This window comes from Chanos chanos, chromosome 1, assembly GCF_902362185.1.
Source record: "Chanos chanos chromosome 1, fChaCha1.1, whole genome shotgun sequence".
Lineage (NCBI taxonomy): Eukaryota > Metazoa > Chordata > Actinopteri > Gonorynchiformes > Chanidae > Chanos > Chanos chanos.
The window spans coordinates 28711890-28856068 of NC_044495.1; the positions used below are offsets into that span (position 1 = coordinate 28711890).

The 144179-nt window shown below is 40.9% G+C and overlaps 5 protein-coding genes across 7 annotated transcripts; 3 read left to right on the forward strand and 2 right to left on the reverse strand.

Moving 5' to 3' along the window:
- The first annotated feature begins 13748 nt into the window (after positions 1 to 13748).
- Positions 13749 to 66187, forward strand: col7a1l (collagen type VII alpha 1-like). The gene is made up of 100 exons (XM_030779638.1): positions 13749 to 13824; positions 18017 to 18197; positions 18935 to 19094; positions 20678 to 20771; positions 21493 to 21666; positions 22020 to 22183; positions 22437 to 22566; positions 23282 to 23395; positions 23739 to 23894; positions 24512 to 24628; positions 25162 to 25308; positions 25543 to 25662; positions 27917 to 28075; positions 28331 to 28444; positions 28630 to 28779; positions 29739 to 29876; positions 31773 to 31919; positions 32516 to 32635; positions 33784 to 33930; positions 34184 to 34483; positions 34856 to 34995; positions 35278 to 35401; positions 35538 to 35681; positions 36103 to 36290; positions 36549 to 36629; positions 36758 to 36775; positions 36871 to 36897; positions 37063 to 37131; positions 37851 to 37931; positions 38036 to 38062; positions 38341 to 38385; positions 38492 to 38560; positions 38787 to 38882; positions 39212 to 39238; positions 39426 to 39479; positions 39758 to 39829; positions 40030 to 40089; positions 40220 to 40255; positions 40368 to 40412; positions 40613 to 40648; positions 41502 to 41546; positions 42538 to 42573; positions 42692 to 42727; positions 42844 to 42876; positions 43487 to 43558; positions 43811 to 43870; positions 44005 to 44040; positions 44228 to 44308; positions 44566 to 44601; positions 44692 to 44736; positions 45044 to 45115; positions 45262 to 45297; positions 45656 to 45685; positions 45930 to 45971; positions 46219 to 46272; positions 46378 to 46416; positions 47205 to 47237; positions 47667 to 47732; positions 47946 to 47990; positions 48078 to 48113; positions 48203 to 48229; positions 48303 to 48368; positions 48512 to 48574; positions 48746 to 48763; positions 48846 to 48881; positions 48968 to 49006; positions 49092 to 49127; positions 49241 to 49375; positions 49940 to 50041; positions 50164 to 50280; positions 50491 to 50595; positions 51223 to 51267; positions 51821 to 51895; positions 52418 to 52471; positions 56302 to 56766; positions 56927 to 56962; positions 57513 to 57539; positions 57652 to 57711; positions 57846 to 57971; positions 58057 to 58128; positions 58237 to 58272; positions 58364 to 58423; positions 58534 to 58578; positions 58780 to 58815; positions 59480 to 59515; positions 59607 to 59663; positions 59944 to 60015; positions 60390 to 60461; positions 60963 to 60998; positions 61101 to 61181; positions 61409 to 61462; positions 61574 to 61627; positions 61708 to 61770; positions 61867 to 61929; positions 62094 to 62210; positions 63140 to 63217; positions 63432 to 63485; positions 63669 to 63717; positions 64105 to 64302; positions 65952 to 66187. Exons 1-100 carry the CDS (start codon positions 13749 to 13751, stop codon positions 66185 to 66187), a joined length of 8481 nt encoding a protein of 2826 aa, XP_030635498.1.
- A 2894-nt stretch (positions 66188 to 69081) lies between these two features.
- Positions 69082 to 69528, forward strand: ucn3l (urocortin 3, like). Its single transcript, XM_030790199.1, has one exon. It carries the CDS (start codon positions 69082 to 69084, stop codon positions 69526 to 69528), a length of 447 nt encoding a protein of 148 aa, XP_030646059.1.
- Positions 69529 to 71501: 1973 nt separating this feature from the next.
- copg2 (COPI coat complex subunit gamma 2) lies at positions 71502 to 81377 on the forward strand. Its single transcript, XM_030778813.1, has 23 exons — positions 71502 to 71583; positions 72279 to 72331; positions 72446 to 72526; positions 72640 to 72711; positions 72798 to 72877; positions 72985 to 73060; positions 73735 to 73827; positions 74419 to 74505; positions 75007 to 75164; positions 75261 to 75394; positions 75517 to 75584; positions 75904 to 76092; positions 76284 to 76379; positions 76877 to 77120; positions 77754 to 77829; positions 78008 to 78111; positions 78295 to 78420; positions 78783 to 78851; positions 79070 to 79381; positions 79564 to 79661; positions 79839 to 79977; positions 80112 to 80210; positions 80666 to 81377. Exons 1-23 carry the CDS (start codon positions 71547 to 71549, stop codon positions 80794 to 80796), a joined length of 2622 nt encoding a protein of 873 aa, XP_030634673.1. The 5' UTR covers positions 71502 to 71546; the 3' UTR covers positions 80797 to 81377.
- Positions 81259 to 87799, reverse strand: mest (mesoderm specific transcript). Of its 3 annotated transcripts, none has more exons than XM_030778826.1 (12): positions 87660 to 87799; positions 87079 to 87265; positions 86551 to 86630; positions 85504 to 85581; positions 85208 to 85344; positions 84761 to 84819; positions 84471 to 84511; positions 84172 to 84242; positions 83709 to 83810; positions 83170 to 83246; positions 82618 to 82681; positions 81259 to 81947 (listed from the first exon to the last, which is right to left on the reverse strand). In XM_030778826.1, exons 1-12 carry the CDS (start codon positions 87678 to 87680, stop codon positions 81830 to 81832), a joined length of 1035 nt encoding a protein of 344 aa, XP_030634686.1. In that variant the 5' UTR covers positions 87681 to 87799; the 3' UTR covers positions 81259 to 81829. The 3 variants fall into 3 exon arrangements, with proteins under 3 accessions (XP_030634686.1, XP_030634693.1, XP_030634701.1); XM_030778833.1 differs by having other exon boundaries at positions 87656 to 87799; XM_030778841.1 differs by lacking the exon at positions 87660 to 87799 and having other exon boundaries at positions 86551 to 86635; positions 87126 to 87233.
- Positions 87800 to 91014: 3215 nt separating this feature from the next.
- On the reverse strand, positions 91015 to 119351 carry atp2b1a (ATPase plasma membrane Ca2+ transporting 1a). The gene is made up of 22 exons (XM_030778801.1): positions 119274 to 119351; positions 111521 to 111963; positions 105035 to 105232; positions 104544 to 104801; positions 104297 to 104422; positions 103549 to 103713; positions 102776 to 102814; positions 101349 to 101504; positions 101034 to 101248; positions 100421 to 100663; positions 99625 to 99866; positions 99122 to 99359; positions 98623 to 98802; positions 98449 to 98536; positions 98229 to 98335; positions 97555 to 97746; positions 95805 to 96018; positions 95462 to 95673; positions 95172 to 95279; positions 94528 to 94716; positions 93899 to 93985; positions 91015 to 91707 (listed from the first exon to the last, which is right to left on the reverse strand). The coding sequence occupies exons 2-22, from the start codon at positions 111711 to 111713 to the stop codon at positions 91378 to 91380; spliced, it is 3780 nt and encodes a 1259-aa protein (XP_030634661.1). The 5' UTR covers positions 111714 to 111963; positions 119274 to 119351; the 3' UTR covers positions 91015 to 91377.
- Between the last annotated feature and the right edge of the window lie 24828 nt (positions 119352 to 144179).

A 144179-nucleotide genomic window follows, 5' to 3' on the forward strand; every position in this document is an offset into this window, starting at 1 on the left:
ATGTCTTAATTAAAGATATCACATTGAAAAATGAAGTGCTAATAATGCGAAATGGGACTAATCAATGTGTACACTGACAGGATTATCAGGTCCCTGTAATGTACACAACACTGGAGAAACTGTGGCTCCAACGGCTCAGTTAACACTCAGTACATAAGAAAGCCTACATTACACATACTGTAATATGCTGGAGCACGGGTCTCATGTATTTACTCTTGATGTTGAGCAAAGGCTTTTTGGCATTTTGTTATTGATATGTCTGAGGTAAACATAACTCCTTAGAGCCATTTTGAGCTGAAATCACACAGCTGACTTCTGTTTATGGATTATCTGTGTTGTATTCTACCAAAACCGTATGGAAAGAAAAAATAGTTTACAGATATAGTTTGTTTAATCATCAGAGAACTTAGGATTTTAACAGTAAGATATACTGGGTTGAGAGATGTATATGAAACTTTGACCAACAAATAGAAGGACATACATCTTCTTCATTCAAAGTATGTCACTCTGTCTGGTTTTAGACCTCTGGAAGATCCACTTCAGAAGTAGATTAATAATAGATTCTGTTAGGTACATAACTGTACTGTTACTTCCATTTGTTTTTTTACACCCTTCTTCTCAGCTAGAGGCATTGTCAGTGTACCCTTATGTTTGACCTGAGACTTCAGTGATGATATGACAATAATGAGAGGCCCCAGAGTTCACGTCTCCTTGTTAGAACCGCACAAAACTTGTGTGTATGGAAACTGAAGGTGTATTGGGATGTCACGAATGCCACAACATGTTTGATCTGTGCTGAAATTCAAACCAAATTATGAAGTTAATGTTTTGTTTTTTTTTCCTAGAGTGAATTTGGTGCACAAAGCTTTCTGTTTGTCTTAGAGTGTCCCTGTGCTGTTTGTGTGCAGTCTGAACTCAGTGCTAACTCACTGCAGATTACATATGGCATGGAAGGTGCAGTGTGCATGTTTTTTGAGGCTAAATCCTACATGAAAGCTTCCTACATGAAAGCTTCCATTTGCCCATAAAAAAGTGGTCTAACCAGAACAAAATGTGTTAGTTTATGTGTACCCCCCTCTCTCTCTCTCTCTCTCTCTCTCTCTCTCTCTCTCTCTCTCTCTCTCTCTCTCTCTCTCTCTCTCTCTCTCTCTCTCTCTCTCTCTCTGTCTTCGCATGCATGTGTATGGACTCTCATCGCTCAAGTTGTTTTGCATTCTTTTGCACAGTCAGGACATGATTTTCATGTTTCTGAATGTATACATACACAGATTGAGCAAGCTTACTCCACATCCAGGTTCCTTTGTAACAGTCAAATCACACTTTCATTACCTCATTTCCTCCCATCTTCTCATCAGTTCACAGCTATACTGTTGGATGTTAGCCCACCTTCTCTAACCAGCTCAACCCTCCCCCATTCTTCTTCTCTACAGACACCCTATCAGTGTGAGCAATGTGTGTCTTCACAGCAGTCAACTAAGTATAAAAGTATAACACAGGCTCACTGTCCACTGGCAAAGACCAGCTCTGAGCACTCAGTGCTGTCGCTGTAATTGGTTATGTTGAGATGGATAGCATGATTACTGTTTATGAAATTCTTGAGGCAAAGTCAGTGGAAAGCATCCACAGGTGGGCTAGGATTATAATTAGGTGTGATGGCCATATCAGGTGTATTACAGATTATGGGCTTGAGTCTGAACTCTGATGAACCAGAGAGTGCTGCCTGATTATTATGCTCACCACCTGCTGAGCCACAGACATCAGCTGAGGTACCATTCACAGTTAATGATGAAAACCATGAGTCAGTATTTTTTGCTCTTGATAATATGAGGGTCTAATTAGGCCGTTTTAACCCCGCTTATGATGGTAAGAAAAATGATTTTGCAAATGTTTTTTTCTTCCACTCTTTACAAGTCATACCCCTTTGCCACTCGTCTAATACTCCCATGAGCTCTCTTGTCTTCAAGGCTTTGAACCGGTTCAAGGAACGAGAACGAAAACCAGAAACAATCGATGCAAGGAGCAAAAACGAAACCAGCAACCTTATATTTTTTAATGTTCTGGAGCAGAAACTTTTATTTGAAATAATGGTAACCGGTTAATAACGTTATTTTTCGTTCTTTTATTTATTACAACAAATTAAAATATTTTCTGCTTGCAATAACTTTGGTGCGGAGTTTAGGCTACTTCCTGTCGTCCTCTGAACGTCACTAACGGACATAAATTTACCGGCGGCAGGCGGTGACATATCCTGAAAGTAGAATGTGGGGTGCTCTGCCTCTTTGGAACCGGAGGAGGTAAATATTATGCTATGCACCTTATAAAATGTTGGTCTTAGACATCAGCTTCATCAGTGTTTGATAGATAGGCTACCATGTAAGGAGAACTGATGTTGGAAATAGCTAGCTAGCTCCAGTTAGGCTCAACATAATGTTTGTTAACTGCTTGTTAACTGCGGCGTTAAAATGATAGTTTCTCATTTTTACCATTTAAACGTTTGTGACTGACAACGATCGCAAATCAGTCAAATGACCGAGAAGCCACAGTGGATTTCGGCCCAGGGACAGATTGGACCACAGCGCTCCTAGTTAGTGATGCGTTTTTGTAATGTTTTGTGACATAAGCGATAGAGACTATAGATTAAAATATCTATTAATTAACGTTTTTATACTGTCCAAAAGATACATATTGTCATGTCACACAACCCTACATGGAACGTTATTAACCGGTATTTCATTTGGTTCCAACCGGTTCGGGAACGATAAATTAAAGGTGGAACGCAAAACCAGAAGCGTTAAAAAACCCGATTCTGCTCGGAACAAACCGATTGCTATCACTTGTCTGCTTTTGAACAGTGGGTGTTGACCTCATCAGAGTTCAACATCCAATCCCACTGATTTCTCTGTCTTCCTTTTTCCTGACGAGTGACTCAGTGCAGAATAAAGCTCCTATCGCTTGTGCAGTGCTTAGTGGAGTCACTTCCGTAGTTTATGCTGTATTCTTCATCCTCTTTCTCACTGCTCATCTGTCTTGTACTCCTTCAATTACTTTTCGAAATATTACTCTTGCATTGTTCACTTAAGCTGCCCCTGTAAATCATTATATTTCCAACCTAATATTTGCTTTTTCCCTAAAACCGACATAGTCAGTTTTATTGCAAATTCTGTCTATTGAAGGGCTTGATGAGAAGGCAACTCTAGGAATCAGATTTTGAGATGCTTTAGTGGAGCAAACATGACATATCCCCAGGGAGAGGCCTGGAAATCACTCCCTGTAATCTACAGCTGCATTACTGACTGGTCTCTTAGCCACTCAATCTCCACTGCACATTCCTCTCAGTGCAACTCCTGCTCCCCGCAGACATTGTTGGCTGACTCTTTAGGGCTGTTGGTGTGCTATAAATATTACATGACAATTGAAAGTTTTTGTTAGACCACTCAAAGCTTCAGAGACTTTCTCACTGATGCCCAGTTTCTCTCCTTGCATCTTCTCCTTTTTTGGTCACTGATCATAAAGGCACTGGTCAACGAAGATGTAAGTGATCCAGATGGTGTGGTCTCCATTTTGTTCTCAGTTAACCAGGCCTTATGTAGAGTACTGTGCATGATGGAGAGAATATGAGGAAAGTACATTGCCTCAGAGGCTTGAAATAGGGCCAGAGACTAATGCGTGGAAGCTTCCAGAAGCCAAGAGATGAGTGGGAGAAGGGACGTGGTCAGGATGGAAGGTCCTTTTACAGGATGGAGGGGGCAGAAGCTCAGGTGTGGGAATCTACAAGGGACTGAAAAACCATATGGAGACTCAGCTTGATTAGTTTTATGGCAGTAGTGTGTGGGTGGGTAGGTAATATGAAATGTATGCCAGAAAGTGTGCTTGTGTATAATTGTCTCTTTTAATACACTTAAACTGTCTGTATTAAATGAGCTTTGTAAGTACTGAAGGACTGTGATTTGCTCAAGGGAAATAGACATGTCACCACTTGTGGAAGTCTGAGCATGATTTCATGTGTAGGATTAGACACAAGTACTGCATTCTTCTCCTAGCAAAGCATATTTAATAATCCAGCCAGGGTTCACATTCGGGGCTTGAGTGATGTCAGATACTCTGCATACTAGTAGCATGTCATTTTGGGTAACATCAAAACTGAATAAGAATATTTGGTAGGGGTTTACAATGCATACTTATATCAGTGAATTTTGCACAGATAAGTTATGCATGTAAGACTATTCTCTGAGTCTAATAAGACTGTACATATGAGTACACATCAGCATAAAACAGATCCTGTGGTGTGGAGTGTTGTGTCCATCATCGCTGCCTCTCCTTCAGTGTCATTCTTCATGTTTTCTGATTGGTTGATTTGCTTTCACACGTGAGCTCAACCCTTTCTCAACTCTGTTAAAATATCAACAAAATTTCCTGAAAAGTTCAGTTGTCCTGCAGATACATAGGTGATTTAATGCTGCATCAGAAATATCTGCTCAGAGTAAAATCTGAACCTGTGTAACTGGATTACATGTCAGCAAAATTGCACCTTCTATTGAACACAGGCTGTGGTCTGCTTAGAGCATCACTGCATATTCAGCACGTGTATGGAAAGTTCAGGATGATCTCCTGATACTGTAGCGTAACTTCTCAGAGTGTGTCCACAGCATGTCTTTGAATGCACCAGCCATTGATTACGATGAAACTGTTTGAAAGAAACTGGCTCGGTGCTGTGGTGGTACCTTGGGCAATGTGTGTGTTTTGCTTGGCATGCTTCAAGACTTTTTTTGTGGGTCGAGCTGGGCACGGTGCCTTTGGCAAGCAGCGATGTTGGTTGTGCTTCCAAATCGTGCTTGCCCACGGGCTGGAGGAACCCAGAGAGAAACATAATGAGAGAAAAAAGCAATGGATTGCTTGCAGCAGGAGTGGATTGGCTGCGTTTCTGTCATTGCATTATATCATCACATTACATTCAAACTCCCCTAAGTTCAAATGATTCACTCTTACGTACACCTTTTATTAATCAATACATATTTTTACCCCCAAGAGCCAGCTTAGACACTGCATTATTTAAATGTGATTCATTCAACATCAAAAACACAATTAAAGCAGAGTGAAAGAACTGGAGGCCAACATAATATACAATTCATAACTGATCGGCCTAGCAGAGCACAGAAATGAACTCGTAATTAAGATTTCAGCCTTACCTTTGAATCTATATATCATCAAATTAGAAAGAGCCCGTAAGGCTTTTACTCAGAGAGAGCGAATGTGTTCCAAACAGAATATTAATCTTATTAATGTTCCCTCTTTATTCTGAGCCGTTGAATCTGAATATGGGGCTATATGAATAAAGAAGGATCATATGAAGAGAAGAATGATGACTTGCCCAATGCAGATATCAGCAGGGTGCTGTAATGTTTTGCTTGGCTTGAGGGTCATCAAGGAGGTGGGGGTAGACATGACTGAAGTGGGTGGGTGGATGGCAAAATATCGATAGGGAGATGAAGGGAGAGAGAGAGAGGGAGCGAGGGAGGGAGAGAGAGAGAGAAAGAGAGAGAGAGAGAGAGAGAGAGAGAGGACTTAACTGCCTATAAAAACAAGCTGTCACAGCAAAGGTGCAATTGCCCATGATGCTACTGATGTTTTTACAGCCCTGTGTCAGTAAGAGCCCAACCCAGCAAATTCCTGATATGTGATAGACACACATACAGCAAAAAAGATTGAGCTAAAAAACAAATTTGCAGTGTGTAATCCAGCATTTTCACCTCTAAACAGCTTTGCTATATTTGAATACATGATGAACCCTCTTCCTTGAAGAAACTTAGAAAAAGATTTTAACTCCTAATAACTGTAATTTTACCTTTGTTTTCCCCCTGTTCCTTTCTTGCTATTGAGTGTGACTTTCTCCCTTTTCATATGATTGTTTTCATCTTTGCCTCCAGTCTGAATTTAATCAAGACATGCTTTACTTTTACTGCACAACTCATGCCTTTAGGGAATTCGCCCTTTCTGAAAACTGCAATTAGCTGTTCATTTGTAAAAGCAAGCTGTACTCCCTGGTTGATTACTCATTATTGGCTGTTTACCACACTTCTGAAATATTACTGCATGCAGTGCACTGATTGATGGTGATGTAGCAGCCTCCATTTAAGGTCCATTGTCTTTTTTTGTACAGGTGAGACTCCAAGCTGCTTTCTCTTGTGCTTTATTGCGATTTGGAGCCATGTAAATACAGACAATTAGCAACACTGTAGATATTAGTTATCTGTAATTATTTGCTCTTTTTTGTTCTTGGAGAGCCAGAAATCTCCACCTGCTGGGGACACATTTCTGCCTCACTTCCTCACTACCTGCTTTGTCACTGTGTTGACTCTCTGATGACATTGTACATACAGGATGTTTGAAGCGTTTTAACTGTTCAGATTATACTAGATGCTTTAAAGTGTATAACTGCTCATTGAAGGGAATTCATTTATCATTGTTAGGTAAGAGGAAGATTGTTTACACAATTCCCATCAAACATGAAATGCTGCTCCGTCTGCCTCTTCCTCTGACAATGTAATATTTCCCACGGCTGTCCCACACCCAGCCTGTTCCACTGCCATCTCTCTCCCTCTGCGACCACAGACACACACAATTTATGAGCCACTCGGTTCCAGGGTCGACCTGTGGAGTCCTGCACACATGCCCACGAATATGACGAAGTCATAGCCCCTAAGCAAGACTTCAGAGAACGCGGATGGGGGATGGGGGGGGGGGGGGTGTGTCAATGAGCAACAGAGATCCCCCAAACTTTTAAATTCACTCTACTCTCTTCTTTACCTTCATTGTCATGATCACAAATCTATTTAATTTAATCTATTTAACTATTTAAGGTAAGTTATTATAAGGTTAAATGATTGCTAGATTTTTGTCTGATTGGATTGTCCATTTGTAAAACAGATACCCAGTTATGTAGTTTTTTTTTTTTTTTAAATTTATGATGATCTGAGCCACACTCTTATAAGTGTAAATATTTTACAGTGTTGAAAAGTAGTATAAATATTTCTGTTGCAAAAAGCTCTGGATGTTTCAAAATCCTGAAGGAGGCAGCTTGTTGCTACAACATGGTCAGTAGATTCTGCATCAGAATGTTGTGTGTGCTTTCCATATGGATGTTTATTAGCATAAATCCTAGCATTGTTTGAAATCACCTTTTTTACAAATCTGTTTTTATCAGCTTTTGCAAGTTATAAATTGTGTTAGGACCATGTAAAATTTGGGGGGAAACCACCCCTCACAGAGGAACGAAGGTCTCATGGCCGTCTGTGTGGCAATTTGTCTTTGTCAGTTCATCAACCGAGCATCTCCTTCCTTTATTAATGAAACTCTCTTCTGGTCATAGATCAAATTTCTGATCTTTTCAGTGTTCAGTTGGCTTTTAATATTTTTTGACAGCCTGTGGCTTAATATATTCAATATAGCATCGTTTAACCTTGGATTAAAGTTACACTAATACACATCTGTATTCACTGCATGTTCACTCACGCTTTTCTACCTACCAAACGCTTCCGTGCTTAGACTTTGACATAAAGAGTAGAGGTGTGTCCAGGCTTTCAGGCTTGTGTGTGTGTGTGTGTGTGTGTGACAGAGAGCTGTTTATTTTATTTATGGAGTGCTCTGAGTGACATCTGCAGCGCTCCAGTAAACCCAGCTCTGGCATTCCTACAGTGGGTCATTAAAGATGACCTCAGATGCTGTTGTCACTTCTCAGCCAGGACTGCCATGTGGTCATCTGCTCTTATTGTGATTTTATTTTCCCATTCTCTGAATTCTCAAAGACACACTTGTCAGTCATAAAGACATTTTAGACGTCTGTGCGTTCCAAGCAAACAGTTATATCTACCTTCTGTGACCTTGGTGTATTTAGTAGTTTGCTGACACTTCTGTACACCTAATCTGTTATCATGGTCTTTCATACCACAGTTGGTGTAGAAAGAAAACTGTTTTTCTAAGTGACCCCAAGTTTAACTGTCCTCTGAAAATATGGGGATCTCCTGGGATGTTTCCTGGGATGGCAGTGTTCTCTGAACATAAAATGGATCGGACAGGTTATGAGTGTTCATTGGTTTTGAGATTAAAAATGATAATCTATGTAAAATGATGATTTTCTTTCAAATTTGTGATACAGTTTATACATAGTAATTTCGTCCTGGCAAAAAACATCCATTAGCTGTACGTCTGTCCACATTCTATGAGGTTATTTCTATATTTAAAGAGACAAGAGGTGCACTGAAACATACCCATTTCTTTATCTAATGGCACATCTTTCTGCATGAGTACTTGTGCATAAAAGCATAATGTAGATGTGAATATATTTGTACTCAGTTAAGAGATAATAATTTGCTGTCTTTATGTCCTGTGTCCTTTTTACTGTCAAGAAGGGAAAGACTGAATAAAAAGGACAGAGGCACAAAATGTCTGTTAATCTGGGTTGGTTTGTAGATTTGTTGGTTGGAGTGACCAAAAATGATCCACTCTGACATACTGGAGTAAGATTTTTATCAAACATTAATGATGATCCACACTCACGAATATTCTTCCAACTGCAGCAGGGATATTGCCTGTGTTTTTTTTAAACTAAACTTATTCTACAATCCTTGCTGCATATCCACTGAATGCTGACTACTCTTTGGCCCAAATACAGAATATATGTTCCAAAAAACCTTGAAGTTCCAGAAAACTCTAAGATTTCATAAGCTGCCTAAACTTTCAGATGATTTCATAAAGTTCTCAACCACTCTGACATCAAATGCACAGGACTGACATCCTACTAACTTGAGAGAAGTCTACAATTTAGCAATTTAAACCAGACTACAGATATTACAGACACACACTTAGTTATACTACATATATTTAGACAAATAACCTCATAAAATCAGTACTGTATCAGTAATGTTAAAAATCCACATTACTGATACAGTACTGATTTTATGAGGTTATTTGTTTAATTATATGTACTGTATCAGTAATGTGGATTTGTTACAGACAGATACACTCTTGACAGGATCAGGGAAACAAATTAACATACCTCCAGCCTCTTGCTCCCTCCCCCTCTCTCATTCTCCCTCATTTCCACTCTCTTTCCCTGACTTTCACTCTTTTGCTCTGTGAGTCTGGGAGCCAACCTGTTGCAGCATTTGCAGAGGGTGTGTGTGTGTGTATGCGTATGTGTGTGTGTGTGTGTGTGTGTGTGTGTGTGGCTCATTCATTCACACACAGCACCGAAGTTGTCCTGCTTGGATTCTCATACCTTCTGTCCAGGGACCTTATGCTACTTTGTGTGGAGTTTCTCAATTTATTCTCTTTTCTGTAAGGAATTTGGCCAAAGGATTATCTCTGTCTTTCCGCTAGACCTGTCCTCCTCCCTCTCATTCACCTGGACAGCAGAGATAGGGTTTGGAGGAAGATGGTACTGGGTGCTCCAGGAGAGGTGAGTGCATGTGGGAGAAGTGTTTTGAATGAGAGCACTGCAGTGCTTGTGAATGGATGTTTGGTTGTAGCGGGTCCCCTGAGTACTGTAAGCTGTAAGTTTGCTCTTTCTAAAGACTAATTGTAAATGGTTGTACTGACTGAGCTTGCCCCCCCCCCCGTGGGGATGCGGGCCACTCTGTAAATGACAAGCCATGCATTGTAGTCATTCTCTCTCTCTCTCTCTTTCTCTCTCTCTCTCATACACACGCACAAAAACACACACTTGCACACACCCTGTGCTTGTTCACATAGACCCACTTTCTCACTGATGCTGTAGCCTCCATCAGGGGCAGTGGGATTTGACCCTTATTTACTCTGTTTTATGCGTTCTGGTCATAAGGTAATTGTGGAGCAAATTAAGAAAATGTTCTTAGCTTTGCATGGTGTTTCACTCAATTGAGTTTTTAACAGAACCAGAGAATTCAGCTGGAGTAGCATGGCTAATGCACGAGAATGCATTATACAAGACAGAGCTACTCAGAGTGAGTAATGTCTTTAGTCGAGTGTTTTACACTCAGCCTTTCATGGAATGAGTGTAGGCCAGTCAGTCCGCATATTTATAGGGCTTTAAAAACATTCATAAAGAAAGTAAATAAAGGCATCTCATAGCCTGACATGACTCTCTCACAGTGTATTGACCCATGTGCACTAGCACATATCTTGCTGGTTTCAATATGAAATTGAATTTGAAGGAAGATGAGCAAATGAAGTTCCATTTAGGCTGTAAAGAAATGGCATATTAAGACATGCTGCTGAAATAAATTAGGTAGATACTATACATAATGTAATATTGTGTTTGTGTGTGCGTGTGTGTGTATGTGTGTCTGTGTGTTTGTGTGCAGCTAGTATGAATGTGTTAGCATGTGTAGCTCAGTGAGTTTACCAGGGAATATATTAATATAAGTTGACTGCAGCTATGTGTTGTGTGAATGTTCAACAACCCCAATTTCACACCTACAGAGATAATCCTCTGTGAACTTGAAATTACCATTATGCAGAAATAGCTGACTTGCAGTGGGACTTGTAGAGCATGCAGAAGTGAATTGTGAGAGAGAGAGAGAGAGAAAGACGGTTTTTAATCCCTTCAAAGCAGTTAGACACTAGTCTGCCACAGACTCACAACTCTCCCAGTGTACAGGTCAGCCTGCACTCGTGCGATTACATTTTGAGACTTGTACAATGTGTTGTAAATAGTTCGCCATGCGTTTGATAGTTTTCTGGGCCAACACTAGAAAAATGCCTTTCCAAACTACTGCGGGATTGCATCATCATGTGTGACCTGTGTTACCAAGATCCTCATTCATGAAAAGTCCTAGACAGAAAAAAAAACTTGACACCAAGTGTACTGTAGAAACTGCAAAGCCTTTCCTTCAGGTCTTATCAGACCTGGGGCAGGCTTCACCTCACCCTCCCCAGCGGTGAAGCTGCCGGACGGGGGGTGGGGGGGGGTTACTTTACATAAGTGCATGGCTGTGCATGCTTGGACAGGATAGGAGTCAGACTGGTATGTGACTGCAGAGGGCCCTTTGGTACTCTCGACCCTGCGGCTGTGATTTGAGAGACCTCCAGTGGAATGGATATGAGTCTCTTCTTACATTCATCACAGTACAGTTGTCTCTTACTGTACGACCAGGTTTCATTGAGGTGTAAAATGTTAATGCGCTGCTTAGTCTATAAATATCATGCATGACAAGGCTAATAAGACATTTTTCTTTTTCCAAACCAGTTTCAGAACAAATCATGTATTGATATACGTGTCCAAGACCCTCACACACATATGTGCAGATGCTAATATAGTATTATTAGTATACTTTGTATGGTTAGTGCAGTGGAGAGGGAATTTTAAGGACAAACCCTCAGTGATAGGATTGGTGTTGAGGGCAGTAGTAGAGTCTAGGAGGGTCATTGAGTCTCAGCTTTATGAAGACACACTTAGTGAAATAGACGCAACACTGTCTGTGCCTATAGTCTTCAAATGATCAGACTCCGTGTGTATTTGTTGTGTGTTTTTTCATTGCAAACACAAAGATACAACACATTTAAGTCTCTGTGACATACATGTCTGTGGTGTTGTTTTCTTTTGTTTGTCTCTGCATTTTCTGACACCAGACTTACATTGGAGTGTGGCTAAAAATTTATAGAGCATTGCCAGAGCTACTCACAGCTATGAGGACAACACTAAACTGAAGTGATTCTGTCTGGTTGAAGAAGTGTTCAGTCATACCCCTATACATTTACCAAAGAGTATCGCTTCGTCTACTACCTCAGATGTGTGTTGCTATTATAGAAGCTCTTTCTCAGTTGTATAAGCCCTTTCCACACTTCTGGAGTTCCCTTTAGGCAATGATAAGGACAACTGTGATAGAAAGGCCTTGTATCCAATAACATCAAAGCAGCCCAGCGTGTGGCCTTTAGGGGAAATCTTCCATCATCAGCCAGGAATTCTCCAACTCTCTCCTCTCAAGGCAAAGAGAGGAAGACCACAATCCACTCAAAAACGTATCTCTGTTTATCACACGTTAATATTCAGTGTTCTGCGCTGAATTGATCATTTCCATAGGAAAACTAAGGCCCAACTGTTTTAACACTGACATAGAATTCAGTGTTACTCAGTAAAGATGGATTCTGACACAGTTTCAGTATGTGTAACGTGCTGACTGAAGAGCCACCGCTGTGGAGTGTTGGCTGGGCTGATATATCACTATTTGTTTGGATTACAGTAAAAGCAAAAATGCTGGAACTCAATACACTGATGAATTCATACCATTTTCAACACAAGTTAATGATGACATGCACATGTAAAAGTGTCCATGTAGCGTCAGAGTTCTTGGTCCTATAGAATGGAATATGTCCAGATACCGTCTACACACACCTGCTGAACAGACAGAGGTTTGACTGAGGCAGGACAAAAGGAATTCATTACCTGCGGAAAAGCCCAGTCATGCTGTCTCTGGTAACCTCAGCACTGAGCAGGAATATCAGTCTGAATTTTCATCTGGAAGTGGATGGAGCAGCCTCATAGATTGCATTCTAGAAAGAACCCAGTGCTCAGGCAGAGCCTGTGTCTGTTTTTGTACCAATTTTCAGTCTGTAAGAAACTGAGAGAATATATGAAACCCATTCTGAGAGCAGCGGCGGTGGATTAGAGAGAATTGCTCTCCCTTTCCACTGGTTGTTTAATTCTGCTCTGATAGTAACCGACAGCGTTTTCTGAGGGGACTGGCATGAACGAGAGTCTTATGTGTTTGATTCTGTAAGCATTAAAGAGATCACTGTGTGAGACAGCATTGTTCATTTGAGTCTGCAGTCAAGAGTATCCATGGAGACAATGCATAAAACCCTCTATTAGTTAATGTGGGAATACAAACATAGCATTTGATGTGCGAGTGGATTAGGCTGGTGCTACCATACAGTAATAGCTCCCTGGAGAATAACTTTGTGAATGCTGATATGTGATGAATGCCATTGTACTGTTGTCTACCAGCTCTGTGGAGTCGATATGAATTGTTTTGGCATTCTAATTCTTAGCAGATATTTCAAAGCAGACTCTTCGCCTTTTGGATACGTGTAAGCTCCTGCATTCCTGAATCACACCATCGGTTAGTCATCGTACAGCCCAGAGCCACACAGGTTTTCATACTTTCCTTAAATTCTGAAATGAGCATCATTTCCCACGGTGAAAGAGCAGAGGTTAGGGTTAGAGTTAGAGAAAGGCTCTGTAGAAATGGAGAATGAACTATGTATTTCAATCTAGAATAATGTGAAGATTTACAATGATTTAATTGAATTTGTTGGTTAGAATATTCCTTTTGTTTTTCAGTGTAAGATTTTACATTCGTTTTTCTATTCTTTTCTTTTCTTCACAATGAAGAGCAGAGCAGTGAGCAAAGTGTGTAGATCCTGCATGCTATCCATGGTCTCAGAGTGTGTGCTGTACCTGCCTCTCTCTCTTCATGATTTTCAGGACACCTCAGAGAAGAGAAAGACATTTCTACTTGATTGGCGGACTGAATTGAGCAGATCGTTGTACACTACGCTGTACTATGTTTTACACTGCACTATAGATTTTCATACCTGCAGATACTAATTGTTATTTATGTCTTGTCACAGATGAGGGAATGCAAGTGTCACAGATGAACTAAATGAAGCAAAGCTCCTTCAGAGAACATCTGTCCAGAGGAAAAGAGTGACCAACGGAGAGAAGAGACAGAGGAAAAGCGGCAGAAGAGAGTTAAAGCATGAAAAATAGAAGAATGGACCATTCGTGTGTGTTGATTTTCCTTATGTCACTGTCTCTCTCGCAACAGACAGCTTTTGCCCAATCTGAAGGTAAAAAAAAAAAAGAGAGCAAACTTTCCGTTCAAACCAGTAAAATTTTCTCCATATTTCTGTTTGCAAGCCTGAAAGTATCTGTCTGCATACCTGAACTGACAGGTAGGGAAGAAAACCGGACTCTGCTCTCCCTCACGTCAGCAGATGTGGCACCTCTGCATCTGCATGCCTTCTGTTAACATCTCCTCTGTTTTTCCAGTTCTCACTAAATTATTCTCTCTTTTATTCTCTGCTTATGATGGGGGACTGAATTGTGGAAGAACCTTGCTAGCATGTGAGGTGGAGTTTTTCCGTGATTGTGCATGTAGTCATTTGTGAACACGTGGTGGGTGTCTGTGCGTGTGTGGGAGAGAGAGGAGTCTCTTGGCCCCATTAGTGGACCTCTTTTGCCCTGAAACACTGTAATTTTCCACTCTTGTTCTGACTGACTGTTTGCACTGACTGACAGACTGACTGATGGCCTTTTAAGAAGCAGCACAGAGCGACTCACACTGGCAGCCATGTTCTATATCTATCACACTCATTTTCTGTTGTAAGAAAATTTCTTCTCCTTTGAGCATTTATCATGCAGGTTATTGATTCTCTCAGCTGATTGTATTGTCACAGCCAAAATCCACAAAACCAAACCCACAAATCTGAGTTTAGATTTCTAATCCCTCACTGTGTCATCACAAATAGTGGCTTATTTCTCTATCAGAGAGCAGCTATGGAGCACAGAGCCACCGAATCGTGAGCGTTGTTGATTATTTTGAGAAGTCTCTGTGCTGAATCCCTGTTGTTGTGTTATGTGCGGTGGTGATGCTGAACTGACGCGACAGGTAAGCCGTTGTTGTGTTAGGCGGGATGAGGACTCTGTCTTTGTCTGTCATCGTCGTATTACTGTTCTGTCAAGCGTTGCAAAAATAGGTGTCAACACTAATCCCTTGTAGCCTCCCTCAGTTTGAAAGACTGTAGGATGGCCCTCAACATGACAAAATGGGAACTCTCTTCCAGAGTTATTTAGCTTTTACTTAGCACTGCTTGGGCCAGCAGTGCGTCCAGATGTAATTAGTCTCAAACCAGTGCACTTGATTGAATGGTAAGATTTGGATGTACTGTCTGGTTTCTTTTACCACACATCTCTCTGTATGCGATGTCTAGCATATGGTTTTCACCTGTGAGTACCAACAGAGAGAACACCTGCCCAGTGTCTCTGCTTTTCCACATGGCTTGCTTTAAACGCTGTTGGGTGTTAGTGGTTCACAGACCATTTTCCCGCTGGTGTGTTGCAGGTCCTTTTATTTCAGCGGTGCGGATACAGAGGAACGGCAGTATATGAAGCAAAGAGAATACTAAACACGTGCACTGCCTGGATATGTTAGTGTGCGTTGTGACAAGCTGAACTTATGACCATAAGGTTGGGGTAATGACTGTGTGGAGGTTGTCAAGCATCCTTGCATCCATTTTTTTTTTCCAGCTTAGTGAGTGACCTGCCTTAATTAGGAAGAGTTTGATTTGACCTTTAAAAATGCTTTAAAAGAAAAATGCTTTCTTAAAAAAGAAAAAAGAATAGCTGTCAGCTGATAAGGAAGCTTAAAACTGGTTGTTCAGCTGAATTAGTCCAGTTTTGTTGAATGATAATTGGATTATTGTTGTTGTGTTCATACTGCGTTCATATTGTGTTCATGGGTTTTTTTCCCTCTTTTTTTTCCTTTCTCATGTCTCCTGTCACTGACAAAAAAAAAACCATACTCACAACAGACGCCACATTTGCCAGCACCATATGGTTGTATATTAATTGTACCAATTTCATTGAGATGGGAATTCAAGCTCAGGACAGAATCTAGTGAGTCTGACTGAAAATCCGTTGCTGTTGAGTGCAGATCACCAGTGTGTGAATTTCAGTATAAGTGAGTTGTGCTACTCACAAACACAAAACTGTTACTTTCTGTAATGCTCTTCATGACGATCTCTGTACTCTAGTGTACAAATATCTGTCTCCTCGTCTTTATGAATATGCTATATAAACAAAGAAAGTGTATTTAGAGGGATAAAGCTTGGGTTTTGTGCAGATTGAAGACAATCACATCAGATTTTGTCCATAGAGAGCCCTAGTTAGGAAGAAAATCAATGGCTACCATTTAAACTATTCATAGTAGGCAATACAGTCACAAATGGAAATCGGTGACAAAGAAACAGACAGTCCCTTAGTATTTACCTGATGGAACTGTTTTGAAACAATGCATTTCTTCAAGTAAACTAATTTTAACAATCAAAATGGGTATTAGTTTAAAACAAGAGAAAAACACCTCTGTATCCCCCAGTGAGATATTTTTAGAACAACAAGCCAAAAAAAATATTGGCTTTTATTAAAAAAAAAAAAGACTCCAAGTGGTCCTATACTGGTCATCATACACAATACCAGTGACAGGAGGAATGACCAAACCAGTGCAGCTGATGTGATGCCATTGATTTCTATTTTAAAAAAAACCCCAAAAAAACAACAACAAAAAAAGAAAACCCAAAAAACAAAAAGCCTAAAATTAAATTGTTGGCAGAATTGTGGCCAGGAACAACCATGCATCATCGCTGACATGTTAGTTTAATAGAATAAACTTGTTTTTGGTGGATAAGGCTACAGACATGTGAACATGAGTTTTAAAGGACTAGGACTGATTTTGACTGATAGATAGACAGACTGGCATTCAGGAGTTACACAAGAATATGTCTTAAAGTGCCTCACCAAGGCATAAGTAATGCATTTAAAATGACAACTGTGTTTAGTATCTCCCTCCTCATGTAGGTGAGATAAATAGTGTTCACCCGGGACAGTACTGTAATTTAAGAACAAATAATATTTTCAGCCACCACGATGGCAAATTTTTGATGGAGATTAAGTTCTGCACCTCTCAGAAGGAACAAACAGACCCAAAGACATTAGGTTCATTTGTACTTCTTGTCCAGGTACTGAGAATTAAGTCTGTTCAGAACACTCTACCCCGTGCATCTAGTTTAAAATGAAATGTGCACAAAAAGTCAACAACACGATCAGCAAGGGAGTGCCGTGTACACAGACGCGTTGACTAACGGGGAAATAAATAGAGTTCTGACCTTTGCCGGGATTTTAATCAGAACCTCAGTACATCTTTGCAGCAAATTTTGATGCTCCTGTTTCTTCAGTGTGACAGTCGGAGCCCTTTTGTTCTCCAGGTCTTCTCCATTAGCGCAAGTGTTCCAGTGACAAAGACCAGCCATTACAATTTAGAACAAAAACGAAATTCAGCTCAACTCTGTTAACCGTTATGCCTTTGAAGAATGTGAAATATAATCTCAGATTGAATATTTGTAGCTGAGGGCTACAGCCAGAAAAGCTTTCACATAAACAATACTGTTTCTGCTGGGAGTTTTCTCGTGGCCTAGATTGAATGAAACAACATTTCAGTTGGAAAATTCAAAAGAATTCGTGAGCTTATTCGGGAACTGATATGTCAAAGAAAACCCCTGACTCCTATGAAAGGGGCAGCCATTACAATTTGCTTGCTGACAGTTACCAGGTACTTATTTTGTGTAACTTAGCCACTGAACTGGACTAAAATGACTTAATCCTTTTCATTGGAGAATCAAATGATCAAATTTGAATCAGATGATATTATGCTTATCTTGTTATCCTTCTCTTCAACGTCATTTATTTGAAGGGATGGATTCAGTAGATGGGGGAAAAAATTCTTGTCTCGTAAAGCTCTTAAAAGTTTTTATGGTGCTCTTTAGGTAGTACTGTTAGATTAAGGAGGAGTCAGTTTCCAAAAAGTACAATGCTCACCTTTCTCGAGGCAACACAGCCATCTAGTGGTAATTGTGAAATGAACATTGTCATGAACATTGTCATGTCCGTAAGATGTGAATTTGAAGGGCGTTGCTTTCCAGAATGGAGATGGTCGTTTTAAACAGTCTTTTAATGCAGTCATTTACAAACGTATGCTCACAGCTGCCCTTTGGCTTCAGCAGCTGGTTTGATTTTGATGAATTGGACTGATATGACTGCCTTTGTATGTTGGTCCTTTCTGCCACGTTAGTTCTGTGGTCAAAGTAAAATAGAGAGGTAGTACTGTTAGATTAAGGAGGAGTCAGTTTCCAAAAAGTACAACCGTTGTTTCATCTTGATCGATGTGGACGTATATTTGAAAACTAAATGCTATTTTGACCCTTCCAGAGTGCCGTACGGCGATGCCTGCGGACATCGTGTTCTTGGTAGACGAGTCTTGGGCTATTGGGCCGTCCAGTTTCCAGCACATTAAAGAGTTCATTGCCTCCGTCATCAGAGCCTTCCAGGACAGCAGAGTGGGAGAGGAGGGTGTGCGCTTCGGAGTCACTGTCTACGGAGACATTCCCAGGTACAGTGGACTTTTCCACTTTTCAGCCCTCTTCGAGACCCACTGGATTACACCCCAGGGTGTCCAGAATCAGGGAAACAAACTTTGCTATAGGGCATGGTACCGACTGCTTTACTCTGTCCAGTGAAAAAAGTTTAGTGCATATGTTGAAAGATGTCTGGGTTAACTATAAAACATACAGGGAGTTTTAGACATACTTTTACTATTGTCAGTAATCACCTGCATTGGCTCTTTCGTGGCATGTCAGTGGAGGTTATAAGATGAATTAGCCCATTTCTTAAACCAGTCTTATCACCATGCAGACCATATCTGCAGCCTCTTGTAGCTGCTTTGTCTCGACTTTTGTCACCGCTTCTCCTTTTTTTTCCCTTTGACGCACAGAGTTAAGGAGAGAAGAGCTCAAGTTTCAAGTTTTATTGTCATTTACTAGATAACAATGTGGACATCACTATCAGTAATGAAATTCTTGGGCTTGGGGCCAGCTCAACTTGCACAATGTAAAGTAAGAGTAGATAATAATAAAAGGAATAGATAAGATAATATAAAGACATATATAAAAAAAGGAAATATATATATATGTGTGTGCGTGTGTATATATATATATATATATATATATATATATATATATATGTTATTCTTCTTCTGTCTATCTTTCAACTTTGTCTTTTCTGTTTGTTAGGATGATGAGGATTGTTTTCTTTTTGTTAGGATGATGAGGATTGTTTTCCATTTGTTAGGATGAGGATTGCTCTGACAGATTATTCCACCATGGAGGAGGTCCTGAGGGTGGTGGAGGAATTGCCTTATGAGGGCGGGGGCAGCCGAACTGGTGAGGCACTGGAGTTCCTCGTGGAGTCCGTCTTTAGTCCCTCCATTGCCAGAGAAAACGCACCCAAGGTATTAAAGACCAAGAAATGAACTCAAGTTCCCACCTCTGTTTAGAGGTTCAGCAATAAAGAAAATCTATTTGTGTTTTGATATGCACCTGCTCTACTACTGATCTGCTCATTTTTAGCGCATGTCTGGGCTCAGGAGATGTTTTCAGCAGGATTTTTTGAAGGCAGATCAAGTAAAGGCAAATTAATTTGTTGTAACGTGAAGTACTGTTCCAGGTACAGCATGACATTTTGCAAACATTCAGCAATGTTTGACACATTGAACTTAGTGCAGCAGTTCTCAGCAATTCAAAAATAATTCAGTCTTGTGCTCAAAGATATAAGAAGTCGTTTGGAAGATGTTGTTTTGATTCAGTCCATGACCTCACACACAAGGCAATATCAATAGCTATGAGTAAGTTAGCCGATATATTAACACATACCTGCATAAAAAAATTCAGCCTCTGTAGCAGAAACCCAAGCCAGAACCCTGACACGCAGATGTATTCATTTCCCGTAATGAAAAAAAAAAAGAAATCAATCGTTTCATCTGTAGTTGAGCCATATGAATAGCAAATGGGATCAGGTTTATTGCTATGCACAGCTTGAGGTTATGGCATTGAATTGTGTGTGTATGTGAGCGTGTGTGTGATGTGAGATTAAATGAAACTGATTTCTATCTCTGCTATGACCATAACCCTCTCCATTATCTTCACTCACTCATTCCTTTTCTCTCTCTCCTCTCTGCCTGTCAGGTGCTAGAACGCAATGCAACTTCAACCATAACATTATCTGCAGTCCAATATAGGTTTGAAATTCAGAGGGATAAATTTGATGAATCACATCATTGTGTGAATTAATTCCGTAAGACTTAAGTGCTGCTTGGAAGCAAAGCCAAGCGTTAATATTGGTTTTAGATCTTAGCATTGTGAAATTGTCTTTTGCATTGGTCTTTCCATAATTATCTCTTTTATGTTGTCGAAAATATTGTCATTCTTTTGAGATCTGACAGGTCATTCTGCCTTTCAGTAGCTTTTTATTTTTCAGGCCATATCAGCATCACAAAAACTCAAAATCAATCCAGTGAGTTGTACAGTTTCACCTGTGTTCATAATTCTCCATGGACAGTGCTTGCAGCAGCTTTCCAGATGGACCACAGGAGTGTCTGCACATTCACAGCTGTGTTTACAATGATATGATGATATGTTGATATGAACTCTTCCAGTAAGTTCAAGGCGTCAAATTTTGTGGCACGTTTGCAAGGTTTCCTGTTGCACATGTCACAGTACTTTATACCGCAACAGTTTTTTTTGTCTTTACAGGGATACATGTGTTGTGTAACAGCCTCTGTCTGGAGTTTATGAACTGGTTGATTCCACTCTGATCTTATGAAAAAAAACCCTTCCCATTCTTGTAGCTTTTCCATGGTTTGCGCTGAAATGCATGAGGATTTGATTGGTATGACTAATCTCAGCTCAGTGGCTCTCTCTCAGCTCTTGTTCAGATCCTATGCAGAACAGTGCTCCCTAAAGAACAGATCTTTGCGAAATGGAATGGGGTTTTGAGCATGTGTGTGAACTTGTTTGATTGACTGTTTGTTTTCAGATTGCAGTGCTGATCACCGATGGCAGATCAGATGATGCGACTGAGGGGCCGGCTAAAGCTGTGATGGACAGTGGGATCTCTCTCTTTGCTGTTGGTGAGGCTTCAGCTGTACAGCAGGCTAAATTACCATACAGCTTGACTTTTCTTCTTTTTCTCTCTCTCTCTTTTTCTTTTTACCTTATGTATGCATGGACCAAATGTATACATGAGTGTGTGTGTGTGTGTGCGCACGAGAGCGTGTGCCTGTTTGTATCCGTTTTGCCGGATGCTGTTAGGGCAGAAATAAGTACTGTTCGTTAGCTGCCAGTTGACTAATTGCCATAATTTTTCACTGCACTCTCCCTCTCTTCTCTCCCTCCTGCCTTTGTCTCTACTGACACTGAGCTAGATTCCCCCTCAGTAAATCACACAAAATCTAACCTCCATCTGCCTGCCGGTGCTCCACCTACCCCAGCCCCTCTGCCCAAACCTCCATCACTCACTTACTGTCATAGCAGATGTGGATCACAGTGCAGATACATGGCTCTAACATGGAGCTCAGTGTCAGAGAACAACCTGAGAACTCCTCACTCATAACTCATCACTGTCAAGCACACACTCATTGGTCAAGCTGGATGAAAAAGTGCTTATTATATGCTTATTGACTGGGCCATTTCAAAGTGAGATTAAACCAGAATGGTCTGGGGGTGGGGGTAAGGGCACCACAGTCTTTTTCATGATTTCCATCTGTCTGCGGTTCTTTAAAGTTGTTAAAGAGGGAGGAGAGTCATAAACGGAGACTGTTTCGGAGTAAGGAGTTTTCTGTCCTACTGTAGGTGTGAGAAATGCCGACCAATCAGAGCTGAGGAGGATTGTGACAGAGCCGGTGGAGGAACACCTGTTACTGAGCCCGGATTTCTCCTTTCTGGATGCACTGCTGCCCAAACTGATCCGCCGCGTCTGTTTCACTGCCTCAGAACCACCTCGACCCATCAAACCCAATCAGCCTGGTAAGACACACACGCACACACACACACACACACCACCAAAAACGAGCCATCCTGCTCATGTTAGATTAATCCCATCAAAGCCTGCTGCGTGCCCTCTCTTTACTGCTGCTCTTTTTCTAATCAGGACCAGTGTGAGACTGGAGAATTATAGAAGACGACAATAGAAATGTAATGAAATAAATATTGATTGGGGAATTGATCATAGTTAACATTCCTGCTGTGTAAAAGGCCATCTGTCAGTCACAGTACACAGTTCATTATAGGTGTGGAAAATTACAGAATTCCAGGTCATGAGAGGATTAGTAATGGGAGCCAAAGACACCCCCCCCATTTTCTCTCTCACTCGTTCCTAGTGGTGGAGCGAGTGGTAGGGCCCAAGGACCTGCAGGTGAGTGAACTGGGCTACAGCTCTATGAGGCTGAGCTGGACTCAGGCCACCGGTGATGTGACGGGTTATCGCCTGCTGGTCGTACCACTGTCCCCGAAGGGCCATCTGCTCCAAACACACCAGAGACAGGTGAGCTGACGGCACAGGCAGGACAAAACAAGTCAGGGGAACTCACTGGGTGTTTAATTTCTTTGTCAAACCATCTGTGTTTAAGAGTCTTTTAGAAATGTAATGAGTATGCGTTTATGAATATGTTGGAGCAGGTGCTGTACACTCAGAATGCAGATTGTGTTTACAGTCGTCTTCTCTCTGTGTTTGAGTGAAACACTCCCTCGTTCTTTCTCTCTCTCTCTCTCTCTCTCTCTCTCTCTCTCTCGCTCAGATTGATCTGAAAGGGGATGTAAGCCATATCCTTGTTGAGAGTTTGGCTCCTAAGACTGAGTACTCTCTGACTGTGTACGCCATCTACCCCAGCCGCATTGGAGACTCAGCAACCATCGTCACTCAGACAAGTGTGTGTCAAGTACACACTGAGTCACACATAGCACGCACAGACAAGCATGTCAGATACACACACACACACACACACACACACAGCCAGGCAAACACACATATGTACAGATACTGCAAAATGTATGTGTGACTCATATCCCGATGTGTAAAATACACCCACACATGTGCGTACAGAAATGCTGCATACAATGAAACACATTCTGCATTCATTGCATCAGTGAGGCAGACATAGAAACCCAGGTTGTGGAGAGTGGAATGAGTTTCAATCAGATGGGACCTTGTCTTTTTGCAACAGGCTGTGAGAAATTTCCAGTCTAACCAACAAAACCCTCTGCAGCATCTGTTATACTTGATATACACAAAGACATGTACATATGAGAGATGAAGCTGTTGCACATAGGCAACATCAAACTTCTGTTGAACAAACAAACGTTCCCTCAGCTTATAATAGGTTAGTATGTTCTGTGACTTACTTAGGTACAAGGTCTTGCACTATTCCGGTTGGAATAACAGAATAATTAATAATTTCAGACAAAACTAAAATTATGCATGACTGATGCTTATCCCTTGCATTGCTGTGTATAAACAAAAGATGGAGAAAGACAAGGTGCTCCTGAAGACTGTCGCATTATATACGTATTCACAGGAACTGCACAAATGCACACAATTTCTAACGGTTTCTTATTTGTGTGTTTGTTTGTTTGACCGGTTTAGCTCCTGTTCCTCCAGTGGCAAACTTCCGTGTGATTGAAGAGGGTCTTTTCTCCTTACGGCTGGGCTGGACAGCGCTTGGCAAAGTGACTGGATACAAAATTCTGATTCCCCGATGTGAGATTCTGCCAGCTAACCAATCCTTTCTTCATACTGATACAATCAAACAAGATTGTAATAATCAAAATGTTTGGAATTTTGCCATTTAATTCAAAACACACAATGCCCAGGAGTGAACTCATTTGATTTACATTTATAAAAACGATCATTCAGGCTCTTTGTACAATGGGATTTTACCCAATAACTCTACATTTTAATTATTTGTTTGATACATGACGGAACACGTTCAAAAGTGTGATTATGCTCCGGAATGTTCTGATGGAATGATGAAAGCCAATGTGTGTGTGGATTGAATATTAATGAAGGATGGGATGCGACTGGATCTGTTTTATGATTTCAGCAAACAGACCTGGGTTGAGTTATGAACAGATGTTGGGAGGTGACGTGACCACTCATGTAATTGACAGTTTGGAGGAGGATAAAAAATACACTGTTAGCATTTATGCCATTTACCCAGAGGGCATCAGTGAGTCTGTATCTGTGGACGGAAGAACATGTAAGAATTTATTTCTTTGTCTCTGTCCCTATGTATGAAATGAAGCATTGTCTATAAGTGTTATGTACCATATATCATGAAGTGTTGTCTATAAGCATTATATACCATATATCATAAGGCGTTGTTTATAAGCGTTATATACCATACATCATGAACCGTTGTCTATAAGCCTTATTTATCATATATTGTGAAGTGTAGAAAAGGCCAGTCCTCACTGGGCTCGGGCCATGTCCCCACAAGTGAAATTAATATATTTTTGGCCCTAATCTCACTGCTGTGTGAAGGATAGTCGGCAGATAGCTGTGTCCAGGATACCGGTGAACATCTGAGATTATCATTCGGTTTTCCATTGCAAAATTTTCATAGTGATTGTGGACCTTCGCTTGCTTCGCCTTTATTTGGCCATAAGATGGCAGCATGAACCCTGTATTGAAATTACACACACACACACACACACACACACACACACACACATCTTTAACGACATTCTCTTTGAAAAAAAAACAAACTTTCAGCTCTCTGTTTTAGTTTCTGTATATTTGTCTGACAAACTGTTCTGACATGTACCATATTGTAATTGTTCTCTTAACATTGAAAGTGATCTTGGTGTATTGTAGTAAAACTGGTGCCTGTGGAGCAGCTCCTGGTGCAGAACGCGACCACAGACACGGTGCAGGCACGCTGGTCCTCTGTCCGTGGGGCTTCCGGTTATCGTCTCACCTGGTCCTCCTCAGGTAGCCCAACCATGTGTCTCACATCTCAGTAAAGCAACCTGTCCAGGCACGTGTCTTTGGATCAGCTCTGCGGACCTTGAGCCCATCAAAGACATCTACCAAACAAAGATCAGAGATTCAGCAATGACAGATCACGGCAATCAGTTTAGAATACGGATCATTAGAATCCGTATGATGGGTGCTCTCTCTGACACACAGACATACTCACACACATTTAGCATCTCATCCAGTTTAGACTTTCTCATATCCTTCCCCCTATGCATTTTGTGTAGTTTTCCTCTCCGTAAAGCCAGACATTATTTTGGTGAAGAACTGTGCAGGTGCATGACTCTAACATGGAGCTTTGTGACGGTGTCTGATGGTCAGAATCTGATGGTCTAGTGTCAACAGAAGAAGCGTTTAATATAAAATTAAATCAATTTAAAATCAGTCTTCTACTTCTTTTTTTGGCCCGTGTGGACCGTGAGTTGAGTAGCTTTACTATATTTAGTAATCATTTCTGTGGATAATCTCTCCACTGCTGTATGTTCCAGAGGGTCACATAGAGAGTGTGAACCTGGGTGACAACTTTGACTTCTACATGATCCAGGGCCTCTATCCCGGCACAGACTACACTGTCACCATTAACCCCATCTTTGTGGACGTAGAGGGTCCAGTTACTACGGCCAAAGCCAAGACATGTGAGTTGCCATGGTTACAGTTATCATAGTGGTTTAGACGTGAGGTTTTCTATATTGAGTAGCACAAGAAAAAAATGAATGGGAGATTCATATCATATGTCTAAGTTTGCCATAAATCATGTTCTGTTATTAACACACTCTTTACATCACGTCAGTCCAGTTCAAGACTTCATTGGGTCATTGTTGACACTCGCTCTCTCTCTCTCTCTCTCTCTCTCTCTCTCTCTGTCTCAGTGGAGAGTAGTGCAGTACAGACTCTAAAGGCTACGGCTGTGAGCACCAGCAGTGTACAGACATCATGGAATGCAGTACCAGGAGCCACAGGTTACAGACTGGCCTGGGGTCCCACCGCAGGTAATAACATTCATATCATTTACACACGCACGTATTTTTTTTTACCTCTTTCCTTTCAGCTGAGCATGCTCAAACAGATGTATCTTTCTCAGTTCTTTTTCTTTTTTCTTTTTTTCTGTCTTTTTTCATTCTCTGTCCAATCACACACTTGCTTACGTTTTCTCTCTCTCCTGACGTGTGCAGTTGCGTGACGGTCTCAGTGACTCAGGCAGTGCTGTGACAGGGCGCTAAGGGGAGAAACTTGGGGAGGCATTTGATGTGCCCTCCACAAGACAAGCCTTTGAAAATGACTTTGGCACTCTTGTCTGTCATAGTGATGTTCTCCTGGCCTCCACATGAAAAAAGAACAACCTGTAGAAACTTTCTTTAATGAAGGAGAGCTTCCAGATTTATCTGTTTGGATTTGACAATTCTGTGTGGATAAATTTAACAAGAAAAAAGCAGAAGACAAGGTGATTGATCATGACATGGTGACAGATGAGAACGAGCAAAAATTCACCTGGCATTCCTACAGCACTCTTTTTATGTTCACCTGATTATGTCTGTATTTGAATTTTGGTCTCATTTCCCCCCACAGACAGACAGCCAGCCACACACACACACACACACACACACACCCCAAAGACTTGCCCATCCCTTCCCAATCCTCTCTTTCCCCACTTCACCGTTGTTGGTCTCACGAACTAAAAAAAGATAAAAAGAAAAGACAAAGTATATTGAAACAAACAAACAAACAAACACAGCCACACACACAAACAAAACAATGTGCTGCCGCTCTTGATGTACCCAGATAAAACCTATGAGGTTTATGAGGTCTGAGCTATACATAAAATTCTGAATGCCGGTGCATCAAAGAGTAATAGGAACAATGACAAATAAAGATGACAGCAGTATTAAACTGCATTTGATGGCATTCAAACAGTTATGCACATGCAACGTACAACAAAGATGTCGAGAGCTCGTACTCTTGTCCAAGTGAGGGTCACGTAATTCAGACCGCTCAGAGTGCAGGAGATAGTCTAAGAGCCAGAGCAAGCCATTAAGTCTGATAATGACATGTTTCCACTTTTGGACTTATCTATCAGAACACCCTGAACAGTTATTTCTCTCAAGGTTTAGATAAAGCATTGCATTTTTAAGCCACTGGGAAACTGGAGGAGGATCGGCTTGATTTCTACAACTTAAAGTATGTATGTTTCTTAACTGAGATGCAAAAACAACCGTATCTACTCAAAGAAATATTGTGAAATTCCAAAAAACGCAATCTTTAGACAGGATTTGCAAGCCAAACTCATGAACATCATACAGTCTTGAAGAAATGAACAAATAATTCAGTAAACAAACAGTAATTCTGTAGTTTTGAACAAATGACTATGTTTACAGGTAGTTTTTGATGTCTCTCAGCCCTCAATTATGATATTACATTTGGGATAGACTTTGCATATTCAGACTTTGAGAGATATAATATCTTGAATTTAATCAGTTTAAGATAAACTCATGATACAGTGGAATATAATCTGTCTACTGTCTTATCACACAATTCTTCTGTCAAATCAACACTGATCTCGTACCCCTGGGTCTTTTCAGTTTTGTTGTCTGAATAATTTCCGAAAATATATTAGCGCAGACAAGCACAGAGCCATTAGATAAGTGCTTTTTTGATGGGGTTTTATGTACAGAATCCTGTGGAGTTGACTGGAGTTGGGAAGAGACTCAGTGTTTGATTTGGAAATGACAAAGTTCTGTGCGTGTAACTCTTGGAAACAGTCGATGCCTGTCTTTTCCCAAAGAGCTAAAGGAGAATCTGGTAGGGAGGGAGAAAATAGATTATTGTTTCAGGCACCAAAAGTAGACACCAAGGAAAATTGAAAATAGCATTGAAACTGATATAGATTAGAGAGCGCCACTGGATTGTATGCCCAGTGGGTTGTATGACCGTAAGCTGTGCTGCCTAGTAATACTGTAAGTCCTTTACTCAGTCTACGTATTTAAAATAAAGACCTCTGAAATCTGGATACCGCCGCCCTCTGGATAAATGAGGAATGACCAATTGCCTGGTTTAGTTTTGAGTAACTTTGAGTGAAAAGATAAGACAGAAAACACAAATAACAGCATAAAGCAAATGATGCACATCAGTATTGAAACTGATCACTAACCTTCTTGTTTCTGTAAATGTGTGTGTGTGCGTATGTGTGTGTGTGTGTGTGTGTGTGTGTGTGTGTGTGTGTGTGTGTGTGTATGTGCTCTTATGTAGAGTTTGTTGGTCGGGACCGTCCCAGGCAGCTGGCTCTGAATGGCAGCACCACAGAGTATGTGCTGAAGAATTTGGTCCATGATACAGAGTATGTTCTCTCTCTCTATGTTCTCTTTGGTTCTGTGGTAGGACCTGGGATCACTGCCACATTCAGGACCTGTGAGTACAGTCTCTCTCTCTCACACAGACACACACACACACACACACATGCACACGCACATGCACACGCACACACACACGTGAGCTTGCACACACATGCACACACACACGCACATGCACGGGCATGTTCACTGTGTGTGTGCATGTTCACTGCTGAATGTTAATGTAAAGTTCATGTGGATTAACACTGAAGAAGTTTTGTATATCTCACACTCACCATCTTGTTCATTAAATCTCATTTTACTCCTTCCTCAGCACCTCTGGGCTATGTCTCTAACTTCAAGGTGACCTCTTATACCAGCACCTCCATCGACGTTGAGTGGAGTGCCATTGTAGGAGCGACAGAATATAAGCTCATCTGGAACTCAGGTTAGCACACATTCACCTCAGTGAAGACATCAACAAACATGAAAAACATTCACACTGTTATAAGTTATATGAGTTCAGTACCACCAGAACTCTCTCGGTGGCATCATCTTTGTGTGTGTGTGTGTGTGTGTGTGTGTGTGTGTGTGTGTCTGTGTGGGTCTGTATGTATGTGTTCATTGTCTCAGAGGATGGGACAATTCAGAGCCGTTATCTGGATCGTAGTGTCCTCTTTCATCGCATCGACGGCCTGCGTCCAGGCACCCTTTACTCTGTCAGTATTCACGCCCTCTACGGCAACACAGAGGGACCAGAAATCTCCCTCTCCCAGCAGACAGGTACTACTGGGGTTACAACTGACTTACTAACTAGCTGAGAGAGATTATGATATTATGATTATTATGACAAACGCTTCTTTACATAAATGACACACAGTGGGTTGTGTTTCTCTTTCTGTGATCTTGATTTTTCTAAAGATGACTCTTTTTAACAAGCCCATCAGAAGAAAACACTGATCAAGTAATTGTGGGTTTCATGTAAATGTAAGGAAGGGATACACCCCCTATTCCCATGGAAATGGCTGCTTGATTGACGGTTCCTGTGTTTTGAGCCTCCAGCTTTCAGCCGTAGCCTAGTGGCTGTCAGAGTTAGTATGTGTTTTAGTCAAGGAGGGAGAGAGAAAGATAGCGTGTGTGTGACCGGTCAGCTTAGATTTTGCGTGATTGTTGAAGCTCTTGCAGCATATCTGGACATACTGTCCACAGCAATACAAACACAACGCGTTATTCATATGACCTCACATTGAATCTTTCTTTATACAAGCAGTCATCAGCTCTCCTCATTATACACTGTATCACTACGTCAGACACTCTCATATTCAGTTTATTCTCAAACTGTTTTGTTCTATGCTCTGTTTTTATTCTAATATCTATTTGATGAAACATTACATTGAGATAATGTAGATACACCATAAGATGTATTGTCGTGTATGTTACACTATGATTTGATTCGGGGGTATTCTATTGTCTGGTACTCTTAATGTCTTTATTTACTGTTTACTGTTTAGTTGTTGTGTCATCGTGCATTTTTAACAGGAGGCGATTTGTAGGGGGATGAGGGGGATGCCATGCCCCTCGTTACCAAAATGGCCAAAATGCATCCCCCTTGTTAACCTGCTATCCCCTATTCTATAGAGTAGCGTCAGTGACCATTGGGCCATCCCCCCTGTTACAAAATAACAAATTGCCTACTGATTTTTAGTGAATGTTTTTAGTCATTGTTTGTTTTCTCTTGTTAGCCTCTTTGACAGACTCTGACCTGATTCAGACAGTGAGGGATGTGAAAGTGGTGGATATTGGTGTTAACTCATTTAAACTAGCCTGGAGAAAAACACCAGGAGTGTCTGGATACAGAGTCACCTGGACTCCTTTCCATGGTGTGTCATGACAGTAATACCATTCACACAACAGTATCACCAGTCTTACATTTATTACTGTATAGGACATTATATTATACGCATAATATTACATATGTTTGTGTGTGTGTGTGCGTGTGTGCGTGTACATGTATGTATGCACACACACACACACACACACACATATATGTGTGTGTGTGTGTATGTATATATGTATATATAGATTGTCATTACTGCTATTACTGTATTCTTATTCTGTACACATGGTAGCATCACAAAAACACTGCTTTACAAGACAAGAGCTGCATTAACACCTTTATTCTTTACAGAAATATTTTATTAAATTCTATTACAGTAATTTTACCTGTACTTCATACATCTTTCTCTCTGGTTTTCTTTTGTTTTTCACAGTATTTTAATATGAAACCTGTCAGTCTTTGAGTTCTCCCTATGCTCCTTACACTACATTACTACCACAATCCTAGTCACAATTCCCTAAAGATTTCAATACACGGTGCCTTCAGAAAGTATTTAGACCTGTTTTCCACACTTTTTTGTCTTATCAACTTAGTTCAAAATGGATTAATAATAATGATGGATAATAATAATGGATTTGATTTTTGCCATCAATCATCTCACATACAAATAATGATGGAAACATGTTATTAGGAATATTTGCAGATTTGTGTGTGCTCTGGAAAAGGGTTTCTTTAAGGTCCTCTTTGTATTTGGCTCCATTCATCCATACCAGTCTCCTACCTAGTACCTACCACTGAGAACCATCACCACGGCCCAGGTGCTGCTGTCACCATGTTTCACCGTAGAGATGGTGTTGTCCAGGTGATGGGTTGTATCAGGTTATCACCAGACATGACATTTGCCACTTAGGCCAAAGAGTTGAATTCTTTTTTTTTTTTCTCATCAGACCATAGAATCTCTTTCCTCGTGCTCTCAGAGTCCTGTAAGTGCCATCTGGTAAACCTTAGGTGGGCTGTCATGTGTCTTTTACTCTGAAGTGACTTACAACTGGCCACTCTACTGAAGCTGATTTATGGAGTCCTGCAGAAATGGTTGTCCTCCTAGCAGGTTCTCCCATCTCTTCACAGGAACTCTTAAGCTTTGGTAGAATGGCCATTCAGTTCCTGGTCACTTCCCTGACCAAGGCCCTTCTTGCCAGAATACCAAATTGGTAACTGTGGAAACTCATACAAACAGATGTATGCCTTTCTCAATAATGGCCAATCAAGTGAATTTGACACAGATGGATTGCAATCAATCTCTATAGACATCTCAAGGATAGGCTTAGGATCCGGAGAAAAAAAGAAAAGAAAAAAAGAAAAATAATCAAAAGAAGATTTTAGGCGTTTATTTCTGATAAATTTAGTGAAAAAAATAAAACTATTTTTTCACTTTGTCATTATGGGGTATTGTATGCTGCCTGCTCAATGGCAGAAAAAATGCCACATGAACACTCTGCTGAATGGATACAACTGAATACTTTCTGAAGGCACTGTGTATTAAAACCATTAATGAAACTGTGAGTGGTATTGTGGTAGTAATGTAGTGCAAAGAATTCAGAGATTCATATTTCATATTAAAATGCTTTGGGAAGTACAAGAAAATCAGAGAGAAAGATGTGTGAGGCACAATGTGCTGTGGGCATACAAACGTTTTTAAGTCAGATAAGAGTACTGCAGTAGATTTTAATTAAACATGGATACAATTTAATCATAACATTTCCGTATAGAATAAAGGAGTTGATGCAGGTCTTGGTTGGTACATAATCACTGTCATGGGATGTCCAGTGGGTTTTTTTGAACACTGAATATTACAGCTTGCACTAGTGGCTTTAACAAATTTCCTCCGGGACGTTTTCAACGGCAAACATAACTATAATGTGCTCTTGTCTTGTCGTAGGTGGAGAGGAGAGGAGTGGAATGGTGTCAGCTTCCTCCACTGTGTACACCATCTCTGGCCTGCAGGAGAGCACTGCCTACAAGATCAAGCTCTCATCTGTGGTTGGGCAAAGAGAGGGCAGTCCGGTTATGGTCACAGCACGCACCTGTGCGTCTTACACACATACACACACACACACACAGACACACACACACGCACGTACACCCAACCGTAGAGTCACATATACACGCAATCATTTCTGCTGTACAAACACATTGTACATAATTCAACAGTGCATAATGATCATGTTTGCTCTCTATTAAACAGATATAAACTCTCATTAAGCCTGGGAACAGGGGTATTCATAAAATCCCATTATGGCATCTGATTAAAATCTTCTAATAAAGTATTGATAAAGTATTATTCAGGAAGTAATACCCTGATTCTAAGAGCATGTTCATACATACAGTAGGTATGAATTCAATAACTGCTAGAGATACCTTTTCTCTAACAGACATGAGTTCTTTTACAGTTAGTCTACAAATATTCATCAATGTATAAAAAAATGAATATATACAATGAAAGCTAAATGCACAAACTAGATAAAATAAGGTCAGACAACAATTACAATATCTAAATATTCTGAAAGTGCACATTTGGCCGCAGCATTGCTCAGCATGGCTATTTTATGAATTGTATGTATCTGAAGTATGTATTTAAATATATAAGGTGGTGAGTCAGTGTTGGTTGGTTGTTTTTTTTAGTGGACCTGCCTAAAGTGAATGGCTTCACTGCACTAAACACTACAGACAACAGCACAGTGCTGAACTGGACCCGTGTGGCCGGCGTCTCAGGCTACCAGCTCTCATGGAGACACATTTCGCGTAAGTGGATAGGGTAGCACTCACTCAGGCTTACTCACTACAGTGTTAACATAGATCATCCTGTCCATAGAGTTCACTGTTTTTTCAAACTAACAGAATATTCTTATTTCAGATTAATCAGAACTAATAATGACACCGTTTAGTAGTTTAGGCAGCTCAATTTTAACAGTAAATGATATGCAAAGTGTGGTGGACTATTTTGTATTAGCACTCTGAATACAGAGATAAATGGAATTGGAGATATCAAGAGGTATATGAAGAAACGTCTGATTCATATCCTACTTTGTGGTGGTGTCAAAAAGGTTATGCATTAATGAAAGTGGCCTTTGTTTGAACATGAAAGTTTAGAGCTATCCTAAGAATAAGTCCCTTCCCCCCTTTATCCCCCTCCTTGTCTCTCTTCCCTTCTTCGCTCCCTCTCACTCTATCTGTTCCGATCATTTCATTACCTGTTCTTAGCTCCGCCATAATGAATGCCACTCTGAAAAGGTCTCAAACACTGTGAATGCAGAGATTCAGTGAGTCAGTCACTCATCTCTGTCATAGTAACGCTGGATCACCCTGACTCCTCGAGTGGCAAAATAAACCATCAAAATAAACCAGTGGCAATAGTTAACCTTTTTCTTATCCTTTTCCATTAATAGTGCTGAACTAGCGCTATTTACAGCATTATGAATGATTACTATCATTATCATAATCTTCATCTCTGCTCCTCTCCTCTTCTGCATAGTGGGAATTATAAAAAAGTAAAAAAAAAACTAAAATAACGAGTCTCACTTAATGATTTTTCTGCTGAGATAAAGCAAGACTGTACCAGTCGCTATCCCAGGTATTCATTGATTTTGTCATTGTTGAATGTCACCCTATAATGACTCTTAGAGTATCACAGTGTCGTACTCTTATTCTTACGACTAGTGTGCTCTTATTGCTGAGTTGACCTGTTTCTCTCGTCTCACACATTTCATTGTGCCATTGACCCTGTGTTAACCTACATATGACAAATAAACTCTTAAACTAAACTCTTAAACTAAACTAAACTAAACACACTATTTGGACTCATGAAAAATCCTTAGGAAAAATAACAAAAGAGGCAGCATCAGTCTTTTCCTCCATGCCACCATCCTCTTTAATGCTGTTTCACTCTACAGAGCTGGAGAGCAAAACGGAGCTGCTTGGTCCAACTTTCACCTCGTACAAAATCACTGACCTGCAGTATGGTCGGACGTACCTATTTTACATCCGTCCGCTCTATGGAGAGGTGGAGGGCCCCGTCACCACCATTACCCAGAGGATAGGTGAGAACAGGACACTGGACACTGTAGATGTGCTGCTGAACAATGGGAACTAAAAAAATCATCATTGATTGTTCAAGATCTTAAGCTGAGATTTAATGATGTGATCACAGTCATAGGGACAGTGTGATTTATATCTTTTCTTTGTCTTGTACTTATGTATAACATGTTAAGACTGAAAGATAATATATAATATTGTTTACATCATGCTTGGTGTGATGTGAATGTGTAAAAATAAAATACATTTTTCCTGCAGTTAATAAAGGGCCTCGGCTTGTGCCTGTTCGGACTATGTCTGCCACGCCGGCTCCATCCCCGCCTAATACCATTACCACCTCAAAGCGTTCCCATGGTGACATCAACGGTTATGTGACTGCCAGATACACCCGTACCGCTATTCCCAAGGCACCCAGCAAGGTCACCACACCCAAGAAACATGACACTAAGCCTGAGCTGGCCATCACCCAGAGTCCAGTGGCTCCTGCTTTTACCAAAATCACGACCACAGCAGGCAACTCAGCTACAGTCTCTGTGCAAACGCAGAAACCTGGACCAGGTAACTCTCTATGGCTGTGCTAAAATAGACAGGAATACTTTCAGGACACATTGTAAGAGACTAGCGTATTCATATGAACCTGAGAAATATGAACTTTATATTCAGGGAGTCAAGCACTGATGGTATATAGAGACCTTCTTGTTCTTGTTCTTGTTCTTGTTCTTGATCTCCCTCTAGTTCTAGTTCTAGTTCCAGTTCTTGTTCTCATTCTCGTTTTGTTCTTGTTCTCGTTCTTCTTCTTCTCATTATTATTATCATTATTATTAATAATATGTTGCTACTTACAACTCATAGAATTCCTTGGTTGCTTCTAAAGAAAACTGGCATATTGATAGAGAGTTCACTGTTTTTGATTTTCTGTTTTTGCCTCAGTTTGTGGCAGGATGAAGGCAGACATTGTGTTCCTGGTCGATGAATCCTCGAGTATCGGCTCCAATAACTTTGGGAAAGTGAAAGATTTCCTGTTCCGGGTTGTGACTTATTTCCCCTCCATCGGCCCTCAGGGCACACAGGTTGGACATGCTAAAACACATTCATGTGTTTGCATTAAATCTCTCATTTGAATTGATGTGGTCCGTTAAATGATTTATCCCTTTATCAAAACCTCTAGCCCGACACAATGTTCATCATCATAAAAAAAGGATCTCTAATAAACATTAATTCCCATTTATTTTTTATTCATTCCATTTATAGACTGTTACAAATATATTTCATATGTCTAGGGAAAATGTAGCTGACTTCTTTAAGAAGAGTTCGTATGGAGTTTTATGTGAATTTATGTTTGCTGTATCCAGTTTGCAGTGGTACACTACAGTGATCATCCCAGAATAGAGTTCCACCTGAAGGACCACAAAGACCGCAACTCTGTCCTTAGGGCACTCAGGATGGTCCAGTACAGTGGGGGAAACACCAGAACAGGTACACACACAAGACACACTCTATGATTTCATGACATCATGGCTCTTTATACTTTTTGTTTTTCCCCTGTTTTTCTATCTGCATGTATGTGTGTGTGTGTGTGTGTGTGTGTGTGTGTGTGTGTGTGTGTGTTAAGGTCGTGGGATCAGCTACGTTCTGAAGGAGCTCTTCCAGGAGTCTCTAGGTATGAGGCAGGAGGTACCTCATGTACTGGTGGTCATTACGGATGGGAGAGCCCAGGATGATGTGGAGCCCCCATCCAGGATAGCGCACGCCCTCGGTCAGTCCCCTCACTTTCTCTCTCCGAGCCATCTTAGCTGAGGGACAGTGGTTTTCATTTGTAACCGACACAAATATCTCAACAAATTTCAGTCTCAATGTGTTTGACTTGCAACATTTTTCAGAATGTACCAATAATTACTTATTGTTAGCTTTTCCTCCTTATTGTCAATTTGGCCATTACCAGTTTTGTTGTACTTCAGATGTATTCTACATTTATTCTATGCGTATCTAGGATGAAGAACAGGTTGTAATTTGTTAAACATATTTTACAAAACCAAAGCTTAAGACACACTGTACTGTTCTGTAATGTTCCAAGTTTAGATATACAGAAGAGTGTGTGTGTGTGTGTGTGTGTGTGTGTGTGTGTGTGTGTGTGTGTGTGTGTGTGTGTGTGTGTGTGTGCTGACTGTGTTTTGCAGGCGTGAGTGTTCTGGCTGTTGGCGTGGCTAATGCAGACATGGAAGAATTACAAAAGATTGCTTCGCCCACTACTTACAAGAACATCTTTTACATCAGCACCTTTGAAGATTTCCCCTCCATAGAGAGAGAGTTCATCAGCAGCATCTGTAGTGAGGCGTTACTCTCTGAATTTAAAGTACATGATGAGGTATGAGAAAAACGGAAAGTCAAAATCTACAAGTTGACAACAATTATACATTAAGCTCGCGAAAGATAAAGAGGTGTATTTGGTGCCCGATCAAGACTGCATTGACCTATAATATTATTGTAGATCCTCAGATGAAATGTTTTCAGTCTGTATTGAACACATTTCAGTCTTTTAAGATAAAGGGTGAGGATCGGTTGCTGTATGTATGTGTGCATGCACATGTCAATGTGGTATTTCATACTTCATTCCTGTCTTTAGTCTGCCCAGCTGGATACACCCACAAGTGACCCAGAACCTCTTGGGAAACCTGAAGGGCCCTGTCCATCTCAGTGCATGAAGGTGTGAGCTTTGACCATCCTCATCATCTCATTATCTGTCACTTTTCACACTCAACCACATCTCACTTCACCTTTTCTCATGTGTATTTTCCTGTGTGTGTGTGTGTGTGTGTGTGTGTGTGTTTTCAGGGTCAAAAGGGGGAGAAGGTAAACACACTATACATTTTTTTTTCATATGTTGTGATAGTGATGTCATTTAATGATGTCATTTAATGTACTGAAATCTGTGTCAAATATTTTAGGGAGACGCATTTGGACTCGGTGGTCTGGTATGTTCATTCATTGTACTGCTCATGACATTCCTTATTGGATCATTTTGTGGGCAAACAATAGCACCTTTTTTAGACAGTCACTGGTTCATTCTTTCTCTCACTCACTAGGATGATGGTACTGATGGTATGTCACTTGTTTCTATTTTTGGGATTTTCTTACAGAGGCTGAAACAAGGCTCTTCAAACTTTGATATGTTCAATTTCAAGGCTAAAGGGGAGAAAGGAGAGAGAGTAAGAGCATTTCAAGTTCACTTCAGCACCTACAGAACTTTGATTCTGTTTCGTCTACATAGAAGCATGTTTTAAAGGCACTGTAATTAGTGTGATTGGTATAATCTGAAGTTTGTGCATAGCTGTAATGATGGGATTATTGTTGGAGTGTGTTTTGTTATTGGATCAGATTAAAGGATGGAGGATTGTTATTGTTAGCTTTATGGCTTTGTACATGGTTCTGTTTGTTTTTACACTCTTTTTTTTTTCTCAAAGCCTTCTGTCATATGGAATCTCAAAAAAGGCACATGAAAGCAACTGTCTTATGAAAGTCTCTATATTTGAGATATATGACAGATAACACATTTCTCTTATTTAGACCAAGGATTGTTGGTATTGTTTTATTTTACAACATACTGTTCTCTGTGCTAGGTAAAAATGAATCACATTCACTTCAAAGGATTGTTAGAGACACCCAAAAATAAACAGCTAACTGCAGTTGTGTATAAAGTTATTTGTTATATGTAATTTTCTGTTTTCTTGAATTGCTATATGTTACCCATTTAGAAATGTTAAAAGATGGTGTCTGGTTCAATGCATTTACGCTTTTTTTTTAATGATGTTGTCATAGTTAATACAAATTCTTCAGTGCAAGCCATTATAGTTCTGTAAATTGAAGGAAATGTAATATTTTTAGTCATTATGGCTTCTTCCTGGCTGAGAATGTACTTTTTGACCAGGGGCTTCCCGGAACAGATGGTGTCCCGGGGTTACCCGGGCGACCTGGGAGAACTGGACCCCCTGGCTCTGCTGGTCTAAGGGTAAAAGATTAATTTATCAAACTTACAAAGTCACCTGTTTATTGATGGAGGTGAGGAGGAGGAGGGAATGGTGCTTGATAAATTATTGTTTTCATTTGGTTTAGGGGCTATCTGGAATCCCTGGAGATATGGTGAGTGAATTCAATAGGAGCAACTTTTACTGTTCTTATGACTGTACTTACTATGATATTTAAAGTGCAGAGTACGATGCTCATTCTGTCTGACCACTGTACAATCCCTGAGAGTTATGTTAATATGCTATTTTCATTGAAAAACTCTTCAAAGCTGTCGAGGGGTGGACTTCTTCAGTAATTCTTGTGCTGTGTCGTTCTTGCACTTCAAATGAATGTATGGCGAGGGTTTTTTTTTTCCTGGATGTGATGGATGCATTTTTCTTCCTCCATCTTAGGGTCCTCCTGGTGTCCCTGGACCGAAAGGCCAGAGAGGAGAGAGAGTAAGTTTTGAAAACATGAAAGGGTCCATCTGTTTGGAAAGAATGTTGTTGTGGTGTTTATTTCCAGTGTGTGAGTTCTCACTTAGGAGTTCTGCACATTTCACAGGGAGAACCTGGCTACGTCATAGGGAATATGGATGTGGTCCCAGGGCGGAAGGGAGAACCTGGATCCTCTGTAAGTACTTTATTTGTTATGTACATAAATACTCAATCTTGCGTTGACACCCAGGAATCTCTCCACAGAAGATTCCATTACATCCAATCATGAAAGCCCTTACACACTATTTATCTCTCAGTGTAAGCCTATATGTACTGTAAGTTGATTGATAATCAGAGAAGGTCGGATTTCACCACAGACATTGAGTTGCAGGAGTCTGCAATTTTTATCTCTGTGTCCAAAGGGTCCCCAAGGAATTCCTGGAGTGCCAGGTGTCTCAGGACCACCTGGACTCCCTGGTCAACCAGGTCCCCCAGGCCCACCTGGAATCTCCATTAAAGTAAGGCTCTAATACCCAATAACTAAACTAATAAATCAACTCAAAGTTTTTCAGAAAGAGATGTGAGAGAAAAAGTTTTATGCAGTAGTTCAGATATTTGTCTTACGTATTTTAAATAGTTACCTCTGCCCCAAAAATGCTTCCTGTCTGATTCTGGTCCTTTATTTTTTCTTTTTTAAAAAAAAATTAAATAGAATAAATGGGCTCAAAAAGCCTCTAAGACAAAACTTGAATTCTAGTTCTATGGGGAGCCTTTGTCGTAATACACTTACGTACACAGACCATTGTTATTTGTGGTCCAGAGAGCTCACATGTAATCTTTTCTACAGGGTGACTCAGGTGAGCCAGGTCTCAAGGTGAGTAGTTCTTTACATATATTGTTACCCTCTCAAAGGGAGTGATTTCAAAAGAGTTGTCATTTTCTTTAAAAAAAAAAAAAAAAGAGGGAGGGGGTTCTATTTTTCTTTGTTGGAAAATGAGGTGAAACCATAGTGGTTATGCAATGTGCAGGCAGTATGGTTGACATTACTGTGATATTTGCAGGGACCACGTGGGAAGCCAGGACCCAAAGGAGAGAAAGGAGATGATGGGAAGGACGTAAGTGCTTCCATCATCACAGACCGAGGTCTGATATGTATCTGGAGTATTTTTCATGACTGTGCCCTGTCCCAGCATGGGTCCTTCACCTCCTGTGCTATTATGCTTAAGCTGTTCAAATTCAAATCGGTCTGAGATTGCTGAAGAACTGTCGTACAAACATCACATGAACTTCACAATGAACATCAGGAAAAGTGAAATGGCATCTGTTATCAAATGGAGTTTTGATGTGGTCATGTTTTGATGGTCTGATTTTAAATGTGTCTGCTTGGTTGAAGGGCCAGGCAGGGTTGCCTGGACCAATAGGACTGGATGGGATCCCTGGTGTCCCAGGTCAGAAGGGAGAAAAGGTATGTTCAGCGTCATTTATAGTGCAGGTGCAGTGCAGGAAAACAAATAAATACTCTCCGTTATTGGTTTTACAGATGGATATGATTAGTTTCAGTCTTTCTTCAGACGCATAGCTTGGTTCTTTTTATAATGTTTATTCCTATATCGCTTGATTATGAGTATTCTTAAATGATGTCTGACATATTTGAACTTGAATTAGGGAGAGCAGGGCATAGGAATTCAAGGCATTGAGGGACCACGTGGACCACCCGGAGAAAAGGTACATGCTGTTCATATTCGTCAGTTATTCTGTGTATAAAATGTGTATATTATGTTATTATTCTCCTATACAACTGGTTTTGCAACACTAAAAAAGAAAAACTTTACTGACAGTATATCTGCTTTTACAGGGAAATACTGGACTCACAGGTCCAGTTGGTCTAAAGGTTAGCCAACATTTTTTTAGAAAAAATATCTGTAATGCTTCACATTGATGCTTATACTTTTGTCAGATAAGTCAACATTTTATGCCTTGTTTTATCCCTTGTTTTTTCACAGGGTGAAACTGGAAGTCAAGGGATCCAAGGAATCGTTGGACCACGTGTATGACAAAACTGTTTTTTTTTTCTTTTAAAAATCATAGCCTTACCTGTGATGTGTTTGTGGTATTTATCACATGACTCTATCATCCGTGGTAATTTTGATGAGGGTATGCGGTGACATGTGAAGACACACAGAATGGGAAGAAAAGTTCATATTATTACATTCAGTGGCACCTCACATGGTAATGTGTTCATATTTAGGGAAAAAGAGGATTGAAAGGAGACCAGGGGGAGAAGGTAAGATCATTCTTGCATCTACTTTCAGTCAAATACAATTTTAAGTCATGAAAAGATCTTCAGCATTGCTTATTTACCACAGGGTTGTAGCTCTTCATAATGAAGAATTTTATTACCATTTTACAGTACATGTATGTAAAACAGGGTATGTATGTAATTAGTGACAGATGTATATTTTAGTGAGCCGGGTTTGTACACCATATTCAGAGGCCCTGTCGATCTTCTGGTGAATCTTATTAATTGCTCTGAATATGGTCTTAGAATCATAGTCGGTCCACTCTGCAGACACACTACATGCAATAAAAAAGTGTTGAATCTGCTACTTATTTGATGTGAATGAACATTACTATAACAATAAAGGTTTTGTGGAAAACTATGGGTGCACTTTTATTTACCTGAAAAATGTTAGTGGCATAACTTCTTGAATCAGTTAGTTCCTGCAATGCACAGCATATCCGTTTGAAGTTAGAGAGTGAACAACCAAGGCAAGAAGTTAGCGGGCATTTGCAGTACGTGAGTAGAATAAACCACTCATGGCGAAGAGCCTTTAGAGTTTTTCTTGAGAGGTTGTCTGTCAGGAAGCAATGTGAGAACACTGTCTCCTACAGTGTGTTTTCACCGTCTTATTGATCGAGCCATCACTGCCAAAAGATGCTCCCTGTTGGCTTGACTTTGTGGTGTGTGTGTGTGTGTGTGTGTGTGTGTGTGTGCACGCGCTTGTGCGTGTGTTTGTGTTTGTGTGTGTGTGTGTGTGTGTGTGTGTGTGTGCCTGTTCGTCTGGGTGTCTGTGGTGCAAATCACTTTACGGTTTCCTTCTTCAAACAAGCCTTGTGAATTTGCATTTCTGTTACAGGGTGATCGAGGAGAAGTTGGGCCTTTGGGACCTCAGGGACCAGCGGTAAGTAAATACCTTTCAAAACTGCTACAGCAAACTCTTGTTATCCACTCATAAATCCAGATTTAGTTCATGGTAAAAGATTTAACATACCATGTACAAACCAAATTAGAACTGCCTGTGAAACGGCCCAAAACGAATGTGTAATAGATGCCTTTAACAGTCAGAAGTCATACTACTGATTTTGAGCAAATGAGCCCTGATGTTTCCATAAACTAAGCACACAGCGTATAGGGTTGTATGTCTTTGGTGTTACGTCTCATCAAATCTACGCACGGCCCACCCGCAGAGTCAGGGGTTAAAATTAAACTTGCACCTCACACCCTCAAACTTTCTCCAGTATCTCTCTGCTGTAATTTTAGTAATGCTTCATACCATTAAAAGAGAGAATGAGTTAGTGCACCCATGGGAAATTAAGTGGGGTGATTAGTGAAGAGAAACCCACCTCCACAGTGCTCTCAGACCAGTCATGGATCTCAACCCTGGGGCCAAGAACCTGGCCGTCTGGACATTATTGATACACACTATGAGTCTCTCATTAACCAAAAGAGTTTTTTAAACATATCTGGACAGTGTTTTAACTTGAATTTTGTAATGACCTGATCAATGCTTGTGTGTGTGTGTGTGAGTGTGCAATGATCATTTGCTCATTTAGAGTTTTACTCTAAATAATTGACTTTGTGCGATAGCTATGCAGATGTGCAACCTTGCTGGACTTTTGATTGCTTTGCAATTATATATGTATGAGATATATGCCTCAATGAACTTCAAAATCAAACGTAAGAAAGTGTCTCAAATGATTACAATAATCATTACCCCTGAACTTCCCTCAAAAGTGTTCAAAATCCACAGGGAAACTTTTGAACCCACCTGATAAGTTATTCTGTGGTTAGTAAGGAGTTTGAAGTATTTGATATAGTTTGAAATGCTAATGTGGTAGTGTAGTAGTGTGTGACGTTCAGTAATGAGGGGGTTTTTTTTCATTCTTTTCTAGGGCTTGCCTGGAGCCAATGGACAGAAAGGGGATGAGGTGAATGTCAATGCAATTACTGCCATCAGTGCATTAAAACCTTTCTATGTGTGTGAATATGTGTGGTTCTTCATATTTCTCTGTGTGAAATTTCTCCTTGATTTTTTTTTTTTCGCAGGGACAACGTGGACCTCCTGGAGACCCAGCAAAAGGGGTAGGGACTTTTTAAAACCATCCAGGAGCCTGATATCAATACTGACACAGCATTTTTACAGTTTGACAGGGTTTTTTTGCGGTTTGACAGTTTACAACCGTCTTCTTTCAATACAGATTATTGGTCCCACAGGGAAAAAGGGTGTCCGGGTAAGACACTATTTCACATTCTAGCATCTTCTTTCTTGTGCATTAGTCTGATTGTTTACATAGTTTCACCTCTGTGAGCTCCCTCCCAGTAATTCAACTAATGACAGAGCAAGCTCACTGTATAAATGTGTCTACCTCCACAAGAGGATTGGTTTGTTTTGGTCCATAAATTTTGTAACTATGTCTCTCAGGTAGAGACTAGATTAGGTTCTCAAGACTAGATCAGTAGCATTCATGCAGACAACGCTTTGGAGAAAATCTGAAGGTATCCCAACACACAGCTGATGTCTATAGATGGTGCTATTCATTTTAAAATTTACGAGTAGACCCAGTAAAGAGGAGACAAGAGAAATAAAATACCAAAGACAAAGGAAAAACCAGCAAAGTGTATTCAGTATGTTTTTTAAGTATTCTTATATATGTGTTACTCAACTAGAGGATTGGCTCTCTCTTGGAATCACGCGTGATGGTCCTGCAATAGAGCAAATATGTGGATGTGTTTGAAGACCAGGAGACCTCAATTGCGAACCTCATCTGTCTGATGATGATGACATAAACTGGACCGGTATTGGTCGTACTGTGAAGCCTGTTCATTGTTCTTTATTATCAGGGAGAGGTTGGGCCGGTGGGACCGCCTGGACCGCGGGGAGAGAAGGGGGTTCAGGGAGACAAAGGAGAAAAGGTAATAAACTCAGACAGACTGTTCTGATTGTCCTTTTACTCAGCAGAGTGACTCATACTGATACTAAAACTCAAAGACCACGACAAAACCAACAACCAGAATGAATTTCTACTGAACTGAGCAATTTTGTTTGCCAGTGAGTGAATGAATATTGTTTGCATATAGATCAGATGAATATCTAGTGAATATTGATTGATTTGATGTGTATTTCATTGATTGTTTTTGTTTGGTTTTTTTGTCGGGTGGTCCCAGGGTAGCCCCGGTTTTGGGATACCTGGGCAGCAAGGCCCCAAGGGAGAGAGTGGGGAAAGGGTGAGTGTCAGAGGTTTTTAAGAACCTATGAGTTAGCACAGCAGTAAGAGGCTGTTTCAAAGCAGCTTTTACACTGAAGCAACGAATTGACTGCTGCCATTGATTCTTTTCTGTAACATTGTGTTTGTGCCCAGGGCAACGTTGGATTATCTGGGAAACCAGGCCCAAAAGTAAGTTCAGTCAGTCAAATGTTACCCCCTTGCCCTTTGTCATAGGTTTAGAATAGATATCAGAGTAATGGGTGAATCTTTATACATGTCAGTCTTTAACTGGCCACTTTGCGCACGCTGAAGACGTACTGTAAAATGAGAGTTTGTATTTAGGGACTGATCTGAGCCATAATGTCATAATATCTAGGGCAGTGATGGTGCCAAAGGGGAAAAGGGTGATTTTGGTTTCCCAGGAAATCCAGGAGCACCAGGACTAAGAGGTAAAGATGTAAGTAAGTCCACAATCACTGCTATAGTAGCATGTGTGTGTGTATGCATGTGCGTGCTTGTCTGTGTGTGTGTGTGTGTGTGTGTGTGTGTGTGTGTGTGTGTGTGTGTGTGTGGGTGGGGGGGGCACTCTTTGTTGGTGGGTCTGTATGTATGTATATGTGTGTCAGTGAGACAGAGACATACAGAGTGTAAGTCAGAGTAGACTGAAGTACAGAAAATATTTTTACCATTTTCTTGTATCCATCTCAATTATAGGGTTTATTGGGAGCCAAAGGAGATCCAGGAGCTAAGGTTAGTCACAATAACACAATTATCCATGTGAACACATACAAGTAAGCGAAGTGTTGGATGATGTTTTATGGGATGTGTTTTCCTCTGCAGGGTGAGCCTGGCCCAGCTGGAGACCCTGGAGAGAGAGGAGTCAGGGTAAGGAGTCTTCTCCTTCACACCCTCTCCACCCGTCTCTCTCCTTCACTCAGACTCCTCTTATCCCTCTCTGACTCTCTTATGTTGTCTCTTTTCATCACTGCTTCTACCTCTCTTTCTCTTCTCCACTCTAACACGTTTTGCGTCTCTCTTTTTCTCCTGCTCTCTTTAAAACCTCTCGTATAACACTCTTTCCATGCCATTATACCCCACTCGTCTCTCTGACAAGAGCTGTTGTGTTGATTGGTTGGACACGACAAATCCGTGTTCTAAATTACTTTTAATTTCCAAAATATCCTGTTATCAGGGCCCATTGGGTCTCCCAGGGAGACCAGGAGACTCGGGGGAGAAAGGTGATCCAGGAATGATTGGGTTACCGGTAAGAACCAGCCCTGATATTGCACCTATGACGTTATAAGACCACTGTGTTACTTTGAACCATCGTATTGGAAAACACAGAATGTTATATTCAGTGCACAGCTCAGTGTTTCATATGGTGATGGAAAAATTTCATCTGTGTTTCAGGGACCTGAGGGACTTAAAGGGGAGAAAGGAGAACCGGTTTGTATTCATGATTAATGTCATTTATGATTATTGATTTTCAACAGCTCTGCATACCCTGTTGATCTCTTCTGCCTTACGCTTCACTAATTCAATATTTGATGTCATGGAATTCCAGAGAATTTCAAAGTATGCTGTACTGAAGACAAACTGTATTTTTAGTTTCATTAATTTGTTGTTCTTTGCAGTGAATCTGAGAATATAAGAACTATTTTTAAAGTCTTTTCAGCACGGTCAGATTATAGACGCTGATGCTGATGATGACGATGTTGGCTGTAGTTACTATTTTACTTGTCCTTGCTAGATTTTTTTTTTTAAAATTGTTTGACTTGTTTTCTCCACTGTTACCAATCTACAGGGTAAGCCAGGGCCCCCTGGACCCCCTCAAGTGAGTTTAATAGCTCTTACAAGAGATTTTTCATCAAGCAATTTATCATAAATGAATATTAATAATGTCAGAGAGTTACTTCCTCTCCAGAGATCCGTCTGATAGTGATTAATGTACCATAGGAGTCATTATTAATTGTTGTCAGCCTCTCAATAGCACACCCTCAACATTGGCCAAGTCTCTCGCGGTGTGCACAGACCACTTTAATGTGTTTGTTTACTGCAACGTTTTATGTTTATTTCAGGTGGCTGTGTCAGACAACAATATCCTCACAAGAGTCATTAAGGTAAGACATGTGTTTGTACTCTGATCTTTCATAACTTGCAGTTAAAAATCTGTAGCAGTAGGGAAGACAGTTGAGGATGTTTCAGTTATTGTCATCTGTATGTTCACAATTTTTTAAGTAGTAAAGGGTGTAGTTTTTCTTTTTCACTTTTTATTTATTTATTCTTGTTTGTTTAGATTGTCTACTAATGGACTCCCTCCCTCTCTCTCCCTCTCTTTCTTTCTCTCCATCTCCCTCTTTGTTCCAGGGTGAGCCTGGTGACCCGGGCCCTCAGGGAGAAAAAGGCCTACCAGGACCAAGAGTGAGTGGCTTAAGTGGTACAATTTACAGTTCAGCAAACACAGGTCAAATGCTTTTTTACTCCTTTTTTTCTTTCCTATTGTTTTTTTTTTCTCATGCTTTGCAGGGCCCTGAAGGAAAGCCTGGACCTCCAGGAAATTCCGTGGTGAGTTGAATATTACAATCAATTTGTCTACATCAGATTTAAATTCTGTGTTTCATTATTGTTCCTCTGACCTTATACCTTCATTACATCCATGGACCTTTTATTTGGACATCTTGTTTATCTGAGTGCACAGCAATTTATTCACCAATACACAGTGATCGGAAATGATTCTAAACCAGTTTTGTAAACCTCGTAGGCCATTGTGGTTGTTTAGTACTGTGTCCAATGGATATCTTACCCAACAAACCACTACTTTGTCTGGTCTGGTCTTGCATGATTGCTCCACAGGGTGGGTCTGGCACAGGCCGAGATGGTCTGGATGGTTTACCGGGTGTTCCAGGAGCCAAGGTGATGTTCTTCTCTGACACATCTAGAGAGCAGAAAAAAACACTCCCACAGTGTTATACTGCATGACATATGAGCCATACAAACTTAGGGCACCCTTCATAGTTCAGTCCTTTATTCTTTTGGAGTGTTTTCTGCTACTGATATGTGACATACTGTTTATGATTAGTACAATGTATAGCAATGTATTTAGAATTCTTACTGCACTGAAACTGTGTATTAATGAGGACTTTATTATAAAATGTGCCCTATGTCTTGTGAGATCAGTGTTTACCAGGCAGTCAAATGTTGGTCAGAAAGAAGATTTTTCAAGCATTCATAATTAAAAGAATTCTTTTTCTTTCTTTCTCTCTTGCTTTCTGTCTTTCTTTCTTGGCTGATAGATTGATAGATCGATTGGTAGATTGATTGATTTGACTATGTATGTCTATATGTATGTACAGGGTGAACAGGGAAAGAAAGGCGAGCCAGGACCCGTAAGTAACCATACTATTTTTTATGTATAATTATCATTTCTGCAATCACAAAAGAATCAAAGCGTGATTCATGAATGACACGTTCCTGCAAACTTTTCAGAAGGAGAAATTCTGATGATGCTCATTAAGGTCCTTGGTATATATGTCTAGTGCTGTATTTTTTATTTATTTATTTTATTTTTTATGGAATGACTCAGATAGCCCACACAATATCTTCTGATTACTCATACAACTCATATCTTTTAAGAGCTGTTCTGAGTGTGTGTGCTTTCGCTGGGTATACTTGTGCTCCATCATTAACGTAGGCCGCTGTGCTGTCCTCCGACTTACACTATAGTAATCTACGAACAAATTATTGAGAAATTACGCTGACTTTTTTATTCTATTGTGTGTGTATGTGTGTGTGTGTGTGTGTGTGTACGTGAACAGAAAGGAGAAAAGGGAGATACAGGTCGAATGGGCATTGCTGGCATGCCTGGTTTGCCCGGTACTCCTGTAAGCATAACTTGATCCTCTACTAAGTAACACATGACTTCTCCAATGTGTAGCATAGCGCATACTTGTTCTACTGTATCTAATCTAATTCACTGCACAGCTCTGGTTCAGGTACTCTGTGAAAGACTGTGATATATATTTTAGCTGTCAAATAGTAATAGAACCATGTGTGTTAATTTCTTCTTGTTGTCATCCCTCCATTTTGGTGTTTAGGGCAGACCTGGCATTGATGGGAAACGAGGGATGGCTGGAAAAGATGTAAGAACTTCAGGCCATTATGAATACATTTAGCGTTTTTAACAGTATTTCTTAACCTAACCTGCGTTCTGTATGTATTCATTTTAGGGGACACAAGGGCTCAAAGGAGATGATGGCAAAAAGGTGAGACCAGTAACAGAGTCGGCAAGGTCTGATTTTCTCACATTTATTTTATCATGCTGGTAACTTCCATCCCCTTGTCATTTTCTCAGGGCGAAAAGGGGGAACCTGGTGCTGATGTAAGTTATTTCTACTATTCTATTTGATTTTCTTCTTCCTTTTGTTATTTACTCAATATTTTGTCTTGCTCAGGGAAGCAAAGGTGAACCAGGTCCTCCAGGGTTGCCAGGTCCTCCAGTCCTGGTGAACACACAGGAGGTAAAGCACTTCTTTTGTCTGAAAATGTAAACAGAGTGAAAACATATTTCAGACATTTTCTTTTTTATTAGTTTAAACTATTCCAGATGTTGGATGAGACAAACATGCTTTTGTTTCTTTCATTTGGCTTGTTTTGTTTCCAGGGAGCTTCGATAGATGATATAAGAAAAGCTTTTCCCAAGCCAATGGGACCTCCTGGGCCAGCGGTGAGCAAAACCTGAACATTTTTGCAGAGCATGTTCCTTTTCAGATTTATTACATAAAACATGAGGGAATAAATTAGCTGTTCAAATCTCTGTGGTATTTCATCACACATTTATAACGCATGCTGGACTCTCTGCTCCTCTGTGTGTGTGTGTGTGTGTGTGTGTGTGTAGGGCCCTCCTGGAATGAAGGTAAGATGTCTGTATAATGCTTCATGAGGTGAGAAACTGACATTTAGATCATCGCTGTTCACTGTTGCCCTGTGTGTTGCAGGGAGAGAAAGGTGAAAGGGGTAACAAAGGAGAAAAGGTAGGTATAGGTGTCTGTGCACTTAGCTGTATGGATAAGATCTGTCGATTTCATGAGGACTGGATACATTGTGTGTTATTTCTCAGGGAGATCCTGGCATACCTGGGAGAACTGTTGAGATGAAGGTATGATGTTCAAACTTACTTATTGTCATTCTTTGTGTTTCAAAAACTGATGTAATCTGTAATTAAACATGTGATTTTGTTTTAGGATATTGAGATTATGTTTGAGTCATACGGCATTCGGGTAAGTCATCTCTGACCATCTCTAAATTCGACTCAACCTGCTCAGATATGACCATAGGCACTGGTAATGACAACAACTACAGTAAGAGCCAAAAAAACACCTTTATTTCTCAGTTGCCCCTGCTGAAGGCCTTCATGGACAGGCTCCTGCAGGATGGGATGGAGGAACTTCTGGAAGTGATCAGTTCTAACAAACGAGTTAAAGGAGAGAGGAAGGAGCCCAGCTCTAACATCATTACTGAGTACACTGTAAGCGTTCAGACTTTAATTCTATAAATGGGACATGTTTAAGACTTGCATCAAACTGTTTCAGTTTTCACCCTAAGCCAGTGCCATGTCATTGGTGCCACAGTACTGCACAATGTAGACCTCTCCTTGCTCAAAAGCACATGATTCATATTCCCAGGTAGTGATAGGGCCCTTGCTTACCTGAACCAGGTGTGTTTGACCAGAAATATCCCTAAAATGAACTGAGCTATTCACAGGAACAGGACTGGTAGCAGGTTTGGGAGCAGGATTTCCCTAAACAATACAGTTACAATACAGCCTGCTTTTACATCAGTTTGTGAAAACTCTGAAGATTTTACTAGTTCTGTGTTAATTACTCTAAACGAGGATTTCAGATATGTGACAGACTGTTATTAAAATGTTTGGTTTCATAAGCTTTCTCCAGTCACATTTGTGGTTTTTGGTACTAAATCAGGGGCGCAACATCTGGAGGTCGGTGAAATGTAGTGTTGTTTTGTAAGTAAGATTTAAAAGGAGCCCCTCCCACGCAATGAAATAATTATTGTAAACTGTCATTGTACAAAGAGCGCTGTGAAATTTGATATCTCTGCTGAGCGGGTGACAGACGTGCGCTCTGTGGAGGAGGAAGAAAGAGACACAGAAGGTCAACTTCCAGAGCCCTACACTGTAAGTGCCCATAGAAAACCCACTCAGTTCACTCAGACTATTTACTGTTTATTTCCAGAATATCTCATAAAACAGAGCTAAAGAGAACTGGCGGTAACAGAGAATGTGTGTAATATGCGCAGAAATCTTTGAATGAAGCTGAAGAAGGCCCTCCAGTCCACAGCTCCATCACTGTCAGCGGAGGCTCTGAGCTGGACAGGACAGGTGGCACTGCTGGAGGAGAGAAGAGTGGAGAGAGGGTGGGGGCAGACTTTAGTGAAACACAGTCAACAAACTTTACTCAGACAAACACTTCCACAGAGAAAGTGAGTCTGTCACTCCAGTAGTTTCAGAAAGACAATAAATGCATAAGAGAGTGTATTTACATTTGTGTTTGTGTGTGTGTGTGTGTGTGTGTGTGTGTGTGTGTGTGTATGTGTGTGTGTGTGTGTGTGTGTCTAATTCTAAAGATGGGTCCAGGTGGAGCAGAGGTAGGTACGGGTGCCATCCTCAGTCTGGAAGATTCCGCAAAGCAGCCGTCTGGAGAGAAGAAGAAAGGACGAGAGAGAGGAAGGGTACAGGAAATCTTAACCCCACGTTTTGACAGTCAGCTACCAGCTTCTCTACGCATTTAACTCGACATTTCTAAAGCCTATGCTGATGTTTTCCTACTGCAAATGAGTCAAATGTTTAACCATTCAAATACAACGCTAACTTTCATTTTGTACAGATATCCTGGTTAAAACTACCACACATTTTTGATCATCAATGACCGTGCCGTTCTTGATTATCAGCGACTATGCCAGAAAAAGAAAATACATTTTGTTCTCTATCAGTATCATGATTAGTCTGGTGACCTCTCCTGAGGAAATCAGCATGATTAAATCATTTAACCACTTAAAGGCCAACTAGAAAAGGACTAAGTCTAACAAAACAGATTTAAGGTAGTAAATAGATCTAACAAGATTTACATGAACTAAAACTGGTTTACTGCATACGCTAGGACAATTCTTTGATAGTGATTAACATAATAAAAACATAATTTTTTATATTGCATTGCATTTATATTGCACATGTTGGGAGGGATTATAGAAGTAATCGATGTAAAATAAATCATTGACTATTTGTCATTGTGAGTAGATTATTCATTCTAGTTAGTCCCCAAATCTGTGCTGACTTCTGATTGTCAAATTCCTGACCAGGGCAAAGGGAATAAAGGCCGACAGAAACGCCAAAGGAAACTATTGGTAAATCCTTCATTTAAAAGTGACAATTACATCTCATTAATGTTTTTCCACCATCGTGAGATAAACTGCGCTGTTTGACTGTCCATTATCTAAATGTCCTTTTAATCTAACTACAGTCTCTCCACTGCCTACATCTAAACTTGCTCCGTTTTACAGCTGCAGATGTAAACTAATCGTATTAATTTGATCAAACCCGCCATAAAGACTCATTAAAAAACTAAAAATTAAACGTAAAATTTTACTTATCCACCCCTTAATTATGTTATTTTTAACCAAACGTATTATTAATAATGCCTTAAGTCTGTAATAAAAGAAAGACAGCATGGCCATTTTTCAAGTGCTAGTTTAATTCTGTCTCCTCCAACATCTATTATCCACTTCTCATGCAAGATTCTGCTTATTTGCTGCTATCAAGTGTTACCTCCTTTTTTCTATTCTTTCTGTTTTCATGTCAAGTTTGTTGTCAAAATCATATTTTCTCAGTAGTGACCATTTGTCTCAAAGTTTGTCGTGGGAAATGGCCATTTTTTTTCTCTATATTTACAAATTACAGGATGACAATAAGGAGGATGAGGAAGATGGGGAAGAGGAGATGTACAATGGTGAAGATTATAGCTATGAATATGAGGTAAGTTCTGACAGCCAAATTAATATATCACCACCAACTCTACAATGAAATGGAGAGATTTAAAAAAAAAACAAAAAAAAAAAAAACTCAGTGTTGATGTTCATGGAGACATGTACATCCTGTCAAATGGAACTTTTTTTAAATGGATGCCAGCTGTATGACAATTACCTGAGTTTTTCCGTAAAATCAGTTAAGTGTGATCTATCATGACCAAACTTCACCACTCATAGCCTCCTGACAAAGCGCTCAGGCACACCATCCTGCCTGGCAGTGGGCAATTACACTAATCATGCCACACTCCACTAATCATTAGCATTACACCCACTCTCTGGCACAAAGAAATTAATTAATCATCAAGAAATTGCTAATGAATTATGAATAATTATTCCCCTTGTCGACCACACTGATTATACACTCAAGCTGTCAAGTGTTGTGGCTCAATAGCTGTTTACTCCTGATTTGTATTTTTGTATTTTTTATAAGTTCTCTTAAAATGTTTTCTTTCTTTTTTTTTCCCCACAGGATGAGGTGTTCACTGAAAAACCTTTTTTCTCGACAGAGGCTGTGAAGGATGAAGTGAGTGTTTCTGTCCGCCTTACAAATGGAATAATGCAGAACGATACTCCAAATGAATGTTTATGGGTTATAGAAGGTGGTCTGAAATCCTCTCCATTTTAAACTGTGCTCTGTATTGACTCTTTAATATTATCTAGGTTCAGAAGACAACTGTTAGCCCTTCCCATACACAGAGCCAAGTAGGTCATGACTTCTTAATCTGTTTCAATTTATTCAATTTATCCTTTATAATCTTATTTAGCCATGCCAGGACCATATACCTGAAAAATATCCTCTCATTCATCAGTTTCAGTACACAACAGTGGATCCTTCTCATACACAAGAAAACAAGGTAAAAAAAAAAAACAACCACCATTAATTTGTTAACTTCAGTTTTTTTGTGTAATGTAATATTTGTATTATTTTTTATTGTTATTAGAGACATTATTAGTTTCTCAAATTCATACAGGGAGAATCAGTAACAGTTTACCTTCCAACAACGTCTCTGGTAAAAGATTTCACGTCGGTAAGAGTCAAATACGTTTTGCCTTTGTGTTCGGGATCTGCTGTTTTGTTTTTTGTTTTTTTTTTAAATGACGGCTTAACTTCATGTGTTCATTTCAAGCAGGACGTACCACCCACTACCAGTCCTATCACTTCACAGGAGGGTCTACACAAGGTAAAGACAGATTTCTTCAATAAAATCCCTCAGTGACTTATATGTTTGCCTAGTTTATTTTCATTGCGTATTGCAATATACTTACCATTGTCTAACTCTTAATCTTTTTCTTCACACCATTTTACGCTTGAAAATTTAATTGGTTTGATTTATGATTTGCATTGGGTCAAAGTGGATATATTAGAAAGGTTGGAGGTTAGTTGAGGTTCATAGAGCTTAGTAGATGTTACAGCACTGGGTTTGAATTAGCACTACAGATTTAGCATTGTATTTAATCCAATGTAAAGTCTCAGAGCCTGTGTTGCAAACCTGTTTCAGGCTTTCTCCATAGGAACAGAGCCACTATCCTCATCTGCAGGATACACAGAAAAGGTACAGTGTCTCACTGTTTTTCCAATATGCGATTGATGATTGCGGGTACAACCTTCCTCTTGACTCATAAGAATTCATACGTCTGAAAAGCAGGTTGACTTCACTTTGTCCCCTCCGCCCAGTGCATCTGAAACAGCTGAACAGGTATGAAAAGTTTACTAATTGCCAACCTGTCTGTCCGCTCCCCACCCTGGTCTTGTTCTGTCTCAGTGGATGCCTATCCTGTTCTCACCCTGTGCTGAATGTAGTTATGTCCTGTGTCCTGCATGAGGTGGGCTGTGGAAGCATGGCCTTATGAGTGCTTTGACAATTATCATGAAACTAACAGGATCTTTGTAGACTCCTTGTCAACAAACATCCTTATGATGACTGACCTTGTAATGATCAGTTTGGGAAAACCTTTTTTCCCCCAAAGTGATGTAGCTAATGCTCATTTCCCTTTTCACTTGACAGTTTTAGTATGTAATGCTTTACTTTCAAAACATACATTAGTGTTTTTCATTATTCATTCACTAACCTCACAAAATTTCACCAGTGCAAACCTTACAAGTGATTGTAATGAGATACTAATATGTTTGCAGCTATCAACCACAAAGTCAATGCTGAAATGTCAGAAAAGCAAACAAAGAAACAAAAAAAAACCCATAAAATATTCATAAATCAGTTATACTGTAATGGGACCCTGCCACGAGAGGGACTGATGTCCCAGCATGCAGTGTGCATGAGCCTTGAACCGTTGTTTTCGCTGAGTGTGGACTTATGCAGATGGGCATGCAGGATCCAATACTAGTTTCTCAAACTCCTCATTATTGACCTCAGTACTTTCACAGACTGGCACATTGATGGGATAGCATTCTTTAATATACCTTCTGTTTGAACTCTCAATGCAGGAATTCTCTAGAACTTGATAAGAGAGTCCACTGAAGCTCATAAGCACCCTCCCCTCACCCCCACATCTCTATGAAAAGATTTGCCGAAACTGTGCAGAGTTAGTGCTCTTTGACAAATTGAGAAGCCCCAGATGATGATGATGATGATGATGATGTCAATGATGTCACCGCTGCACCTGCTACACTGCAGTTTCCCTGACTGATGAAAAGTTGACTTTGTCTCCCTTGTTGACTAGGAGACAAATACCTGATCAAAAATTAAAATTGAGGACTCTTGTAAGGAAATCATACAAATGTTATAAATGTTATAATTCCATCACAAATGGCATATCATTATTTATTTATTCCAAGAGTTTTGTCACTCTCACACTATTGAACAACATGATAACCCTTAAACTTGTGTAGTTCACATTATGGCCTGATAGTTGAAATGTTTGACTGTTGCATATATTTTTTTCATGCTAGCCTTATTTATTGAAAATACTGACAAAAGGATTGTGTTTTGTATTTTGTCTACTGAATTTAAGTGTTTTCAACCAGATCGGTCCTATTTTTGCGTTATTTAAAATGTACGAAAAGATCGCTATGTGTTTTCACTGGTGAAATTTGATGTCATTCTCTTTTCTTTTGTATTTAACCCCCTTTGTGCATGTCTGTGAGTAAATAAGTTCCTCCTAAACCTGCCTCTGTGTCTTTTTTTCCTTTTCCTTATGCCAGTTTTCACTACATTGACTGTAATGAGAAGAGACTCAGTCATATAGCATACATGTGAACTGTCCTACATTGAAAAGACTTAACCTAGACTTGAACCTAGAAAAGGTATTGAAATGGAAATAACTGAATTGAACAATCCACTCTGAAAGAGAACCTTACCTCTTTCCAAGGCAATTTGAACAGATCTGATGGAACGTAATATTTAAAAGTCGCATAATAAGCCCACACAGCCCCCTCATCTAGCATAATGCTGAGTATGTCATTTCTTCAGTCAGAATCACTCCAGGTGAAAAGGCTAGAGGGTGAGTTTAAATTGTGTTGTAGAGAGACGTAAGCACTTTGCTCTAATAAAGCTTTTCTGTAATACTGTGGGTGTTATCAGGAGACTCCATTTGGCCCTGGCTTGACAGAACCGAGGACCAGAACCAAGAGAAGCAACACCTTGTCTGATTATTTGGTAAAATAAGGCTTCCTGTAACCAATTAACCTACTTTAAATGAAAAATGATACAGTTCTAGCATGAAACATTTATGTTTTTTATTGTCCTGAAAATTAGATGCATTGTTTCAATTTGCTTTTACTAGGCCTATATGCCAGGAGTACCAGGCGGACAGAATCGTTATAAGAATAGACAAGAGGTGAACAAAATATCATATTCATTCATTCCATTGTTCAGTTTAGTTGGTCATGGAGATGAATTAGTGTTCTGAGACTATTACAAGATGCAATATAAAAATAAAAGATGCTGCTATAATTTTGATTAAATTCATACATTTTATACATGTTTCATTTGTATATTTTATATTAAGCTGATATTAGTTTTTTATTGTGCATTTTTATTTTTATTTTTTTATTCATATGTTTGTTTTTGCTCCATTGCACTTGTAGTCCCCATCAGGAGCGAGAGCAAAAAAAAAATTAAGCGTAAGTAAATGATTCACTGAAAGTGAATACATTCATCCAGATTAAGACAAAAATGTTTCTTGTGGTGGCAAATTATTCAACATCTCCTTTTTTTATAATTCCTCCCAATCTTGTCTCAGAAAAAGAAACAAGAGAATAAAGACCCAGGGCCTGATCCTGAAACATTTGGTGAGAGAGAGCAAGAGGGAGAGGAAGAATATGAGAGAGAGTTAGACAGAGAAAATGAGAGAGTGGAGGATGCAGCTCTACAAATATATCCTCATGGAGAGAAGGAAAAGGAAGGACAGATACTGAATCAAAGAGGAGAAACAGAGGAAGAGGAGGACTGGGAAATAGAGAGTGAATGGGACACACTTGAGGAGGGTGAACGAGTGATTAAAACTGAGACTGACGGAGAGTATAGTTCTGGTGATGGAGGTGAGGAGACAGATGAGGAAAGGAACGCAGAGGAAGAGCTGGAGATGGAAAGAGAGAGGGACAGGGTGGAGATGGAAAGAGAGAGAATGGAACTGGAGCGGGAAAGACAAGAAGAGTTAGAGAGAGAAAGAGAAAGGGAAGCGGAGTTGGAGAGAGAGATAATGGAGGAGAGGGAGAGACAGCTGGAGAGACAGAGGATGGAGTGGGAGAGACAAAGGGCAGAGATGGAGTTGGAAAGACAGCGAGGGAGGACAGGTGAGGAAGACGAAGAGGAAGAGGTGGATATGAGGATACATGCCATACCATGTGATTATCTGAAGGTAAAATTCTGCATCATGACTCACCGCATATGGTAATATCTCTAACAGCTTGGTCTTTTCTTACAGTGGCAAATGTTCATGTACGTCAGTTATGGATATCTCTGTTATATGTTAAGTTGAGATATGGATTTATCCATTCTTGTGTGTGCTGTTTCAAAAGGGGGCACCTGGTGAGCCTGGACGACCTGGGCCTAAGGTGATTATTTTTACTCCGGTGTTCTACAGAAGTATTGTCTCTGAATATGTCCTCATTGTGCTTAACAATCTGCTTGCAAACAATGCCTGTTGTAATCTTTTCCACATTAGAAACGCTCATGTCAATGTCAGAAACGTACTCATGAAATAATAACTGTTTCCAAATGTGGTTTACAAGAGCTTAGTTTGTTAAGTAATCAAACCAGCCTTCTCATCATGTCCGCACCCACATGCCTTACGTCAGAGGTGGCTCCTCCGGAATGCTGGGAAACAGTATTCCTGTCAATTGAACCGAGTGGGACTTCAGCAGAACCCTAGAGCTAGCCTTTGATGTCCCCAGCATTCTATTTTTACTCTTCTCATGACTGATAAGCTTAGTCTGGTTATTAATAATTCCCTCTGCGTTGATTCCGCTCGATATCCCAGAGAAATCTTTATGCCCGGTCTGTTGTTTCAGTTCCTTCATCAGCATATGAAAAAGCGGGTGCAAGATGAAAGTCAGCAAAACAATAACATCTGTCTCTTGCTCTTTTCATTGTGTATGCGCACAGGGTATGATTGGGGAGAAAGGACAGAAGGTAAGAGTCAGTTCATTTCCTGATGATTGACAGGCAGTTTTGCCGTCAGTACATCCAATAAATATCAGAATAGAATTACATTCCAAAAAAATGCTGTTGCTGTTTTTTGTAGGGAGAGCCAGGGATCGGCCACAGAGGTCCTGTGGGCCAGGCTGGTCCACCCGGACAAAAGGTGAAACTCTGTGTATTCACAATGTTCTGTCAAAGTCTTCAGTCTGTATGGGGAGGAAAACCTTTATTTTGGAGGAACTTTAACTCCTACATATCTGTCTGTTGGCCATCATACCTGTTTCTCTCGCTGGACAGGGTGAACCTGGAGAACCGGGGCCTCCCGGTGCTCAGGGCATCCAGGGGATCCGTGGCAGCCCTGGTATCCCAGGCTCACAGGGTATGAGAGGTGTGCCGGGAGACCCAGGAGAACCAGGCAGAGAGGTGAGAAGTGCTTACCTGAGTTTACACAATATACAATGACTGCACATGGTGCTAGAGAAGTGAAACTGATCATCCATCACATCAGGGGGATAGAGGAAGGCGAGGGAAGAATGGTTCACCTGGTGCTCCAGGGGCCCCTGGTCCTCCAGGACAACAGGTACAGTAGCATATCCTAGGAATGTAGGCAAGATACAGACAAAGAAATTGAGAGAGAAATTAGTGAGAGTTTACTTGTGAAAGGAATTACTGTCTTCTTTTTATTCAGGGTCCTTCAGGCATTCCTGGTGTCAAAGGTCAGAAGGTAAGAGTTGGATGGTCAGATGCTGCCCAGTCTGATTTGGGCTGTGAAATATCAAAATGAGATCTTTATCTGTGCCCCCTATGATTGGCAGGGTGACAATGCCCCAGGGGAACCAGGAGAGAGGGGTATTGCTGGACTCCCAGGTCGCAGGGTAATTTTAATTACACAGTGCAATATGGTTCTTTTTTTTTTAAACAAACAAACAAAAACACTGGATATGCTTTTTCAACATAGCTCTGAATGCATCTCTCATTATTACAGGGGGCTAAGGGCACAAATGGGGCTAGAGGACCACCAGGACACATAGTAAGAGTCATTTCTCTTTCATTTTTAATTTATTGTATTTTAAAGCTTGAATAATTGCATGACGCATCAATGTTAAATGTCAGATACATCAGGATGCTTTCCTTTGTCAAAGTTCTAATGTACTTTATGCGTTTACAAAGTTTGGTAGACATATTTAAAATCTTATGACCTGTGTTTTTGTGGCCTCTGTCATTGGCATAGGGTCCCAAAGGTCTACCAGGAACAAAAGGACTGAAGGTGAGATGCTGTTTTTAGAAAAACCTGTCTATCTGAGGTGCGATTGAAATTCTAAGTGGAGATTTGAAACTTTAATGCCTCAGCTGTCTTTTGCTGTGCTTTTCCCCAGAGTTAGAGGACTTTTCCACTTCTTTGACAGGGTTTCAGTGGTCTCTGAAACATTGGGTTCAAAACGCAGCTCAGAAGTAGCTGTCCATGCTTCATCTCTCTCTTTCTGTTAAGCTGTCCCTCTCTCTTTAAACCCGCTCTCTCTCTCTCTCTCTCTCTCTCTCTCTCTCTCTCTGTCTTTCTCTCTTTCTTCCTCTCTCTCTCACTCACTCACTCACTCACTCATTCTTTCATGGATAGCTCTCTCCTCTCCAATAATAATGGTGACATTTACCTACTGACACCCAACATCACTTTTTTTTTTTATTTGCATGCCCATCCTTTTTAGTGGGCAGACATATTTACTTTTTTGTTACGACTGATTCATTGTGATTGTCACTCTGATTACCACCACAGAGACACTGATGTACTCTACATACTTAGTAGCTGCTTGGATAAGAACTTCATTGTAAATCTTAACCAGTTAGTGTCGTTATACCATATAAAATAACATTAGAGTAACATTCCTCTAACATGACACCTACCACAGATGTTTACCAAATCCCTCCTTTTTTAGGGTGATCGAGGACTACCTGGAAACAGAGGAGAGAAGGTGAGGGGCTCTAAAGTACACCTGGCATCATAGTGACAATATCTGCTCCATAATGCATTTATTTCATTTGTTTCTTGTTCTCCCTGTGTAGGCGAGTCCTCTCAGCATCCCAGGACCACGAGGATATAAGGGTTTGAAAGGAGACGCGGTGAGCAATGTCATGTCCAATAGTTATAGTTGACTTCACCGTTTGTGTTTCATTATCCCTTTTTTATATTTAGGCTTAGCTCCTCAGGTCAGCATCCATGCATATTGAAGGATAAACATGCTAAAGCTTGGAAAAAGCAATACTGTAGTTACTGAAAGGTTCACTGGAATGTCTAGTTGATAAGAATGTGCCACTCAAAGGAAATATACTGCTTAATGATGGGACTAAAACGTATTCAAAGTCATGGCCAGTGAGGAGTGTTGTCTTGGCTTTGTGATAGGGTGAACGTGGACCACCTGGCTTTGATGGGGATAAAGGAGAGAAAGGAGAAGATGGACCCCCTGGGGTGAAGGTGTGTATCTAAGATCAGAGAGAGAAGGAGAGAATGCTTGTGTGGGCATGCATGCGTATGTGATACAAGGAGACAGAAGACAAGTTATTTTTATTCACCTGTTTACAAATATCAAATCATATGACCTTATTTTGAGTCAGTTATTAATACACATAACATGATTTCATGTGCTTATTTGCTAGCCTGTCCCAATTAAACTTCCTAGAATTAGAATTATAGATTAAGAGTCACTCCATCCCCTTTAGATAATTTAACGGAAGTTCTGAATGATACATATACAGCAGTAGCCGTCCTGAATTGTCCTATGGTGTGTGGAGTGGTTTGTCCAGCAGTAAGTGGGCTTGGTGTAAAGAACTGTGCGTCTATTTTTACAGGGGCTGAAAGGGGAGAATGGAAACAAGGGAGCAGTTGGACCTTTTGGGGCCCGTGGCCCAGTGGGACAGAAGGTCAAATTAACAAGCTGCTTGTAGCTCCAAATCTGCTGATTATGACAAAAACACAATGCTTGCCATAGTTTTAGCATTCAAATACAGCATGTTATATATACACATATATATAAAATACAGGAAACTTTAACTTCAGAAGTTTACCTACTGCCACCCAACATTACTTAGGTGGGATAATGTAAACCTTTAAGTTGTCCCACCTTATAGAAAAGATCCAAAAGAAACTGAAGAAACTTTGTGAGACTGTAATTCCAAAACCCCCTCCTCAGGAACCACAACACAGCAAAATTTAGGACGCCCCTTGCTCAGACACACCTGATTCCCGACCTGCTCATTATGGAGTGCTTAATTAGCTGACTAAGGTGTGTTAGAGCATGGAGGGTCTTAAAATGTGCAGAGTTCCGGGTCCCTAGGAGCAGAACTGTGAAACATTGCACTGCAGCATTGCATTTTTATAATGACTGCAAAATCCCACCTGAAGTTTCTGTTCTCTGTCTACAGGGAGATCCTGGTGAGCCTGGTGTCAATGGAATAAAGGTTGGCATGAAGTCTTTTACATCTGAATGTGGTTGAAAGTAAAGATTTTCTTGAACTTGTTCAGATGAATGAGAAAATTTATTGGCTGAGCTTTGTGGACAGGGTCGTAATGGAGAGCGTGGATTGGATGGAGAGAAGGGCGATAAAGGAGAGAAAGGACTGCCGGGCCACAAGGGAGACCCGGTGAATTTGAATTGCTCATAGCACCCAGAACCTCAAATGAACCTCATTACTTTTGATCTATGCATAACGCCTTTGGTCCAAGAGACATATTTACGTAGATAGCATTTCAAACAGCATCAAGACCACTTTAACAGCCTTCTGTTCACTTTAACATTTAGTGAAATTTTGATGATCATGTATATGGTCCTATAAAACTCGCTCTTACTTGTCTTATGCTTTGTCAAAAGGGTGAGACAGGTGAGCCTGGATTACCAGGAGACGCAGGAGTTAAAGGAGAGAAAGTGAGAATCTCACCTAATCAATATAAAATCTCTTTTTTCTGTCTGTCACACCTCCCAAACGATGATAAGTATGATGCTACATTTTACCTGTCACACCTGCTACGCTTACAGGGATTCCGAGGGTTGCCTGGACGCATGGGGAGCCCGGGTCTGGATGGAGACCAGGTACGGGCCATTTGAAATGATCCTCAAAATCACATGTGACTGTAATGGTTTGAACAAATACTTGCTTTTTTTAAACACAGGGCGAGACAGGGTTTCCTGGGACACCTGGTATTCCAGGGCTAAATGGGCTCCCAGGTCGTAAGGTGAGTCACTCCTAACATCAAAAATCAAAACCATCCTCATCATAAGTACTGTCGTACAGTATTAATGCTGATGTGTGACTCTGAGATGTTGTTTAGGGAGATAAGGGAGACAGTGGCCTGAATGGACTTGATGGGGAGCCCGGACAGAAAGGAGAGAAGGTTGGTCCATATACAAGATGCAAGAGCATTACATTTTGTCAGTTAAATGTACAAACAGACACATTTTTCTGTTAAACAAAACACCTTTTTTCCGTGAGTTGAAATTGAATTTTGTGACATGACATGTTAGCACAAGAAACAAAGCTGATTTCTCTTTTTTCCAGGGTGCCACAGGATTTCCAGGTTTTCCTGGGTTTAAAGGATCTGCTGGAACCCCAGGGGCTAATGGAGCGCCTGGTAGACCTGGTCCAGTTGGACCCAAAGGGGAAATGGGACCCAAGGTTAATGTTGTACACTAGACTGTACATTAAATGTCAAGCATGTATAACATAGATGTCTCCTGCAAAAGACAGGTATGTTGGACATGCTTGCTCGGCCATTCTCATTTAGGGCTATATCCTATAGTTATCTTACTGTGATGGGACAGGGTGCAGACCTTTGGTCTAATGGTTGACTGTTGGGGGCCTCTCAGGACAGAAAAGAGACTTTTGGGCTCAGCTTCCAGACCAGTATGTGATTTATATTTGTACATTGGTGTTTCTCTTAGGCCCTACAGGAAGCAGTTTATTTTGGTTTTTAAGTTCGTTAAAATACATGCTCCTTGTGATCCTCTCTGTCTCTTTCTTATAATAATCATAGTATCAGTCATAATAATCCTAATAACATCATAATAGTCAGAGGATGTGTCTCAGACAACCTTCATAACACCAGATTTAACGGTGAAGTGCATTCTTACATAGGATAGCTAATGGTAATCAGCTACCCGCTTTGCAATAAGAATAGCCAATTATATGAATGACATATTGGAGGAGGTGTATCCCTAAGACCCCGTAGCAAATACCTTTACTATTCAATATACGCTCCCAAGTCATTCATAGAAATGTCTTGACAGTGGAAGAGCATTTAATGAAGTAAGTTTGATTGCATTCATAATTGTAGATGTGATTTAATCCGCTCCTATGTATAGGAATAGAGTGGGAGAGCAAAGACCTAATTAGCCTAGTCTGAAAGATCTATTTCTGTAACAGCAATGGACAACTAAACTAGAAGACAGCACTAGGCAAATATCCCCCTTTTAGTCATAATTAAATACTTCATGATGGTAATTGGAGTAGAGCAGTTTTGGATGTGCACTGGTTTGGGGACGTGTGTATGAGTACGTGTTAGAGTGTGGGTGTTTGTGTGTTTGAGCTTTATGTTTTGTCCTTAGGGAGAGAGAGGAAGGAGAGGTCGGGTTAAACCATGCCTGAGAGGAGCGCCTGGAACTCCAGGCCAACGGGGGAAAAATGTAAGCTTTCCAAAAATGTCGTTTTTTTTTTCTTCTCAAATTCCAAAAACATTTAAATCAAACTGTCAACATCCATTCAAACCCCTTTATGATAAGACTGTATATACATGAAACCTTCAGCCAGCCACATCAACTCAGTATAAATGTATGATGTGTGTGCTCCTTTGTGTGTGTGTTGACTAAATGCTTTATTCACAGTTGTTTGTCTTTTCAGGGAGAGCCAGGAATAGAAGGCTTGAGAGGAGAGAAAGGAGAACCTGGACTCTCTGTATGTTGTTTTGTGTTGTTTATTTTCACAGATTTTTAAGTGAGAGATCTTCTTGTACTTCATTGCTTAAAATATTTTACTTTAAAAAAAGGTTCTCTGTAGTAAGAAGCTCTACTTACTTTTTTTCATTTTAAGCCTTTTTGTTTCACTAAATGTGTATGGCCTTTTATCACTCGTTGACAGGTAGAGGAGGTCAAGGATCTGGTGACCCAGGAGGTGGTGGGGAAATGTGGTAAGTGCGTGTGTGGGTGGGTTTGTGTGTATTAGTGCGTGAGCTGGAGTGTGTGTATGTGTGTATTTGTTCTGGAGCGCCTGCCGACATGCCATGTAGAGCCCGTGAGTTCCACCATCTGTTGTGTTCTAGAGTGTTCTCTCTGTGGAACACACTACTGTGAAGCATCATTCACAATCAAGCAATCAAGAAACAAAAAAGCCCATTAACAAAATGTACCATAATATTTATCATGCGTTCTTACGTTCATTGTTCTTGCTAGAAAGACATTATATGATGCCTCAGTCATTAAATGTAGGCTTTTCCACTGTTGTATGGGCTCCATTAGTCTTGTAGATTGCTGAAGGAAAACGGTTGTAGTAATGAGTGCAGTTGTTCCAGGTCAAGACTTTCTACAGCGGACGAACTCCAAAGTCCCAGACTCTGACAACGGACTGGACAAGGAGGAAAAGACTGAGGGGTCCGTTTATCCCTCCGTCTCCACACGACTTGAAAAAGAGGAAGAGAAGGAGGAAGATGAGCAGACCACCATCCCTCCTACTGTTTTGAGTGCAGAGACATCGACAGGCTATGACAACCTTACTAGTAAGTGTATCATCAGTCTTGACCAATGAAAAGTCAGGCTACGGCATAGGGCACACAGCTATGCAGAGCCTACGCCGTGCTTATAGATTCGACACAGAAGTATAAATTGGCCTTTAGCATTATCATTATTACATGAGATACTGGAAGCAAAAGGCAGTCTGAAAAGGTCAGCATGCTAAATTGCCCTTTCACCTCCACCCTTGAGAAAAAGCATCAACTCTGTGCATTACTACATCAGTATAACAGTAATCATCACCATAATCTCATTACATCCCAGTAAATATACTTTCTGGTGCATCTTTTCCTCAACAATATGATGGCCTGATGTACATGCATAGATTCAACAGAAAATATCAGAGAGACATGTTTTAAAGGTAGGGTGAACTTATGAAGTTATGTGACTTATACACACAAGTGACCAAAAAAAAGAAAAGAAATGTGACTACAGAGGAAAATATTCAGAGAATTGGAAATGCAATTGCACAATGAACCTGGGTGACTCAAAATATCCTGTTGCCCTCAGGGACATCCTGTGCCTCTGTTTTTAACCTGTGCTTCAGAATAAGGGAAGCATGTGATTAAAGAAGGACATTAATAAAGGTGTGTTTACTGTTTGGGTTTTTTCAGTCTTGTACACAGTGTTCTCTGGCTTCTAAGCAAACTCTGTAATTATAGTTGTTTATAACAAATTTCAACTTGGTTAAATCAGCGTCAAAACAGAAAATGTTGCATTGTGGTTCTTTTGAGACATTTGCTACTTAAGAACATGACACATCAAAAACAGTGTTTGCTGTATTTAAGGTCACCAGAAAAATAAAAATATACAATCAGACATGATTGTCTTTCTTTTCAAGACGTGCTCGTTTCTTGTCTCAGGCTCCTGCTGTCACAGGTCATATGGCAGAGAGGAGTGTGTGTGTGCGCGTGTGCGCGCATGTATGCTTCAACAGGACTTGGCCTGTGCACAAGACAGGGATATTGATTAAAAGTGTGAGAAGACTGTGGTGACTCACAGTCAGTGTGTACTGCTCGCATTCACCTGTATGCAATGCTTTTCCCCCTCAGTCTGGTCTGCTCTGTTCCTCAGATGCTGATGGAGTAAGAGCGAGGAGTCAGAGAGATGGGAGGAGAGCTTTCACTCCATCACCAGGTAAAATACGGTTTGAACCCAATTTTTCTCTCTCATATCAGGAAGGAGACTCCCTCATAAGACCAAAGTTTGACGAAAGATGCATGCAAGTTGTATTTGCGTATTTTCTTGTGAACATGTATGCATGTATGCATGTCTGTATGCATGTCTGTATGCATGTGTGACCATGTATTTGTGTGGGTGTGTGTTTGTGCCTGAAGTTGAACTTATAACTGATTGTGCTTTTAGTAATGAGGAAGAAAGATCAGCATTGAGGAAGCACCTGTAGAACAATGAATAACCACAATGAAAAACATGATTATCATGACAGGGCATGACTTTCTTTGGATTTTAGGATTTTTCACATCCACCATCATATACATAATATATACATGCCCTACTGGGATGATCAGTGATATGCTGTGTCTGAAATTCTCATTTTGAGTGTGTGATGCCGATTGAGGTTGGTGCACTTAATTGATTTTGGGATACTGTATTGACTAAGTTGACTTTTTTTCAGGGTTGGACTCTACTGCGTGTCTGGAGCCCATGTCAGAGGGACAGTGCTCTGACTATGTGCTGCTGTGGTACTATCACCAGGCCTCAGCTGAGTGCCGGCCCTTCCTCTACGGTGGCTGTGGAGGGAACCATAACCGCTTCACCACCAAACAGCTTTGCCAAACACTATGCAAACAGATCAGAACAGGTAAGAAAGCCAATCAAAGTTATTCAGACACTGAGTTGGCCAAAGGATAGAGAGATCTGCATTCAAAATATGTATGAAATAGCCCCAGAGCAATAAGATTCCTGTGTTGTTGAATGGAAAAGGGAGGGCACTCTGATAATTATAATCTTATATTTTACTTCATGTTAATAATGCAATCACAGTTCATCACAATTATGCTAGTTTCTTGTCAAGAAGTTCAATGTTTTGCAGTATTTACACTGGCTGTGTGTTTTAAGGACATGACCAGTATTAGATAGCTGATAATACCTGTAGAAACATGACTACTGCATATGAAGAAAGGTTGACCTTTTACAAGCTCTTCCTTTTTCTCATACATACAGGTCCTTACTCCTGATGACGGAGCTACTGGGGGTTAGAAGCACTGCCAGCGACAATGATATTGTCAGCAGAGACCTTGTTTATGCAAATGTCTGTGTATGAGACTGTGTTTAAGTGTACATGTGCAATTGTGTGTGTGCAATTGTGTGAGTGCAAGCAAGTGTGCTGAATTAATTGTTGTTCAGAATGTAATTTGTGATCCTTTTTTATCTTGTTTGTTTGCATTAAATATCAAAAATCGATAATTGTTGCACTGTTATCTAAATGTTTAAATGATTCTGTCCAGATTTCAGTGAATAAATGCCTGATGCATCTATAATGGTTGCTCTGACATGGTAGTGATGCATGTTTACGTGTAAATGCTGCACCACACAGGTAATCTCTTGATCTGAGAACTACTGCTACTGCTCCTCCAGTATGTTATGTGTCCTTTGGTGTATCTGTATGTATATGTATTTTAATATGGGACTTTTGTAATGTGCTGATAATATGTTCATATGTGTGTTCTTAACATTATTCTTTTATATTTTACACGTGAGCCAATAAATATATGAAACAAAACATAAACATGTTACAAGTTCGTGTGTGTGTGTGTGCGCGTGTGTGTGTGCGTGTACATTTGCATTGTGTGTGTGCAGGGGGGTGATGAAATGACCTCTCTCACACTTGTTTTTTGGACAGACTTTTATGAGCTTGGCCCAGTACTATAGGGAAATACTGCCATTTTGGCTTTTTGTCAATGTCGTGTTTCAGATCGTGTCTGGACAATAGCTCCTGCGGACAGGCAGTGATTCCTCAGTGTTTGGGCACATTTTTTCTGCAAACCCCCCAACTGCTTTACTGGCATGATTTTTTCAGAAAACAATATAGCCAAAGCTGGAAAAAATAATATCTGCTGACTCTTTCACTTTACCCTTTCTAACATCTCCCACGCCTCTGTTTCTCTCTTTCTCTCTCTCTTTCACGTACAGAGTGCTTTCCTCCCCTGTTTTGTTCCCTGTCTTGCTGTCTTTATCAGTCTTGTAATAACTGCTCCTTTGACATTGGTACTGCTCTCTGCTTATATAAGCTGAGACCACCAGTAGAGACTGTCTGTTTGCCTACCTCCTGCTCCTTCCCTCCGCAGTACATATGTCCCATCTACAGGGGGTGCCCTATCACGGGCCACGATCCAGATGATGACACAGTGGGAGAAAGCAGGTCCCTGTTAGAAGACATAGTCTTACTCAAACACACTGTTACAGGGTATCCCTGATTGAACTTGTGCTTAAAAGACACCCAATTGTTCATCCTGTTCTATGCAATTTCTAATGCATGTACTTAACTGGGCTGGGTGTGTGCTCAACATACCATTAATGTCCAAATTCAAGACATTTCACACGCCCAAAGCTGGCCATTACTGTTGTTGCCTCTGGCCTCAGGGCTTTAAGACTGATAAGAATCAACCTATCAAACATAAATGAAGGGATAACTTATTAACGTTTATACTGGGTGTGGGGTGAAATTAGTTCCTGCATATACTCATATATGTTTGTTTTATTAGAGAGGGAGAGGGCAGTGCGTGTACTTACAGAACATTTGTTACCGTCAGCTTTCCTCCAAAACCGTGAGAGTTCAGAATCTTTCCTCCTGTGTATCACAGCCATTATCAATATTCTTTTTTTTTTTTCTTAAAGTGTTTTTGACCGTAAAGGTCTCATAACTTGCAGAATTTCCTCCCAAATTTATTTCCTTTTTAATCCTAATCTACAACATGAGCATGCGTCTTGCGAGACTTTAAATACTCAATTTAACGGCTTTTGTTTCAAAACATTTGGTTTGTTTGGGTAGGCTGTTGTCTTTTACACTTTGCTAAGAATAAAAGAATGACATTAGAGTGCCTGGTGCTGTCCATAGTACTGAATCTTGTAAACCACTCCTTCGTTCCCGTAGAGCTAATGTGCCTCTCCTTGGAGCATGCATGAGAATTTATCCACCGCCCTCTTTTTGTACTGGGAGGACACCAACAATGTCAGACAGATGACGTGATTGCTGGCGTACGATTGCAGTGTAATTGGGCTCTGCTAAATGAAACCCCCGTCGAATGGACTTCCCATCCAAATAGGTGGAAAGACGCTGTCTTGAAACACGGACCAAAGAAAACAACCTTAGCACTGAGTTTGAGAGTATATATTTCTCTCCTCCTGTTTCTATGAAATCTTCGTCACTTATTTGACTTTCTCAGAAAACTCCTAAGAACACACATTTAGGTATGTTTTTTTGGTTTTCTTCTTAAACATTTTACATTTGCATAGAAAGTTAAATGCTATCATACAAGCAAATGTGTAATTTTGTGAAATGTAAACGTCTTTTCAAGAGTTGAAGACAACAATAATTAACCATGCGGTTTTTATACATTCAAGTCTTCTAACTTAGCCTGCTTTAAGCTCTAAACTTCAGACAGTGGGACAAATGTAAGATAAACATCAGACAGTGAGACAAATGTAAGATAAACATCAGACGGTGAGACAAATGTAAGAGTTATGTTTTGTCCAATGACAACACGAATCAAGTCATCTTGTGCTCCTCTGTTCTGCAGGGCATCATGCTGTCCCTTATGAGAACGCTGCTCGTTTTAGCTGTCCTTTGCGCACCGACCTCTAGTATCTGCTTTCGAGTGTACGAGACAGATTCTAACTTTCTCTGTAACGACGGGGTCCTTCCCGGGTCGAAGAGCAACGAACAACCGAGGAACTCCTTGCTGGAAAGTCTGGACCTCCTGTACAAGGCTGGGGACACTCTTTCTTCCGCCGAATCACGCGAGAGAAGGACGTTGCCAGCATCTAATTACAGATTTTTGAGCCAGACCCAGCTCAGGAGTAAGATGTATCGAAACAGTGCGAAAAGCGATCGGCGCAGCAAGTTCACCCTCTCTCTCGATGTCCCGACCAACATTATGAATATTCTCTTCGACATAGCCAAAGCCAAGAGCCTGCGCGCAAAGGCTGCCGACAATGCGCGCTTGATGGCTCAAATTGGAAAAAGAAAATGAACCTTCATTTATCCATCCATTTTGGTTTTTCGTTTTAAAACGCTTACCCTGCGTATTTTGTGACCGACTTATCTGTCTTCAGACTTACATATTTAATTTATTTCAAATATCTTTTTTTTTAAGCAATATGGAATATGTTGTCAATGGCACTCTCTCCAAACTCCATCTTGTAAGATAAATGTTACACAAATTTTGCCCACAACGCACAGAAATGTTGCATGTTATAGGTGGACAGTAATTTCGAAGTTTCATTACAGACTACAGTTAAATCTGGATGTAGGCACGTACATGTGTAAGTATGCAATTCAGAGAAGCTCACTTGAAAGGACACCGAAATGTTTTTGGTTTATTTATTTTTCATTCGGCCGGTCAGTCTTGTCCAGTAGGCTAAATTTAAAGTCTAATTCTGAAAGTCCGACCCTGACATAAGAGGAATGTAAGTATCATGTTGTTGAATTGGGAAAAGTCAATAAATTACGCATTCTCCTACACCTCTGTAGCAATTAAGTAAAATGTAAGTTCTGAAAAATGGATTACGGGAATCCAATAGCCATTGCCTGCTCTTAGTAATGCATAACAAACTGCACACAGTCAAAAATGGGTAAGCAGTGAGAGAAGGTGTGTCATTGTTTCTAAAATGTATTTTGAACGACCAGTTTTCTTCATTCCATTGTTTTCTTCATAAAATATCAGTGCATGACTTGCCACCCTAAAGAGTCAGCATCAAATTACTTTGACGACTTAATTATTTTGAATGCTTTCTCTTCTTGAAAAAGAAATCATTAATCAGCAAATGGAAAAGCAGAATTATAAATGATTGAAGGGGTAATTAAACGTATGTGTGCTTGAGACATACTTAAACGTCAAATTCAGTCTGATATTTTTGTACTCAAATGTGTTATTTTTCCTTTCATAAATAAAAGCAAATTGATAAAACTCCGCTTTTAAATGTTTGGTTTTCATAATGGAAATACTTTTTACCGCACCTTTCTTGGGAGTCCCAAGCTAAGGTAAGTCTTACCAAATCAAAGCTACACACCACCATCTGCATTCCCATTCACGCACATTTGTTTAATTACACAAAGTATGCATTCAGTTTTTGTAGATTTAGAAGTACAAAATTCCCTCAGATTTAAAAAAAAAAAACAAAAAACAAAAAAAAAAAACCCAAATATACTTTAGGATACCAACACTGAAGACATGTCATAAAGTAGTCTTTTTTTTTATTTATTCCGAGGTCTTCGTATATTTATTTAACACGTTGATGCAAAATGTAGTGCACGGAAGAACAAGAGGGTCATTATGCAGGGAAAATAAAGTAATCGAAAAATTCAGTAAATACTTAAATGTGCTAATTAGGTCCACCATGTATTATTTTCTGTCTAATACAGTATCTCATTTCCTGAATGAAAACGGGTCTAGACTTATTTTAAAATATCATAAGTTCGAAGTTCAGATTAACCATGTGTTTATATCAGATTTGATTATCTCAAATATCCAAAGATGCATGCATTTATCTAGAGCCAACAACTGAACTGTCATGAGGTCGTCTAATGTAAGATGAACTGTAATAACTTCAAGTTGAAAACAGTCTTACGATTTCTTTAAGTTTTGATAACACTTGTCAACAAAGGCTAGAAAAGGTTAAACCTGTACTTCTAACCAAGTGATACACTTAACTGATGTATTTATACAACCTCAGTGATGTTGATGATGATGATGATGATGATGATCTCGAGAAGAAGAAGAAGAAGAAGAAGAAGAAGAAGAAGAAGAAGAAGAAGAAAGTTAGTGGACATTAGTGAGTTTGAAGGGAAATACTACTGAAAATTATCTTCCACACGCAACTTCCCCCTCCTCGCCTTGGACTTTTACTTTGAAGGCAAATCCTCCCGGAAGCCATTTTGAACGTTTTCTAAACATTACTGGCTTCATCCTGCTGACGTGGAGCGTAGTCGTATAGAGGTTGGCAGGAGTGTGGTGGACTAAGAGTAGTTATCATTAAGAATATTGCAAAAATGATAAAGAAATTTGACAAAAAGGATGAAGAGTCTGGTAAGAGTTTGTATAGTTATTCTGTTGTGAATTTGACTATAACAGCTACAAAAGCACTCAGCTGGGTTTATCTGCAGTAATGCAACATCGATGAAATGTTATCCAGTTAGCTTAGCAAGCTAAGGAAGAGCATTAGCAGGCCGACTCACCACTTCGGTGAATGTCCTTAATCATAGATTTTTACGAAATGCTTGGAAAAATGTTTTTTATGGTCGCACCACTATGCAGTGAATGTTCAGTAAAGTGACATTTTGTATATTTATATCTAAGTTTCTGCTAAGGTGGAGTGCCAAGTTCATTAGTGATAATCTAACGACAACTCGTTTTTACAAGCTGTGTAGCCTTGGCGCTCTGTCATTTAGGTTATAATAAACAGTATAGACAGCTTTCGTTCCTGCTACTCTTTTTCATACGTGGTGTAAACTGTGTGCATATTTGTGGTACATCTACTATGATGACATCCGCGAACAACTGATATAACCTAGCTGAGGTGCCAACGAAGCTTGTGTGGAGGAACGATGTCACACACACAGTGGAAAGCTGAGAAGTGAAATCGGGTCAAACTTCTCATATAAAGCTGTTTACTGAACAATGGTCATCCGATCTGTTAACTAATGTAATGTCATGAATATCTTTAAAGCTGTTTTTTAATTGTTAATTCGTAAAAGCTAGCTAAAGTGATATTGATATTTTAGGAAGTGGCTCCAATCCCTTTCAGCATCTGGAGAAGAGTGCAGTGCTCCAAGAGGTAAGCTGACCAGACAACTGTGAATGAACTGCTCGTGTACTGTTTATATGTATCTGCTCCTCTGCACGAACCATTGGTCTCTTGAGACAATTTATTTGTTCGTTTCCCCCGAAGGCTCGTATCTTCAACGAGACGCCAATCAACCCCAGGAGATGCCTTCACATTCTCACCAAGATTATCTACCTGCTTAATCAGGTCAGCAAAATTTGATGACGAAAAGGTCATGCCTTTCAGCTCGGTGTTTTTGTATGTTTGTTTATTTGTAAGGGTTTATCCATCAGAAACATAATCGCCTCCTCTATCTACAGGGGGAACACTTTGGAACCACAGAAGCAACAGAAGCATTCTTTGCAATGACAAGACTCTTCCAGTCTAATGACGTAAGCATATAATCATTTTCTTTTTCATAGGTTGAATTTTAATCTCCTATTTGCATAGTTATACATTTTTGTCTCAATCTCTTTAGCAAACCCTCAGAAGGATGTGCTACCTGACCATCAAAGAGATGGCCAACATCTCTGAGGATGTCATCATTGTCACTAGCAGGTCAGTAAGTTAACATTCAGAACGATGCCATTTGTGTGTAGGTGTGTTTGTGTGAGTGAGGGAAGGAGAGGCTGACTTGCGTGCTCTGTGTTCTTGTGTTTTTATAGTCTGACTAAGGACATGACTGGTAAGGAAGATGTGTACCGAGGACCAGCCATCAGAGCACTCTGCAGAATCACTGATGTGCGTACCAGACCTTCAACTCTGAACCTCTCATCTGTTTATATATCCTATATACACATACACATAACCTCTCCTCTATTTATATAACTTATATATACATACACACACACACATATATATATAAAAACAGAGGAGAGGTTAGTTATGTTATATATATATATATATATAATCTCTCCTCTGTTTATATAACCTATACACACACACATATATATATAACCACTCCTCTGTTTATATAACCTATATACACACACACACACACACACACACATATATATATATAAAACGTCTCCTCTGTTTATATAACCTATATACACATAAATGTATAAATGTAACCAGACTTATTGATGGACAAATTACTGGCTTCATCCTGCTGGCGTGGAGCATAGTCGTATATAGTTTGGCAGGAGTGTGGTGGACTAAGAGCAATTATTGTTAAGAGCATTGCAAGAATGATAAAGAAATTTGACAAAAAGGATGAAGAGCTAAAAAAAATTAGCTATGAATTCATTGAAATGATGTATAATTATTTTCAGGGGACATTCAGAACATAAACTAAACAGAGCGTCTCTGAAACATTGGATGATAAATTTGTCATATAACCAGGTAGTCGATGTGTGAAAGCTTATCTAAAAAAATCACAGTTTTAAACTCTCTCTCTCTTTCTCTCCCATCAGACCACCATGCTGCAGGCGATTGAGAGGTATATGAAACAGGCTATTGTGGACAAGGTGCCGAGTGTGTCCAGCTCTGCACTGGTTTCCTCTCTGGTAAGACAGTCATAAGTCTGCATGTATATATGTGTGTGTGTGTGTGTGTATATGTATGTGTGTGTGTGTGTGTATGTAGGTATGTAAATGAATTTATATGTATACACATACACACACACACATAATAAAACCGTTGTTGGTACCTTCTTCAGACTTGGACCTCCCACCAGAGGTTTGTGAGTTTGAGGATGTGCAGTATTTTTGCTGTGCCAAGGATTGAACTCTTCTGGACTCAGATTGATATTGTCATTGCTGGAGCCACTCCTCCAGTTTAGAGGTCTCTGGTTGATTGGTTAGCCATTGCTTAGTTCTCTATACAGGTCTGGAAGTCCCACAGGACATTAGTTCTGTTGTTTTCCACCACTCTCTGTGGTGCCTCCCATTTGGACTTGAGTGTCCAACCCATAGACCATACAGATGTTCCTGTGTATGATCCCTGCCAATCAGATGTGCCTCTCAGTGTATGCTGTACCTGCCTACATCTTCCAGGATATGAAGTGTGTCAGTGTATATGTGAAGTGTACGGGTGTATGTGTGAGAGCGAGCATAGTGTTGAATTATGGGTAATGTAGTTCTGTGCCCTCATTGCAGCATATGGTGAAGATGAGCTATGATGTGGTGAAGCGTTGGGTGAATGAGGCTCAGGAAGCTGCTTCCAGTGATAACATCATGGTGCAGGTAGGTGTCAATCTACCCGTAATACATTCAGTGACATTTAGTCTTTATGTACTCTTCCCTAAGACATGTAACTCTATATCACTCTCTCAGTGCATTTTCTACAGATTACTCCCACTGTGATGCTAATATCTCCAGTATCTCTGTTTATACGCTGGATATTTATTAACATTTATTAGTTAACCGTATTTAAGTGACCAAGGAGCAGTACTCTGATGAAATAAGCCATCTGGTATACTATAATCCCATTTTGTAAGTAGTTGTCTTACATTTGAAAGCATGATTTTGGTGCATGTTATACAATGGTAAGCTTTCTCTGGATGTGTGTGGGTGGTTTATGGACTGAATACACACAGTGCATAATGACTTGTTCAGTCAGGTAGGATTGGAACTGTGGCCTGATTGTTTTCTAATGGCTAAGTAAATAAACATTGTGCAGTGAAACACATGCTTTGTGAATAGGAACTCTGCTGTATTTTAACATGATGCTTTTATGTGCGGTAGTACCACGCTCTGGGTCTGCTTTACCACCTGAGGAAGAATGACCGTTTAGCCGTGTCCAAAATGCTCAACAAGTTTACCAAATCTGGACTCAAGTCTCCCTTTGCCTACTGCATGCTGATCCGCATTGCCAGCAAACTGCTGGAAGAGACAGAGGGAGGGTATGTGTTTTATTCATGCATCCTATGTGTACATAAATGGAATTTTTTGTTGTCTTTTCGTTGTTGTTAATGCTTGTGTATGTCTTTTACTGACAGGCACGACAGCCCTCTGTTTGACTTCATTGAGAGCTGCTTGAGGAACAAGCATGAGATGGTGGTATATGAGGCAGCCTCTGCTATCGTCCACATGCCCAACTGTACTGCTAGAGAGCTGGCCCCTGCTGTCTCTGGTCAGCCCCTCTCTCTCTCTCTCTCTCTCTCTCTCTCTCATTTGTTTAATGGACTGTGTCAGTGTTACAGTCTTACAGCGTTGACTTTCATGAATGTGTGTGGTTATGTGTTCTCACTGCAGTGCTCCAGCTCTTCTGCAGCTCCCCTAAAGCTGCTCTACGCTATGCTGCTGTCAGGACACTCAATAAGGTACTTTTTTCTGTCCTTTTTTTCAGATCTTTAGATCAAGATGTCAAACTCTGTTGTTATGCACAGCAATGTATTTGTTTTGCCAGTAGATGACAGTGTAGAGCTATTAATGCTCATCATTCCTTCAGTCAAGTACAATAGTGTGCTACCTTTTTTAGCCACCGGATGGCAGTAGGACCATTACTCTTGTATCAGAATGTGGCCTTGGCAAACTTTTAGAACTCCTTTCTGTAATTGTCAAGCCTTAGTTTATCCTGAGCTGACCTGGTGTAATGTCTAAGGACATGTATAGTTATTGTACCAATACTGTGTCCACCAGGTTGCCATGAAACATCCATCTGCTGTGACGGCCTGTAACCTGGACCTGGAGAACCTTATCACAGACTCCAACCGCAGCATTGCCACTCTGGCCATCACCACCCTGCTGAAGACGGGCAGCGAGAGCAGTGTCGACCGCCTCATGAAGCAGATCTCCTCCTTTGTCTCCGAGATCTCCGACGAGTTCAAGGTCACTTCTCCTTTTTTTCACCCTGCCATTTACTCTGCTAGAGACTGATTTTTTTATGACCCTGTTAGTCGTATGAGTGAAGAGCACTAAATACAGGTATTCACTTGTACTGTAAATATGCTTTTTAAGAGTTCTCTCTCTGTCCGTTTAAACTGTTAAACCCCTGCTGTGAACGTCTCTGTGTTTTCCAGGTGGTGGTCGTGCAAGCCATCAGCGCTCTGTGTCAGAAGTATCCTCGAAAACACAGCGTCATGATGAATTTCCTGTCCAACATGCTGAGAGATGACGTAAGTCATTACCAACCACGCGTTCCACTCTGTTGTGTTTTTGTTCCGTTTGTCGGGACATTTAGCCAATCCATTTAGATCCTATTAATTATGTGACACGCTCGTAGTCTGCATTTGTAGAATGGAAAACAGCCAGATCTCATTACTCAACAGTCATTTGTTTTTAGTGTAGCATGTTGCTCGTATTCATTTATTTATGTGTTTTGCTGTAGATGTAATTGGATGTAATTATAGATAATTATTACTCTCCTTTAATATATTACCCCGATGTCTCACAGTGAGAGACACAGGAGTGTATGGTCAGGTCCTTCTTTGGTTGGTAACATCAGTGTGTTATTGGTCGACTTAAGAATCCACACACATGCTGTTCAGGTTGTTGAGTAAACCAGACGGATTTTGATAACAAAGGAGCAGGAATGCCTGTTACAGAATATGGTAATATTACAGACACTAATACACAGGAGCTGATAACATTCTGTGCTGACCGTGTGTTTCAGGGAGGTTTTGAGTATAAGCGTGCGATCGTGGACTGCATCATCAGTATCATCGAGGAGAATCCTGAGAGCAAAGAGACGGGGCTAGCCCACCTGTGTGAGTTTATTGAGGACTGCGAACACACAGTCCTCGCCACCAAGATCCTGCACTTACTGGGCAAGGAGGGGCCCCGAACCCCCAACCCCTCCAAATACATCCGCTTCATCTTCAACCGCGTAGTGCTGGAGAGTGAGGCGGTGCGCGCCGGTGAGCCAACCTTCTACCCCTGTCTCTGTTCAGCATTACTACCAGTGGTCTAGGGGATAAACTCTCTTCAACAACAGCAGGAGCTGGATTAGGTAGCATAAGCACTGTGTGCTGAGTCTTAGCAGGTCAAAGAAGGCAACTTTGCAGGCCTAGTCACAAAAGCACTGTTGTGTTACCTCACCACTCAAACCTCTGAGTGCTGCCAGATTATTCATGTAGATTCTGACTCATTCAGGCCACTTACTTGCCCTAAGCGGATTGATTAAGGTCAAAACCATTAAAGTCTTTGTAAAGAGGTTGTTTTTTTTTTAATATCTGGTTTACAATGCTTACTCACTCTTAATTCCTTATGAGTTTTTAACACGTATCACGCAGAGTAATCGTGGCCCCCAGCCAAACACGTGGGAGCAGTTTGAAAATGATCTCGGTTAAGGATACGGGAGGAAAAACTGGGCAACTTGTTAGAATGAATGCTATGCTGTAAATGGGGTGAAAACTGTAACTCCATTTCTGGTATATAGCACCAGAGGCTTAGTGTCTGTCTGTGATGACCTTGTGGTGTTGTGGTACTGATGACTCTGTAATGTTATGATTATGAGGGTTAAAATGATCACATGTTCTGTCTCCTTTCAGCTGCGGTGAGCGCCCTGGCCAAATTTGGCGCTCAGAACGATGACCTGCTGCCCAGCGTTCTAGTTCTGTTGCAGAGGTAGGTCTGCTCAGCCTATGCGTGGATCTCAGGCCTGTGTGATGTCAAACAGGCCGGTGGTGATACAGTGTAGAGAGCATATAGCACTGCGTGACAAACTGTCTCAATGCCTCAGTTCTGAGTATGCTGCTAACATACGCGTGTGCCTGACCGGTGTTTGTTTGTTTTGTCAATACAGATGTATGATGGACAGTGATGATGAAGTGCGGGACAGAGCCACATTCTACATGAACATCCTGCAGCAGAAGCAAAAGGCCTTAAATGCCGCCTACATCTTTAACGGTGAGACCACACAGAAACAAGAAGAGACTTAATAATACTCGTGTTTTTTGTCATTGTGAGGTAAACGTGTGCTATTTTTGCTGACTGGTGGCAGATTGTGTTGTAGATTTGCAGTTAATGTAGCTTACTTAGTTACTGTTTGGTGATGTAGATAGGTGACTGTATTGGTGTGCTTCTTTGCAGGTCTGTCTGTGTCCATTCCTGGCCTGGAGAAATCGCTTCACCAGTACACCCTAGAGCCATCTGAGAAACCCTTTGACATGAAGACCGTTCCCTTGGCAACCGCACCAATAACAGAACAGAAGACAGGTACAGAGACCGCCTCCTCCAACCACACACCTGAAATGCACATCGCACGTTACAGCCCACAGAGAGTCAATGAACCCATACAATAACAACATTCAGTGCTAATGCTCTGTTTTATCCCCAGTTGCAACTGAGGCAGTCCTGACAAATAGGAATTATCTTCCTCTTTGGCATTCTCCGCTCTGCACACTCAGTGCTACTTTTGGGTTGTTTTTTTTCCTCCCTCATTGTTTCTAAGATTTTATCCCCAGCTTGTCCATAATCGGCCTTGTCGTTAACCTTTGTGGTAAAACACAGCTCGTGCTCTCAAGTGCTCAATTGTACATCAAGATCAATTCATTTATTTAAGCACCTTATTCCTCCAGAAATTGCACCAGTGGCTACAAGCAAACTCCCAGAAAAGCTTGCGCCATCACGGCAAGATATTTACCAAGGTAACCTCAGCTTTCATAAAACCAAAGAGCATTTACACCGTGGTTGAGAACAGTGCACTGTAAAATGTGAAGGCTTTATCTGGCAAGGTTCTAAATTATGTGTATTATGTGCACTTTTATGTCTGTATTTTTCTTATCCTGTACCTGCGTTCTCCTTCATTCCCTTTACCTGGCCCTGCTCCTATACAATCTCTTCTTTTTTCCCTGTCACTTCACAGAGCAACTGGCCGCCATCCCAGAGTTCCAGGGACTGGGCCCTCTGTTCAAGTCGTCGGAGCCGGTTCAGCTGACGGAGGCTGAGACAGAGTATGTGGTGCGCTGCATCAAACACACTTTTGCCAATCACATGGTGTTCCAGTTTGACTGCACCAACACGCTGAACGACCAGCTCCTACAGAAGGTGGTGGTCCAGATGGAGCCGTCTGAGGCCTACGAAGTCGTTAGCTACGTCCCCGCGGCCAGCCTGCCCTACAGCCAACCGGGCTCCTGCTACAGCCTTGTCCGTCTCCCCGACGACGACCCCACGGCAGGTCAGCCCACACATCACCTCACACAGCCTTTTTAAATGTTCTGGGCTCTTGGCTTTTTTTTTTTTTTTTGTAAGACAAGCTCCTTGATTCAACCTCATACTTATTTTTGTTGGCCTTTACTGAAAAAAAAAATATAGTTTGATGAATAAGAAATGTTTAACTTTGAATAATGTTGTTTGTAGTGTCCTGTACGTTCAGCTGTACGATGAAGTACCTTGTACGAGACTGCGACCCAAACACAGGCGAACCTGACGATGACGGTTATGATGATGAATATGTGGTATGTATGCGTAAAGAAACGTTGGTTGTTTTTATGAATGTCTGCGCCACAGTGATCTGTTAACTTTGATGTTTGTCTGAGACTTCCAAAACTGTAAATTACAACATTGCTCTCTGTGCTCAACCCACATACGTCTTACTTTCTCTGTCCTTTTTTTTTTTTCTTTCAAATGTTCAGTTAGAGGATCTGGAAGTGACCGTGGCTGACCACATACAGAAAGTGCTGAAACCTAACTTTGGGGCAGCATGGGAGGAAGTTGGAGATGAGTTTGAAAAAGAAGAAACATTTGCTTTGGCCTCTGTCAGAACACTAGACGGTAACTACCTGCGTCATCAAGTCACCAGAAAAACATTCATTCATTTCAAATATTTGCTCAGGGTTAGTAGAGGTATTTAGAGACTAAATACAAGGTGGTTCTGATTGTTGGCACTCGTTGACTTTGTTCCACAGAGGCAGTCAGTAACATCACTAACTTCTTGGGCATGCAGCCATGTGAACGGTCAGACAAAGTTCCGGAAAACAAGAACTCTCACATCCTCTTCCTTGCCGGTGAGAAGAACATGAAACCTACTTAATTTTTTGTCATACTGGTGAATAAGCTGATCATTTTTCCTCCCACCCTGAGGCTTATATACTTTGTATGTTGCTAGCAGTTTACCATACAGGACATCCTATCAGATTTTAGAGGAATGTGGCATTTAATTCATAGAGTACTTTCACATTAGGTCCAGTGGCTGTTAATAGTCTCAGTAGCTGCCCAGAGTGGAGCAGTGATGGTCTGTACTTCCACGAAAACAAACTGGCTGCTCTCTGAACCCTGTCCATGAGCACACAGAAATTACCACTCCATTACCCCCCCCCCCCCCCCCCGAGTTAAAAAGTCTAATACATCTCGTCCTCTTATGCTACCAGATTCAAGCACACACGGTGCAAACAACTGTTTATTCTGTCAACCTGTTTTGCTTGGTGTTGACACATCATTGACGTGTGCCGCTCCTCTACAGGTGTGTTCAGGGGAGGTCACGATGTGCTGGTGCGGGCACGTCTTGCCCTCGCCGACGGGGTCACCATGCAGGTCACGGTGCGAAGTGGAGAGGAGAATGTTGCCGACGTCATTTTGGCCTCGGTCGGTTAATGAGGAGCGTCCAAAGTCCACGCATACATGAAAAAGACATTGTAGATGCCCATCACGTGTAGTAGCATTTATATAACTTTTTCACAATCACTCTAAACTGTCTTTCCTCTTTTCAGTGTGCTCTATGTGAGAGTCTAAAAGCAGAATGTTACCAGCAAGTAATTATCTGAAGCAACACATGCTCGGAATTGACACAGACCAGATGCTAAACTCATTTGTTAAAATGAATCACAGTCATTGTGCTTTTGACTTGCATCAGTATGTAACATGCTCTTCTGCTCATCCTGCTCCCCCAGGCTCCGTCTTCCCATAGCAAAATCTGTACTGTGATTTACAATACGGTGCCCTTTTGATGAGAGAAAATGGGTCTATAATGGTCTGTTCATGGGAAACATCTTATTTAAACCACCAAACCCAAAAGTGGTCTTTTTTTCATACAATAATAAAGAGTAAACATGAAAACACACAACATTTTATGTGGGTTATTTCCATATATGCCATTTTTTTACCTTTACAATGTCACAGGTGGAATAGAAACAATTTGATGTATTTATGAGAACTGACAGCAAAAATTGTTGCTAAAAATGTTTATTTCATTTGAATAAAAGCTTTTGTGGGGTAGGTCATTATTGCAGAATTTACTAATTATGTACACACAACTAGAAAGAACATTTACATTTAAATATGACAGCATTTCCTCTCACCCCTCCAAAAGGTAAGATCACATGGATTTTTACCACGCATACAACATGGAAGAAATATCTTGACTTTTTTTTATCTTTGCTCATGTTTTACTTTGTGGGGCATATAGCACTTGTCTGATGAGGCAGCCCCCTCTGTAGCTGAATACTGATTTGCAGGAGCAGTTTGGCTTGAGATACTTTTGTTCTTGGATTCTTAAATACCATACAGATTGGTTATATACGACTGGTGGCCGGTCAGAAGCCAGCTTTAACTGGCTAAAAACTCAGTTTAGCACAGGGATCTGATTAAACAGTGTGTCTCCTTAAACTTCATTGGCCACAAAGTTAGTTCAGAAAGAATTGATAAAATTAAAATAAGCATTCATGAAACCCATTGGATCTTCCAGCTGTGGATAATGACTGATATGCTCATCCAGAACTGATACAGTGGACCTCTGAACCAGTTTCCTGAGGACACAAAAAAGGATATTAGAAAATTCAGGGATCATATAGGATGAGCAGCATTTGAAGTGTTTGAGAACAGGAGGAATATATAGTGTGTCTTCTCTCTCTCTAAACTGTTCACGTTAATGCTAACCTCCTGTGTTCTAATGCATGAGTTTGGATGAACAACTTTTCAGTTATTCAGGAAGTGGCTACTCCCGGTTCCTTAGGTCCTCCGCAGTGCAAATGAATCGTTTGATTCCAAATCAAACCCAGTTTAAAGCTCTTTTCCAAGTAACAGCTAAGGCAGGTCTTAAAACAGTTTTATTATTCAGTCTGGGTACAGAGCACGAGGACATGCCAAATTTCTGCTCTAGAGTGTGCCATAGACTGTGAACCAATGACTGCCTACATACGAAATTGACAGCATATTGACAGCATTTTGTAGACACTGTGTCAGTCCTCAGACAAGAAAAGAGCATAGGTGGACACTATTTCAACACCTGTTACTATCATTATCAAACATATTAAATTTGGACATAAACTGAGGTCTACATTTTCTATATTTGTATCTCCAATGTCTGCGGCACACTGGACAGCAGCTGACATCAAAACGGCCATATCTGTATATCTTCCAATAACTACATTAGCCGTTTACAAATGGCATCTTACATAAAGCAAATACAATACTCACTGGTAAAGACGGATAAAGTCAGGGTGAGGATTGACTGGGTCCATTGGTCCATAGATAATGTGCACTGAAACACCAAAATATTTAACAGTTGGGAATGGCAATAAATATGACTTCAATGTGACTCCAAAATCTGGCACCGTAATGGTGCCCGGACGGGTCAAACAGGGTCATGAGGACTTCAAATGATTTTCGCAGGATTATTGCCGAGTATGATTATAGCTTCACTGACACACTCTGCCTCTCGTCACGACTTTAATAAAAGACCTAATACCTTAATCAAGCAATGACTGTCACACTGGATTTACAAGAGCTAAAACCACACAAACAGCACAAGCTAAAGCCTTCTGTGAATCATACCAGAAATGCTTATTATAACTAATCCAATTAATACAGTAAGTTCATTTGAGGTTTGCTAGCACTGAGTAAAGAAAACATATCAAACATGAGGCCAGTGTCTGCTTTGTCTATATGTATTCTCTTGTATATTAACCATTTGCTGTTCCCTCTTTGATTGGCCAAAATCAAAGAACAAAACAAAAATCAAATACTCACATGGGACAAAGGTTGAGGTGAGTGCCCCAACCCACCTGTCTCTGTGTTTAAGCCTTTGGTTTATATACTGCAGGATGCTGCATGAGGGAGAGAGAGAGAGAGGGGGGGGGGACAGAGACAGAGACAGGGACAGGGACAGACATTTTTATTCAAAAGTTCATCATTGTGTTAAAAAAGTCAAGCATTGGGTAAAAACATGTGACATTAGACCAGGGCTGCTTTAACTCAGTGTGTTAAATAGGTGAATATTCTGGCTAACATGTTATTTGATAAATTCAGCGCTGATACACAGCCATCATGCAAAAGACTCCATGTAAAAGTTGAGTTTAAGTCCAGGCCATGGACTCTTTTTCACAGGCTTGTCTGGATGACAGCTGACTGGACCTGAGGCTCAAATACTTTAAAAGAGGGCGCTCTGAATGAACAAGGCCTGGACACAGGGCTTGCCTTTAAGCAAAATATTACACCCTCTCAGTTCTAGTGACTTCTCAAACTGTACACATGTAAATGAACCAAGGTGAAGTGGCTTTATGCTTTACCTGTCCATGACCAAGTTCCCTTCATTAAAGCGAACACCAGTCCACATGTCCCAGAACTCTGCCTCTGTGGGTTGGGTATAGGGCCCAAACACATCTCCGATCCTGCAGTCAAAAAACACAGACTATATATACACTTTTCTCAACTCTATCAAAGAAAAAAATGCTTCAAAAAGATCTATTTACAAACATCAAGAGTAAACACTGATGTAATGGCATGTAACATATCCATACAGGTACTGAGACCATACCCATTCACTTTGCTCTAACCTCTGCCCACAGAACTGACCGGAGTCAAAGTATGAAATTAGGAAAACAAACATTAAAGAAAAGGGTGGATAGAGCCCGTATTTAAACATTTCATTTGTTGAAATGCATTCTATTCATCTAAAGACCTGTGGTCTTAAGAGGTCTAATTTAGAGACAGACATGCATTCCTCAAAAAGGTCTGGACCCAGACACTCACCCTCTAGAGAAAACCATGAAGTTACAAAGACGCGTAAGCACAGGAGACAGGAAACCAGCATCCTTTAGCACCTGCAAAAGGCAGGAAGAAAAATGACCTTTACAGAACTATCATCTTTTTACAGGTAGTCTACAAAGATACACCTTTTCACGTCATGAAAAGTGGTGCTGTCAGCCTCAAAAAGCCATTTTTTTAGTCAAAACTGTTGTACAGTTAATATGTCGGTAGAGAACTTTACAACATATGTAGTGGTTTATGGAAAAAGTAATATGCACTTGGTATGACAAGTATGGGCTTACCTTCTGCAGGAGTCTCGGGTGATGTGTCTCTGGGAATATACCTGTGAATCGCACAGTCTATGTGAGATGTGGCAGTCACGTAAATACAGCAGTAAAAAGTGTATACATTTCTGGAGGCGACGTAACCACGATAATACATAACAAAAAAAGTGGATTTGATGTATTCTGAGGAATGTAAATATGGTCAGTTCACATATTAAAATACCATTTCAACTGACTAACACTGATAACTCACAGAGACTGAGATGCTGAATGAAAGCAGATAATCTTTAGAGCAGACTTAGATGTACCTCCATTGGAGAGACAGAGACTGTTAATGGTCAGATGTCCAGTTCGGTTCTGGTCACTCCTGCACAGTTAACATTGCATGTAAGAGCCCCATGGAGATTACACAGACAAATTCATGAATGATTTAAACAGCACCCCCTGCTGTCCAACATTTGTGCAGGTCTTTGACATTCAACAAGCATTTCTTTGGGATTCAGTACTGAGACATCCAATAATGCTACACAGTTTTGAAATAAATAGATGATTAAATATCAGTGACTGACTGAAGAAAAATCTGAGGTACAGACAAAGGTATGGATAAGTACTACAATGGGCTCATGAGTGAAATCAGTCAACTTCTGCTTTAACACTGATTAGTTAATGCCTTGACTCTGACAGTTATAATGCTTCAGTGTTGACAACAGCACTGACCCCGACTCTTTGGAAGCTTCCATGTGCAAGGAGTTCACCTGTAAAGCAGCTCTAGTGCTACTGTGTCTCCATAGTCATGTGACAAGATGTTGACCCTTTGATCCATGAGACCCAGATGAGAGAGCAGGGCTTCCACCACACTGGCCTGCTCAAAGATGGAATACCGATGAGGCCTCTGGAAGACAAGGAGGCTGCGTCAGTCCTTAAGTAATGGGGGGAAAAAACAGCTCAAGCCATTACTAGCGCACATATTTTAAACATAAATGACGTAATGTATATGAGGTACTGATGCTATTACTGTTAATAGCGAAAAAAGAGAAAAAAATCAGCTTACTGGTTTATCACTAAAGCCAAAGCCTAGAAAGTCCAGTGCAATGACTCGGTTAAAGCGTTGTGTCAGAGGCTCCCAGATCTAGAAAACCAGTTTATACTCATAATATATTCTCTTCAAAACAAGGACATTATGTCATGTAGTATTAATACTTCAAATGAAAGACCTGCAGAATTGACAGTAGATTTGATGAGGTATTGACGCTTGAGTAAAGTCTAGCAAATATAAAATCCAGCACACACTGATCTTGGCTACCTAAGATACTAAAACACTCTTTGACATCTATAGGTTGCAGTAAAAATAACTTCTTCCATCAGAATGGCAGTGCATCCAGGCTTTTGCTTATGATACTTCAGAGGAGCATGGTGAGCTCATTCACATGTGTTTGAAAGAGTGCGGAGCATATTCCTTTCTATATCGCAGGCAAGTAAAGGGTGAGAGGCCTAGCATTGTTCTAGAGCAGAAACAAGCCACCCTCTACCTCCTGGAGGCCCACACTGCTGCAGGTCTTTGTACCAGTGCATGTTTGAACATAATATAGAGAGATGCATCAGAACCTTGATTAGCTAAATCATGTATGTTTGATGGGACTGGAGCAAAAGCCTGCACGCACTGTAGCCTGCTCTAAGAGGAGGGCTTCATCTACATTGTCTTGTTTACCATAAGTCAACAGATAATCATACACACACAGTGCAATATGCAACTAACAGTTGGTAATTGGCTGTAATCCAATTCACCCAGAACATTTCTAGACCAAAAACCATGTTCACAGAGATCCCTTTACAAGCAGTCTTAGGTTATATTTGTTTATCTTAGTCCAGGAGACCCACTTGATAGCACAGTGCTTTATACATTGTTATTGTTTTCTTTATAGTGCATTGCTGTATGTACTAAAGCTGCACATGTAGATTAGAGATTATTGTCAAACATGAACATCTGAAATGCAAGACTTTTACTGTACCTTACATCTTAAAATGTAATTTATCATTAGTGGACTGAAATCTGTACAACCAAACAAACGGGCACACAAGACAGATTAGATCAGCTTACTTTATGCCAGTCATAGCTGGAGGTAGGAAAGCCATGAAGAAGTAACACCACATCAGAGCTTCCCAGAGGACCATATGATTCTGTGAAAGATTAAAGAGTCAAATGTCACTGCATGACAACCACGTCACCAAATGACAACATTCTTCTTTATTTACACATGTCTGCTACAAACCACATAACATTATTAATATTATTATTATAAATATTATATAGTTCCACTCAACAAACATTGTTATTGTTGTTTTAGAGCAGTATCTGATTTAAATAGGTATGTAGTACTTCAGGCTCAAGACAAGTTTAACGATTCCAAAGGTCACATTGTATAACGTATTTCACAAATTATTGATAGTTAAGGACCGATGAAGCCTCAGCAGCTTAGAAGTGTCTCACAATTATAACAGACGCTCATTTAAATCACAGTAAAAAGACTGAAAATGAATCCGTGCTAATGCATATATTAAGTTTTCATGTCCTGACTCAGAGATGACAATGAACCAAGCCAGACTTTGAGGCTGTTGCGACTGTTACCTCGGTAGAAGATTTTGTTGCCTCTGAAGCTGAAGTGGTGTCCAGCCGAGCGCCAGTTTTGCAGGGCTGGGGAGAGCTGCGGTGGGGGGATGTGAAGGTACACGGCGATCAGGGGGACACACAGCAACCCCACATGCAACCACCATTCCCTCATGATACCACGGGAGGAACTGCACTCTTCTTCATTCTACGAACAGGACACCAAGTTAACGCCGGTTCCTGGCTACTCTGAATATGACAACACTACCTGTAATTGTGGGTGACCTAAGATAAACGGCCGCCTATGAGCACTGGTGACAAAATCTCAAAGAGACGAGACAAACACACAAATATCACTGACTTTATCAAGAGGATGTGGACTTATACACAAAGTACGAAAGGTAATTAACTTAGATTAGGCCTACTCTTCTTACTAGTTAGCTGGTTCCGTTCGATAAATAACCGATAACTGTGGTTATGAACAAAGTCAGTTGGAGCTCACGTTATACAATTATAGCTACGTTAAGATAGATGATGATTACTGAAGAGAGATCATGTTTGAGTCATGCAATATCAGAGAGGTTAGAAAGGGAAATACCTACAGATGAGTCGCTACGAGTCATTCCTCAAACTCCGTTGTGCAGTCTTATACAGAAACGTTTCTATGGGTATGATGATGGAAACCTGCACAGTGCAGGTGCACTCCTGGAAGGTTTAAAGCAGCCTAACATGCATATTTCGACAATGCGTCAGGGTCGCGACGGATTAGCGTCATGTTGCCTAGGTGCCATGTAGGCTAAAACAAAGACCACAGCGGCGACCTGCTGGTCTGGATGACTAACTGCACCTTTCGTCACTCCTTTTGTTGCATTATTGACCCAAAACATGTACACGGTGTTACAGAAATAAAGGAAATCACTGAGTAAACATGGTATCCAACGAATTCTGAAAACATATGCTTCACACAGATTCAGTTTCATAGTTAATTTAGCAATCAATAAGCAGGTCCGTTTGCCCATTACTTTGTACAACATGGTTAGAGGAAAGCATCTCAGTGACTTTTAGGTAAGACTTTTGAAAAAGGCAAATGAAGCGTCATATGCAAAGATGAGTCACCCTTCACACTGTTCTCAGCAAGGATCTGTAACATACAGTAAAGGAAACCCACAAGTCCAAATGCTTGTTTCCTATGATCAGGGTTCTTTTGCCTCGAGTCCATTTTCGTGGCATGTCCTTTTGTCAAGTTTTTGGAGGTCCAGATAAACACCACAAAATACAATACCATTCTGAGTGATTTTGTTAGCCTGTTGTGAAGCATTTCTATCCTGGTAAGAATATAGTATTTCAGGATAAGAATACCCAAAATGCACAGGGCAGGAGTTTTCACTGAATGGTATGAGTATAAATAAACTGCCTCACGCCACGGTTATCTGTTATCCAAGTCTCAGGATTTCAAAGGCAGTGCCAGAGAGATCACTTCCACATTCATAAAGGAAACATCAAATGAGAGATTTTATCAGGGAAAAATGTTGTCCCTACCAAGAGAGTTCCTGACATTAAGCTCAGACGTTTTTTTTTATTTATTATTTTATCTATTATTAAATAAAAACTAAATAAATATAAATTATTTTGGCAGCTACTTTTATTTCAGCCTATGTCTGTGGTTTGAGTTAGAAACTTGTGTGGTTCAGTTTTCTCTAAAATTCCTCTGCAATGCACTGGATAGCTTAGGCTATGATGTGGACCATGCAGAATGTAAAAGAAAGACCATGGCCTTCTTCTTAGGCTAAATATTATTTTTTTATTCTTAAAAACCATACACATTACTCGACAAGTTTCAAATGTAAATCGAAATCACGAGAACCATTTACATTGCTCAAGATAAACAGACATGAAGAACGTCTTTATTTCCAAATGTTAAGATAAAAAAATAATAAATCCATAAAACAGATGGATGAACATTCATTCCCATTACAGGAAGAAGCTACAGAATAAACTTCTTATGGATTCTTTCTTTCCTTTTTTTTTTTTTTTTTGTTTTTTCTTTGTTTAAAATTGCAAACTCAAGCTGCTTTTTTTTCTCAATTTGATGAACACAAGGAAAAAAAAGAATAACTTATTCCCAGAACATTGTGGTTGAGCTAAGGAGCACCACTTCCCTTGCCCTCTGTCTCCTTCCCCTGTTTCCCTTGTACATCCCTACAGGAGGAGGGGATTTAACAGTCTAGACCTGAACCTGGCTGCTAAACAAAACAGAACAAAACATAGCTACTTCTCAACATTACAAAAAAACATGTACTTTTGACCCCAGGCTTCTCAAATTAAAACCTGTTCTTCTGTTTCACACAATTAACCACCCTGAGTAGATTTTTTTTTTCTGAGCAACAACCAATTATAACCCTTATATGCAAGGTGCCCCCACCCCACTTTGTTACTTTATTGTTTTGTGTAAAATAACTCTGGTTCAGCAGGTTGAGAGGTTATAATCTAGTTCCACAAAAATACAAAGGTTAGTTTTGATAGTACGATTTTTTTTTTCTCAGTATCAAAATTGTTTTCCAAAGGGAGCAGAAGTAAAGTACCCTGTGCAGAGATACCAGTGTACACCTAAAGTTTTATTCTTTAAAAAGTCTCATGTCAATTCTTTAGTGTTTCCAGTATGTCAGGTGTCAAAAACAGTCTACAAACAAATAAAATGCAGCAACATTTTATGACTGTGACAGGAATCTTTATGGAATAAATTGAAGCAAAAATACAAACAGATTTTTTTTTGTTGTTTTTCCATTTTTGTAACGCCAACAAACCAGAAACCTTAAGGGGAAATTTTAAGTTGTCCAAAATAAAAGAAACCTTAAAAAATGAAAAATTTGAAAATAATCCACTCTTTTTGACTGAGACAAGTTTACTACCTAAAGACATAAAATCTTAAGTTAAAATGCTTTATATTCATTGCATCCTTTTCAATGAAATCATGTACTAAGCCTGAGTAAACAAACCTCAATATCGTACATTGGCAGGGACTGAAATGTCACCAGTGAAATGTGGACCATTTTATTTAAATATTGAAGTAGAATAAGTAGAATAATTATCACTCACATTGATGGCTGGTCTCTGGTTCCACAAAGTCAAACTATTTATAACGTGAAACATCCAGGCCTGGCCATCACAGCAACTTTCAACAATCCTCCACATGAATGAAATGTGAACCAGGAACTCAACCGAGTTCCCATGAGCATGAAAAACAAAACAAAACAAAACAAAAAAACTAACTCTGAAACTGTTAAAGCGATGCAGTAGTAAATGCCTAAGGAAATGTAAATGGACAGAGGTCCCTGTCTAAACCCCCCCTACCCACCCTTCATGCCTTTACCCAATCCTCGCCCTTCAGTGGACCTCAACACCTCCTCTCATTGCTATACAAGCCTTAGTGTTACCTATTTGGCTAGAAGGTTTCTATTTATCTACAAATATATAACAAATTACTTGCAGGCAAAATAGTTTAGTTTCCATAGAAACACCCTTTTTCCTGAAAATACAGCAGTATCTGAAATATTCCTTTCATTTGATTTTATTTTGTCCCCATTTAATTCTGCATTAGACATCAGGAAGCTCTTTCACCAACAAACAGAAGAAAAAAAGTATCTACAAACTTTGTAAACAGACCTGCTTCTTCCAAAAATACATAAATAATTCAAAATATTAACAGCCGATGGAGCAGAAAATAAGTGTTTGAATGAGTGAGGGCCAAAGAAATAAAATATACAACACAATCCAGATTAGAAGCAAAAGGTTCTTTCCCTTACTACAGCTCATCTTCAAGCCTTGAGAGGGCCCACGCTCTAATATTATTATTATTATGGTGATTATTATTAATAATATTATCATTATCATTATTATCATCACCATCATTATTATTATTATTATTATTATTAATAATAATAATGATGATGATGATGATGATGATAATAATAATAACAACAACAACAGGTCACTTTCAATCTGAGTTGGAGCCACCCCTCTGCTTTCAACAAAGGGAAAAAAAAGATCTTTGAGGGAGGGAGTGGTGGAAACAGAGAGCCCCTCCCCTCAGTTTTCCAAAGGGACATTAAGAACCAAAAAATAAGAATAAAGTAAGAAAAAAAGAGGAAAACATCACAACCAAACCCTACATTCTGATGAATGCTTGCTCTTGTTGCAGTCCAGCACAGGCTAAGCTCCCAGGAGACGCTGTCTCTGCCCCATCCTGCCCATGTGTCCTCTTAGCGCCTGTCTCCGTAGAAAAAAAAACAAAAGAGTGTGTGTGTCAAGAGGCGGGGTCGATCAGAGGGACGTCTCAAGGCTGTGAAGGGGGCTCCCGGGGGCCGAGGGCGTGGCTGGTTTGCTGCTATCCAGAAAGAGGTGAAGGCCGCTGTCTACGGCGTTATTGTTCTGATTGGGCGAGGGTGGCGGCGGAGGCGTGGGCGTTGCATTGCGCTTGGTAGGGGCGTCGTCCTCGGCGTCTGTGTCGTCAATGAGGGGGATGTGGGGCTCCGAGTCCTCTATTCGGAACTCTGGGTGGGTCATGAAGTTGTGGATTGAACTGCGCGACTCGGGTTTCTCCAGTCCCTCATAAGGGGACAGAGAGCTGCGGAATGCATTCACCACACGGATCTGCAGACGAGCAGGGAGGAGAGAAGGGGGGGGGGGGATGGAGTCAGCAGCTTGTCTTCACTGGCATATTCTCTCACCTCACGCATACACGCAAACACCAACACAATTTGCATTTTAAATAGAGGTTAATCCATGGACAAATGGGCTAGTTTTTAACTGATGAGTCAAGAACAAGTGAGTTGGAACGACCCAAAAAATAGAAATAAATTCAAATAAAACATCAGAGTGTGTGAGCTGTTGGAGGACGTGCAGCAAACTGTCATTGGTAAGTTGATTGGATGGTTCAGAGTTACCACTCACTCCTCGTCTCAACAAGAGAACGCTCCATGCTGCAGAGAGACAAATCTTTGTCTGTTCCCCAAAAAAAACCTGCTTTATACAAACCATCAAGACCTCACAGCATCCCCCTCACACTAGTTATGTCACAAAATGCCACTGTCCAGTTATTCAAAATGCAAAACAACTAAGAGAGAGAGAGAGAAATCTACACATGAACAAACCAAGAGAGGACAGAGTTGAACACAAGGTTATTGTCAGGCATGCTCTGGAGGGGGGGAGTCGCAGAATTATGTCGTGGAGAAAACACGCAAAAAACTGAGCAGCCAAGCGGGTCGAAGCTGGTACAGCACAGTGATTAAGAAAACAACTCACGAATGGACTAGAGACTTAGACCCATGCAGAGCGGCACTACCTTTTTGTTCAACAGAAGTAAACCTTTGAGTATAGCCCATGACACATTTCACAGAATCTAAGGAGGAATACGTGGGAGTCAGTGTTAATGGCTTGGCTTTTTTTTTTCTTTGTTCTCTTTCCATCAGTATGGCACTTATGGCTACAAAGAGGCATGAGATTAGGTTTCATTAAAGGGCAAGGAGGACAACAGCAGAAATTCCATTCTGAAAATAAGGCAGAGTGTTATCAGCACAGCACCTGGTGGAAAAATACATCTGTTAACACGGCAAGGTACAGGAAAGGCAGTGCCTTTGTGTTTAAAAAAAAAAAAAAAAAACCCTCCATGGCTGAAAACAGGATGGGCCTTCTGCCTAGAGGAGGTTAGGAGTTTTCTGTTAAAAGTCAAAAAAAGTCACTGCTGTTTTTGAGGACAGGGAGAGCAATGGATGCTGGGGGAACCTGGAACAAATGCTAACAGAGAGAAAGCAAGAGAGAGAGAGTGTAATGAGAGAGCACAATAGGAGGGGGAGAGAGAGAGAGAGAGAATAATGAGAGGGCACAGTTGGGGGAGGGAGGGGCAGAGAGAGAGAGAGAGAGAGAATAATGAGAGGGCACAGTTGGCGGAGAGAGAGAGAGAGAGAGAGAGAGAGAGAGAGAGAGAGAGAGAGAGAGAGAGTTAATTTAGGAAAGGATAGCTTTCATTAATAACTATAAGCAGATTCCATTCCCGAGAGGACAAGGAACATTCCGGGAGCTCCGCGGCAGACATCCCCTGTCTCTCTGCCCCATCCAGTCTCTCAACGACAGCTATAACAAGGGCTAGCCATCTCATTTAGACAACAGAGAAAATGAGTGCGAAGAACCTTGAGATACAGACTGTGAGAGAGAAAAGGGTCATTATTTTTCTGTGGGCTGTCAGAGCCTCGCACATTTAAGGTAGAGACGCTTTCAGACAGTCTCTGCCAGACCAATTAGTTTCACCTGGCTCTGACTGCTCGAGCTTATCTGTGGCCATGGGCATATACTCAAAACATTTACACACAGAGAAGAGAGAGCGCTTGGGCTGCGGACAACACCTATGTAGCGCGCAGAGGACAGCAGCTGCAGAGCAGACACAATGTCAGTTCAGTGTAACAGCACCCCCCACCCACTTTCCTCTTTAAGAAATCCAGCCAAAAGCCAAAGAACAGAACAATGACACAGAGACCTCAAGCCCAGGGACCCACTTCAGTACAATTACACATATGTGGTAGTTCAGTACTCAGCACTTATGTTCAGAAGCAATGTGGAGGATGTTGGCTTGTGGGGTATTCTTTTATTTTTGTTTCATTTTCAAGAAGAGAGGGACATTAGGAGAAGAATGAAGAACGTTAGGCGCGAGAGAGTGGGAAGGGGGGAGAGGACATGTTAGACGTCATGCACTAAGAAACACGCACTCACACCCAACAGTGGCAGAAGCGGTGTTGGAGGCATTGGCGAGAGGTAAGGCTACATGTGAAGGGCTAGAAACATTGGTTACATCGTGTTGCTGGCTGGAGCTGGAGGGCTGGCGCCTCAGAGCCCCCTGAAAGGAGGTGCCGCTCTGGAATGCACTCACTACATCCATCTGCAAGGAACCAGAGAGCATGATAGGAAGGCCCAGAGAACGCAGAGAGAGAGAGAGCGAGAAAAAGAGCGAGAAAGAGTGACAGCAAAGATAGAAAGGAGTGAAGGAAAGATGACAGAGAGAAAGACGGGCACCCATTTATAGAGACTTGAGAAGTAGGACAGGGACAGATATTAGCAGCTGAGAGTTAAAAGAGAAACAGAAGGCACTGAATTGAGGAAAAGTTGACCTGAGAGATAGTCTGCCCTGACCTGATAAACAACTTACAGCCGTGATTCTGGAATTTTCTCATCAACTACAAAAACTCACACTAGGAAGTTTCACAGGTGCAGAAAAACGATCCCACTTCAAACTGATAAATTGAGGGAAGGGATAATGAGGTATTTGGCACTGAACAGGTTTAGAAGATAGAGTTTGACTGATAACCACTCTGCAAGTAGCTGAGAGAGGGAACAAAAAAAATGAGGGGTATTAACTGGTTCTGGGTTTTGGTCAGTGTGGCGGTTACACTGTTGCGAGTCACAGCGGTCTGGAGACATTACCTGGGTCTGGATGCGGTTGAGGCCTCTGAACCAGAGGATCTGGCCTCGGCGGAGCTCCCGCTCAGCATGGTCGATCTCATCCAGGTCCTCCATGTCCTCCAACTCCTCGTCAGGGATCTCCTCCTTCTGTGTGCCATGGCCCGCCGTCTTCAGGAACTTCAGCCGACTGGTGGGAATGGATGAGATGACCTGGGCAGCGGCGTGACAATAACACATAGCGGAGTATTAGATATTACAGTATAGACTGGTGTGTGCATCAGTCTATTCTTCAGAGACCTGCAGTCAAGACAGGCAAACAAACACCGTTTCACAGGCCAATTTCCCAGACCTGAGCTAATCTTAGACCTGGACCACACTGTATTCCGAATGAAGTATCGCTTCTGAAAAATTTAGGTATGAATTGATCTTCATCCTTGCTGAAACAAACTCTATAGCTTCAAATACCCAGTTCACATAGTTAAAAATAATCTGGACTCTTTATTGCTTAAAGCAGCAAACATGGAGCTCAGTTCCTCCATCTGACCACAAGGTGACACTGTTTTACTGCTATTAAGGAGAATGTTCTCCTCTGTGATGGGGCTACATACAGGTGGATCCATTTGCAGCTCTCTGGCGCAACCCAAATGTGTTCCTAAATGTCCTACCTGACCCCACAGCAGACAGCCAAAGCCCAGAAAGATGCACCAGAGCCACTGGTCAATAGACAGGCCAACACAGCTAAAGGGTTTTCCTCCAAACTGCACTATCACAATCTGTCAAAAGAGAGAGAATAGAAGAGAAAAGATCCTCAAAAAGAGAAAGGACACTCGAACAACTTTTTGAGTTCATTTCTGAGTAAAACCAATATAGAGCTTTCTGGAGTACACACAGTTCTTTGTGTTTATCAAATCAGTGCTCAGTAACAAATGATTGTTTTTTTTTTTCAGTGGTTTACCTGGATGACAAAGGTGCCAAAGACGATAGAGCAGAAGATCAAGTTGTTGAAGATGCCTTCAAAGACGTTGCGCTCGCCATGGATCTTGCGTGCATTGATCTCGTTGAAGAGCTGCATCATGACGAAAGTGTTGAAGACGATGGTGTAGTGCTCAGAGGGTGGAGCATGCAGGGGTGCGTTCCGCCCACTGTCAATGTCAAACATCTTTTCACCTGCGTAAGGGATAAAGTACCACAGTGGCATCTAGCCATTACAATTTCACACAGACATTAAGTTTTAAAATATGAGGTACTGCCTTTGAATGATGTCTATAGAGTCACTGCAGTCCACTGATGTCTTTTACCTGCAAACAACAGGGTGAAAATAATGATGAGCTGGTAGACGCCGTGGCCCAGGATATTCTTCATCATGGTTCTGGAAATGAGAGGCTTATTGCGGCCGTAGGGCTTACGCAGCAGCAGAGACTCGGTGGGCGGCTCAGTGGCCAAGGCCAGAGAGGCAAATGTGTCCATGATCAGATTCACCCACAGCATCTGCACCGCTTTCAGAGGAGAGTCCTGAAACAAACACACACGTACACTGCTACAAACACGCTTTACAACATAACATTACACACACACACACTACTCCAAACATAACTCACCGTGACAAACACAACACAGTATGCATTAACAACACCCTTATATGCATTAACAGCCACGATGGTAGGAAAAATAAATGCTATTCTTGAAAAGGAAGATTTCTGCCCCTTGTCAATTATAAGTTCCACACACTCTAAAAAGCCATAAATGATAACATACTACCAACGCATCTGCTGTGGCAAGAATGTTTACTATTAAGCCTAAATACGTCAAGCCAATCCCATACTCTGAGACCAGGAACAATCAGAGTGAAAGCATGGCCAGGTATGGTCACATTAGAGTACGTTACGCTAAGCCTACTAAAAGGCTGCAACACTCGGCATTAGCAGATTAGCAGGCACAAACATGCAGAATAGGAAAAAAAAGGCAAGGAAAAGGAAAATGCTGCTGTTCTTTGAGAGCCCAGTGCACCCTGTCATGGATGGCATCCTATGACTCACTGTACGCGTGGCATATAGACCTGGAAAAGTCCACAGCCAGTCACATATGAAGTCTAATCAAATGAAATAATCCTGTCTGAACTATGCCTCCTGGCCACATCCCTTCACTAAACACTCAGAATGGAGATGCTGATATCTTAATTAAGACCACTGAAAGCTACAGCTTTCAAACATTAATCAGTCACTAGTTTATCATTAATCAATTAATAAACACTAAGTAAAATAAAGAGCTTACAACAGTTTGGAACACAATTCTTCCACTCACAGTATGTGTGAGATACTATTCATGACAGGAGCTGGTTAGACAGAAAGTAGGAAGTGAAACTGTAATGTAATGGGAAGATGCTCAATAGGGGGAAGTGGTTTTGAACGACATCACATTTTGAAAAGTTCAGCTCAGCTTTTGCAACGTCTTTGTCCTGTGGATGCAAAACTTTGCACAGTCTTACACCAATGTGTACAATTTTCCATGTGGAGCAATAAGTCCACATGTGAACAGCGAATATGTGGAAACCTATCGAACACACAAGCCTACGGAAACATATATGGTAATCATCCTCCCAGTGAGAGCCTATTGTCACAGCACAGTAACAGTGGCCCATTAGACACCATCATTTCACTTGACATACAAGTGCTGGACAATATCACACTCTACATCCAGCCAGACCCACTCCAAATCAGCCAACACAGACTTCACACCAACCTCCTATTTGTTCCGACGCACAGCAGCAACTCACAATCACTTCAGTCTGGATGAGCAGTAATTAGTGTCTACCATTATCTGCAAGGGTCGGCTACAAAACCACCCATTTCAATTTCCAAAGCTACACAATAAAGCCAATCAGGCAGTGCAACAGTCACCTCCCAGGCTTCCTCTACAACAGCTACAGAAACGCTTAGATTTTTCCAGAGGCCATCAGCAGATGCTAAAATCAGCGGTCTATGTAAAGTCAATAATAATCCTAATGATTCCCCTGCTGTGCACGTGTGTTTAACATGACACAGCGGTTACCTGTGTGATGCAGGCTCCGGTGAAGGCAACAATCACAGCCACTACGTTGACAGTCAGCTGGAACTGGAGGAACTTGGAAATGCTGTCGTAGACATTGCGTCCCCACATCACAGCCTTGACGATACTGCTAAAATTGTCGTCGGTGAGAATAATGTCAGACGCCTCCTTGGCCACATCTGTCCCAGCAATACCCTGATCAGACATAAGACTTACGATTAAAACCTCTTGTGATCAGAGAGACACACAGCCTTTCTCCACTAACTCTCTCACAGTCACCCCATGATCTCAGCAGGGACTCTTACTGAAGAAAAAGACATACAATAATAAAAAAGACTTTTAAACAGTAATGGCTCCTAACTAATGAGAAATGTGGTGGAGCAAAAATGCCTCTGGATTTTATAACATTAACCTACAAAACTAAAGAACCTATATATTTATACAACACTTCTTCAGAGAAGTACTCTGTCTCTTGCACATTCTGTCAGGGTGATTAGTCATCAGTCTATATCAGAAATTTACCCAGAATCTGGTTGTCATCTTCAACTCTGCCGTTTGGACAATTTATGTACTTTGCCCTTTGAAAGGGTGGAGGTTTAAAACAGCTTACACGCATGTTTTATCAAAACCAGTGTGAAGCCACTGTCTGTCTGCTTTACTGAGGGGTAAAAACATACCATAGCAAATCCAACATCAGCTTTCTTCAATGCAGGCCCATCATTAGTCCCATCTCCTGTTACTGCTACAACTTGTCTTTGTTCTACAATAGTGCTGTCGATTATACCTAAACAAGAGAGGCATTTGTTTGTTAACAGGCATCTAAATCATTTACATTCTTACATTCAAAAGCACATTCTCTTTCATAAAAGCACAGGGAAAGATTTTGTAAAATAATACCTTTTACTAGAGTATGTTTGTCTGTTGGAGATGATCTAGCCAGGACTCGTAGTTTTGGCCAAATTTTATCAATGCGCTCTTGTTCAATCTGAAAAGACAAGGGCATCGTATATAAAATTATGCAAGTGCTTAGATGCAGCCGTGTTGATTACTGCTCGATTCTCAGTCTCTCACCTCGCCTTTTTCATTACGTATCCGTCGGTTAAACTCTTTGCCCTCTAAGCAGAGGAAGTCATCGCCTGGCTGCAGGATGCCGCACTTGGTTGCTATGGCGCGAGCGGTGTTGATATTATCCCCAGTGACCATGCGCACAGTGATGCCGGCACGCTGGCACTTTCGTATGGCATCTGGGACCTGGCATAGAGACAGCAGTTAGATGAGGTCCTGCCTACCATGGATCTCCACACAAATACACAATACAGTCAAAACATGAGGTGTGTTTAGTGTTATTCAGAGTTTGCATACTTTTGACAATTTAAGCTTTTTCTTTCTACTTCTTTAAAGTTGCTTGGAGGTGACAGCATAGTATTCATTCCTGTTAACCTGTTCTATTTGAAATATTTTAGAAATTTAATTACTAAGAAAAGCATACAGCCTCAGCCAGATTTAACCTTGAAGCTAAAATCCCTTTGAAAGGCTTTGTAAACAACCAAACTGCACTTCAGATTGATACCTCGGGCCGGACGGGGTCCTCGATGCCCACCACACATATACAGGTGAGGCTGGTTAGAATGTCACTCTCGTTGTCCCAGTCTGGTTCTCCGTCTGAGGCGGGGAAGTCTCTGTAGGCCAGGCAGATGGTCCTAAGGCCCTCTGAGGCCATGGGCTCAATCACCTTCTTCACCATGTCATCACGGTCACGCGGCCGGAAAACCTTTGACTCCCCACTCGCTGTGAGGATCTTATAACACCTGTAATACACAAACAAAAGCATTATCAAAAAAGAAAAGAAATTAAATGAATCAAGGGGAGCCCCGCAAGGAGTTTGAGGTGGATATATCTGGTCTACTTCTTGACTCAGTTGTCAAACTTTATCTCTGTAAAATCCAATCTCCTCAAAGACCCTCTGGTAAGGCTCCGAAGAAAGAATTACTATAATCTTTTCATTACATATATATTACTGAATTCTGACTGTTAAATTAAAGCTAGGTTCAGAAGAGAGAAGGAGAGGTTTACTTCTTGAGCAGGATCTCTGAGGCTCCTTTGCTGAACATCCGGAAGCTTCCGTCAGCGTTCTTCAGCACGGTGCTCATGGATTTTCTGACAGAGTTGAAGGTGTAAACCTTGTAGAGCTTCTCCTCGGGGATTTCATTGCGGATTGCTTGGTAGTCTTTTTTCAGGTCCAAGGCAAAGCCAAGCAAGGCACATTCAGTTTTGTTGCCTACCTGACGTGGCAGCCCACCCTCCTTCTCTGGAGGCTGAAACCACAGCAAGAGCCATTTAGAAATGCAACGAGCATGTTCCATTGCAGTCCCCAACACTGTACTGAACACGACTCCCACCAGCCAAACTTACATCAGTACAACACAAACATACAGCCTAAGCAGCTTAGCCCAAACCAGAGCACTCAAACCACAGTGAAACAATTCACTGGAACTTCAAGAACTTCTGTTTCTTACATACTCCCATTTCTGCTGTCTTGATCTTTTCACTAAACATCTAAATAATGGTTTTCCTTTGCCCTTTTTAGGAAAGCTGTCCAATATAGACTCCAAGCAGCATTGAAGTAACTTCTGCTATTGGTTTGACTACGGAGTAGCAGAACAGCTTCAGCAACACGCAGCAGGAAATAAGGAGTAGGAATAGGCTGCATGGAATTTATAGGGATGGGGTGGATCGATCTATATTCTCATGTGTACTCACACACACTCATGCCGAGACAATACTGATATTACATAAACCTATGAGGAACAATGTTAACATTAATGAGAAGTTTCAGGTTAACATATAGGATGGATGGTGTTTTTCTTACCATTATTTTGGTGGTGTATGCGCAGTTAACACTGATACCGAGGATAAGGAGGTCCATGATGCTGGCAGGGATGTTCTCGGGTTCAGGAACCTTCCGGTAGTGCTTGTCAGCGATGTACGCCTGCACCACAGTCATCCTGTTCATGGTGAGCGTACCAGTCTTATCAGAGCAAATGGCAGTGGCGTTACCCATCGTCTCACAGGCATCCAGATGCCGCACTAGATTATTGTCCTTCATCATTTTCTAAAAACAACCACATAAAATAAATTGATATATGAATTAATTAAAAAAAACAAAAAAAAAAAACACAAATAAAATCAATACATCCGATCATGAATTTCTCTTTCAAAAGAGAAATTGCAGAAAAAAATTAAGAACACCTAGAAACCCCCTGCTGAGCAGAGTGTTACAGAAAGGGAGTGAAACCACACAATATAGAGTGCAGATCAGGGAGAGGAGAAAGCATTCATCTCATTAGAGGATAAGCATGAGTGTTGTCCCAAGCAGAAGGATAAAAGCCGGGCTTTAAGGTATCGGGTCAGGACAGGTCATGGAGCCTACAGAGCTGTCTAGCCTTGCTAAGCTGGCTCCAGGATGGCAGAGGGCCACGTACTTTGACAGAGTAAGCCAACGAGATGGTGACGGCTAAGGGAAGGCCTTCGGGAACTGCCACTACCAGCACTGTCACACCGATGATGAAGAATTTGACAAAGAACTGGACATAGACAGGTGTGCACTCCTTCACCCAGGGGAGATTCTGGATCCAAAATGTGTCCACCACAAACAGAACCACCAGGATGATGACTGTGATGGCAGACATCACTAACCCTGGACAGAATGAGGGAATGAAAGCATTAATGTACTGCTGGAATGAGAAGGTTGCATATTTGTGAAAGTCAACAAAGTAAAAAAAAAAAAAAACCCTTACCTGCTTTTCCAATTTGGACAGCGAGTTTAGTAAGTTTCCCTTGTAGAACAGATTTCTCTTTCTTTGGCAAGTTGGCTTTTTTCTTCTCTTCTCCATCTGCGCCCTCATCACTGTTAAGCGGTTGCATCTCCATAGCAGCTCCATCCTGAGCTTTAGCTTTAGCACACATACAAAAAAAAAAAAAAAAAGAAAGAAAAAAGAAGAGTCAAATTCTCCCCCCTCCACTTAATCCTCTCCTGCTCTCTAAGTACATCAGCATCTCAATGCTACTCTTTACTCAACGCTACTCTGCAAGCTAACAAAAACCTCGGGCAATAAAACGCTGGCTTAAGGGACATGACTACAGGGAAACTTGAGGTCAGCACAGCACAGTTTGCTCAGAAATCCTCTCAGCTCAAACACTATTTTACTCCCTCACAAGACCTTGAGGCATATCAACACTAATTAGGTGTAATTCTATGAAGTGAGAAAAATACACATAGATAATTATGTTTGGTAGAGAATTAACTGCAATACTGTGCTGCTCCACATTTTTTTTTTTTTACAGCAGTTGATCAGGCAACATTTAAATTCCCCTAAAGCTCCCTCTCACACTAAAAGCCTGCAGTGGCATTGAGATACAGCGGGGCTGGGTAACCAAGGAGACGCATAGCACCCCACTGCCCTGCTGGAGGCTGATCTCCAGCCCATCACTCAATATGATAAAATCATTGTCTCTCCATCACATACACACAAACAGTCTTTGTGAACACTGTGTCTACTGTGTCTATCATTTGTTCTCACTACTTAAACAGAATCAAAAGGGAGGAGCTGAAGCATGCACAGGCCTAATGCCCGTGTGTGGGGAGGGGCTGATATTCTGCTGTCAGCTTGATGTGTTCTGCGCTTACATAGCCTGTAATCCTAGTCTGAGGGATTACAGCTCACTCTTGGCAGAGTCTCTGTGCCAGAGGTCATCTTAGCCAAAATGCACCCGAGCAAAAAAAAAAAACAAAAAACAAAAAAAACAAAAAAAACACGGAACCTCTACACCAACAGAGAAAAACGAACCCAAGCCAGCAACGTTTAAAAAAGGCTTGATGCTGTCTTTCTCTTCGGTAGAAATGAAAGAGCGAAAAGCAAAAGCACCCCGCCTCCACCGGCCCAGACAGCTGAAGAGGTTTAATCTGTGCCCCACTAATCAGCATTACTGGAAACAGCACCTGCCCCTCCAGCCAACAGACACGAGCATAAGGACCACACTGCGGCATGCGCACACAAACAAACACACACACGCACGCACATTAAAGCTGACCAGCTTTAATGAAGATCCAATAGCAATAATGGGTTAAGGAGATGGCTTTAATGGAAGTGGCAGCACCTGAGAGGTTGACAGCTAAGCCAATACCCCATTCATTATGTCATTATGTCGATAGCATCCTTCTTACCTTTCTTTCGATTTTCGACGGAGCCGTCCTGCTTTTTGTCTGCCAAGAGAAAGAGAAACATCAAAAATAAAAACACTAAGCATCTTATTTAGGATACAGTAATTATGCATGAGCTGATTCCTCAACATTCTTTTTTTGTATAAAACATATTTCCAATTATGTAAATGCTCTCTTTGGTTTAACAGAGCGAAAGACAGCCCTGGGAATTTTTATGAGGGTACAAACAGATGTGCACTGGCATCTTTCTCTGTATCATGCAAATTTGTTTCCGTGGCTGGACTTTAACTCACTACTCACATATACACACACACACAAAGCCACATCACACTCTATAAACACATCAACGCTGCAGAGGTGGCGTGTGCGTTCACTGAACCACAACTTGTGTCTCAACCTTTGAAGGCACTGAACTATTCAAATAACTGCAGGCAATAGCTTGACCTCCTAACACATGTGAACAGCGCACTGCTAAGATTCATTAAAAGGCTGTTAGTTAATGGACCGAGGCAGAAATCACTGCAGTACACTCAGTACACTATGAGTCACCAATTTAGGAATTTTGGTTGGGCAAAATAAATACATCTAAATGAGTTGTCTTACTACACATATCTTCCCAACTGAACTTTCATCTATGCAGAGCACTGTGAAAACAAATAATCTCTGTTTGCTTCATCTTTCCGCTGCCACTGCACCAACACTCAGAGGGGCCAGCGACCAACAAGCCGTGTCTGTTTTAGCACAGGGCTAAAGCACGCGGGACGCAGCGAACGTACTTTTCTTGTCTTTTTTCTTCTCTTTCTCCTTCTTCTTCTCCTCCTTATCTTCATCATCGTCCTCCTCCTCTCCTGCCCCCAAGAGAGTGAAGATGATTCCAGTTTGGGAGTTGACTCCCACGGCAGTGACCACCATTTTTCCGGAGCCCTCCATTACGTGGGTGCCTGCGAATAGGAAAGGGACATGAGTCAAGGCAGTGCCACAGCTCAGGCATGTAAATATAGAAAAACGCACCAAAATATTTCCCTCTCCTCCAACATTTTTTTTTCCTATAAAATACATGCTCTGAGAGAAACTGCCATCAAAGGTACACGTGGCAGAGATAATGGTGGCATGAAGAGACAGCCCTTTAATCAGCGGCCAATTGCTAGGCTGCTTCGAGAGCGACCAGAAACCCCAGTCTCTGAACATGTTGTAATGCCAGGGAGCTGAGGGATCTGAGCAGACTAAAGATAAACTAGTCTGCACAAGCCCACTACTGGTTTCAGCAGAGCTGTTAAGCAAGATCTCTGCTGAGGGACTTGGGCTGACTCTAAAACTGCTGTAGGCAGGGGAGCCATACTGGTTCTATTGTGTGAGGAGGAATTGAAGAGAGGGGTTCAGCTATGGTCATCATATGTAACAAGACCAACGACATTAGCTCTACAGCAATGCCACAGTTAGGTGACAAACAGTGAAGTTCCGGTCTTGTTGTTAGTCCCCATTCCATGGGCACATGTCTTGGTTTAATGTCAAAGAAGCAGGTACCTGACAACAGCATAGGATCTTTCTCCTGGGTCTTCTTCACGTGGTCTGACTCTCCTGTCAGAGAGCTCTCGTCAATCTTCAGATCATTCCCTTGGATAAGAATACCATCAGCAGGTAGGAGGTCACCTGAAAACACACGCATACATATGCACACATACAACAGATGGTCAAACAGGCCTCTAAAATCAGCTGTAGTTCACAAATGACAACACTCCAGTATAAGGCACAGGAGTTAAATATGACGTACCATATTTTATTTGTGCAATATCGCCGACTACGATCTCAGCCACTGGGATTTGGATGACTTGGCCGCCACGGACGACCGTAAACTTCTGCTCTTGTTCGATGCGGCTTTGTAAGCCACGGAACTGCTTCTCTTTGCTCCAGTCATTGAATGCTGTGACTAGCACCACGCAGATGACAGACAGGAGGATGGCTGCTCCCTCTATCCAGCCAGCCTCTGCTTCACCCTCATCATGAGCACCTCCAGCTGCCTTCCCACAGTCTACAACACACACACACACACACACACACACACACACACACACACACACACAGCATCACCGTCTGCCCTGCTGCCTACACTGGTCCTCTGACAATGAATACAGCTCTGGGTTTTTTTTTTCATCTGTAACTTTAATCAGTGGAGATTTGCATAACATACTAGGCAAAGTGTCAGTTTAAAATATATCTAAAAAACACTTTGTAGGGATTGTAAGAGGAAATGAAGGTGCTTACTTTCTCTTTCTGCATCTGGAGGCTTGTAAAAAGAAAGGCCTAATGAAACTATGGCTGCCACTTCTAGAATAATCAGGGTCACATCTTGTAATGCTTCCCAAACTAATTGAAGAAATGTTTTTGGCTTTTTTGGAGGTATAAAGTTCTGTCCAAATGCTGTTTTTCTTTTTTCGATGTCTGTGGGCTGTCCACTTAAACCTAGAAAAAGAGAAAAAAAGACTAACATTAGAATTTTTTTTCAAGTGTAGTTGATTAGCGTACGTGATAAAAGCACGTTTGGCATTACACATTCAGGTTGAGTCAAACCTAGGGTGCATGTGTAGATACAGCAGACAAAGACAAATTCTCAGGTTGGATGTTTTGAGAGAGGTATTCAGAATGAAAAGTGAAGAGATAAACTGGTCTAACTGAATATGACCAGAAGGTCAGAGAGGTGCATTATGTAAGAGGGTCTGAAAAAACAAATGGCCAAAAAGCATCAGCACATCTGACAGGGGCTAGGTTTCCCAGACCTCAGTCTGACTGCGAGGCACAGAATAATGCTCAGCTTGTCTCTTTGTTACTCTACACATTCAAGATTTCACAGAACTGCTCTGACAGGGACAGACAAAAACACACACACATACACAAATTTTTGAACAAGGTGCTATTGTCTCACTTCAGTCAGGTTTTGTTTTTTCTCTGGAAATTCACCAGGAAAATGGGTTAAACCATCCAACCTCATTTTAAGAATGGGGGGTGGGGTTGGAGGGACTGAAACAAACAAACAAAAAAAACTTTTTTAAAAAAAGAAAAGATGAATTTGTTCAATAACTATATGACAAAGTAAAAAACATGAAACCAGGCATACAAAACATCTGAGAACATTCAAACAGTGTGGCTATTTTTTTTTCCATACAGTTAAAATAGGTGGTGATGTTTTTGAAGCACAGTTTCACGAAAAGCTAAACATCTCCCCCTAGTTATTCATTTAAATAACCCTCTATATTCAAACCAGGCTGTATTCAAAAGAGGTCATGGCGTGTGCATTCCACTTCATTCATATATTCCAACAGGAAGTGGAGAAAGACAAAGAGGAGGCCAGCTGCTCGTGGTGAAGACTCAGATGCAGAGCAGAGGGGCTTGTGGGTCAGAGGTGCCGCCAGCCAGGCCAGGTTTGTTCAGAACAGCACGCTACCCCGACATCGCGTTCAGCACATTACTCAACACTGGGCCAGTGCCAAAGCCCTGACACTGCTTATCTCAGCTGTCAGACCAAAACTCTCCTACTCATCTCTGTCAGTGCTGATTACAGACGTACTCACTTAAGATACACTCACTACAACAACTCTCAGACATAGTACAACCACTCTCACAGTCAGAGACCACAGTTTCACCTCTCAACACACTTAACTCTCAGCCCCATTCCAGACCAATGTCTTCTTTCTAGAGCTTAAATGTACACATTTTAATCTGATTTTAAGAAAAATTTAACTTTACACATACATGCATAACTTTCTCCAAAAGTCCAGAACAAATGCCTTGTTCCAAAGCTTTAAAATACCACCGGTCCAAGACTTCACACATCATACTAAAACTTATATTAGACAAACCACACAAAGTGGGCTTGTTAGTACTCTTCTACATAATTATATTTAGTCTAAGTACATGAGTGAGTGTGTTCGCGCGCATGTGTGAGTGCATGTGTGTGTGTGTGTGTGTAGAAATTGCAGATCTGGAAAAGGGGCAGAAATGATGCCTGGAGGCAGTGTGAGAGAGGAGGTGCTGATGACTCAGGTCTCAGGTCTTTCACTCCAGCTCTGCTGCTGCTCTAACGCCTCTCTCCCTCATTCTCAGCACGGCCAGAGAAAACATGCTGACAGCTCAGATCTGCTCAATCAGTGGACCACCCTTTTCCTTCCAGTTTTTTTTCCCTCACTCTCCCCCAACCCCATTTTCACATTAATGAAACAAACTCTGGCGACAGATGAACATTAAGGATAATGATACATAAAGAGGAAAAAAAAGAAAACCCTCAACCACTCAAGGTCCACCTAAATGTTTAGTTTCAAAAAGCTTGTCATTTGACCTTTAATTCTTCCTGTACACAGTTCCACAAATTGAGGCCCATCACAACTGCTACCTGGACTTTACACCAGACATTTATATTCACACTGACCGCAGCAGCTGAGACATTAGTCAATTCCCAACCCAAAGGCAGTTCAGCTCTGAGAGGGCGAAATGGGTTCGAGAGCCACTTGACTACAGGCAGCATCTGCCGTCTGACAGGGGACAGCAGGAAGGAGAATTCAGTCTGCAATACCCTGTGCACCTATGAAAGTAGCTGGCATATGAACTAGTAGAGCAACACAAGTAGCAAATATTTTATTTTGGCCAAATAAGTACCACTTCACATTAATGCTTGCTTATTCCTGCATAACGAATGGTCTGTGTAAGTACATGTTATATCTAACCATTAATAGAGGGGTTTGTAACAGTCATCAGTTCTGCAGTTAAAGACAGACAACAAGGGTATGTTTGCTTTGACCCTTTCATCACTAAACAGTTTGTTGTAAGTCATATTTCCTTATCATCAAATCACAAATACTCAGATTGGATTCTAAAGCAGTAAAACAAATCATCCCATTGCTATATTACCTCACATATAATACTCAAGTCAGCTTGGACACACTGCCGGCTAACTTGTAAACAAAATATTTGCCAAATCACTCCTTCAGATTAGCAGCCAGTTAAGATGGTTGTGTTCCAAGTGGCTTGTGAAACTTATGCCTAAGTATCTTGACAGTTTAGATCTACTCGGATATGCTCATTGGGAAATGAACTTTCTTTAGCCGAGTTAGCGATAGTGCTGAACAGTTCCAGCATTTGTTTGGAGATCAAAGGATTATGTGGTTCAAACTGTGGTAATACATACTTTGACTTTTCAAGTATTAGGGGAGAAAAGAGTGATCAACTGTGTCATATTTTCATTTTAGGACGTAAACTCTCCGTCTCACAGAATCCTTCCAGTTCCAGCTGCACTGATCATGTTCCAGTGCAACGCAATTAATTTAGGATTAGACCATCCTGCCTCTACATTTATCTTTGCCTTTATAAGGAATAAAGAACAGAAACTATAACACACGACAGCAAACTGAACCGTCTCCTCTGAGAATGTTTCTCCAGAAGAAATGCAATCACTCTGAAAAGCAGAAAAGGCTCTGAGAGAAGTAGCTCTTTGCCTCCGTATTCAATCAAAAGGAATCTAAACCTGTTTTAAATGATCCTGCCGGAGAGAAAAGGAACTGTATCTTACCAGCTGAAGTGGCCGCTATGAGTGGCTGGAAAGCAGACCCACAGCAATTTCATATCACTTGGGAGAACTGAAAGATTAGGGACGGATTTTCTTTGGATTCAAGAAAGCATACTTACTAATTAGAAATCTCCTTTTCATTTGTCAAAAGCTCTTGTAATCTTGAATGACTGCTTAATTTCCTATGGCAAATCTGAATGAGCAGATTAAAGTATAAAACATGTCATAACTCAGGGGCACCCCGACAGTGAGGTATTGTACAGCCTGAGGTAACAGTAAAGAACTCCAGTGCCTTATCTCAGCAGGGCCCCATATGCACTAGCACAAAGAAGGCTCTTGAATATGGCCTAGAACCTGCAGTCATTCTGTCTCTCTGAAGAACGATCCACAGTTACGAACAACAGCGAAAAAAAAGTACACCTCTGAGACAACACCTGAGCACACTTAAGTTTGCATGTTTTCAAACAAATATATTTCCTAAACTTATACAGCAAGATTAGTAGAATGTAGCGTTTAACATACATTTTTTCACCTTTTCTTTTACCCATCATAATATTGTTTGCTGTTCACCACAAATACTCCTGATTCAACTAAGTACGAGCTTAACAATTAATTGACAAACAGACAGATGTGCGTGTCTATATTTCCCCGATGAGTGACAAGTGGAAACAGGGAAACAACTTCAATACATTTCCCTAATAAAAAAAAAAGAAATAAAGCAGCGTTGAGCAGTAAAGCTGTGACAGAGATCCTTCCTCCCGTTTCAACACCATGTCACAAAGGTCTACGATCTGTGTACAACTGGCCAGGCGAAAACAGAACCAAACTATAAGCCGTCATCAGCCTGCTAACAGGTCTCCTGCACATTTGAACAAGTTATATAAGACTTCTGACCTTTAAGGAAGATAATTAAATTCAAATGATGATGCAGTGCATGGCGAATTCCACAGAAATCAATAAATAACAAATGCATTCCCTATCGTTTAAACTTAAGAACTGGAAAAAGTGTGTTTGAAAATGCACAAATGCCACACACACACACTGTAATTTCATATGCATGGATGTCAGGCAGCATGAGTTCAGCAGCCACAGAGATATACATTTGTTTTGTCATTTGTTTGATCAGCTACTCCTTCAATTCCTACGTATAAACATGGAATCACGTGAAATTCGACTCATGATGTCCGGTGTGATGTCAGTGCCACTGCCTGATGAGTAAAAACAAATGAGAAAGCCACTCCATGTGGGGCGGCAGTCACATGAGTCATTTGAGTCACATGAACTGTGGCCAAGCATGACCGTTTGTTGATCTCAACTTTTGTAATCCCTGTGCTCATCACAACTCAATGAGCCATATCACTTCATGTCTACATTTTAAGCAGATACCTTCATTATTGTGGTCTACCAATGATTTGGGCTAGGAGTACGTTAAGCATGTAATTTACACTACATGCAACTTTGAGCAAATGACAATGTGTCCATACTTCAGTACATCAATTAACTGAAAAAATATCACTGGCCCGGTAACTCCATAAATAGAGGTTCTTCTAAACTCAGTTGCACATACAACAGAAAAATTATCAGTGAACTAAAATGGCTTGAATGACTGAATATGCTCAAAACTTGCTAATCAAACCTATGAAGTGGTATGATAAAATATTACCCTGCTAACCATCATGAGAGAGAGTTAGAAATGAACTGGTGACAAAGAGGTGCTGTGGACATGGTGCCGTTTTAATCTGGGATCAAACTGAAAATCCCTTCCCCCCGCCAGTTCAGTCAAGGTCACAGCAGCGATTAAAGCGAGCGTCTATGAAGAGGTAATAAACTACTGGAAGCTCCAGCATGGCAAGTCACTGTGCTGATCAGTGACTCTGCATTTCCCCCCTGTATCTAGCCCATCTCATAGTCTCTCACCGTCAGCGTATCTACCTGCTGAGCCTAGGCCTGAGACAACCAATAATCAAGCCTTAAGGACAGCAGACCGGAGCATTCCACAACACAGGTAGCGTCACGCCACGTGACAAAAACGGATGTGTGTGTGTTTATGTTACATCATCATTACGCGTTCACACAACACCATGTTTCAGATGCAAAACCGTCAAATATTTAGGATATTCTACAGAACACAGAAACTACAACTGCTTGAAATGTGCTGGTCACTAACGTCTTCATCTAATACTTAGGATTAGTTTCTCTGCTCGACCTTCGAGCCACTGAAATAAAAAGCGTAACAAAGGTTAATTTTGTGGTTGGCTAGGTATGGCAGGTAAAAGACACTTATGCACAAACAGGAATTCAGTGTAGCCCCTTACACTTTTGGACTGCAGTCTTAACCAAAAGGAGAAATACATAGAGCTGTCTCACACAGTTGTCTTAGTTTAAGTGCTTAAACTTGTACAAACACCCTGTAAGTAGGGGTGTGCGATATTGACAAAAAATGGTATCTTGATATTTTCTGGGATTTTTTCGATACCGATAAGCAGACGATATTCTGCATCCCTCAAAAAGTGTTTGTAAAACTCTTATATTGTACTAGCTTGCTCTTGTTAGTAGTAGTATTAATTGCTTACTAATGATATTAATGGAAACAGCATATTTAAGGAAAATAGGTCTTATTTATTGTCGAGCCGTCTTTAACGGCAATTGATTTCTGACATAGTTTTTGATTCACACATCCGTATTTTCAAAGTCAAAACCACCTCCATGCAAATGAGGATGATCCATGTCTAGCAATTAAATCTGATGACGTAGATTGCAAGGCGGGTGGTGTCTGTGTTTTGTCTCCTAGCGCTGTCTGTTCACTCATTTTTTACCTCAGTCATGCATTTTTAGGCAATTTGTGGTGCAGTGACCATGTACGTGTACACTAGCACACTGCCTGCACTCTCAATGCGCATGTGCAATAGTCTATCCTACTAGACTACATGACCCAGTGAATGCATGGACTCTCAAGTTGTGTTTTTGATTGGTTTTTGCAAAGTGAGTGACATACTCAATAATGTCAGCTCACACATTGTTAAAACAACAATTAAGATATTATCGTAGGCGATATATATTGCACACCCCTACCTGTGAGTCAATGCAGGCATATCTCAAATTAGGAATTCATGTGATTTTTTTTTTTCAATTTTTCACAGGACATAAGAAAAGTGGAGATTCGTGTTTCAGACAGACAAAAAGGAAATATCTACCATCTATAGGCGATGTTTTCAACCTGGAGCAGAGTCTATTAACGTCCCCATAAGATTCCTGGATTTTGTGCAATCCCTCTGCCCCTCGTAGTTCCATGAGGGAACGCAGCTCTTTAAGTGTGCAGCCAAACTCAGCATCATGATTGGCTTCCGCCATCGAGTTCTTCACCCCGGTATACGAGTTGTTGGCCATCGTTTCCTTGGCTGTGCACCCGTTTCAGAGATGATGGAAAATGGTGTCCCACAAGGAAAGCTAAATCCTCAAGAGAGCAAGGCCAGTAGTTCCCATAAAAAGCTTGAGTCCTTTAGAGCAGGAGGAAGCCAGACAGTAGGTACGAGGACCCAGACAATTTAAAAGCCATTCCCCTCTGCCTGTGGCATGCTTATTCTTTCATGGTGCCGAGAGGTCCCACAAAAATCCAAAGACAGCAGCCCACATAGATCTGTAAAAGAGAAAAAAAAACAAAAAACGGGAAAGAACACAGATTGAGTATAACAGTTCTGAGTTGCATTTAGCAAAGACAGAGGGGAAAGTGACGGTTGTATTAAGAGTTGCTATGCTGAACATCTGAAATTTGGCTAAAAGATTTCATCAGTCCCGTAAGTGGTAAGCAGGAGTCCCCGATCACTGGCTCAGGTTCAACATGATATGCTACCCTTTTCAAAAGGGGAAAATATCTGGACTTATTTGAGGAGCAGCGTGGGAACTAGACTGCCATCTCAACTATGCATGAGAGACATGCCCTCAAGAAGGTAACTCCGCTCAATAGCCTTTACAGCTTTGGGAGATCTCATGAAAATGTTAGGCTTAAGTGAACTCACACCAGATTACTGGCATGTTCACAGAACTGGCACAGGCAAATTTAACAGATACAAACTGATTACATATACTTGTGCCTTGGGGGGAACACCCAGAGAGCCACATGCTTTCTGTTCAAAGTGAGTCACTGAAAGTAGCTCATTTTTAAATGCAGTTGTGACAGTTGTAAAATAATTATAATAACCTTACTCATAAATCCAAAATAAGGGAGTACTTTAAATCTAGCATGCATTGTACATAAATGAGCCAAATGAAAATTTGCATGTTATGCTGCCATTTTATTCTTCGTCAGGAAAACAGGTTGACGGACACATTAAACAGAGCATAATCAAAGCAGACAAGTCTGCTGGATATGAGATAACATCGAGACTCTGAAGTGAAATTGTTCTGAACAGCCAACAGCTTACTCACAAAGAGGGCTCGTTTTCTCTACCTCTTGCCTCACATCTACTCTCAGAAACAGCCTTGTGATCATGGATGGCTTCACCAACTCAAAGCCAAAAATCACAGAAAATGTCTTTTTAAAGATGAACATATACTAAAAAAAAAAAAAATAAAACTACTTCAGTGCACACTTGCACTAGAGCTGCTTTACTGGAAGGCAAAGCTCACTGAATGATTGGCTCAGGGTAGCTACCCATTTAATCTAATTAGACAATCCATGGCATAGGGAAGATCCACTGCCTCTGCTTTTCTTAGCCTCTCCTGTTGCAAGTGCCTCTGAGCAAAATGGCCTGTCCTTTCTGCTTTCACTCCTCAAAATGCAGAGAGCACAACTCAAACCGAAGAGTAAGGGAACAGCAGTTGTCGGACAGAGTAAGAAGGCTTTTGCTTGATGAGTTTCTCAGAATGATCACCAGAAGATGCGCCGTGCTTGGGATTAACCGTGGGGGTGTTTTGTAAGGGGTGATGGAAGTAACTGCAATGTCTATGGTGCAGTTGGTAATAAGCGATTAGTGATGAGGAGAGAAATTGGGTGATGGTGTGTTGAGAAAGACTTCAGTCCTACCTCGCACTGAGCCAAAGAAAAAGGTTCAGACGAGGGTAGTATTATAATGACTTGCCCCAGGGCTGATCCACTACGGGCGAGACACTTCTTCCTCTGACCATGTTAGCATGCCTTCCACAGACAGACCACCAGCCGGGCAGTCAGTTTAACTCACAGTCTGAGGCAGTGTCTGTGCATTGGCAAACCGAGCAAGAACAGTGATAAAACCACTCCAGCAGCAGGAGTCAAAACTGAAAGCCCAAAAACCTATGCTTTATACATTTGTAGAGAGAAAAGAGGAAAATGATGGAAAATGTGCACAATGGGCAGTGTTCATTGCTTTTTTGATACCACAGCAGGTTCTAATACATGCATTTGTTGAGCAGATTTCACTTTTGATTGAAAACTGAAAGTGCATAAGAGGACAATGTCCAAAAGTTTCAGCTATCAAACAGCTAAAACTACAGAGACATGGGGAGAGGGTGCCTTTAAAAGTAGTCAACTCCTACTGTTTTTTTTTTTTTTTTTGGTAGATTCTCTCACTACCATCACATGGCTTCTGGGTAACCCCCTACCACAGGTCTAATGACCACTACGAAGCCTTAGACATGACATGTAAGGGGTTTGCACGGGAGCTTCCCAAGATGATTGGCATGCTTGAGTTGTCTTGGCCTTCAGTCCCTATTTTTAGGCATGAGAAACCCCAAAGTGTGACCGGGAATGGATCGCTGTGTTCTGTATTTGAAAACCGCATCAGATGCACAGGCTCATCATTTCTAAGGAAAATTGTACATGTCAATGAATGTTTCTGGAATCATGGAAGGTTCTAAAAAGGGGATTCTGAGGAAGTCGGGTCTGAACATCCTGGTCACACTTCTCCTGGTCTCAGCTATTGCCCTGAGCTGCAGCACAACCAAAACAGAGGACGTGCCAACGTTTACCATGCACTGACAGTTTGGGCTTGCAGAACATGTCGCGTGTAATAACAGTGGAAAACCACTGTGATAGTATCCCTAAACTAACAACTTCAATGATATAGTTATGCAACAACAGACATAATGTGAAAACCCCCTCACACACCAGGCCCAGAGCCAGGGCTCAGTCTTTGGTTGACAAAGGCGAATGTTGGGAAAGATCCAGAATTACTCATACTGTCTGTCTACTACTCTGACAGAGAAAGGATATGGAACTGGTCATCTGTGCAACTCCACAAGTTCATTCAGTGCAACCTTTTTCACACACCACACATTTTTATATCCCGCAGTAATATATGGGTAAAGCTGCTTGTTTCCCCCTGCCAGTAACCTGCAGGTAAGTCTACAAGTATCCAATCCCCAAGGACTTCACAATGAGCACAAGGAGGTTTAGGGGTTCGAACACCAAGGAAAAATCTAAGGAAACCCTTTTTTGTTCTTCAATCATATGGCCTCTTCTTTACAGTACATGCCAACTTGTTGTATGCAAGTCAAGGACAGCAATTCCAGGGATCCCTCTACACTAGAGCTGTCAGTGGTGGGTATTTTTAGCAGCCCCCAGACTGCCCCTTCCCCATCCTGCATTCTGGCTGAAGTTGAAATGGGTCAGGCCCTGTGGATGTGTGGAGGGTACAAAGCAGAGCTCCGCCTTTACTCGTATTGCACGGCTCAGTGCTCTTAGGGCCACTTCGCACCACGTCCTGGGCACTTCTGCTACACTTTCACACTGCAAGCCTGCCAACTCACAATAGAGTGCAGGGCCTAAACACACATTTCCTGTTCAAGCCCCTCCACTGAATGGCCAGAGAATGAGATTTTAAAGGGCTCTTATTGTTGTAAACAAACTAAACACCAAATAATCTGGTTTTGCCTTCCTACAGATTTACATGTGTAAATATGTGGGGTGAATGAAACCTTGACTTCTGTGAACACACTAAGAGAACAGAGAAAGATATCTGAAACATACTGAAGTTCATATAGTCCAGTCTGTTACATCTCTACACTTCACGCTTCTATAAGAGTGAAGAACAACCCATCTTTGAAGACCTGACTTTGAAGAGAAGAGCCTTTAAGCTCTTTGTTAGCTGTGCCGAGGGGCACAACAGTTTGGGTACATGTGCCTCTTGTTGGCCTGCTATTTTCTGCACACTGCGTGACCTGAAGGATTCACATCACATGCTTCTCCAAGGGATGAGGCAGAAAATTATATGACTTGAAAGAGGGCAATTGACTAATGGTTAGTGTGACAAACAGATATGCATCCTATAAGGTAGGTGGTTAGCTATTTAGTGTTTATTCAACAATATCAGAGACCATGGGGGGGATTTCACTGGCCAGTTTTTAGAAAGGGCAGCTTACAACAGGGATAAATACTACCTCATTAATTATGCAGCAGTAAAAAAATGGTCCTGGACACAAAATATCTTTTCCAAGTCTAACTGAGCTGTCATGAATAAGAATATACTTGCCCCTAAATTTCCAATAAAAATGATCTGTCAGTAAAATCCAATTTAGATAATAATACATTATACACCATCAATAGTTACGTCATTAAAATATACTTAATAGTACAGCAGACTATATATAGCTTTCCATGATAGCCTGTGTGGGGTTGAATGTCACCTCAGATTAATGTGACACAAAGGCTCCGTGGCCTCTTACGTAAACAATACTACAGCAACACTGGGGGGTTCAGTTACTGAGTTTCCACATTAGTTGCCGAAGGGTAATTCAAAATTTAATTTCATTAATTGCAATGTAGCATTATATTTTCATTACAAAGAAAGCTTTCATTCAAATTGTCTGCTGCACAATATAACCACCACATATGTGATAACCCCATTGTTTTGCAAAAACTTTGAGTAGGGCTTTACTTCTGTAACGTGAAAATATGATCCAGTAGAAAGTTTGACTGTCAAGGACTCAAAACAAACTATTAAGATTACACAAACAAAAGTTTGTCTGTATCTTAATACAGGCTGAACAGACTCATTTCCGATCTGCTGAATATCAACACTGAGGAAAGTACTTCCACCCTATTTAGAAATCTGACAACAGTCCTAAAAGAGAAAACTCTGAACTGTGTTCCATTCAGATAAAGGTGTATCATCACTGAAAACACAATGCACTGATGTAAAATTTGAAATTTCAGCCTGGAGACACATTACTCAAGGTGTGAAATTTATATCTGTTCTCTTGAGGTTGTGTTAGTATAAAGTGAACTAATCTAATTATTGCAAAACCTATCCTGCTGAGCCACAAATCCCTCATTTGAAAGGCTGGACTGAAGTGGACTACACATTATCCTGGTTTCAAGAAATAATAAAACAAAACAAAGGTTTAACTATGGATCTGATTATCACACATCATGCCAAAGCCCACTGTCTCTGTGAACATCACATATATCATTATGATTTCCCAGTCAATTGTTTACTTTATTTTTCAGAGAAAATGCCACTGAAATAAATGCATTAAATAGTCATTTGCTCAACAATCTGATCAAATCTATCAAACCAGCAGTGGTTTACTTTGTAGTGAATGCGATTCCCTGCTGCAGTCCAAAGGGCTCAGAGCCTTATTTGACATGTCAAAGGTTACTTTAATTCAGAAATGAAGTGAATCATTAAACATAAGATTGAACTGTTACATTAATGTAGCTTAAATTTAGAGATCTTCGAATGAATTTATGCAAAAAAGAAGAAGGTATTTTTCATTTAGGCAATTTATCATGTTCAATTTAATGTGCAGAATGGTGTATCACCATTATTTTACAAAGAAGTAAAAGCAATGTCTGGCCAAAATTGCAGTATTCATACATCATATCTGCTCCACTGAGATATTACTTTATCGTCTGACTCATATTGAACACCTGCGATTTACACTCATCACCAAGATGATCCATAACTAGGCATTATTATTCGATTATTACAGCGACAACAATTTAAAATATTTTTATAGTGTGGTATCAAAAGTTTTGGTTGTCAATTTTAAATTATTTCAGCGAAAATGCCTTCGCAGAAGGATATGTAACGGCTACAATTCGGTGAAATTATCAGTAGATGACGATTCTTAGGTCACCAATGTCCAAATCGAAATTGGACTGCACTGTCAACCATTTAATATGAACACAGAGTAAGTAAAAACTCGCTCTCGAAAAAAGGAACGTTAGGTTAGCAGTTTGACCATTCCAGTGATTTGTTCTATTTATGACGAGAGCTGCCAATGTACATTGTAGTCAAGGTCAAACTCTGCTTGCTGACATATTGCGATGAAATTATCAGGAGCTACCGCTGCTCGTAGAAAACAAGCAACAGTGCAAGTAATTTAGAGAAGGAGTAACGGGGTAAACAGACTGTCATCTGTTTTCAGACGGTTGGCAAACAGCTTATAAGAGGGGACTCCTTATAGCTGGTTAATAGAGCTTATTTAATGTTATTTAAGCGGTTTATCTTGTGCTATGATTTTAATGAGCATCATTTGTACTGTTACCATAACTGTATTTTCTAAATAATGGAACCGGACAAATTTTACGTGTCGCTTTGCACTTGGTTGGGGATCCTTGTCAAGCTACAACATAAGCAAAAATGACGTTAAATGCTTGCTTACGTGTGGTGCTCACTTGCTCTTTGCCAATGAACCCAGCAATTTCATTACAGTCGTTTGTAAGTCTGGAAGTTTACATGCGACAACGGGACATTTCCCAATAGATGACGACTGACTAGTCGTTAACTGGTTTAAGTGCCGATTCTACAGATGTGTGCAGTTCAACAGTTAGCTCGACTGTTAGCCGACTCGCTACGAGGCTGTCTGACGAACTTGACAAGACCAAAGACATACGCTAGCAGGCTACCAAATGACGGTAACATAGAGCGTGCTGTCAGATGTTAACAGTTTCAACGGACTATACCACAGAGCAATCCCTCTAGGTCCTCGTACAGAAAAGAACAAAAAATCTAAACAGCCTACCGTGTTTAGTACTTAATGTTGTGAATTGTTCAAAAAAGTAAGGAACTGACTATTTAAAAACCTGACTGAAGCCTGTAGCCCAAACCTACGGGGAACTTCTGACCCGAATGCCCAACGACACAAGCGCCTGCAGATCACATTTGACAGATTCGTTTGTCTGACGTTGTCACGTCAATGAAAAACAGTTGTAATCCAAAACTATCAAATATTATGGTGGCGACCGTCTGTTGTCTTTACGCACAACTATCTCTGCAAACTTAATCTTTGTTGACGTGAACGCTTTGTCTTGGATGAACACGACAGGTCCCAGGCTATGAAGTGACCAAAGCGAACTCTGAAATTTTCTGAAAACGCCGACGCGATTTTTCTCATGGCAATAACGGATGACACCCCGTTAATTATCTTAAGTCACTATTATGGCTGTATAAATTACTCCTATAAATGAGAAGTTGGTTACCGTGTCTTCTTTAGTTCGTATCCACAAACACTTTCGGGTTTTTTTTTCGTTAGACAGGATTGCTCCAGTGTTGCTCATTATCGTCAACGTCTACATTCAGTCACAGAGATCTCTCAGATCCTGAACGCGTGCGGACGAACACATTTCAAAATCCTCGTAAGGCAACTTTCTCATGTGCGGTGCACTCACTTCTACCTGGCATCTTCCAAGACGCAAGTCAAATAAATATTGAATTAACTTCATCATTATTTTTCCTGGCGCTAATCTCTACGTTTACGTCTTCTTACCGTTATAGAGAGGGGGCAGCGACAAACTGCTCGTCTTCTCACCGCTTCTTCTTGCTATCAACTAGCAGCAATTACCTAGCCAACTTGGCTAGCTAGCTAACGTTAACGCAGCCTGGCTGATGTCCGTTGAGGTGGATGAAATTTGTGAGATCAGAGAACAACGCGAATACTACATATTAAGCTACACTTAAGTGACATGATGTTTTCATAATTGCACAATCAATAACCTATTCATCGAAAATGAAAGAAAACAACACTCACTATAGTCGCCGAATGGTGCCTCAGATATCCCCCTTACTCTATCGGTCTCCCTCAGACTCACTCAGCTCGCACTCCCTCCTCCAATCTGCAGAGAAATCCCGCCCACTACCCAACATCGCTTGGGACATGTGATTCACGTCAGGAGGATGGGCACGGACATTAATGTGAATCCCCATTGGCTTAAGCAACATATCAGTCGCCTCTGGAAACGGTTACGTCATCACTCTTGTTCCCAAACGGAGATTCTTTTGCTCTGTTCCTTTTATATTTATTAACATAATTTATAAAGAGAAGGTCATAAGCTTGGTGAGGTATGGTTTGGAACATTGCATTTGGTTTATATTTGCATTCGATTACATTTCTGCGCGATCAGCATGATTTTTGTAGTGTAGACTCCACCCATAGTCTGGGACAAGTCTTCCCCGGGCGGCTAATTAAACCTGACGTCATTCTTTCCATGACGTCGCGATTTTTTCTCTTGATTCCGTGGCCTGGTTGATTCTTCCTGCAACATTCACAGGCGATGCAGAGTTGTTCGTGTAGTGAATGTGAAACTCAGACGCGGCCTAAAACGTTATTCAAGATATGCAATCGTCTCACTGAGGATTCTACAAAACCCCATTCTGTGCATATTATAAAATGTGTGAAACATCTGTTTGGTCATTTCTATCCATCATCAAAATAAACCACATCAAATTTCATGCCTGTTTACACACATTGAGCCTACATGAAAAGTCCAGTTATTTCTAATTTCATCACTTTTACTTATTTAAAATTTATTTACACTCTTAGATGAAACTCACATCATGTGCAACAGTCTCTCTCTCTCTCTCTCTCTCTCTCTCTCTCTCTCTCCTGGGTGTGGGTGTGTCATGACATCTGGACCTCATTGATCTGTAGTTTTCTGCACTATCATCTGTTCCATATTGATCAGTTCATCTGTGGCACTACTGCACACAGCCTTAACCCAGTTCCCTCTGTCTAACTTACAGTAATGTTAATGCCTTGGCAGAGCATTTTACATTTGTTACACTATGATTACATTTGTTCTCACTGCATAGAAAATGTATTTGTTTATTTATTCTACAAAACATATTTAAAGCATTAACAACACTCAACGCACAGGAAGAGCACAGAAAACAAAGAGACATGAAACACTGGTGTCAAATATCTTACATGTCATTACTTCCTCTTATCAAGAGATACAAGGCAAACTGTATCCTGTTTCATGGGTGGAGATCTAAGAGGAGTTAACTATGTGTTAGAGATGAAAAAAGATTATCAGTCAATAGGAACTGAGAGCTAGAAACAACAGAGACTTAACAAATTACAAAAATTTGTCATTTTCTTGATATCATTTAAAGGTTCCAAAGTAACAACATTAAAAAGATAGCACAAACAAAGCAGTATTAAATTCTGTTGATTAAAATGTCAGATAAGAAATATTTGAAACATACTTTGTTCCTTGAGGAATTTTCATTTCATTGCTTACAAAATCTGGAAAACTGTGTATGGGGACTTAAGGAGCAAAAATATTTGTCCATATCAAGGCAATGCTTTGCCTTTGCTTTGCTTTTCTTATACTAATGCTTATGCTTTTCATTTTTCAGTGTTCTAATACATGAATCCAGTTATGTTGGGAATGGCTGTACAGATCTACACATGTGTGCAAGTAACACAATAGCACTAATTCACAGTCAAAAGGATCTGGGTCAAAATCTGGCTTTGCGGTAAACCGTGATCAGTGCATGCACCAACAACTGAGAGTAAAAGCACTGATATTACACTGTGGGTGCTTCAACTACATGCTTTGTAGTGGGGTGCAGACCCCAACCAAGATGCCACATCACATTCTAACATTTTCCTCCAATTCTATTTTGACTACAGTGCCCCCTCTCTATTCCCTGTTTTTTGTTAACACTAGGGAAATCACTGTCAGGTGTGACAATGTGATGTGAACCTAATAACCTGCATTTTGTCAGTTTTCTGTCCAAATACAGTTTTAAAGATAGAAGGACCTTGGCTAAGGTAAGGCGGGAAAGGGGGGGGGGGGGTCAGTTGATGATAAACAGAAAGAAGTGTCTGTTTACAGGGTTCAAACTCTTTGAGAGCAGCTAACAAGCTCCTTTCAACCTAATGGGTTTTATTATTAACGTACCCAACATAGGTTTACCCAAGAGTACATCTTCAATTCGCTGGGTTTGTGGACATGGGAAAAGTTCAGCCTGTTTAAGAGCAGGTAATTTGATCTTAAGTTTGGTGGAGCTCAAAGGTCAGCTAATGTTCAGCGGGGGAATGTCAGGCAGTTTCTCTCCAAGGGAGAAGCAGCAGGGACATGGCGGGGCTTGCAGTAAGTACAGACTGTTTTTCAATGTAAAACACATCACATGTGAGTTTTTTCTGGACACCAAATCAGAGCCAGCAGAACCATTAACACAAACCTCTAAAAAATCAGTAATACGTGGATATAAATGTAAAATGTAGGCTTGCGCATGAAGGCCACAAGAGATTGACAAACAAGTTTTCTCTTCGGCTTCCAGAGTCACTGAAGCGATGGGGACGTGGATCCTATTTTTGTATGTGCCAGTTTCCAGTTCTGAGTTTGTCATTTGGAGACTGTCCCGTGGGTGGCCTGAAGCATCGTTGTGGGCTCTGTAACATAGAGAGCTTTATAGGCAGCTCCTGTCCTTAGACACCACAGAGCCATCTTGCAGTAGGATGCATCCACAGCACTCTCTTCTATCACTATAGTTATAGCTATCAAGGCTAACTACTGCGTTTAACTGAGGCCTGATTACTCCAATTTACTAACACACACACCCACACACCACCCCACCCCCCCACCCCCACACACGCATATAGATTTTGCTCATCAGTATGTGTTGTGTGTGTGCTTAAATACACTAAAGACTTTACAAAAGATTGATTACACAAATTTTTTGCTATGAGTAGAAAGGAGATTTAATTCCATCAGTTTTCTGTATCGCTCGTCATTTGATACTAATGCCATTTTCCCTCTCATTACTGGTTTGTGAAGTTATGTTTGTATTGGTTATTGTTTATCTATATATGAGAGTCAATTAATCTGAATTACTTTTTCAGCAAATATACTGCAAAAATATTCCACCAATCTCTCAAAATCAATTCATTAATCCATTTAAACATCTGGAAGAGTGGGACTTGATTATGTGTATCAGCATTTTCAGAATGGTGCGATTAATTGATTTTGTGATAAGTCAGGCCCATGTGACACCTGTGTGACAGAAACATCTATTAATTTGCTTGTCTAATCATGTGTGACTCCAGTCAAAAGTCGGTGTTAGCTGTTTAAGTCAGCTATGCAAATTTTCATTTTCAGTTAAAAATGTGACAGTGTTTTTTGAGCTTCTTCAATGAGAATGTGTCCACGTTTATTTTTAGATGTAGACTGTGAGAATTTAAACATGATCTGTCTGTAATGACACTTGACATTTGGGGATTTTAACCAGTGTTGACAGTTTTCAGAAGAGTTGGCTACTATGACATAACTTTTTTTTTCATTGACAGGAAATGCATCCTTGGAAAAATGCTTGTGTCAGTAAGTTTGACCTGGTTCAGACCTCAAATGGAATAATTTTTCTTCTCCAAAGTCTTGTGACATGTCTGTTTTTTGCAAAACACATGCCTTGGAGAAGCCAACAAGTTTAATAATGAGCAAATCAATGCTTTCAGCATTTTCTCCAAATGTACTGCTTTCTCACATTACAGTGACACAACCCAACTTGAAAAGAAATATATAGCTGAATTGAATTAAGTGATATCAAGTCAAGTGTCAACTGATGCTCTGTGTTCAAATGAAAGGGATACTTAAATTATAAGAAAAACAAAACACATCTTATCTCACTGTCTTGAACGTAGTAGATGATAAACTGTAGCACTCTGAATTAAAAAACCCTGAAACATTAGATTGTATGACATTAATACAACACACATGTTTAGAGAAAAACTGTAGAAGTGTTCACTGAATGATGTCCTTGATAAACATTAGATCACATATTTATCAGAGGGATGAAAATAGCAGCAGTTTTAATATCTTGTTAAAAAAAATGCAATTACTGTTACATTGTGGGTAAAGATCCCTTTTAGATTGTAAATTACAGAGAAACAGACACAAAAATTAGTAATACACCTTCCTTTGTCCTCAATAGCTCACAATGTTGAAAAGCAGGGCAGGGGAGAGGCTCCATGTGATGGCTGTTAATCATAAGACGCAGGATCTACATTGAGGAAACGGAAAACTGTGTGAACATGGAAACTGCCCATTAGCAAGCTTGCACAAGAGGACCCAGGTCTATATCAGTCAGGACACACTGTATTATGACTACCTCCGGTCACCAATCTCTCTTCGTCACTTTGTTTCTTGAGCAGACATTTTCCATTGTCTCAGCAAGTTAGGATGGAACTTCCTCCTAGTTGGAGGTGGAGAGTGGAGGGGGTTGTTAAAGCTTTGCATCAAATGTATACAAACAGTGAAAGAGAAAACATGCAGAGGGTTCCTCTCACATGATAACATAAATTTGACAATCAAGACACTCTAAATACTTTACAGTAAATTAATGTGTATGGTATTGTTATAATGATGCCATTTATCAGAGTTATAGCAAAGGCTAAAATCAGACATATCAATAGGCACTAGGAGGCAGAAATGAAGAGAGAGCTGCCAGGGCTCCGTATGCTAAGCATTAAACAACTATATTTTGAGTCGTGCCTTTTTATTGGGGCAGGTTGTTTGGGGTTCGGAGCAACTTGGATGGTGAAAACCATCCATTACACCAAACCTATCATCAGTCTCCTGTAATTACAGTAATCACTTTTGCCCAAAAATTCAAAATGAGGTTGAGCACGGGGTTGGTGTGGTGTATGGCATCCCAATTAAGGCTACAATAAATGTTCATACGATGCTGACAGAGAAAAAAAGAGAGCGTGCCCCCTCCCCCTTGTGTTTTTTTTTTTTTTTTACATAAGACACATGGGTGCAGAAAACACATGTTCGAGGCTGAACTTGTCCTTGTTGGCTGACACACAAAGCCCTCTCTGAGGGCTGCAGGATAGAGGTGGGGTCGTGGTTATGAAGGGGATAGTTGAAAAGACAGAAAAAGAGTGTGTCAGAGTGTGTGTGTGTATGGATAGAAAGAGGGTTTGCTCACTTTGGGCCAGTGCATGTTTGTGTTTCCAATGACTCCTGGAATTTATAGCAGGAGCTGGCCAATGCAAGAGCAGAGAGGTTAAGATTCTAGCGGCCGCAGCTCAACCAGAAGCTGTGTGTGTGAGACAGTGCTCTTACTCAGCACTGGGCAGGCATTAAGGCCAATGGGCCAAGTTTCCACTTGCAAACAATAATTCACCTCAAGTGCCCAGCTTGAGTGTGTGTGTGTGTGTGCGTGTGCATGTGTGGGGACAGCCCACGGTATCAACTGCTGGTGAGGTGTGGACTGTGGTGGACAACATCCTCTATTTCTATGCTCTGTTTCCTGGTAAGATTTATTATATTTATATTCACTTGTGTTTGTGTGTTTGAGTGTGTGTTTGCACATTTAGAGGGCTGGTCATCATCTTCCTGAAGGACAGTGAACCACATGGGTCTCTTTAATCAGAGGATGTTGTGCTGTAGTGTCTTGAGTGAGCGGAAGAGGTGAGAGTATTCATATCGCTTACTGTCATCAAACATTTATATTCATTCACTATATTACTCCAAATGACATGGTATTATGCATAGTCTCACATTAAGTACATGTATGTATGCTCTGAGATTACGTTTCGAAATTGGCTATATCTAACATAATTACAGATCATTAGCCCTACGTTTAGTTGTTCATCTCGCCCGAGAGTTTCCTCTCTAAGAATAGCCAGCTGGAGTAATCAGCCATTAATTAGTCAACTTTCCCTAATCCAGTGAAACAACAGAGCATTAAAATCAATTGCAGCAATGGGGAGAGTAGCTTCACTACAGCAGCGATGAACAGCAGGGGAAGTTTTATATAGCAGGAGTAGAATGGCTATACTGGGAATCAAGTGGCCTTTCTCACCTGCGCTTCCCTTCTCATGGCTTGCACCTCTATGGCGAGGTGAGAGGGCAACGAAAGGAAGAGAGAACAAGGTAATACAGACATCCTCTACTTCCTGGAGTACAGTCCATCATCTCATCCATTTCTCAGACATCAAGTGTCAGAGCCAGTCCTGACTTTCTGGAAGAAAACTGGAGCGAGACAGAGAGAACCCCACCCTTACCTCAGTCAAATATACTGTGTCTCTCTAGTTTGCGGAATTCACTTTGCTCTCAGGCTCTCTTCTCTTTTAGAGTTAGTCATCAGAAAAGTTATCCTGGGTGAAAGTTTTTTCCGAAAGGCCTGGGTGTTGGTGAGTGACTGAAGCTGTGGTTAACAACACCAGAAAAAAAAAGAGAGAGTGGAAAGTTGAAATGAGCAATGATGTCGTGCTAACACTGGCCACAAAAATTTTAAGAGCTGAATTGCCGACCCCTTTTCCTTCAAAACAGCTCTTAGACCCTTAACTACTGTTGAATAATAATTGAGTTGTACAGAACTCTCTGTAAAAGAGTGTAATGTGAAACACTCAGGAACTCCAGATGACCCCTGAACAAGGTGTATAAAAACAACTAATGGAGATTCAGTTTTAAACTTGACTCTGTTTATTTCTCTGTATTTGCTGGTGCCGTGGTGAAGCTGAGAGAGGATATTATTTATGAAGCCACAGAAACAGAAAACCTGATTTCTTCAACATGTTGAACATACAATGAACATAGACTTAGGATGGTAGTGGATAAAAGTATTTCAGACAAAGGAGTCTCCTTGGTAGCAAAGTACATTCCAACTAATGTTAATCAACTGATAAGAGACCTGTCTCTATGGCAACATGAATTAATCATCACATTATCAGTGCAGTTCTAAGACAATTAGATCGGATCTCCTCTGATGCCTCCGTTACATGATAGACCATGACATGAGGCATACAAATCAAATTCTAAAGAGAAAACACAGATAATTATACTTCTAAAATCCATACCCCATAAACCACATTTCAGGTGGCAAAACAGTCACAAAACTGTGAAAATTACGTTTTTTTCCCCCCCATCACACCTAAAATTGCTTATTTCTTATATTTATTCCATTTTTTGGGACAAGGGTTGATGTCATTGATGCTGTACGTACAGAACCTGCGCATGTGCTGTAAAACTGAGGAGAGGAAGCTTTGTCAAGCCTTTTTTCGTTCTGGTTAACCACCAGGAAGAGGCACGGCACTCTTGATCAGCTCTACGATTTCCGATGAATTAACATACCTTGTTAGCCCCTGTTCCAAATGGAAAGTGACTTAGATTCTAGTTTCTCGTTGATAAGTGAGCAGCAGGAAAGCGGGGCATGAGTCTCTCTTTCATGAGTCTCTTTTACAGATTCAGTTACTGTGCCCCAGTATGTCTTTCTGTTCAGAGACCTGCCACCACTTATGCCACAGCTGTGGTGCTAACACAGTTTCCTTTCCCTCACCGTGTGTCCCATTAGGCCATGCAAATATCAGAGCTTGTTTCACTTGTCTACAAACTTAAGATCCATTCTTTGTCCATTGTCTCCATGTAGGACCACTGCACTCACAGATAGCTGAAAGGTGAAACTGAATTTTATTACATGCTTCGCAGATCCACACAATTATGCAGGGAACTTGACAGCTGAAGCTAGTTTGAGATACGTAGTTAGTTCTTCAGTGAAAAGTTAAAAGACTTTAAAAATACAGACTTGCCCGATGCTGTCATACAGAGTTGCACTCTGCAGATTTCCAACCAGATCTCCAGTATGTGTGAAACCATAGATACAGACAAGCCTTTGTTTGTCAAGTGGAGGAACGTTTGCTGCCAGTCACATGCCTCTTTAGAGAAGCACTGCCAATCCTACAGGCAGGTCAAACAAGTTTGGTATAAAGGGATAAGTATTAAGCAGAGTTGTAGGCAAGACCACCTTTGTCCTAGACCAGGACTAGTCAAGACTGAGTCCAAAGAAGTTCGAGGTCAAGGTCAAGTCCAAAGAGGTTCAAGTCCAAGTCAAGACCGAGTCCAAATGAGAGAGATGGAGTCAAGACCGAGACAGAAAAAATTGTATACATTTATACCACTAGCAGACATTTTGAAAGACTGTAGACATGACAGAGCAAAAAATTATGAATGACAAAGTTTCCCACCATTATGTTCTGAAATGAAAACCAAATGACCAAAGGTACATTTTGTTTGAAAATGTGATATATATATATATTTTTTTACCTCATAAAGAGACTAAAATGCAAAGACTCTTACATTTGGGATCATGGAACATGCCCGTTTTCTTAGCTAACTGGCTAGCTAACGTTAGCTCTCGGCTTACCTCTCTTTGTGGTGCCTTTGCAGGTGTCTAACAAAATTGGATGCTGTCCCACAGGTTTCTGAAATTGTTGTGTTGCAAAATTTGCAGGTGCCCTTGTGTTTCTTCCTCAGCGCACCGTGGAGAAATTTGTCTGTGGTTTGTAAAACCAAATTTTATGATGTTTGAGCTCGCCGACATTGTGTCTGTGGCCAAAATGAAAATTATGAGCATGGATACATCACATGCAGGCATATGACTGGTTACCCAGCGGCCAATGTCAATGCCGGTTCTAGATGGATTTTGAATTAATTAAACCAATGCCTGTTTTCTGAACAAGCTTTATTAATCAGTGATTTTGTTTTGAAGGGGAACTTACTTAAAAAAAAACAACATTTTTTAAAGGCAGCTAGACTCAGTCGAGACCAACTAGAATATTTGGCGAGACCAATGGCCAATGACAAGTCTGAGTGCAAATACCAATGAGTCCAAGACAAGTCCGAGACAACAGTAAAAATGTCTTCAGACCGGACTTGAGTACTACAGCTCTGATATTAAGCTCAACATTTTGACATAAAATACAGTTTTGATAGTTCCTTAGCTGTTTGTAATTTTCCACTAATATCCATTTTTCACACCACCTTTCAAATAAAGTTTTTTTTTCTCCCATGTTTAACCAGTAGTATGTCATTGTCTCTTTTAGGGATAAGGGTCAGAGAGAAGAGGGAGAGAAACGGAGGTCGGTGTTTATTACTGTGCTCCCTGACATAACACATCTCAGAGATGGGCACTGTACTGTTACTTTACAGTGACCTGCAGTAGGCGGAGTTCACTTTATCTCATGGTCACTACCACACCACACAAAACAAGAAAAACCTTTGACTGAGTACTGAGACAGAGACACAACAGTTGACTGAATGGTGAGACACCACAGTTAAGACAAACCACATAGATCAACAAGTGTCAAACCATGTTCTGGACAATTAAGTTGGCCCTCCAGTAATACAGTACTTCGATTTATGATGTCAGACCTTGCCCTATAATGTCCTATGACACAAAGCAAGGACTGTAAAAAGTATGGTGTGAAGAAAACAATGGAGTAGTCAGCACTGAACCCTTAACTGAAGCACAGAACTGAGGCAAGACCATACTTTTAGGAATGAAGCTGAATAGTAGCAGCTTTCCAAGAGTGGAAATCCTAAACGACACAGTTAAGTGGTCATTATAGCTAAAAGCTAAAAGCCAACACACCATAACCCCCCTCTGACATAGACATTTTATTAATAACTACTTGAGTCTCATGTCGTTTAGTATGATCCTGTCTACAATTTGTGCATGGCATATTCATTGTGAGAACCTCTTGAATGCTTGAAGCATGTTTAAGTGAATATTGTGCACCCTCAGATGCACAAAGTAGGTCAAATTCGCCACATGAAGACGGATGTGTGCTTTCAGATGGTTACAATGCAGGTAAATGCAGTTCAAGGTCATTACAGTGAGCTTACATGATTTCAGACATAGTGAAGTACATTCAACAGGCATGAATGTGTACATGCCCTACTCTTAGTTTAGGCCCAGTCCAGTTCTAATTCTCCGATGTTCTCACCATGTAATACACCAGTCTTGTTTGCTGTCAAAGACAGGAGAGAAGAGTGTTGGAGCGCCGTCATGGCAACACTAAGTGTAAATGTTCCAGCCCAGGCATTTGCAGTGCCTGGTCTGGTAAACGTCCGCTGATGTGTCGCTTCACAAGACTGGAATCTCAATGGCTGCAGCACGCAGTTTACCTCATGCTGTCAAACATAGGCTCAGGATCTGTCAAACCAACCCAAGAGATGAGAAAAACTACACTACCCAGAGCCCTTACTGGGAAACAAGCATTTCCTATATATGGGATGGAATCAGTGAGAGGGTTTGGAGGAGTTATGGGAGCTATGAGCCATCATCTGAGACCTTTGAAGGCGCTGCCTGGCCTATGTTTGCCAAAGCCAGATTTAAGGCCATATTCAGTTATTGCTAGCAGAAGATGAATGGTAATGCTCTTTTAAACTTCTGTTTTACTTCTTTCCATCCTGAGTGGTATTTCTTTCAGTCCATTGACTATCTGGAATAAATAAAGCATATGAGTCATAAATGACTGCTTAGTCCGTAATATTTTACCACTTCAGTGACCTCCACCAGTGACCTCTAACACGCTGTCATCATCCTCATCCGCATCACCATCGCTAGTTTAATTTTTAACACTCTAAAACGCTATCATCATGTCCTTTCTACCGTTTCAGCCACACTCATCTGTATCTAGACATCACTATCATAGCCTTACATGTTGTAGTGGCTGAGGTAGTGTGTATGTGGGTCAGAGAGCTGGGAGGCAGGGCTGACAGTGGCATCTGGAGCAGTGTGTATTGTACCTGCTCATCCATAATGCACCAGCTCACAAATAATGCATGAGGCCAATGCGTAACCTGAGGACGTAGTGCAACACACAAACTTTACTGCCTAGCTTCCTTCTCTTTCTCTCTCCTTCTCTGTCTCTGTCTCTCTCTCTCTCTCTCTCTTTCTCTCTCTCTCTTTCTCTCTGTTCCACTGTCACTGGATGATCAGACTAGCAGCATTAGTCAGAATAAATGACTGAAAGAAAAAAGAATGACAGACAGACACAGCAAAGAGAAACACCAAAAAGATGAACATCAGCATCTGTATGGAGGAAATGAATTGCTAAAACAAAAAACAGAGCATTAAAAGCTATATTTGTGGAGCATTATGACATCACAACACATGACCTATCTGTTCTGTGCAGGATGCAGTTCAGGTGATGGCAGCATCACTGCAGATGATATTTCAGATCTGTACTCAACAACTGGCCTTAGCTACCCAGACCGGTTTTAGTCTTGCATGCATTTCAAAAATACCACAGGTTATATTGAAATGTGTGTGGTAAATATTACTTTATCATTTTTTTCTAAGGCAAATCCGTGATTGAAGATCATCCAGACAAATGCTCTTTTTATTTGTATGTCAAGTAGTTAATCATCCAAGTACGAGGTAATTCTGCATCTTTTTGCAACCAGGCTTACATCTTCTTCTTTATGACAGACTGCAAATCCATGCCAGAATTGCACTGTCTCCTTGTAGGTAACACAAAACTGCTCTCTGCTGCTCTGCTATTGATTCTAAATTGTTGTCTGTGACTATTCTCAGAAATAAGTCTCATCCACTGTACTACCAAACCAAAAACTGTCCCTCAAACTATTCTCACACAACTAGCACTTGAGACAGTAAACACATAGTCCTTCTCCAAGGGCAGTTAAGACAGAGAGAAATTAACACTCATAAAACCCTCAAGTGGTAGCAGAAAGAGAAAAGCTGTAAAATAATTTCCTATGGGCTTCCCATCCATGCCCAGCATGTAGTTGGCACATACATGTTGTTGGCACCTGAAAGTGGCACAACGATAGCGCAGCCATGGTTGTCGGCTTCATCCTCAAGCTCCCACAGAAGAGGTGAATTTTTTTTTTAAAAAGGCCATTTCATTAAGTAAAAGCTGCAGGTTTCAAAAAGAGGACCATTGATTTTGGACAGCTGGGCGACAGCACTGCTGAGAGGGAGTCACACAGCAGACACGCCAGAGGTAAGGAGAGGGAGAGAAAGAAAAAAAGCAAAAGAGGAAAAGGTGTTATTATATCATAGTCTAGGTAATTGTACACTGTCAGCAAGGGCTAAACCCCTGGATACTGTCCGCCTTGTGGGTGCTGATGCAGAAATCTCACGAGCTCTCAGGGTGTGCTCACAGGGAATTTGGATGATAGATTAATGAGTAAATACATAATGAAACAGGGACGGCGAATAAATAAAATAACAATACACAAACACAAGAGGCTTTTGTAGTCTCTGATGTCAGACTTCAAACGAGAAGGCAACACAGCAGACCGGTTGGGTTTTTTTTTTTTTTTCCTGAGTGGTGATGGAGGGATGGAGACTGAGGGAGGGATTAAGAGAAAGGTCAGAGGAGGATGCTTCCTGTCTGCTTGGCAGGGCATACCTCCTCCCACTGCTCTTTCCATTTCTCTCTTTCTACATCTTTCTCTCTCAATTCAATTTTTTTTTGTTTGCATTAATGAACACAATAATGTTTAGTTGATACAAACCTTTTGGAGTACACTATATAATCTCTCCCTGCCTCACTTTCTGTCTCTGAATCCAGATCATTCAACACTGTCTCTTTCTCCACATCTCCATATCTCCATCGGTTCAACACAGTTTAATAATGACATAAGTGCACATTTAGAACACGCAGCTTACTCTTTCTCTTTTCCCCTTCTCTCTCTCTTTTTCTGTAACTAGGGATGTTTTATTTGTATGAGTTACGTAGTTACAAATAGCACAAGATTTCCTTCTTTGCTTCAAAAAGTGTATGTAGAGACTGTAACATCACAATGCCCAGTGTTCCAATAATGGGCGGAACATTCTGATCTGTGGGTAGCAACGTGTCAATTCTCACTGCCTCTGATCATTTCAGCACACTAAACTCAATCATGACTAAAATACAGTACAATGATTGCTTTGTAAAGTCATCCTGTGGAAAAACTGATTTCTGGGAATCTGCGGAGTTCAAAGAGACAGCGTGACCATGCCAAATCCGTCAGACCTGGTCAGAGAAAAAAAGGACTTTTGATTTTAATTTCTTTTTTATTTAACCTTTCTGAGACAGATACAACTGCCAACATGTTGAATATTAAGCTAGAAGCGAAAAAGCCTTAAGTGACAGATGGTGTAAATGGTGTCAGATCTCTGTAATTTTGTCATTACAGTGCAGTCCCAGACATTGCCACGCTGTTGTGGAATTGCAGTTTTCATTTTCTTTTTGAAAACGGACGCGCCAACACACATCGCCAATCAATCTGACTGGACATGACAAGAGCGAGGTCTCCTTGATTGGAGACCTAAATTTGTGACAGTGAATCACGGGAGGACCTTTCAGCACCATGGCCTTGGGCTTGATGGTTTTAAATGAAATGACATTCACAACTGAGATTGGAGCAAATAGCAAACTGCACTAAGATTAAAATGAGCCAAGCGGGGGGTGGGGGATGCACTGTCCTTGCATTGTCATACCAACACAAAATACAACAAGAAAAGCAACAACAACAATAAAGCAGAGTACAGCAGCTGTATGCACAGTCTGAAAGTCTGGTACCATATGACTGTGTTAATATTAGACTGCGTTTACACTATATCAGTATAACATTGCTTTCACATACAGCTGTTGTCATGCGAAAGACAGACAGGGCACAAAGAACAAAATTTGTAGCAAGAACTGGGATAAGGCTATGACCAGACAGTAGAGTAATCTCTTATATACTCACACAGAAACCAGACATGGTAGAAAGAGGTGGAGAGACAAAGCCAAGTGTAGTATATCTGTGAGTACTCAGACATGAACCAAATTAAACTTTGCTCTGTTGATACCCAGTCTATTGTGTCTACAGATGGAGAATTACTCTCCAGTCATGCAGCGTCTAGCAATCTCCTACCTATTGTCTCAGCATTTATTACCACAGAGCTCCATCTCATCATACAGACAGGCTTCACTGCTCACATACACATCCAGTCTCAACGCATGTGTGTGCATTTCAGTGTTAAGTGTGTAGACATGTGTGGGCAAAGACTGTGTACAGTCAATTTGATCTCAACATCAAACTGTGGTGAGAGAACAGGACATGCTTTGTACTATTTTTCTGAGTATTAACGTAAGCATGATACACGTGAGTACATCTTCGGTTTAGGTCTTACACCACAGTCCCATGTTACAACATTACATTACAACTACAACTACATTAAAACATTTAGCATATGTACATAGGATGCATAATAGATATTAAAACTGACCAAACTGTGTGTGGGTGTGTGTGTGTATGTGTGTGGGGTGTGTGTGTGTGTGTGTGTGTGTGTGTGTCTGTGTCTGTGTCTGTGTCTGTGTCCGTGTGTACAAGTGTGTTTTTTAGTGAAAGAGAGTGAGAGAGAAAGACACATGCAGTGTGAGAATGAGAATGAGAGAGAGAGAGGGAAAGAGAAAGAGAGAGAGAGAGAGAGAGAGAGAGAGAGAGAGAGAGAGAGAGAGAAAGTACAGGTGACAGAAAAAAACAGTAAATCAGGAGTGTTTCTGACTTGTCAGACTTGGCAATTACATTTGTACAGTGTGAAAGCAGCAATTGCTGTTTGGACAGACAGATAGACAAGGGCATGCTGAGGTAATCCTTAACTGTGTGATTGGTGAATTTTTAAGTTGTGACCCAGACATAAAGAGCAGCGCAGTGACAGCTCTGATAATGAGACCATGTGAAGCAATGACGACATGCCCCTTCACAACACAGCTGATTCATGTGCATCTGTAACTTTCTTTAAAACTCTATCTGATAGCACAGGTTTCGTGTTTGGTTTGTGTACGTGTGTATATATTTGGTTGTCAAGAGTGTATACACTTTTCTGTCTCAGTCATCTGAGAGTGCTTTAACTTATGAATAGGAAACTTGGAAAGCAGTGTATGTATATATGTCTAAATATGTGTGTGTGTGTGTGTGTGTGTGTGTGTGTGTGTGTGTGTGTGTGCATGAGTGAGTGTATGTGGCAATTTACAGAAGGGGGGTAAAAGGGGGAAAGAGGATACAGGACGCGGCACTGTTTGTGATACCCATGAGCACAAAACACTTTATAAATAACTAAGAGACACATGCCCAGAGCTCATTAAAATTAAACAAGTCCCCGACTGAAAACATACGCCTCAGAGATATTAATAAACTTCAAACTGCAGGACCAGTGAGTCAACTCAAGGGCTAAGCAGCGGGAGTCGCTTCTGACCCAGCATGATGTAAAACACACAACACATTCAACTTGTGTCTGGGTGTGTGTGTGTGTGTCCATCAGGAAAGATAACAAGTGTGTGTGTGTGTCTGTCTGTCTGTGTTGCTGGGTGATAGATGGAATAAAATCTGGAAACATTGGTGTGAATCTGTTTTAGGAAAACAAACATCTGTGTGTATATGGATGCACCATAAGACAAAAAATTCAGAAGGACCAGTTGTGCCACCAACCCTTTTGGAAATCTACCCTGTAGAATTTTCTTCCACCTGACAGGGTTTGTGAGTAGGATTTCTGTAACAGAACCTCTTGCTCACTGCATCAGTCTCTGCGACTCTGCCAGTCTTATTTAAGACCACCACTATTAAGACACCCACAAAACCATCATCCACTACATACATAATACCGCATCTCTGTTCACACATCAGCATTCCTGCATCGGCACTGTCTGCAGGAAAACTCTTATCTCAAGACACCCTGACCTCATTAAAAAGAATTTAATGCCCACCGCAAACAAATGAAAAATAATACAAATCCACAATGAAGTGAGTGCTTTGCATCTGAATATAAATTCAACTAAGTTATTACAGTGATGTACTAAACTGATATTGCGGATGTTCTGTAGCCTAATAAACAGAGAATGTGCGTGTGTGTGTGTGTGCATATGTGTGAGAAAAACCAACAGTTGTTTTATATGATAAGCTATGTATCTACAAGATATCATCTAAAATCTGATTACTATACACTCAGCATTCAGAACACACATGGAATGTGATGTAGTTGGGCAAAGACAGCTGAATCCTAGCACCTCTGTGCATGAATACTCTACTGCTTTTCAGTCAGATGGAAATGAACGATGAAGGACGCACATATTCCACTATTACACAGACAGAGAGAGTGAAAGAGACAGACAGAGAGGGAGAGAAATGCAAGATAAAGAAAGCTGATCAGCACAGGAGCACTTGTTGTTACTCGACTGTGAGCTGTCAGAAATAAAGAGAGTGTACAGACAGAGACATGGAGAAAGTAAAGCAAAGAGCAAAGGGGAAGAGAAAAGACTGAGAAAAACAGAGCGGAGAGCGAGAGAATAAAATAAATAGAGAAATAGAGAGAAAAGCCACTCACAAGAAGGAGAGCGAGGTACAACGGTTGCCACACACACACACATACACAGTTTTCATACTGTGTGACAATCTGTCCTGAGGTGACCCCAGGCCAGTGGGCACAGCAGCACATCATCACACTGGCCCCTGGCTCAGTTCCCCTGCTCAGCCAACCGTTGCTGTGGCAATGTAGATGTGCCTGAAACATTCCAATGCAGCAGAGAATGTGTGTTTGTGTATGTGTGTCTGTGTGTATGTGTGTGTGTGTGTGTGTGTGTGTGTGTGTGTGTGGCAAGCATTCTGATGGGAGGTCTGAAAGGTATTGGGACCTGAGGCAAGCAGACATAGCATTAAAGGACAATCAGAGAGGGGGGGAGAAAGAGAGAGAGAGAGAGAGAGAGAGAGAGAGAGAGAGAGAGAGAGAGAGAGAAAAGAAGAAAAGGTAGGGAAAAAGATATTTATTATAGATGTTTCCTGAGCTTTCTGCCTTGAGATTCATTTTGACTATTGTATTAAGGGTCTCCTGTTCATTATGCAGTGTACAAAAGAATAAGTAAAACTACACAAAATATATTGTTACTGAACACAAAATCACTGATTTTCAAGGAACAAAAAAACACTCTTCACAAACAATTAATTTGTTCTCTTAAGCTAACACAGTCTGCAATGTTAAAAGCACCTTTCTGGATGCTGTTTGGTAGTACATTGCAGAAATAGCATATGCATACTGAGGCCAAGCAAGTTATGTGCAATAAAATATATTACTTTTCAGATGATAAACACAGCTAGGCTTAACATATTTGTCTGTTGTGTTTTTCCATACCAGAAAACTAACATGTCTTTGTAGTTTCTAGTACTGTCCATTTTTAGAGCAGCACAAATACTCCAGATTCAAATCATGTCAATGAGACAAATTCAGTGTTCACACCAGAGAGAAAAACACACTATAGATCCGCTAGTAATCAGGATAGAAACTGGGAGACCCTAGTCTGCATTGATTAAATGGCAGTATTTTAAATAAATTCTGAGATTTTTAGGCATCTACTAATTACCAACTGCTTATTGTTAGAATGATCAGCATGCCCACAGTAATATTATTAACACACTCTGTGTGTGTGTGTCTCTCTCTCTGTCTCTCTCGCTCTGTGTCTCAGGCAGGCATGCTGGGTTGGCTTGCCGCTGAAACAGAAGTTCTTAGGACATTTTATAAGGCACTGCACTGACGCCCAGTATTTTCCGCTTAAAACGTTTCAAATTAGGTCTCAAATTAACAGAGTTTTGGCCCTGACCCTCTGCTGGAGGGTGAATAGGTAAGAGAGAGCCCGTTAACAGCATGGACCAAGAATCTCCTAATGAAGAACAGGTCCACCTGGTTACTCTAACAAGTCGTGCCATGTTAGGCTACATATTAGCTTATTACACACTTCTTTTGAGCTTTCTTTTAACAGAGTACTTAATGGCACCCTACTAGCAGGCTTTTTGTCTTCTTGTTCGAGGTCTTTTTCTTATCCTGAATACTTAAAAAGATGGGTGATGAAGTTATTTCATCACAGTTGTTACTCTAGGTCATCAATGTTTTGAATGATATTTCAGACAATGGGATGAGGATGTGGACCTATTGCACATATTGGTGAAGCCTTAAGTGATAGCGCTCATGCAACCACGCTAAAGAGCTACAAATCCCAACGCCATTGCGTAATTTTAGCAGACGAATCCCTGGGCACAGTGCTGAGGAGAGGAGATAATAAAAGGAGAAACTGCTTTGAGAGAGAGAGAGAGAGAGAGAGAGAGAGAGAGAGAGGACAGGGGTGGGGGTAGGCTGGAAGGCTGAGCCCTTTCGGGATGATGTCATAGGTCTCCCTATTTTTGGAGGGATTAGTGCAACGGCATCTCTCTAACTGTTTTTCAGCACGCATCAGCAGCTTTCGGCCAACACAGAGCAGAGGCCCATAACCACAGCACAGGGCTCTTACATGCACAGAATAACATACGTGTGCAAACCCAGGTCCAAGAATCTGAACATGGACAGAGAATGAAAGACATGCACAAGTATGAATAAATACTCAAACACAAACATGCCTCTATGTACAGGAGTAACATGATACATAAATGAATGAGCACATTAACACCTTGCAGATGGGGCACACAACATACAAATGTTAAGACACAGGACAAGGAGAGAAAACAACAGATGAGAAAAGAGAGCTAGAAAGAGAAGAGGGACGTTTGAGAGAAAGAGGCTGACGATTTCCCCCTCGTTTGCAGCATGTGCAGAGAGAATGCTTATTATGAGGTGTAGATCAACAGTCCTCTTATAACTGCTCCATCTCATAGCTTGGGCATGCAAGCACTTATCCATCTCTCCCTCAGTACTTCACCAGACCAGTACAAGAACCGATGGGAATGACACTCAAAGTTCCTTTCACTGTGGAGACGACAGTGAGTATCACTGACGTCTTCATGCAGTATCAGTGACAGCGAGGTGTGTATGTGTGTGTGTGTGTGTCTGTTATGTGTTCAGGGAGCGATGTCATTAGTGTGATGTTGCTAGTTTCCAGACTGACCGCATGGCAAACAGGAAGACAGGAAAAAACAAATGCAACAGTAGATGCATGCAGTTCCACTCAATGTTTCTGACTCCACGTGCCATTCTGAGCAATGGAAACATGATGTAATGTGGACACTAAAACAATGAAGTATTCCAGTGACAGAAGAGAGAGAGCAGTAAAAATGAGAGAACTGAGAGATGGCAAGTGGTTTAGTTTCCTTTAGTTTGGTTCAGTTTTGATACATTATTGTCGGTGCTGTAAGTGAAGTCAAGGAGGGTTTCGTGAGACTAGGTCCACAGCAGACAGTTGCTGTGTGTGAGGTCATGTCCCCTGGCCCAGGAAAAAGGCATGCTAGCGTGGACGGCTGGAGGAGAAATGTATTTTGTTCTCAGGCAGTGAAGTCAGAGTTATGCAATGACTATGTCAAACAATATCACAGTAAGACTACGTTTTCTCAGAAAGTGGGTGCACTAGAAAGAAAGGGGGGGGGGGGGGGGGGGGGGGGGGGGGGTGATGTGACAGTGTGGAGAATAGTAAAAAAAATAAAATAAATAATATGTGCACTCTATATTTTGCTATGGACCCCAGAAGCTGATATATTTTGAGAAATCCCAGGAGATATGTGTGATTCTAAAGAAACACATATATGTACAGACACTCTTATAGGTTTAAGAGTGTAAGTATGTGGGTGCAATGTGTATTTTTTAAAAGAGTACACTTCTGTATGTACCTCTTGGCACAGGTGTCTGCACATAAACCTGTGGGTGACTGCTTGTGTGTGTACGTGTGTGTGTGTGTGTGTGTGTGTGTGTGTGTTTCTGTGCGTATCTCGAGCTAGGATTGCCTGTGCCGTACCTGCCTCTAACAGAATGTTGGGATTATCGCAGCAAGATGCACTGAGAGTCTTCTGATTGGACAATGACAGCCGCTGTCACACAACGCTTACTCACACAAAGACACCCACACTGCTGTATACATAAACACGATATATATATAAACACAGAACAAAACATAAGTGAACCGTACTGGAGTGAGACGGTCTCACGTTTGGGAGAAGTCGAGCACGGGCCACTTCCCCCTCACCCTGGACACTCTTCCTGTTGCGTTGCCATGGTGCCCCCCACAAAAAAAAGGATGAGCTACTTTCCTCCAGGAAAGCGTAAATAATTGATTGGCAAACGGTTTAATCAGCCCTGAGGCTGTACGGCGATTCCAGTTTGCTATAAATAACTCATTGCGCTAATTATCGTTTGTGCTCACGCGAGCACACAAACACATACATACACTGACAGGGCCAGAGTCACTCAAGCGTAACTCGAGTGTGAACCTCTTGGGTTTACGTCAGGCGTTTCACGCGTAGCGGCTGTCGATGCTACGTTGTATGGCCATATGACCACAGTACTAAACGAAAGGCTATTTAACGCTCAAAATACGGCAAGAACACAACAGAGACAAATGATAAGCGTCCAGTCCAATTCTATATTATTAATCTGTAAATCTAACAGAAAATAGATCTCACAAAAAGAAATTAAGCACAACAACAATAACTAAGAGAGTGATGTGCATTGGAATTGCACAGTGAGACAGGGACATTGCACAGTGGGCGAGATCTCAAGCAACAAAATGGCACATATCAATACCACTCACCCCTCCACACACCAGACACTGTCACTCAGGCAAAAAGGAGAAAGGAACACGGGCTCTTGATTCTGTGGAGAGGAGGAGCATCATTCATTAGCTGATTTTTAGGACCCTTTTATTAAGCATGTTGTTTTCTCTTTCCCTTTTCCTTTACATTTGTAATATTGTTGTTTTGTTTGTTTGTTTCTGTTTACTGGTGGGGTGTCGCCTGAAATTGGACACAAAATGTCAAATATCATCAAATAAGTTAAATGTGAATTTGTTTGTGTGTTAGTAAACAGAGATTAATCTTTGTGTGGTAGGGCCTACTAATGGGTTATCAACTTGCATAGGTGGACAGATGTTACTTATTTGTCCAAATGTGTGAAATGTACATCAGAGCTCTCTCTCTCTCTCTCTCTCTCTCTCTCTCTCTCTCAAAGCATCAACCAGTCTGTACCACAAAAAAACCCAAAAAACAGTGAAGTCTGGAGCAGTCAGAAAGAGTGAGCTTGTCAGTAGAAGGATGACTGGCACAGGGCCTGCCTGGATAGTGTCGGAGGACAGCTATAGATAGAGCAGCCCTCCACGTAATGAACGCTTAGCATTCCACTCCATTAATCAGTGTTACACTTAACACTCAGGAGAGAACTCAAGTGAACCACACTTGCCATCTTACTCTATTCACGCAGCATTCTAAGAAAATGTCATTAAGTATATTGAGACCATTTTTAAAGGGCCTTGTGATGACCCTCTCTGTCTTGGCTAGCCCATTTTACACTAATGTGAGGTGACTGCAGATTTGTGCTGATTAAAACCTGTGTAAAATGGAGCAACATCATAATGGATTAAATGGTCTTTGGAGAAATATGATTTTGCGTGTGTGTGTGTGTGTGTGTGTGTGTGCATATTACTGAAACAGTGGCCTCTGGCGTGCTGAAGCCTCTTTAGCTAACTATCAGTCACTCAGCATGGGGCAGAGGTCAAAAAAGAGCTTACAAACATGGAGGAAGAAATATGTTAAGAGCCTTAATACCAAAATAATGGCTTAACTAGAATGACACTATTATAAAACTAATCAAGCAATGGTGAAAATTCAGAATTGAACAGCCTTTTAGTCCAAAAGACAGATTGTGGAACTCCATCATGTTCAATATTCATCATCCGTATTTATGTAAAGATAAATTCTCCAGGGATGATTTTTGTCCCAGTTGTGACATGTGTCTCTCCTGAGTCATTTTAGCCACAGACCTGTGTCCAATCAGAACTCTTGATTAGTCAGAGCTGGTGACATCAGCTGGTGACATAGATGGTGAATGGTATTGGGTGTTGAGATATAAAGAAGAAACCTACAGTCAAACAACCATTCCATATCCACTTATGTCCCTCTGAGTGAGAACAAGCCCTATGCTGGGAAGATAAGAACGTGACATGCCCAACACTCTGCTCTCCAGCTGAGAGACAGGAGGAGAGTGAGAGAGAGAGAGAGAGAGAGAGAGAGAGAGAGAGAGAGAGAGAGAAGGTGAGAGAGAGAGAGATAGAGAGAGAGAGAGAGAGAGAGAGAGAGAGAGAGAGAGAGAGAGAAAGATACTAGTCTTGGCAAAGCTTTTTTTGGAGTTGTGCAACACAAAAAATGAGAAATGTTTACCTGCTCTAATATGTTACGATATAAATAAATACATATTGCTTGTCTGACAGGGGCATGTCATCATTCTACAGGTTGGAGAGCTATCTCAGATCTGGGACAGCACCGTTTCACTCTACCATGAAAAATCACATCATGCTCTCCTGTGCAGAGCGATGGGTCTCAGTCATTGTGAGTGAGAGGTCAGAGTGATAGCACTGGATTTCCAGTTACCATTCTCATCAGGATCGCTGGACTCAAAAATGCCATAAACTGTAGAAGGCTGAAGAACCCAAATAACTTTTTTAATGAAAATATGGCTTTCTCTGGCCGCAAGACACCAGTAGCATTTTAACTGATGAAAAAAAAAAGATCTTGAATTAGCTGATGGCAGGATTAATATTACAGTTAAGTACAGACATCAATCACTAGACCCTGTTTGTCTCATCAAATGAAACTGGTGTGTGTTTGTGTGTGTGTGTTTGTACAGTGTTATAAATGACCTCAGGTGTGTTTGGGAGGAGGAGAATAAATCAGAGTGACAGACCCACCAAGTCCAGAAAAAAAAGCAAGGAGTGTGCACTATTAATAGTCACGCAAGTGTAGGAGTGATTATATAACCACAACGGTGGCTGACCTCAATCTGGCAACCGCGGGGTGAATATGTCATGGACATCAAACAACTTATGAATAAAACAGAATGCCTCGTGTCAAGGGTTAGGTGAATAAAACCTTACTGTGAAATAGGAGAGAAATATCAAATATTGTTCCTGAAAAAGAAACCCCCTCATTGAACAGTAATCAGCCAGGGAAACTCAGGTTTGCCATTTTCTAAAAGTGGCTGGTGACTACTTTTGGCTTGAGAGGTTGTGTTTGTGAGCATTTAAAAATATCTCTGCCCACATGTTTATGGGAGAAGTCTGGAGGAAAAGCAGTAATGAGCAGTGAGTGTGAGGGGTGAGCAGTGTGATGTGTGTGTATATGTGCACAAACTTTTCACACTGTCAGGTTTGTTGCATAGTTGTCTAATATGTGTCTGATGTAGGGGTGTGTATGTGTGTGTGTGTGTGTGTAAAACATGTGTGTAAAACTGGGACATTTGGTCTAAGCTCAAGCCCTATATTAAATACTCATTTCTCTCTCTTTGGGGAAATCATTTGAAGTTTGTCATAGTCACTTTTCCAATGCAGAGGCTCCACTACCCTGAACACCCTGAGTGCTGTCTTTAATGAGCTGAACCTGAGGGCTTTCTTATGCACCTCGCCCCTACCTTTTCCCCTCTATTAAACCAAAACACCACGGTGACCACACTGACACATACCCACCCAGAACAAAAATATTCTCATATACATTTGGTGAAGTTATTAGACACCATTAAACATTTTAGATGATGACTGCAATATACTGCAGTGCATTTAGGTAACATGTTGATGGGTTTATATTTGAATGAGATCTTTAAAAATGATTTCTCTCCTCTCTTTTCTTTGGCATCCGTGAGTGTGACTTGAAAATGCCTGAGAGCTGGACTGATTTAAATGTTTGGTACAGATGAAAAACAACATGTGCCGTGTATCAAAGGTAATAGAAACAAAGCAGACAAAACATAAAGTCTAAAGACCACCAATCCTTAGTCCTGAAGACCCATAGCACTGCAGTGACCTGGAATTATTCAAGCCTTCAACTCAGTTGTGCAAGTGCCGGAATAAAAATGTACATTGGTTTGTGTCTCTCAGGTCTGGAGATCATACCGAGAGACTGTGTAGCTATAGCTCTGTGATATTCTCGCTGAAATACTGTGGTCGGTGCATGTAAGAGTAGACAGAGCTTCATCTTGATTTCAGAAAGCTTACAGTTGTGGTTTCATTGCACTTACAAACACTCTCCTGGTGCTTTGAGTGAACTGTTAGATTGCATTTGAGAGATCATAGAACAGCATGGGGATTTGGACACACACACACACACACACACATATGCTGATGATGCCGTCTGCGTCACAGAGGGACAGAAGAGGATGACATAACTTAAGCCCCTTGCTATCTGTCCCATGTCGGATTCAACAAAACGGCTTCAGTTCTCAGTATTTCAGATTACGTCATCGCTCTGTTTCAACACGCACACACATACACACACTGTACAACAGGACACATAATGCATTAGGGTGACATCATCGCTTTTCATTCGCTCTCATCTGAACATGCATCCAGAGACACATGCAATGACATCACGCTTTGAAGGCAGTATCATCTCTCAGTGATGTCTGTCAGATGCATGTGCACATACACACACACACACACACACGCACGCACGCACGCACGCACGCACGCACACAGTTACTGCTGAAGACACACACAGACAGCTTATGATAGCAACAGAGTGCAGACCAACTTGATACATGAAAAAGAAAAAACTTCTGAGAACAATAGAAGTCTGTTATCTGAAAGAAACCTGTAATGAACACTGAGCTGTATTTTTGTGATTACAGTACTATTCATATATTCAGGATATATTCATATCCTGTTTTGATTAAAAAAAATTTAATGATTTAAATTATTTAAAATATATTAATAAATGATTTTAAATTATTTTAAATGATTTGTTTGTTTTATTGGGGTTTTTTTTGTTGTTGTTCTTTCAAAAGCAGTTTCACATGGATGTGATTTACCTCAACTCTAGAGGTCAACAGCACAGTAAAGACAAGTGGTTCTCTGTGTTTCAGAGTAATTTTCCACAGGATGAGAGAGATTCGCAGCAGGATTCTATGTCTATTTTCT

What these genes read in the sequence shown, in the direction of transcription:
- col7a1l (XM_030779638.1), top strand. Translation starts at nt 13,749, where the DNA reads ATGGACCATTCGTGTGTGTTGATTTTCCTTATGTCACTGTCTCTCTCG. An exon ending in CTGGAAACAGAGGAGAGAAG is followed by an intron (nt 59,516 to 59,606) that starts GTGAGGGGCTCT and finishes CTCCCTGTGTAG; the next exon opens with GCGAGTCCTCTCAGCATCCC. An exon ending in GGAGGTGGTGGGGAAATGTG is followed by an intron (nt 63,718 to 64,104) that starts GTAAGTGCGTGT and finishes TTCCAGGTCAAG; the next exon opens with ACTTTCTACAGCGGACGAAC.
- ucn3l (XM_030790199.1), top strand. Translation starts at nt 69,082, where the DNA reads ATGCTGTCCCTTATGAGAACGCTGCTCGTTTTAGCTGTCCTTTGCGCA.
- copg2 (XM_030778813.1), top strand. Translation starts at nt 71,547, where the DNA reads ATGATAAAGAAATTTGACAAAAAGGATGAAGAGTCTG. An exon ending in CGACGACGACCCCACGGCAG is followed by an intron (nt 79,382 to 79,563) that starts GTCAGCCCACAC and finishes TGTTGTTTGTAG; the next exon opens with TGTCCTGTACGTTCAGCTGT. An exon ending in TCACATCCTCTTCCTTGCCG is followed by an intron (nt 80,211 to 80,665) that starts GTGAGAAGAACA and finishes GCTCCTCTACAG; the next exon opens with GTGTGTTCAGGGGAGGTCAC.
- mest (XM_030778826.1), bottom strand. Translation starts at nt 87,680, where the DNA reads ATGACTCGTAGCGACTCATCT. An exon ending in CAACAAAATCTTCTACCGAG is followed by an intron (nt 86,631 to 87,078) that starts GTAACAGTCGCA and finishes AATCTTTCACAG; the next exon opens with AATCATATGGTCCTCTGGGA. An exon ending in GCACTAGAGCTGCTTTACAG is followed by an intron (nt 84,820 to 85,207) that starts GTGAACTCCTTG and finishes TTAACTGTGCAG; the next exon opens with GAGTGACCAGAACCGAACTG.
- atp2b1a (XM_030778801.1), bottom strand. Translation starts at nt 111,713, where the DNA reads ATGGCCAACAACTCGTATACCGGGGTGAAGAACTCGATGGCGGAAGCC. An exon ending in GAAGAAAAAAGACAAGAAAA is followed by an intron (nt 102,815 to 103,548) that starts GTACGTTCGCTG and finishes TTCTCTTGGCAG; the next exon opens with ACAAAAAGCAGGACGGCTCC. An exon ending in CATACACCACCAAAATAATG is followed by an intron (nt 99,867 to 100,420) that starts GTAAGAAAAACA and finishes CTGTGGTTTCAG; the next exon opens with CCTCCAGAGAAGGAGGGTGG.